The sequence below is a fragment of the Hypanus sabinus genome, chromosome 5, assembly GCF_030144855.1.
Source record: "Hypanus sabinus isolate sHypSab1 chromosome 5, sHypSab1.hap1, whole genome shotgun sequence".
Classification (NCBI taxonomy): domain Eukaryota; kingdom Metazoa; phylum Chordata; class Chondrichthyes; order Myliobatiformes; family Dasyatidae; genus Hypanus; species Hypanus sabinus.
In genome coordinates, this window is record NC_082710.1 from 159,669,301 (window position 1) to 159,813,479 (window position 144,179).

Consider the following 144,179-nt stretch of genomic DNA (forward strand, 5'->3'; position numbering starts at 1 on the left):
TTCAGGATTTATCAAATTCTTGAACCTGCCACGGCAATATATCACTAAAGAGCACCTGTTGCACTACCATGGAATTAGTCCATGGTTAAATCTTTGGGGTTTTTTTGCACTGTCTTTTTTCTCTCTCTCTTTACTCTCTTGTATAATTGATTTTCTGTGTGCCTCTATTACTTATTTTTTCTGGTTCATCACACCATCTACATTCACTGTCTTGTAGATGCTGCTCTTGAATTCCCTTCTAAACAATGGGACCTCACTCCTGTGCAACTGGTCTATCGCTGGTCATGAGGCATTGTGGGACCTGATGGGACCGTGCAAAACAGAGACTCTTTAAATACATGCTGGAATCTGAAGCAAAAAAAAAACACCCGATGGAGCGACTCAGCAGTTCCAGCAACATCTGAGGAGGGAAATAGTCAGTCAATGATTCAGGTTGAGACACAACATCTAAATTGTTGACCCAATTCCTCAGTTGTCTCCAGATTCGACCACTCTCCTAAAGAGTACTGGTAATATACAGTTGCTCCTTGACCAGTCAGCTTGCCTTTGCAGTGTGAGGGAAAACACATGGGAGCATGTGAAAACTCCATACACAGATAGTACAGATCAAGGATCAAGCTGAGGTCTCTGGACCCGTGAGGCATATCTCTACCCTCTGTGCAACTGTGCCAACTCAAATATCTCTCCATATGGTGGGTGGTGAATTCTGCTTGACGGCACCTTGGGATGATTTATTATGCTCTTCAGAATTAGGTTTAATATTTTTTGTTTTGCGGAAACAGTACATTGCAATAATTAGTCATAAAACTATGAATTAAATTAAGAAGAATATATAAAAATAAATAATATTAGTAATGCGAGCAGAGGGAAAAGTACTGAGGAAGTGTTCATGGGTTCATTGTGCATTCAGAAATCTAATACAAAGGTGAGGAAGATCATCCTGAATCATTGAATGTGTGACCTCAGGATCGTGTACCTCCTCCCGTGGGTGGAGGGAGTCCTTAATGATGGATTGTTCCTTGAAAATGTCCTTGCATGCTGGTGCCCATGATGGAGATGATTGAGTTTACAAATTTCTGCAGCTTTTTCCGATACTGTGCAGAGGCCTCTCCATACCAGACAATGATTCAACCCAGTTAGAATGCTCTCCACAGTTCAACTGTAGAAATATTCGAGTGCCTTTGGTGACATACCAATTCTCCTCAAACTCCTAATGATGTATAGCTACTGCCATGCCTTCTTTGTAAATGCATCAATATGTTGCATTCATGATAGATCGAAGAGATGTTGATACCCAGGAGCTTTAAACTGCTCACCCACTCCACAGCTGATCCTTTGATAAGGACTGGTGTGTGTTCCCTTGATTTCTCCTTCCTGAAGTTCACAATCAATTCCTTGTTCTGACTGCATGAGGGTATGGTTGTGTTAAACACTGCGTCAATAAAGAGCAGCCTGACATCAATATCATTATTGCCCTGGTGATCCAAGGCTGAATGGAGAACCAGTGAGATTGCATACCCTGGAATCTGTTGTGGTAATAGGCAAATTTAATTATATTATGAAGCGTGGAAACAGGCCTTTGGCTCACACTGTCCTGCTGACCCAAGTTTTCATGCAAACAGCCCATAGCATATTAAAGGGTAGTAATCAAGGCAACTGGACTTTCTGTGTTGTCTAGAAGACGCTTTGCCACTCATCCGAGAGGCTTCTTCAGTTCTGATCCATGGTGAGTAGTTTTCCAGCTTATAAACTTTGTGAGTTGTTGAAAGACATGGCAATCACACGAGGATCGTTAAGAGACATAGAGGTAATGAGAGGGTCATTTGTTTTATTCTTACATGAATGGAGGTGTGAACTATTGTGGAGACAATGAGGTAGAGATGTTGGGATTGCATTTTAAGTAGCTGATCGGTAGTGTCATAGCCCACCCCCTCTGTTTTCAGGGATGGGCTTTCCGGTTTGACAAAAGTGGCTTCCTTAACCCCTCTTTCAAACCACCTGTGCACATTGTCTTTTGTCCTTTAGGTGTAGATATACAGCTAAGTCTTGGCCTGAGGTGGACCCTCCTATGTTGAGCCATCTGTTTGTGAAGTGTTTATTTTGGCTCTCTGATATACAGATTTGTGTAGCTCTCATTCCATTGGACAGCATATACAATATTGCTCTGTATATGTTTGGCTGTAGGATCCTTGGGGTGGATGAGTTTCTGTCTGACTGTGCAGTAGGTTTAAAACCACAGGGATTAGATGTTTTTTTAAATCTTTCCGAGTTTCTCTGCAACTCCAGCTACATATGGGATGACTAAGTTTTTCCGTCTGCTTAGCTCTTTGCCTCTGTCTGTTGAGCTGATGTCCCTGCTGGTTTTTGCTGCTGTCTTGATGAAGGCCCAGTCAGGGTAACCACAGGCTTTCAACGCTTCACTCAAATACTTGCACTGCTTTTCTTTAGCTGTAATGTTGGTAGGCAGTCTTGGCGTGGTGATCTAGTGTTCTGATAACCCCCAACTTATATTCTAATGGGTGATAAGAGTCAAATCATAGGACCTGACCTGTGTGGGATGGTTTCCTGGAAACTTCAGTATCTAGATGTTAATTTTCTTTGATAAGTAGTGTACAGGCTAAGAAGGCCAGTCTATTGTTCTCAACATCTTCTCATGTAAATTTGATGTTATTAAAAACCGTGTTGATGAGAACATAAAATCCGGAACATAGAACGTTACAGCAAAGTAAGTACACTTTGGCCCATAATGTTGTGCTGATCTTTTAACCTACTCTGTTTAATCTAACCTGTGGATAGTTGTGGATAGTGTTGAGGATTGTCGAAGATTGCAGACAGACATTGTTAGGATGCAGAAGTGGGCAGATGGAGTTCAACCTGGAGAAGTGTGAGGTGGTACACTTTGGAAGGACAAACTCCAAGGCAGAGTACAAAGTAAATGGCAGGATACTTGGTAGTGTGGACGAGCAGAGGGATCCGGGGGTACATGTCCACAGGTCCCTGAAAGTTGCCTCACAGGTAGTTAGGGTAGTTAAGAATGCTTATGGGGTGTTAGCTTTCATAAGTCAAGGGATAGAGTTTAAGAGACGCGATGTAATGATGCAGCTCTATAAAACTCTGGTTAGGCCACTCTTGGAGTACTGTGTCCAGTTCTGGTCACCTCACTATAGGAAGGATGTGGAAGCATTGGAAAGTGTACAGAGGAGATTTACCAGGATGCTGCCTGGTTTAGAGAGTATGAATTATGATCAGAGATTAAGGGAGCTAGGGATTTACTCTTTGAAGAGAAGGAGGATGAGAAGAGACATGATAGATATGTACAAGATATTAAGAGGAATAGACAGAGTGGACAGCCAACACCTCTTCCTCAAGGCACCACTGCTCAGTACAAGAGGACATGACTTTAAGGTAAGGGGAAGGAAGTTCAAGGGGGATATTAGAGGAAGTTTTTCACTCGGAGAGTGGTTGGTGCATGGAATGCATTGCCTGAGTCAGTGGTGGAGGCAGATACACTAATGAAGTTTAAGAGACTGTTAGACAGGTATATGGAGGAATTTAAGGTGGGGGGTTATATGGGAGGCAGGGTTTGAGGGTCGGCACAACATTGTGGGCTGAAGGGCCTGTAATGTGCTGTACTATTCTATGTTCTATGTAACCTTTCCTTCCTACATAACTCCTCCATTTTTCTATCTTGAATTTGTCTGTCTAAGAAGTTTTTAAATGCCTCTAATGTATCTGCTTCTGGCAGGGCCTTCCCTGTACCTACCACACTCTCTGTAAAGAACTTACATCTGACCTTCGGCTCTCCTCTCCTCCAGTCAACTTAAAGTTATGCTCCTTTCTGTTATTCATTTACGCCCTGGGAAAAAAAATCTCCAGCTGTCCACTCTACATATGCCTGTCATCATCTGATACACCTTTGTCAAGTCACCTCTAACCCTTCCTCACTCCAATGAGAAACCAATGAGGACCCCATGCACCCCTCACACAATTTCTTCTCCCTCCAGCCGTCTGGGAAAAGGTTCCGAAGCATTTGGGTTCTCATGACCAAACTATATAACAGTTTCTTCCTCCAAGCTACCAGACTCCTCAATACCCGAAGCCTGGGCTGACACCTTGCCCTACTGTCCTGTTTATTATTCATTGTAATGCTGTTTTTGTGCACTTTATGCATTCCAGTGTAGGTCTGTAGTCTAGTATAGCTATCTCTGTGATTTTTTTTATTACGTAGTTCAATCTAGTTTTTTGTACTGTGTCATGTAAACCATGGTCCTGAAAACCATTGTCTCATTTTTACTATGCACTGTACCAGCAGTTATGGTCAAAATGACAGTAAAAGTTGACTTGACTTGAAAAGCCCTGGCTTGCTCAATTTATCTCCATAATACAGGCCTCCAGTACAGACAGCATCCTGGTGAGATTCATCTGCAAACCCCCTCCCCCCCAATGCTTCTGCATCCTCCCTATAATGACCAAAACTGAACCCAGTATTCCAAGTGTGGTCTAATCAAGTGTTTTATAGAGCTGCAACTCTACCTTGTGACTCTTCAGCTCATGTCTGTGCTGTTCAGTTCTATGACTCTATCATCCTTACAATAGTGGTGGGAACTCAACATGCATTTCCACACCATCTCTTCCTCTTAACGATGGTGTAATCCATGCACCATCTGATAAGTTGATTGGCTACTGTAAGTTAAGTGCATTACAGATGTGTGGTCAGTAACTCAGGGTAGAGATGACGGGCATGTGACGTAGAGCAGATTTGAGGGATATACTGAAAGATTGAATAGGACCAATTGATAACAACCACTTATTCAATCTCAGCAAGACCAAGGAGCTGATTATTGAATTCAGGAGGAGAAATCAGAGATCCATGAACCAGTCTTCAGTAGAAGATTAGCGGTTGAGAGGGTCAGCAACTATAAATTCCTCAGTATTATCAACTCTGAGGACCTGTACTGCACCCGTCACATCACTGCAATTATAAAGAAAGAATGACAGTGCCTCTCTTCCTCAGGAGTTTTTGAAGATTTGGCATGATATCTAAAACTTTGATAAACTTCTACAGATGTGTAGTGGAGAGCCATTTGACTTGCTGCATCACAGTCTGGTATGGAAATACCAATGCCCTTGAATGGAAATTCCAATAAAATGTTCTGGATATGGCCCAGTCTATCTCAGATAAAACCCTCCCCATCAATGAGCATATCTGCACAAAGACCTGTTGCAAGACAGCAGCATCCATCATCAGGGTCTCCCACCATCCAGGTCATGCTCAGTTCTCGCTGCTACCATCAGGAGCCTGAGGACTCACACCATCAGATTCAGTAACAGTTATTACCCCTCATCCAACAGGCTCTTGAACCAAAGGGGATAATTTCACTCGATTTTACCTGTCCCCATCACTAAAATGTTCCCACAATCAAGGAATTCACTTTCAACACCCTTCATCTCATGCTTCTGACATTTATTGCTTATTTATTTATCATTATTATTGATTTCTTTTTCTACCCACATAGTTTGTTCTCTTGTGCACACTGGTTGGTTGAGTGTCCAAGCTGCTGCAGTCTTTCATTGGTTCTATTATGGGTTTATTGAGAATGCCCACAAGAAAATTAATCTCAGGGCTCTGTTTGATAACATATATGTGCTTTTATAATAAAGTTACATTGAATTTTTAATTTTTGATTGACATGCCCTTTTAAGCTGATGTAGACTCTATGGGTAGAATGGCCGGTGTCTCTATTATACAAAATACAAGAAATAGAAACTCTGGTTTAAACTCAGGAAGTTCCTCTGCTATTGCTTGAATTTTCCACCACACAGACCTGCCTCATTTCTCTCAAACTTTAGATCAGTATCTTCCAAAAGTCAGTTTGACCAATGACACTATAAAGTAGGCTTTTTTACTGCAGGCACAATGCAGTTTGTAGAACATTACTGTGTGAACTAGTGTTTTTAGAACTATGATAGTGTGAACATGCAGAAAATTCCATTTTGCATGTGAAGCTCTTTGGAATGTTAGAAATCCTAATGGAGCTATAAATGTCTGAGTCCTTATCTTCTGTTTAGCATTTCTTTTTTCACATTCTGAATAATTGAAGTTATGCATAATTGAAATTTAAGCAGAATATTGTGCTTTAGTAGATGGAATTACAATATTAATCACTGGAAGTTAACAGGTAGGAGGCAAAAGGTATATTAACAATTATTGCTACAAGGTTTGAGTTTATGAATGGATATATATTATTACAATATTTTTTTCAGGTTTATTATACAGAGAGTGGTAGGTCCATGGAACATGCTTCCAAGTGTGGTGGTAGAGGTAGGTACATTAGGGACCTTTAAGAGAACCTTAGGCACATATATGAATGAAAACTGGAGGGGTATGTTGGAGGGAAGAGTTAGATTGATCTTGGAATAGATTAAAAGTTCGGCAAAACATAAACCCAAAGACCTGTAATGTTATGTGTCCTAATCATAATGGAGTAATTATCAGTCTTCTGGTGGGTATTGTTCTGTGGGTATCTAGGTTAGGATATAGGCTGAAAGTCAAGACCGATTGGTGATGTTGCTGGAAGATTTTCTGATAGGCATATTGTATAGGATGAGACAGAAGAGACTGCAGAAGCTGGAATCCAGAGCTGCACATAAAGCAGTAGAGGAACTCAATGATTTGAGACCTTTCAGCTGGATTGGAAGAAAGAAAGTTGAAATCACCCCTTTTTCGTTCAGTCCAAATGAAGGGTCTCAACCCAAAAGGTCAAATGTCCATTTCCTTCCATAGATGCTGTCTGGCCCTTTGAGTTCCTCCAGCATGTTGTGTGTTGAAGTGGAAAAAGTTTTCTGTTATATTCCCCATTAAGATATCATTAAGGCTAATGACTGCCAATGACAGTGTGGGATAGAAATTCTTGTATGTTGCTTGCCTCTAGTGATGTTCTGCTGGGAAGTGAGGTGACTTCTGTCAAGATTCGCACTTATCCACTTAAGATTCTGAAGTAGGTGAGAAAATCACCCATTGCCTTAGACTTGATAGCCAATTGCTCTAGGCCTGGGTTTTACAAAATGGTTCTGGATTCACCACATCTTGTCAGTCCAGCCTCACCAAATACAGTCAGTGGGCTGATCTCACAAACCCCTTCTCTGCTCTCCACTCTTGAGATCATTGGAACAGTGAAAAAACTGTTACTACAGTCATGGGACCTGAACACATTACACATTCATACTTGACTCAGATTCATTAGAACATTTGGATACATACATGAACTGGAAGGATATGGACCATATGCAGGCATATAGGACCTATTTAGATGTGAATTTTGGTTGGCATGGACTAGTTGGGCCTGCTTCCCTGCTATAGGGCAATGACGTTATAGTATAATGATTGGACAAATCTAGTGCCAGGAGTTACATAGTTGTCTCTGAGTGGCTCGGGTAGATGCATGACTATCTCCTGAAGGTGTCCCAGGTCTTGGGCTCTTGCTGGAACCCCTTATGAAGTGCCAGGAAAGAAACTGGCTATCATATGGAGGAGAAAATAGTTACTCATTTTGCTAAGTTTTGATGACATCTTTAAAAGGTTATGACACATCTTAAAAAAGCCTCATGCAAGAAAAATGAAAATGAAATACCACTTCTGAAACCAAAAGCATGCTCACCCTAAGTATCAATCACTGAAACTCACCAAGATACATAACAAGTGGGAGCCCCATGCCTTTCCCCACCATGATGATTGACTCCTTCCCAACACATCATTGGAGGTCCCAGCACAAACTAAGAGATGAGACAGTCTTGGGTGATGCTGGTGCCTCTCATATCCCTGTAAACCTTAATGCACCTGCCTCAGCTATTCCATTTACAGTCCAACGTCTGGGTAAAAATGTTCTCCCTCAAATGGCAATTAAATCTCTCCCCTCTCAGCTTAAACCTGTGCTGCCTAGTTCTTGATTCCCCAACTTTGGGAGAAAATCTGAGTGCATTCACTGTACCTGTGCTATATAAAATCATCTCTCAGTTTCCTCAACTCATGAATGAATGTCTTAGCCTGTCCAACTTTTTCCAATAAACCAGTCTGTCAAGTCCTGATAGCAATATCAAGTAGAAGAGTAATAAAGTCGTACAGCACAGAAACAGGCCCTTTCGTCTAACCAGCCCATAGAGACCAAGATAAACATTTGAACTAAATCTTTCTAATGCGGGTATAGGGAAGGAGGAATAAATGAGGTGCTTATGGAGTATAAGAAATGAAAGAGAAAGAAATTAGAAGGGTTAAAAGAAGGCAAGACATTGTCCTAGTAGACATGGTGAAGGAGAATCCTAAGCTTTCAAAAACTGACTGAAAGCAACAAAAAAATCCTTTAGGAGGGAAAAGATGAAATATAAAAGTAAGCCAGCAAGCAATATTAAAGTGGATAGTGAAAGATTTTTCAGCTATGTAAAAAATAAAAGTGAGATGAGAGTAAATATAGGACCGCTAGAAAATGAGGCCAGAGAAATAATAACAGGGGACAAGAAGATAGCATACGAACTAAATTAGAATTTTGCATCAGTCTTCACTGTGGAAAAGACTAGCAGTGTGCCTGATGTTGAAGGGTGTGAGGTAAGAGAAGTGAGTGCAGTTACTATACAAGGAAGAAGGTGATCCAAATGCTAGAAGACCAAAGGGTAAATAAGACCAAAAGATATAGGAGCAGAAGTAGGCCATTTGGCCCACCAAGTCTGCTCCGCCATTCAATCATGGGCTGATCCTGTTCTTCCAGTCAATCCCCTCTCCCCTGCTTTTACCTAGACCAGATGACCTGCACCCTAGACTTCTGAAGGAGGTATCAGTAGAGACCGTGGAAGCACTAGTAATGATCTTTCAAAAATCATTGGACTCTGGCATGTGATACAGTGGGATTAACCTGGGTCACTGGAGCTGTGAGGCAATGGCTTTACCTGCAGCACCACCATACTGCCCACCTGTCCTTACAATGAGGCACTTCCCTTGCAATAGTGAGAATTGGTGGGCGATGGCTTTAGCCTAAGTTTCCTTGGATGTGACTTACACCGTTCTGTATGTGGAGTGTAGTGCTGTATCCCAGTCAGGGCACTCACATGGTTCTTTCAGAACCACTTCTAGGTAGATTACTATAACTAGCCCAATTAGTGTCTTCAGCAAAAGTAACCAACAAAATATTAATCCCTCTGATCTGTAAATAGATGATGGTGGGTCCTGATATAGGTCTCAACCCAAAACATTGATTATTTAATCATTTCCACAGCTGCCGCCTGATCTGCTAAGTTCCTCCAACATTTTGTGTTCGTTGCTCTGGATTTCTAGCATCTTCAGAACCTCTTGTGTTTAATTGGATGATGTACGGTTAACTTAAACAGTGGTGGAACTGTGGTGAACTATGTGCCTGTCTGGACACGCCCCCTGCTGACTGCTCCTGTGGCTCCTCCCACAGGCCCCTGTATAAAGGCGATCTGAGGCCTGGCGCTCGGCCTCAGTCTCCAGGACATAGTATGATGGACACTCACTCCTGGTTCCTTCTTCCAGTCAATAAAAGCCGATATCTCGCCTTACGTCTCAGTGTGAGTTATTGATGGTGCATCAGGAACATTAAAGCAATATCTTTATCTGTGTGGGAAATCCCAACATGTCTCATAGTTAGCTGTACCTATAGCTGTTTCATAATACAGGAAACATGCAGTTTGTATAACATCCTCCCAAACATCAATCGGATGAATGACTAACTGAGCTACTTTGATGACATTACTGTGTGGGTGGGGAGAAAATGTTCTCTGGCTCCTTCTCCAGTCAATATCATAACACATTACCAACAGAGAGCACTGAAGGGAACTTGGACTCAGAGAAACCATTCCAAAACTAATGGTGTGATGATCGGGATAGGAAGGGCAGTGAGGTAAGTGGAGTTTTCTCCTGTTCAGCCAAGGCTGTACAAAGCCACAGCAGATAGGAAACTGCCCGTGGTTAGTGGCACAGCAGAAAGAGTGGCCTCAATAGAACTCTGAAGCATCGTGGTACTGCACAGTCACAGCATTTTGTTGAGCTATTCGAGTAACAGTGTGCTGTGCAGCAGCCGTTCTGTCACAGGGAGCTACCTGCGTCCTGCCAGTTGTGTTGGAGCATCTGTCTTCCCAGTCTGCATGTGGTTCAAAGGGAGCTGATACAGACCTATTCACGGACTGGCAAATGTCCTACTGGTAATGAGCACAGGAGATTCTGCTGGAAATGCAGATGACCACTAAATGCTGGAGGATCTCAGCAGGTCAGGCAGCATCTATGGAGAGGATTAAGTAGTCAATGTTTCAGGCTGGGACCCTAGACAGTAGTCTCTTCCATGCTGTCTGGGACAACAGATCTCCGGTATTTGATGTTGGTACTGTTAGTTTATTATTGTCATATGTCCCAAGATACAGTGTACAGCTTGCCTTAAGGGGCAGATCAAGATCATTACATGATGCATTGAGGTTGAAAAATGTAAAATAATAACAATGCAGAATAGATTATAGATGCTACAGAAACCATGCAGAGCCTGTAAACAATAAAGAGCAAGTTCTTAAGAAGGTAGAATGTGAGGTCAAGAGTCTTTGCTGACCACTCACTGGTAGCAATCCAAGGTCCACCAGAGTTTCTTGGTTCACATATTCTGCTCTTGACTATCCTTTGGGATAATTACTGGTGCTAACAATTACCAGTAGGACAGAGCAGACAAATCTCACAACAATGTGGACCACCTCTTGTTGGATCCCACAATCTTGCAGACCACTTCAGTCCAATCTGGGGTTTTGACCCAAAGCATGGGCAATTCATTTCTCTCCACAGATGGTGCTCAACTCCCTGAATACCTCCAGTATATTGCTTGATGATCCACATTCTAGCATCTGCAGACTTTTGTGTCTCTTCTAGTTGGGTCATTGCTTCAAAACTACTAAGATGAAAAAATACACTCACCTGTTTTTCCAAACCTCAGAAATTCTCAAATATGAATGATTGAGGATGACATTTAAAAAATAATAAAGTTGCAATTTAAAGATTCATGCAGCATGGAAATAGGCACCTCATTCCAAATGATCCATGCTGACTGGTTCATTCCATTTGTCTGCATTTGTCCCTTATCTCTTTAAACCCCTGCTATCCATATGTTCAGCCTGTTACCTCGTCCACCTATCACCTCCCAACTTCTCACTTCATCCCCCATCTCGTACCCACTGATGTGGTTACTCCTATCATATGCCAGTTTGTACTCCTTCCTATTCACCCACCTTCTTATTCTGGCTTCTTTCCTTCTTTTTCAGTTCTGATGAAGGAAGGGTCTTGACCTAAAATGTTGCTGTTTATTCCACTTGATAGATGCAGCTGTTCCCATTGAGTTCCTCCAGCAACTTGCATGTGTTGCTCATGCACGAGTCCTAGTGTCTTTTAAATGTAGATAATGTACCTGTTTGATACACTTCCTCTGACAGTTCATTCCATAAGCATGATGTTAAGAATAGAACCAAATGATGCAACACTGTTGATAGAAAGACCTCCACGGTTCAGATATGGCTCGAGAATGGTGCGTGACTATCGTGCCAACCAATGCCCATCTCCATCAAGAAGAGTTCAGACTGGTGGCCTTTGAGGATGTTACAATCACCAGATCCATCACCATCAATGTATTTGTGTCATCACTGACCAGAAACTTTAATGCACCAATCATATAAATCGTGGCTACAAGTTCAGGATGGAGTCAATGACTTGTTCCCTGAAAACCTAAGGACATTCCCCATCTAGAAGGCACAAGTCAGGAAAATGATAAAAATCATTCAGCATTTACCTGGATGGGTGCAGCTCCAGAAACTCTCAAGCAGTTTGGCACTATTCAAGACTACGGGTGCACGGTACTACCTAATGGCTGAAACCCAGCAAAGCTACAGATTTCCACATCCACATGAAAATTTCCCCCAGTCTGCTGTGTTACTGCCAGCACAGACAAATCAAAACCCAGTTTAACTGCCCAATTATTTTTACACTATCAGAATCAGAATCAGTTTAATATTAACGCAAAAATATGTCATTTTGAAACCTAGTGTGAAATACATCATTTATGCTAAAAAAACAACACACGCTAAGGGATGTGCTGAGGCGAGCTGCAATTGTCGCCATAAATGGGTCTTTACAGGATGCACATGGAGAGGGTGTTTCCTTCCATGACAGAATCAAGAAAATCAGGGTTGCTTTTGAAAAGCAGGGTTTCCCCTATGTCAGACTACAGAGGAAACATTTTTGTTTCTCTCAGATGGTGCTGAGTCTTTGAAACTCTTCTTCTTCATAGCTTAGATTTTGAATGTATTTAGGACAGAGATGGGTAGAGTTTTTCTTTGACAGAGAAGTGAAACGTCACTAGGGCAGGTGGGAATGTGGGGCCTGTGGGACCCCAGTGCAGAACATGACTACAGTCCGGACCAAGCTATCACCGGATATATTTGTCTGATTGACTCAATTAAATGCATTTACCCAATAGTTCACTTCCTAGGCAATGAGATTGTGAAATGTACAGGAAAGCAATAGAGTAGGAAGGCAAATATGAACTTATTTTATATCATTGTATTTATTACCAGGTGTTTACTCTTATCTTCATGGAAACAAGGAATTCCATTGCTGCCTGGTGTATATGACCATCAACTAAACTGAATTTGGCACATACCGAGTGAAGGGCGAGGAAAGAAAACTTTGCAGTTCTTAAATCTGAAGGAAATGGCCTTTGCAATTTCAGTTGCTCAATCCAAGACCATGAAGCTGATTTAAAATTATTTGCAATCAAATCAGAATCAGGTTTAATATCACCAGCATATGCCATGAAGTATGTTATTTTTGCAGCAGCAGTATATTACAATACATAGTAATAATAATTACAGTAAATATATAATCAATAAATCTGATGGTGGAGGGGAAGAAGAAGTACCTGAAACATTGAGTATGTGTCTTCAATCACCTACAGCCCTCCTTGATGGAAGCAATAAGTAGAAGGCATGTTCTGGGTGATGGGGATCCTTAGTGATTGATGCCAACTTTATGAGGCATTGCCATTTGATATCCCGGATGCTGGGGAGGCTAGTGGCCATGATGCTGCTGGATGAGTTTACAACATTCTGTGTCCTTTTCCAGTTCTATGCAGTAGCCCTTCCAAATCAGAGGGTAATGCAACCAGTCAGAATGCTCTCCAACGCTCACCTGTAGAAATCCGTGTGTGCCTTTGGTGAGATACTAATTTTCCCCAAACTGCTAATGTAATACAGTTGCTGTCATCTGTTCATTGTAATTGCATCAATATGTTAAGGCCAGGATAGATCCTTGCAGATGTTGACACTAGGAATGTGAAACTGCTCACCCATTCTACTTCTGATTTTTTGATGAGGACTGATGTATATTCCCTCGACTTACCCTTCCTGAAGTCCACAATCAATTCTTTAAAGAAAGAATGCAATTTATATACTACCTCAAACATAACAACATGTCCCGAGGTACTTCTACAGGAATGATGAAAAATTTACCAAGACACCATAAAATGTGTCAGCATGGATAACCACAGTTGTAGCTTTTTAAAGAAATATATTGCAGAAAGCGAAGGTGAAGAGATTAAAGCAGGAGGACCAGCATCTGCAGTGGGACCTTATTAGGGGAAGGGTGTGGGTGTGAAGTCACAGGCAGCGGCATGAACATAGAACATGAAGCTCTACAGCACAGTGCAGACCCTTTTGCCTACAATGTTATGTCAACATTTTAACCAACTCTAAGATCAATCCAACCACTCCCTCCTACAAAGCTATCCACTTTTCTATCATCTGTGTGCCTATCTGAGTTTTTTTTTAATTTCCCCCAATATATTTTCATCTACTACAGTCCCTGGCAGTCATTTCATACATCAAGCAAACTCTATGTGAATAAAACCCTTACTCTATATTTTCCTCCAAACACCTTATAATTATGCCTCTTAGTATTAACCATTTCCTTCCTGGAAAAAAAAGCCTCTATCGATCCATTCAAACTATGACTCTCGTCATGTTGTACTCCTCTATCAAATTGCTTCCCTTCCTCAGCTCCAACGAGAAAAGACATAAATCACTCAAACTGTCCCCATAAACATGTTCTTTATGCCAGGCAACATTCTAGTAAATCTCCTCTGCACCTTCTCTAAAACTTCTGCCATTCTCCTCTGACCTCTATCACTAATAAAGCATTTGCATCCACAGAACTGTCATGCATTGATTTTTTTTTTTGTTTTTCCCACTGTACTCTGTAAACTCTATAAACTATTGTGCATGAAAATCCCAGGAGATCAGCAGTTTCTGAGATCCTCAAGTCACCTGGCACCAACAATCATTCCACAGTCAAAGCCACAGAACACTTTTTTCCCCATTCTGGTGTTTGGTGTGAAGTGAACACATCTTGACCATGTCTACATGCTTTTATGTATTGAGCTGCTGCCATAAGATTGGCTGATTAGATATCTGCATTAACATGCAGACGTACGGGTGTTCTTAATAAAGTGGCCACTGAGTATATTTCCCTAAGATGGTGTGTGACTTGGAAAGGAAGCTGTAAATGATTGTAGATATCAAAGTTACTGATTCACAGTCAGGCAAAACCTGTCCATTCTATGTCACCCCCCCCCCTGCCATAAGACCATAAGATGTAGGAGCAGAATTAGGCCATTTGGCCCATCAAGTCAGCACTGCCATTCCGTCAGCCCCACCCCCCAAGCCTTTTCCCTGGAAAGCTTGATGCTGTGTGCAACCAAGAACCTATCAATCTCTGCCTTACATACACCCAAAGACCTGGCCTCCACAGCTGCCTGTGGTAATAAATTCCACAAACTCACCACCCTCTGGCTAAAGAAATTTCTCTGCATCTGTTTTAAATAGATGTTCCTCTATCCTGAGGCTGTGCCCTCTTTTCCTATTCTCTCCCACCATGGAAAACAACCTTTCCAGATCTAGTCTGTCTAGGCATTTCAACATTTGAAAGGTTTCAATGAGATCCCCCCTCATCCTTCTAAATTCTGAGTACAGACCCAAAGCTATCAAATATTCCTCATATGATAACCCTTTTATTCCCAGAATTATCCTTGCAAATCTCCTCTGAACCCTCTCCAAGGCCAGCATATCTTTTCTAGATGAGGGGCCCAAAACTGTTCACAATACTCAAGGTGAAGCCTCACCAGTGCCTTATAAAGCCTCAGCATCACATTCCTGATCTTGTATTCTAGACTGCTTGAAATGAATGCTAACATGACATTTTCCTTCCTCACCCCTGACTCCACTTGCAAATTTACCTTTAGGGTGTTCTGCACAAGGACTCCCAAGTCCCTTTGCACCTCAGATTTTCTTCCCATTTAGAAAATAGTCTGCGCATTTATTTCTTCTACCAAAGAGCATGACCATGCATTTTCCAATGTTTTGTGTGTTGCTTGGATTTCCAGCATCTGCAGATTTCTCTTGTTTGTATCTCATTTTCCACTTTGTTGCCCATTTCTATAATCTGTCTAAGTCGCTTTGCAGCCTACTAGTTTCCTCAGCACAACCTGCTCCTCAACCAATCTATCATCTGCGAACTTGGCAACAAATTATGCCAAAGGTAGAAAAGCTTAAGAATGTGTACCAGCAGATTCAGGAGCTGCTTCTGTCCCACTATTATACGTGTAAAGGGGGTGAGAGAGAGAGGACGCGATGCTAAAACAACTGGGCGAGGAACAGACCCCAAGTGGGGGTCTGAGGCCAGGAGGTACTCCGAGGAGAGGAGATGAAGCTAGATGTGCTTGGTTGACCACTTCAGATGGTTCTGAGCTGCGAGTCGAGGAGTTCGGAGGGGATTGAATGGTGGCCAGAAGACTTCAGTAATTGAGCTCCAATGGTTGTGCATGAAGTGATTTGGACTTTGATAAGTTTGGTGCCTTTTTTAATTTTTTTTCTTCATATATACTGTATCGTTATTAATCACTTAGTTATAGTAACCTTTATAAAGTGTCACTCATTTAATCACATATGGTGTGTACTGTCTGTTTTTGGGCGAGGCGGGGATATCACACAGCATCCACACCAGCTGATCACCCAGTTGGCGGGGCTGAAGGCTGCTCCAACTAGATGAGAATGAGCTGAGCGAGCCTGAGGCGACCTAGAGGTTACATACGATTCTTGCATGGACATTTTACGTGATAAAGTTGAATTCTTGATCTCCCAATTTACCTTGGTCCTTACACTTTATTTATGGACCTGCACTACACTTTATCTGTATTTGTAACACTATATTCTGCATTCAGTTTTGAATTTTTTGTACTATCCCATGTGTTTATACATGGAGTGATCTGTATAAAGGTTTTTTTCTACTCTATCTTAGTCTGTAAACTGAAGTGAATAAATGAACACGTTGAAGATAGATGATTAACCAGTGCACTTTGGTTGTGTGGAGAGGGATGGGACAATAATGGTTTCTGTTTCTGTCTCTGGTTACGGAGCTAGCTAGTGGATGAGTCCTTCATTTTCTCACTGTCCGCGGTGGTCTCTCCCTCAGTACTGAAAACAGGAACAGGAGAAGGCCATTCAGCCCCTCAAGATTGTTCCACTATTCAAGGTGAGCATGGCTGCTCATCTGTTCAAATTGTTACAATTACCACATACCCAAACAGCATTAAAAACTGGGTGAGGGACTCAGCAAGTAGGCAGCATCTGCGGAGCGAGATGGGTGGTCAATATTTCGGGGGGGGGGGGGCAGGCTTCATTCCAGTCCAGATTAAAGGTTTCCACCAAAAACATGGACTGTACATTTCCTTCCGCAGATGGTGCCTGACCGCTGAGTTCTTCAAGCAATTTGTTTTTGCTCCAGATTCCATCATTTACAGTCTCTTGTCGTAAAGCCGAGCTTTTTCGAAATACCATATGCACATGCAGGTTGGAACACGAGTACAATGAAAATCGTGCAGCAGCAGCAGCAGCACCGGCACGTAGACTCAAACCACAATACGCAGAACCCAAATATGTAAGAGAGTGGATGGAAATGACTGTACAAAAAGTGATCAGTGGGGAAAATCAGAGACAGATCCACAACATAGAACATAGTTGGGAGCGATTGAAATATCATCTCCCTTAGAGTCTCCTGTCTACACACTGAGCTCCTCTTTCTATCAGGCGGGTACCTGAGCTGCAAGTCTCCTCTGTCCTGCCGAAGAGCAACTCCGTTTACCGCGTCAAACTGTGAATTTCGTCCTTCAGTTGCTCCTAACCAGCCATCGCGGATTCAGCACGGAGGAAACGGTGTGTGGGTTTTCTCTGGGAAGGGATCGAATAGGTGGGGGTGGGGTGATGGTGAAGAGGTGGCGGACAGGGGTTCAGGAAGGGAGGCGAAACTGCGAAAAAGGAGAAGCAGCCTCCAACTGGCATTCTTTTTAGCGAGAAACGTCGCCTCCCCCTGCAGCCACAAAAATTCTGTTTCGTCTAGCGAGGAGATCGCACTTCTCTCTCTCTCTCTCTCTCTCTCTCTCTCTCTCTCTCTCTCTCTCGGAAGGACACAATTCGCCCTCCTCAGTCACTCTCTGAAAAGTTCCCCATGGCGATGTCCCGCGGTCGAATTCCACCTCGGGGTTGGCGCGGGGAACGTGGGTTGCACAGTATTATTGCCTTCCTCGCTTATTGCGCCTGTCTCTACGGTAAGTTGGTAAAGTCTTTTTCAGCTGTGTTTGCTGTTTTTTCTATGTTTCCCCCAGACTTTTAGAGTGATAGTGCCTATTTAACGTTGGGATCGCTCAACCAAGCCCCGAATTCTACCGATCTCCTTTAGGTGGATGACCAGGGCGCAGAGTAACCCGCCTTCCCGCTACCCCGGTCTCTGCGCTGCCTGGGAGTTCACTCGCACAGCTTCGGGTATCCGACCATCTCTGTGTATTGACCAACAGCCAGCAACTTTGGGAAGGCAGCGGTGGATTTTCAAACTCGAGTCAGGGATTGGTTCTACCGAAGGAGTGCCGCAATGCTTCTTCCTCTTCAGCTGGAGATAAAGGATAACCCAACATTCATGCCAGACAACCCTGATCCGTGCGAATCGGAAGCTGATGTCCTCATGTGTGCACAGGTCAATACAAGTGGCTGGGCGAGTTGAGAAGATAGTTAAGAAAGCACCCACAATTTTGGGGGTTTATTAATGGAAATGCAATATGAAGTTTAGAAGCAGGGGATTCGGAATATGTTGTAAAATATAGGCTCATGTGAGATTTCTTCAGACCTGGTGGCCCATGAGAGGACCCACTTGAAGGCTTTAGAAAGCACACAAAAGGATGGAAGATGGAAGATGAGATGACTGTTATAAATGTCGATTGGAGAGACTGTGGCTGCTTCTTTTGTACAAGAGAAGGTCGAGAGGAGATTTTATAAATTAACGAGGAGTGGGCATGTGGTAGTGAAGGCTTGGTTCTGCAGCGGAGGACGAGAATTAAGAGCAACACGAAGAAAAGCAATCCAGTCCTGGATCGCAAGAGGCTACAGGGGGTTCTGAACTCAGTTCGCTCCATCACAGGCACAAGTCTCCCCACCATCGACGGCAGTGCGTCATGGAGGCGGAATCCATCGTTAAAGTCCCTTACCATACGGGACATTTCGTTACTGCCTTCGAAGGAGGGGGTACACAATTCTGAAGACCCACACTCAAAGTTGTAAGAATAACCTCTACCCCTTGGGCATCAGAGACAAGGATGAATTTCTTTAGCCTGAGCTTGGTGAATCTGTGGAATTCATTGCCACAGGCGGCTGCGGGGGCCAAGTCATTGGGTATATTTAAAGCGAAGGTTGGTAGACCCTTGATTAATCAGGGAGACAAAAGTTACAGGGAGAAGATTGAGAGGGAAAATAAATCAACCATGATCGAAAGCGGAGGGGATTCGTTGGGCAGAATTGCCGAATTCTTACGTCTTATGGCCCATCAGCACTACCTCGTTACACACACAAGATGCTTGAGGAACGCAACAGGCTAGGCAGCAACTATGGAAAAGTGTACAGTCGACATTTCATGCCGAGACTCTTCAACAGGACTCAATGTGTGTTGCTTGTATTTCCAGCATTTACAGATTTTCTCTTGTTTGTGATTGAAACACTACATCCTTATTTCTTTCTGGTACTGTGTATTTATTTTGTAATTTGTAGCAATGTTATGTCTTTACGCGGTGCTGCTGCTGAAATACAGTAAATGCCACTTTACAGTTCGGTGACAGTAAACCTGATTCTGATTCTGAAGCAATATTTCCAAGACTGCGGAGAGGTGCGGGTGAACTACTGAGTTACTCCGGTAAAGGGATGGCAGAGAAACGATGTGCTGAATGTCTGTTAATGTTCTTTGACTCCCGTGTAATAAGAGAGTTAATCTTCAAAAAATACCGAACAACATCCTTTGAGGGAAAAGAACGGTCGAAGTTCCAGGTCGATACACTGCATGAGGACATTGCTCCGACTTCCAACATCTGTTGTGTCTTTAGTCTGAACCATGCTTCATAGCTCACTTTCAGGCTGTGAAATGCGCTCCGATTTTTCTTTGACTTACAATGAATTGGACGACTAATGTTACTTTTGACCTATGGTCACTTTAGGCGGTAAATATATCCGAGGACATGCAAGGAACTAAGATGACATTTTTCAGAAATCGTGTGAAATTAGTGCCAGGATTTAGGATGTGCAGGAAGGTGTATGAATGCAGGGTTTGTTCATTGTTTATGAAATACCCCGGCCTAGATGATGTGTGAAAGGCTTTGTTTTCCTGTATGCACATTAATAAGTTCCAGTATAAGCATAAGAAGGCGGTACAAAACTCGCATAAATATCCTTTTATCTCTTCCCGTGTGCAGCGTAAGGTGGTCCAATGGACACATTTATTGTCATTAGATGAGGTGGATGGACAGTAACAGTTTTTTTCTGGTGCAGGAATGAAACAGGACAGAGGACGTGAGTTCATGGTTGAAGCCGGGCTCTTTAAGGGTGAAAAACTGCTGGAGCGACTCAGTGGCCCGACCAGCGTCTGTAGAAGCGGAGAGATGGTCGACATTTCTTTGCCTCCACTGAGACTGCTCGGCCCGCTCTCCGGATTCCATATCTCCAGTTATAATCCAAAGCACTTTTTGCCACAAAGTCCTTGAAAATCTAGATTAATACCATTCTTCCACATTCCCGCCACCCCTCTGCCCTCACACTCGCCCGACCCCCGCACACAGCACATAGTTCACACGCGCACGCGCACCCATGCAGATGCACACACGAGCATACCCGTGCACACAGACCTTCCTTCTCTGTTAGCTGAACGTCCTAAGATTAACTTCTCTTCATAAATTAAGTATGAATCTCAAACAATCTGGAACGATGGCGGGTACAGAAAGAGAGCGGCACAGGAGACTGCAGATGCTGGGATCTGAAGCAGAAAACAAATCTACGGGAGGAATGCGGCGGTCCAGGTGGCATCTATGGAGGCAGAAGGATGGTTGACATTTCTCATCCCGTTTCTTCCGCAGATGCTGCCTGACTCATTGAGTTCCTACAGCAGTTAGAGAGGTTGAGGTAAACCAGTAATAGTCCAAATCAGATGAAGGGAAGATTAGAAGTACTTTTTGACAGAGATTTCTGTATTTCAACGATGTTTAACAAACCGCTGAACCCTTTAATTTGGTTCACTAACACATGATAAATGCACAGAAGCAAAACAATTCAGGGGTTTCAAGAGAGAGTTGAATCTGGAAGGGAACGAGCTTGAAAACTTTATGGGGCAAGAGCAACATGTGAGCAACTGGGTCCTCCGGGCGCTAGCACGATTATACCTTACACAGTCATTCGTCAGTTCTACCCTGTAACTGCCGTAGTAATGAATTTATAAACACAAAGGATTGAAGGGATTTTAGTGTGAGAGTCATGATCATTCTCTTTCTCCTTCTCCATAGCACAAATACAAGACCATAATATAACAACACACAAAATACTGGCAGAGCTCAGGAGGTCAGATTGCATCTACGGAGTGAAATAAACCGTTGACGTTTAAAAGCGTATCCACCTTCCCGAGATGCCGCCTAATTTGCTGAGTTCCTCAAACAAACTGTGCGTGTTCAGAATCAGGTCTATTATCAGTGACATATGTTGTGAAACTAGCTGTTTTGAGGTAGGATATATATATATATATATATATATATAAAATATATAAGTAGTGCAGAAAAGAGAGCAACATAGTTAGGGTTCATAGGCCATTCAAAAATCAGATAGTGGAGGGGAAGGAGCTGTTCCTAGCATGGTGATTGGGTATCTTCAGGTTCTTGTACCTTCTCTCTGATGGTTGTAATGAGCACATGGTGGTGGGGTCATTAATGATAGATGCCGCCTTTTTGAGACATTGCCTTATGAAGACGTCATTGATGGTGGAGCGGCTAGAGCCCATGATAGGGCTAGCTGAGTTTACAAGCCTCTGCAGTTTTTTCCCGATACTGTGTATTGATACCTCTGTACCACATGGTAATGCAAACAGTTAGAATGTTGTCCATGGCAGAATCCGTACAAATTTGCTTGAGCCTATAGTCTCTTCAAGCTCCTATTAAAATATAGCAATTGGCTTTCCTATTTAATAACAACTGCAATATGTTGAGCCCAGGAGAAATCTTCAGCATCTGCAAAATCTCTTCCTGTCTGAAGTTGATAATAACAATATTTTGAGGATTCATTGTAAATCTAGTAAACTAGGGCAGTAAACTAAATTTGGAGATTCGGGTAACGAAAAAGTATCAAAACACTGCAGCCAAACTCTGGGTGCATTTAGACAATGTTTGGAGAGACTCAGGGTCACTCCAATCCTATGGGCAGGGGGCAGATGGTAGTTGGTGATGTAGTGATGTATCATGATCATCCAGATTACAAGTCAAATTTCACCATGGTTATTGGAGAGATTGAAATGGAAATTAGAAATACTTCAGGAACAGTAATAACAAGGCTGTCAGATTGTCTTTAATAATCTGAATTTTAACTATGCAAAGATAGGTGGAGGGGTAGGTACTGCTGAAGAAGCAACACGATTGCAGCAGGACTCAGACAAACTTGAAGAATGTGCATAAAAGAGGCAGATAGAACATAGTGTTAGGAAATGCATGAGAATGCATTTTGGTAAGAAGAATAATATTACGGTCTTTTATGTAAATGGGGAGACGTTTCAAACATCAGAGGTGCAGAGGGACTTAGTAGTCCTCGTACAACACCTCAGACGGTTAATTTACAGTTTGAGTCTGTAGTAAAGAAGGCAAATGCAATGTTGGCAATCATTTCTAGGAAAACGCAATATAAAAGCAAGGAGATAATCCTGAGACTTTATAAGACACTAGTCACGCTACGCTTGGACTGTTGTCAATAGTTTTGGGCCCCATATTACAGAAAGGATGTGTTGTCATTGGACAGAGTCCACGAGGATGATTCTGGGAATGAAGAGGTTAACATATGAGGAGCATTCAGCAGATTTGGGCCTGTATTAACTGGAATTTAGAAGATTGTGGGAGGATCTCATTAGAACCTACTGAATGTTGAAAGACTAGACAGGGTGAGTGTGGAGAGAAAGTGTTCTATGCTGGAAGTACCCAAACCTGCAGGGTACAACCTCAACATTGAAGAGTGATTTTTTACAACAGAGGTAAGGAGGTTTCTTTTAATGGAATTTTCTGCCACAGAGTGTGATGGTGGCCAGGTCCATGTGTATATTTATGGTAGAAGTTGATAGTTTCCAGTTGAGTCAGAGCATCAAAGGATATGGCAAGAAGGCAAGTGTATGAGGTTGAGTGTAATCTGGGATCAGACACGATGGAATTGCAGAGCAGACTCAAAGGGCTGGATGGCCTAATTCTGCTCTTATGTCTTATGGTATTATGGTCTATCCCATCTGACCCATACAGTTTGCTAACACAGGCTGATCCTTAAACACTACCTGAATTATTCCCAGCTGTCCCAAAAAAAAGCTACTGATTGCGTCTGATCTCCAAATGCTGCAGTTTCATTCAGACAAATTAAGATTGCCAACTAACATCAGGAATGAGGAAATACCCTTCCTCAGAACCAACATAGATAAAGAACTATGTGTCTTTATCCAGAAATCAGATCCAGAAATGAGAGTGGTAAATAAGAAGTGGGAAAGTATATATGGAACTGGAGGAAATAACAAAAGTAATTAATGAATACTTCACTTCAGTATTCACTATGTAGTGATGATTTACAGCAGACTGAAAAGCTTGAGCATGTAGATATTAAGAAAGAGGATGTGCTGGAACTTTTGGAAAGCATCAAGTTGGATAAGTCACCGAGACTGGGTAAGATGTATCAAAGGCTACTGTGGGAGGTGAGAGAGGTGATTGCTGAGCCCCTGGCGATGATCCTTGAAACATCAACAGGGACGGGAGCGGTCCTGGAGGATTAGAAGGTTGCGGATATTGTTCCTTCATTCAAGAAAGGGAGTAGAGATAACCCAGGAAATTATAGTCTTACCTCAGTGGTTGGTAAGTTGATGGAGAAGATCCTGAGAGGCAGGATTTATGAACATTTGGAGAGGTATAATATGATTGTGAATAGTCAGCATGGCTTTGTCAAGGGCAGGTCATGCCTTACGAAGCTGATTGAATTTTTTTGAGAATGTGACTACACGCATTGATGAAGGAACAGCAGTAGATGTGGTATATATGGATTTCAGCAAGGAATTTGAGAAAGCAAAGAGGCATGGGATCCAAGGGGACATTACTTTGTGGATCGAGAACTGGCTTGCCCACAGAAGGCAAAGAGAGGTTGTAGAGGGGTCATATTCTGCATGGAGGTCGGGCACCAGTGGTGTGCCTCAGGGATCTGTTCTGGGACCCTTACTCTTCGTGCTTTTTATGAATGACCTGGATGAGGAAGTGGTGGGATGGGTTAGTAAGTTTGCACAAAGATCGGAGGTGTTGTGGATAGTGTAGAGGGCTGTCAGAGGTTACAATGGGACCGATAGGATGCAAAACTAGTCTGAGAAGTAGCAGATGGAGTTCAACCCAGATAAGTGTGATGTAAACATGAGGAAATCTGCAGATGCTGGAAATTCAAACAACACACACAAAATGCTGGTGGAACACAGCAGGCCAGACAGCATCTATAGGGAGAAGCACTGTCGATGTTTCGGGGCCGAGACCCTTCGTTAGGACTGGTCTCGGGTCGAAGGGTCTCGGCCCGAAACGTCGACTTGTGTGTGTAAGTGTGATGTAGTTCATTTTGGTAGCTCAAATATGTTGGCAGAGTATAATAAGACTCTTGAAAGTGTGGAGGATCTGTGGGATCATGGGGTCCAAGTCCATAGGATGCTGAAAGCTGCTGTACAGGTTGACTCTGTGGTTAAGAAGACGTACGGTGTACTGGGTTTCAGCAATTGTGGAATTTAATTTAGGAGCCCAGAGATAATGTTGCAGCAACATAGGACCCTGGTTAGACCCCACTTTGAGTAATGTGCTCAGATCTGGTTGACTGACTACAGGAAGGATATGGAAGCCATAGAAATGGTGCAGAGGAGACTTACAAGGATGTTGCCTGGATTGGGGAGCATGCCTTATTAGAATAGTTTGAGTGAACTCGGACTTTTCTCCTTGGAGCAACGGAGGATGAGAAGTGACATGATAGAGGTGCATAGAATGATGAGAGGCATTGAACATGTGGAGAGTCAGAGACTTTTACTTAGGGCTGAAATGGTTGCCACATGAGAACACATGTTTAAGGTGCTGGGGAGCAATTACAGAGGAGATGTCAGGGGTAAGGATTTTACTCAGAGAGTGGTGAGTGTGTGGAAAGAGCTGCCAGCAACAATGGTGGACGCGGATATGATAGGGTCTTTTAAGCGACTTTTCGATAGGTACATGGTGCTTAGAAAAATAGAGGGCTATAGGTAAGCCTAGTAATTTCTAAGGTAAGGACATGTTTGGCACAATATTGTGGGTCAAAGGGTCTGTATTATGCTGTAGGTTTTCTATGTTTCTAAAATGCCCAGTAGTGACTTACCCTGGGGTTAATAACAAAAGTTGGTGGGAATGGTCAGAAGGTCAGGTAATACATGTGGAGAGAAGAACTGTTATTTTTTCAGGTCAAGAATAAAATCATTCAGGAGTCAGATACAAAGACAGAAACAGAATTAATGCCTCAGGTCAAGAATGGATATATTAGGCAGGTCAGGCAGTATGTGTTGCAGGGAAACAGTCAATCTTTCAGATCGAGAATGAAAACATACAGGAGTCAAGTGAGCACAAAGAAACAGATAATGTCTCAGGTCAAACATTGAACATCTCAGCAGATCGGTCAGCATCTGTGGAAATAGAAACGGGTTTATGGTTTTATGGTTCAGGTTCGCGACGTTTTGTTTCTGGGACATCAGCAAAATGGTCAACCAGGTGAGGAGGAGAACGGATTTTTATGGAGGGTCGACTGATGTTGTAAGCCTGTACATTCGAGAAGCGCGACGCTGGGCTTCAGCCGTAAATGGTGAACTTCCAGCAGGAGGGGTGTCTGCCTTTGGCCACACTCGCTCCAAGTCGGGGCGCTAGTGGTGTGGGTATTCGGAGCCGGATGCGTCTGTGTAGAAAGGTTCTCTGAAGAAAGATTGTTGTGCAATGCCATGCTATCAAGCCTCCCCGGCATGGGAGGATAGAGCAAGTCTGCCGCTAACATAGATCAGTTCAGCACGGAAACAGCCCCATCGCCTCACAATGATTTCTCCAGAGATAAAAGAGACCAGTGCAGCGCACCAACTCGTTAACTGTGAATATGAAAAATATTGCCGGTATTTGAAATGTACAGCAGTTTTTATTCAATGTTTGTGGGATTTCCCTGCTAGTTGGCAATTGGTTCGTTATTATCACATGTAAAGATAAACAGTGAAAAGCCTTTGTTTCGCTTGCCATCGACGCAGACAGATCATTCCATAAACAAGTACTTCAAGGTAATACAAAAGGAAAATAACATACTGAAATATATAAAGTTACGGTTACAGAGAAAGTGTTGTGCTGATTGATTCATTAAGTTGGAAGCGCCATGAAGAGGTGGACTGAGAGACGTAGAGTTCATTTTTAGCCGGAAGATTTCCACTGAATAACGGCGGGGAAGAAGCTGTACTTGAGTTTGGTGGTTGGTACGTGTTCTCCGGCTTTTGTATGTTCTGAACAACGTAAGCGGAGAGAACTGAGAACGGCTAGGGTAGGAGGAGTCCTTTATTGTGTTGGCTGCTTTCTCGCGGCTGCAGAAAATATAAAGTCGATAGATGGGAAACTGGTTTTCGTATAGGCTAGAATTCAAAACAGGTGGAAATTTAAACCGGGCAAGTGTCTGCATTCTACAAAGCTGGGGTCTACTCCTATGTACCCGACAAGGCCAGAGTTTCCCAGTCACCATTCCCACCCCCCTTGGTTTATTGTATGGGAAGTGCTCTGTACGGGAATGTGACTTTGTGACCTCAGGAACATTTCACAGCCGAAGATGCACTGGAGTGACCAGGAAGGTCTTGGTTATGCAGAGTTACAAATTACTCACAGAGTAACTGAATGCACAGAATGTACCTGCCCAACCCTTCTTCCTACACAAACCTCCCCACTATCCTTTCCACGGGCTGTATTTATTATCTTATTGTTCGGGGGTCAAGATGAAGGCATTCTGCTCTTCATCTGTTTGGATGAAGTATCTCGGTTGGAAAAGTTGACTGTTTATTTCTCTCTATAAATGTTGCCTAACTTGTTGAATTTCTCAGTAAGCTTTGCGCGTTATGTGTTGATCACAGATGCTGTCTGTGATTACAATCAGACTTACCCCTTTGGGAAAGGTGGGTTCTGGAGCTGGGGTGGCCTCGTTTAGTGTGAGTGAGACTCATTTATGGGTTGTTATTCTGTTGCAGTCTATGGAAGCCTTGCCACCGTGAGCGTCCGCGGGCGAGAAGTGAACGGCATCGTTGGACAGTCTGCCCTTCTCCCCGGTTCCTGCTGCACACCCACCCTCTGCTCCTTGCAACAGGTGGAGTGGTATTTGTACCCCGGCCAAACCCCGCTTGTGCAACTGACCAGACAGTGCTCTCCACTTCCCGACGGACCCGGTTGTAATTGTTCAGATCCCCCCCCGTTTATCACTCCTTCCCACAAAGGACGAGTCCACCTCTACCCCGACAATGGATCCTTGTTGCTGTGGGATTTACGGTCCAATGACAGCGGAGTGTACGTGATCACCGTTTACTGCGGTGGGAACAACACCGTCAGAGACAATGTGTCGTTAACGGTCCACAACGGGACAGGTAAGAAACCACTGAGCAGGGTGAATGAAGTAACAATTCCAAATTGTAATCGGGCTAATAAAAAGAGATTATTAAATGGAGGGTAAAACAATCGGAATCCCCTTTGGTGTCGATTCTATCATAAGCCTGATGTCGGAATCGGGGCGCTGAATATCAAGAGGTAAAGGGGCGATGGATGAGAAAGCGCGAGTTTTACCCTATCCATTTTCACCCCTTCGAGGCTATTGACCGAATTAACCAGAATGTTCGGTAATTGATGGAGTTTATCTGGTAAATGTGTCCGCGAACCATTACGAAATTGGTTAATTTCCCGTTACTAATGCATTATCGTAGCGAAATCTAACATAAATAATTAAAGTAACTCCCCGTTAGTGGGCCTTTGGGTCGTGTTTATCAGGATAATTTTATTTTTAGAAAAGGAGAACTCTACTTCCCCAACTACACCATCACCACTGGGCGAGACGTCCTCCACACATCGGTGGCCCATTTGCCTCGGCGTGATCGTTGTCGTCGCCATCTGCTTGTCCCTGATGATGACCAGGATGCACAGGGGTAAGTGAAGGATGGTACGGTAGAGATGTCACAAAGTGGTGATGAAGTAGCGAACCGGACAGATGGTATTGGGTGATAAGCAGTTGTATAGAGGAAGATCAAAGACAGGCTTCCGGGATACAGAAAAATAAGCGGCAAATTGAGGATTTGAGGATTGTAGTAGTTGGTCGAGTCGTGGTGGAGGCAGCAGATCGGATTAACTGAAAAAAAAGGAAGGAGGAGTTTAATGTGTGGCCGAGTTTTTGAATATGGATCTGTTTCTGATAGCAATCCGATTAGATAAATTAATGTTTGGAAGGGGGCGTTAGGAGATACTGTGGGCGCAACACCTTTGAGAAATAGGACGGTCAGTGTTTTGTGAAGATCGGAAGCAACGTGAGAAAACATTAAAGTTAAAAACTATGAGAGGAAGGAAAATAACCCAATGAATTATTTGGAATGATAGTGATCTGAGGAGTTACAAACACGAGAAAATCTGCAGATGCTAGAAATCCAAAGCAACACACATACTGCACATGCTGGTCTCGGCTCGAAACGTCCACTATTTACTCTTTTCCATAGATGCTCCCTGAGCTGCTGAGTTACTCCAGCATTCTGTGTGTTTCTTTGGTTTGGGGAGTAATCTCTGGAGTGCCTCCAGATGTATCCATCGACCAAGTTAAAAATTACTTAGTCGGGGAGAAGTTGTAGACACTAAACGTTTAAAAGAGTTTCGTGGTGGAATAAGAACAGGCAGCTTATCAGTGTGGAATAAACTTGATGGGAAAAAAATTGCCAGCTATAATTAAATGTTGGTGCAGTCGCAAGTCATTGGTAAGGACAACGCGACATGGCTATTGTGTGAGTGGACCAGTATTAGACTAGAGAGACCTTGCTCATCAGGTTTAGAAGAGAACAGCCTTGGCGAGGTATGTATCTGGATTCTTTACCATCATTCTTCATAGTTGGAGCAGTGAGGATGACTCCAGAGGCTGTGTTGTGTTCTTTGTGTAAGATGTGGGAACTGCAAAAGACCTCCAGCCTCCCGGATAACAACATTGGTACTGAGCTGCAAGTCCTCACAAAGAGTTAAGGACTGAAACTGCTGGTAGATTACCTTCAGCTCATAAGGGAGACTGAGGAGATGATAGGAGGAAATCTGCAGATGCTGGAACTTCAAACAACACCACACACAAAATGCTGGTGGAACACAGCAGACCAGGCAGCATCTAAAGGGAGAAGACCATTCGTCAGGATGAAACATTGACAGCGCTTCTCCCTATAGATGCTGCCTGGCCTGCTGTGTTCCACCAGCATTTTGTGTGTGTTGCTGAGGAGATGATACATAGGTTGCTATAGGCAGGTACTCACCCATAAGTTGCAGGAGGCAGGTAAATGGATGACCATCATGCGAGGGAAGGGAAGAGTACCACTCTGGCCATTCCCCACAATAGTAAGTATTAGGTAATTCCCCCTCAATAATAAGTTGAGAGGGAATGACCTACCGGGAGTGGGGGGGGGGGGGGTTCCCAGGGCAACAGGGCTTCTGACACTGTATCACATAAGGGAAGGAGAACAGGACTGTACTAGTGGGATAATGGATTCCATAGTTAGAGGAGTAGACACAAGATTCTGTGGACACAATAGAGAAACTCGATTGGTATGATACAGTGCAGGTGCAAGGTCAGAACCATCTCAGATCAGGTCGATGGTATCCTAACGGGGAAGGGTGAGTAGCCAGAATCCTTGCAACATATTGGCATCAATGACGCAGGTAAGAAAATCACAGAGGATCTGAAGGGAGGTTTTAGTGCACTGGATAGACAGCTGAAAAGTAGGACCTTGTGTGGAAATCTCTGTGTTGCTGCCTGTGCCTCACATCAGTGAGATTAATAGACAATAGGCAGAAGTACACCATTCGGCCCTTCGAGCCTGCACCACCATTTTGAGATCATTGCTGATCAATTCCTATCAATACACGGTTCCTGCCTTGTCCCCATGTCCCTTGATTCCCCTATCCATAAGATACCTATCTAGCTCCTTCTTGAATGCATCCAGAGAATTGGCCTCCAATACTTTCTGAGGCAGTGCATTCCAGACCCCCACAACTCTCTGGGAGAAGAAGTTTTTCCTTAACTCTGTCCTAAATGACCTACCCCTTATTCTCAAACCATGCCCTCTGGTACTGGACTCTCCCAGCATCTGAAACATATTTCCTGCCTCTATCTTGTCCAATCTCTTAATAATCTTATATGTTTCAATCAGATCCCCTCTCAATCTCCTTAATTCCAGCATGTACCAAATAAGATGATTTGGTGGAGGAATGTGTGACTGAGAAACTGATACAGGGGGAAGGGTTTCAGATTTCTAGATCGTTGGAATCTCTTCCGGGGAAGGTACAACCTGTACAAAATGGACAGGTTACTGTTCAGCCTGAGGGGGACCAATATCCTTGCAAATCTACTGGTTTGCTAGAGCTGTTGGAAAGGATTTAAACTATTTTGGCAGCAGGGGGCTGGGAACTGGAGTGATAGGGCTGAGGACAGCATTGCTGGTTTGCAAGCAGAGGCAATGTGTAGTGAGACAGTCAGGAAGGGCAGGCATATGACTGGGCAAAATTACAGTCAGTGGGATGTATTGCAGTGTAGCGAGGGACAACATCAAAAGCAGTAATGCATATAAGACTGAAGGTGTTATATTTGAATGTACACTGTGTACAGAAGAGCTGGGGTCTTGATGCTTGGCTTGAGGCTGGGGTCTTGGAGTTCTAGGATGCTAGCCTTCTGGGCAGGCCACAGAACACCTGGGTAGGGCACAGAACACCCAAGCAGGACACAGTGGCCTGGGCAGATCGCAGGGATCCTGGGCAGGACACAGGGCACAATCTGACAGAGGCAAGGCAAGGGACCGAACCAGATAGAGGCTAGGTGCAAGGAGCTAGCCTCCTGGGCGGGCCACAGACCTCCTGGGCAGGGCACAGAACTCCCAGGCAGGACACAGTGGCCTGGGCAGGTCACAGGGATCCTGGGCAGGATGCAGGGCACAACCCAACAGAGGCAAGGCAAGGACAGAACCCACCACAGGGCAACAGCAATCTGGCCTGGCTTAGCCAACAGAGGCAAGGGATAGGAAGGCATCTTAGTCTGAGGTGGTTCCTAGACTCAAGGTGGCCAGAAGACTTGGGCAGGCTACAAAACTTCCAAATCCATGCCTCACTCAACAAACTCAACTTTCAACATCAGGCACTCCAAACAGAAACTGACAGAACAACCCCCCAACTATATTTAATCCCAGAGCCCCTTATATTCACAGCCAAATGATGAGCATCAAATGCAGATGCTTGAGTCCAAACGAACCAAGAAGAGCCTGAGTTGCAACTGCTTGAGACCAAGCCAAAGCGAGGGACAGTCAGAGGACCCGGATTCTGGAGTCCGCGAACTGGACCGTAAACCAGAATGCAGACTTCGGACAGGACCATGACAGAAACGTCTTCTCCATATCCACGCTATCAAGGCCTTTCTCCATTTGATAAGTTTCAATGAGGTCACCCCTCATTCTTCCGAATTCTAACCAATACAGGCCCAGAGCCATTAAATGTTCTTCATATGACAGGCTGTTCAATCCTGGAATTAGTTTCATGAATTTCCTTTGAACACTCTCCAGTTTCAGCACATTATTTCAAAGATAAGGGGTTCAAAACTGCTCACAATACTCTCCCAGTGTTTTATAAAATCTCATCGTTACATCCTTTATTTTATATTCCAGTCCTCTTGAAATGAATGCTAACATCATATTTGCCTCCCTCACCACAGACTCAACCTGCAAATTAACCTTTAGGAAATCCTGCACAAGGACTCACAAGTCCCTTTGTGCTTCGGTTATTTTGTATATTCTCTCCATTTGGAAAAAGGTGAATCCTTTCATTCTTCTACCAAACTGCATGACCTACTCTACCCAACACTGTATTCCATCTGCCACTTCTTTGTCCATTCTCCTAATATGTCTAAATCCTTCATTAGCCTCTCTACTTATTCGAAACAACCTGCCTCTACAAATAGAGGAGAGAGTAGATATTGGGCCACTGTAATATGATGTTGGAGTGGTAGTAATGGAAAATAAGGAAAGGGTGGTTTAGCAGAATCAGTATTTTGCATCAATCTTCATCATAGAAAACATTAGCATATACTAGAAACTCAAGAGTGTCAGGGACAGAAGTGGGCATAGTTCTTTTTACTACCGAGAAGGTACCTGGGGAACTGAAAAGTCTGAAGTTAAATAAGTCACCTGGACCAGATGGACTACACCCAAAGGTTCAGAAGGAGATAGCTGAAGACATTGTGGAGACATTAGTAATGATCTTCCAAGAATCACTATATTCTAGAATCATTCCAGAGGACTTCAAAATTACAAATGTCACTCACCCTTCAAGAAGGGAGGGAGGAAGAAGAAAAGAAATTATAGGGCAATTAGTCCACTGTAAGTGGTTGGGAAGATGCTGGAGTCGATTATTAATGTTGAGATTTCAGGCTACTGGAGGCACATGATAGAATAGGCAAAAAATAGCAGCATATACATGGGAGAATCAGTGTATGTTGTGAACTTGGATTTTCAGAAGGCCTTTGACAAGATGCCACACACGAGGCTGTGTAACAAGAGCTCATGTTATTACAGGAACAATAATGGCATGGATAAAGAATTAGCTGATTGGCAGGAGGTCAAGAGTGGGAATAAAGGAAGCCTTCTGTGATTGGCTGCCAGTAACCAGTGATGTTCCACAGGGGTAGTTGTTGGGACCACTTCTTTTTACATTATATATCAATGCTTTGGATAATGGAATTGATGGCTCTTTGGCCAGGTTTGTGGATAATACCAAAATAGTTGGAGTGGCAGGTAGTGTTGAGGAAGTATGAGGGCTATAAAAGAACTTGGACAGTAAGGAAAATAGGCAAAGAACTGGCAAATGGAATAGCATGTTGGGAGTTGCATGGTCATGCACTTTGGTAGAAGGAATAAAAGCTAAGGCTATTTTCTAAAAAGGGAGAAAATTCAAACGTACAAGGGACTTGGGGTCCTATTGCAAGATTCCCTAAAGGTTAACTTGCTGGTTGAATTGGTGGTGAGGAAGGCAAATGCAATGTTATCATTTATTTCAAGAGGACTAGAATATAAAAGCATGGATGAAATGCTGAGACTTTTTAAGTTAATGGTGAAGCCTCAATTGTAGTATTGTGAGCAGTTTTGAGCCCCTTATTTGAGAAAGGATCTGCTGATATTGGAAAGGGTTCATAGGATATTCACAAGAATGATTCCAGGAATGGAAGGGTTATTGTATGAGGTGTGATTGATCGCCCTGGGCTGGAATTTAGAAGGATGAGGGGTTATTTGATTGTTGAAAGGCCTAGTTAGAGTGGATTTGGAGAGGATGTTTCCGATGGCAGGGAAGTCTAGGACTAGAGAACACAGACTCAGAATTGAGGAACATCCATTATAATGGAGATGAGGAGAAATTTCTTTAGCAAGACGGTGGTGAATCAGTGGAATTAATTTCCACAGGTGGCTGTGGAGGCCAGGTCATTGGGTGTACTTAAGGCAGCAGTTGATAGGTTTCTGATTATTCAGCATGTGAAAGGTGACAGAGAGAAGGCAGGAGAATGGGGATGAGAAGGAAATGGATCAGCCATGATGAAATGGTGGAACAGACTGAATGGGCCGAATGGCATAAATCTGCTTCTATGTCTTCTGGTCTTATGGAGTCTATGTGCTCCCCCGCCCCCGTATTTCCTCTCCCCTTGTTTGTTTAGTGTTAGACATTTGTTCAGGTTGCAGCTGTGTGTAAGGCTGAAAATATGTAGTAGATATGGTGGAGTACATGATTATGGTAATTGTGGAGAAGGCATTTGGCAAAATGTAGCAAATGTAGAGGAAACATACCCTGCTTATGCAGGCTGACCTGTACATAAGAAAGCTGTGTAAGAATAGCGTGTTTGGGAGAAAAGGGCATATTATATACCGAGACTCTTCAGAAAGTGCACAAAACACTACCGATGGGACCTATTAATATCCAGAATATGGATAGATTTCTGCTGGTGTGTGAAGTGCATGACTTTAAAACAAAGGATTCATTGATTGTTGATAAACTAAAATTTGCTAATTTCATGGCAGATGTGGTAAATTGTACAGCACAAGCTAAAAGTAGAGCAGAAAAAAAATATTTTTAAAGCTGCAGAAATACATCCAGAGAAAAGGGACTTAACTCTAGAATCTATAAATGATGCTTTACAAGGAGGGTTAAATAACATTCAGACTTTAAATAACAGGTATTAATGTTTTTTTTTTCCTTTTATTTTTCTTTTTTTCTCTTTTTTATTACAGAGGAATGTTAGAAGTTTGTTAGCTAATGGACAAGAGTTTTAATGCTTATAGTACTCTGTGGGGTTGTAGTGACAAAAAATCTGAAAGAGATGGAGGAAAATTTCAAGCACAAGATCTGGTGAGCTTGAATGATGCTCAGTAGGTGGCAGTAATGCAGCGTACGTTGGTCTGCCAACCACCATTTAACATTATTATAAGAAGAAGAAGAGATCCAATTCATCCCCGAAAGGGAGGCAGTGGCAGTGGTGGAGTGGTGGGGTGGGGTGGAGGGGGGGTGATGGTGTTGGGGGAAGTGCGCAGATAAAATCTGCAAAGCTCTGCTGCCACCCTGTGGAAGAGTCCTGCATTTGCTATACCTTGTGAATTGATGCCAGCATTTTGTGTGTGTTTCTTATATGTCTGTTCATTGCAACATGACTTTCTGTAAACACAAAATGTAGGAGCAGCTCAGTGCGTCAGGCAGCATCCGTGGAGGATAATGCAGAAAATATTGACTGTGTATCTCCCCTCATAAATGTTGCCTAACTCGTTGTGATCCTCCAGCATTTTGTGTGTGTTGCTTCAGATTTCCAGTGTCTGCACTTGCACTGTATCGTCGGTTTCTGTAGGACTTGTTTATGATACACTTAGTTTTGAACTGAAATAATGTACAATGTCAGAAATTCCGCTGCTGACTAACTGTTTTACAACAGGTTGTGGTTGTAAGTCGGACACAACAGAAAAGATTGCCGAGTCTAATGCAGTTTCATGGGAGGAGCTGGATGAGGTAAGCAGGCAGTGAACTGAGGATGCTCAGATCACTGACAAAAAATGCCATCTGCTTTGTCAGTTGTATCCAATATCTTGGCCATAATTCAATGAATCAAGTCTTCATTCTTGGCCCCAGTTGCCCAAAGGGATTAATTCAATACCAGAATGTCCGAGGTTTTGAATGCGGTTCTGGTTTTACAACTTATCTTAATCTATTCTCCATTGAGGTCATGTTGCGATGGTGACGGTTACAGTAATTGTATGCTGCCTTGTCCCAGGGGATTCCCATCTTACATATCAAGTTAAAACCACTCCAGAGATGAACTAATTTGGAAATGCATGGTGTCATAAAATCTTAGTGGTACAGCATGAAAACAGGCCTTTAGGCCCACCTAATCTATGTTGACCATGTACGACCCATTTATGCTAATCCTATATTCATCCCAGTTTTTTTTTCTCTTCACAGTCTATTAACTTCCTACCCACAGTCACTCCTGTACTCATCAAAGGCCATTTAACAACCTACACATTTCCAGGATGTGGGAGGATTAAGGGAAACCAGGAGGTCTGGGGGAAACCTATGCAATCTTAAGAACATAAGAAATTGCTGATCTGACCACGGAATCAGCTTCACCTACCTGCCTGTACCCCATGACACATAATTAACAGCCATGCAGAAATCTAACTAATTGTGTCATAAATAGATTTAATCAATGATCAACATTGTCTATCATATGCATTTACATTTATTAGGAATTAGGTAGACTTTACTTGTTCCTCGAGTAGAGATTTCCACAGGTTCACTTGGAAAAGTAGTTGCTGCTCAAATCCATCCTAAGTCTATTTCCCTGTTATATCTGCTGGTAAACAACCAGTGGAAACAATCTTATTTATCCCTTTCATAGTTCTATATTTCTATTTTATCCTTTTTCATTCTTCTGAATTCCAGGCATATAGTCACAGATGACTCAATCTGTCCTCATAGGCTAACACCACTCCCACCCCCCATCTCCTGAATCAACCTCCTCTGCTCTGCCCCCAAAGCCAGTATGTCTTTCCTTAAGCAAGGAGACTAGAACTGCATGCAGTACTCTAGGTACCATCTTACTACCCTGTACAGTTGCAGCATAACCACCCCATTCTTAAATTCAATCCTTCTCACAATGAAGTCCAACATTCCATTTGTCTTCTGGATAACCTGTTGCATCTGCAAACCAACACTGGCATTTCAAGCACTCCCAAGTCCCTCTGCACAATAGGATGCTGCAGTCTTTCACCATTTACATAATAATACGATTTTTTATTTTTCCTTCCAAAGTGGATGTCCTCACCATTATCAATGTTATACTCCATCTGCTAATCCATTGCCCATTCATTTACTATCCATATCTTATTGCAGACTCTCCACATTCTTTGCTCAATGTAGTTTTCTACCTAATTTAGTGCCATCAGCAAACTTAAATATGCTGTACTTGTCTCCTCTTCCACATCATTAATGTATATTGTGATAGTTGCACCAATCCCTGTGGCATGCCTCTGGTTGCCAACCAGATAATCATCCATTTAACTAACAGACTTGAGGTTCTCAGTACTGCCCTGAATCTTCCTTCTCCATTTTGAGTGGCCAAGGGATCGTTGGTAGGTCAGGGAGTGGCACTGAGGAAGGGAACAATTTGGAAAATAACCCTAATTAGCTATTTTTAGAGTCAGCAACCAACTATTAAGAACTTTTGAAGAATCTTCTATATATTTCCCTCTATTGAATGCTACTTCTACCTCAGGATCATTTCCAAGGACCCCCCACCATCCAGGCCATACTGTCTTCTCAAGGCTGCTATCACAAAGGAGGTTCAAGAACCTAAGTTCCCACACCACACCCTTCAACCAACAGGCTCCTGAGCCCCTGTGGATAACTTCACTCTTCTCAGCATTAAACTGATGCCACAACCTATGGACTCTCTTTCAAGGATTCCAGAACTCATGTTCTCAATATAGTTTGTTTATGTATCTATGAGTCTGTCTACCTGTCACTCTATCTATCTATCTATCTATCTATTTATTTATTATTGTTTCTATTTTAATGTATTTTTATTGTTATTTGTATTTTTTGTATTTACTGTTTCTTTTTCTTTTCTACACTGTTTACTCCTTCTAAGTTTTAGATTTTCCTTGATTCTATTGTATTTCTTTGTTTCACCCAGAGTGTCCCAAGAAAATAAATCTCAGGGTTGTATATCGTGACTGACATAAATGTATTTTGTTCATAAAGTTACTTTGAACTTTGAAGTTCACGAGTGGGTTTACTCTGGGTGGTGCAATCCATTCTGAGTTTTGTAAAGTACTGTAGATGCATCGTTCACCACACAGATATCAAACACTCATGAAAACTGTTTGCCACTACTGGTTCGGGGCAAGTTGGGAATTTGTAATAAATTATACCTCTTTCATTGATGTTCACAATCTGTTCCTGATAGAAGGAAGAAATACACAGCTATGATACAGATTTAGCTGAGTAATGGAACAGGCTGAAAGACATTCTTCAGCTCCTGAGATGAATTCTCCCCTGCATATCAGACAACATTCTGGACTTCCCCTGAAATTTTTTCCTCCTCTTTTAAACACCAGTGAGTTGCTACATATTTTCTTCCCCCTTGCTACATATTTCTTCCATAAACTGTCTTCTCTCTCTTCTCCACAGAACCAGGATCAGAATTCACAAGTTGACATCACATACACCATTCTGCAGCTTCCTTTGCCTGACAGCCCAACAACAACACAGGGTTACGAGACAGGCGTCATTTACTCCGCTCCACGAAAGAGTTGGTGAGAGAGGAGTGCATGAATTAGCTGTGGTTAACAGAAGTATATCTGATCCCTGCACCTGCAGAAAAAAATAAATGATCAGGGAGAATTATTGGAAGGGGAGAAATGTGACAATCAGGCCTTCTCAAAGGAGGTGGTGAATAAAGCCAACACCCAGCTGGTCAGGCAGCGCCTGTGGAGGGAGAAATGGAAGTACCTGATCTTGAAAATGGTCACATATATGCAGCATTTTGGTTTTATAAGCCAAAACCTAAGGATCTTGTGAAATGGATCCAGTGACAGGGACACTGTCCTTTTTGGGGCATCATGTAGCACATGGAATGACTAGAATGGTCAGTGATTACTTTAAACCAGAACAACACAGAATACAACAGTCAGCAACCAGGAAAGCTGAGGTGGCCTCTTTGGTAAGCTTCAGGAAATGTAACTCTGGTGTAAGTAGGCTTTGCCCAATGTGAAAGTTGATAGGGAGAAAGTAAAGTCTGAGGTAGCAGTATTTCAGAGGGTTAAGGGAAATTATAGTGGAATGAGAGAGGAAGTGGCCAGAGTAAACTGGAAGGAGCTGCTAGCGGGGATGTTAGCAGGGCAGGAACGGTGTGCATTTCTGGGAAAAATTAGACAGATGCAGGAATAATGTATCCAAAATGAAGAAATGCTGAATGTTAAAATAGGACAACCGTGGCTGGCAAGGTAAGTCAAAGCTATTGTAAAAGCAAAAGAAAGGGCATACAACAAAGCAAAAATTAGTGGGAAGATTAGGATTGCGATGTTTTTAAAAACCTACAAAGCACAAGTAAAGAAATCATTGGGGGGGGGGGAAAGATGAAATATGAAAACAAGCCAGCAAATAATAGCAAAGTGGATAGTAAAAGTTTTTTCAAGTACATTAAAAATAAAAGAGAAATGAGAGTGGATATAGGACCACTAGAAAAGGAGGCAGGAGAAATAATAACGGGAGACAAGGAGATGGCTGATGAACTAAATGAGTATTTTGCATCAGTCTTCACTGTGGAAGACATGACTAGTATGCCTGATGTTGTAGTGTGTGAAGGAAGAGAAGTGAGTGCAGATTCTACTACAATAGCGAAGGTGCTCAAAAAGCTGAAAGATCTAATGGTACAAGTCACCCGGACCAGATGAATTGCACTCTAGGTTTCTGAAAGAGGATGCATTAGAGATTGTAGTGGCATTAGAAATGATCTTTCAAAAATCATTTGACTCTGGCATGGTACCAGAGGACTGGAAAATTACTGATGTCACTCTACTCTTTAAGAAAGGAGGAAGGCAGCAGAAAGGAAATTATAGACTAGTTAATCTGACCTCGGTGGTTAGGAAGATGTTAGAGTCACTTGTTAAGGATGAGGTTATGGAGTACTTGGTGAGACAGGACAAGGTCAGCATGGTTTCCTTCAGCAAAAATTCTGCCTGTTGAACCTGTTGCAATTCTTTGAGGAGATTACAAGTAGGATAGATGGGGAGTATGCAGTAGTTTTTGTATTTTGGACAGAAGGCCTTTGACAAGGTGCCACACATGAGGCTGCTGAGCAAGGTAGGAGCCCATGGTATTACAGGGAAGTTACTAACATGGTTAGAGCATTGGCTGATTGGTAGAAGGCAATGAGTCGGAATAAAAGGATCCTTTTCTGGGTGGCTGCCAGTAACTACTGGTTTTCTGGAATGGTCAGTGTTAGGACCAATTCTTTTTATGCTCTACGTAAAAGATTTGGATGATGGAATAGGTGGCTTTATTGCCACGTTTGTACATGATACGAAGATTGGTGGAGGGGCAAGTAGTGTTGAGAAAACAGGTAAGATGCAGCAACACAGATTAGGAGAATGGGCAAGAAAAGTGGCAAATGAAATATAAAGTTGAAAAATGCATGGCCGTGCACTTTGCTGGTAAAAATAAATGTGCGGACTATATTCTAAACGCAGAGAAAATCTGAAAATCTGAGACGCAAAGGGACAAAAGTTCTTGTGCAGAACACTCTAAAAGTTAACTTTCAGGTTGAGTCGGTGGTGAGGAAGGCAAATGCCATGTTAGCTTTCATTTCAAGAGTACAAGAGCAAGGATGTGATGCTGAGCCTTTACAAGGCACTGGTGAGGCCTCACTTTGAGTATTGTGAACAGTTTTGTGCCCCTCATCTTAGAAAAATGTGCTGGTATTTGCAAGTGTCCAGGGGAGGTTCACAAAGATAATTCCAGGAATGAAAGAGTTATCACATGTGTAATGCTTGATGGCTCTCGGTCTGTACTCACTGGAACTCAGAAGGATGAGGGGTGATCTCATTGAAACCTTTTGAATTTTGAAAGGCTTAGACAGAGTAAATGTGGAAAGGATGTTTCCCATCGTGGAAGAGTCTGGGAAAAAAGGCCACAGCCTCAGGATAGAGGGGCTAATTTCTTCAGCCAAAGGATGGTAAATTATGGAATTGTTGCCACATGCTGCTGTGGAGGCCAGGTCGTTGGGTATACTTAAGGCAGAGATTGATGAGTTCTTGATTGCACATTGCATCAAAGGTTACAGGGAGAAGAAACATGCTCAAAATGTTGGTGGAACACAGCAGGCCAGGCAGCATCTATAGGGAGAAGCACTGTCAATGTTTTGGGCCGATACCCTTCATCAGGACCCTTCGTCAGTGTTGAACATGTACTTACTTTAGAAATTATCTAGAGTTACCCATCACCCTGTTTTTCTAAGCTCCACGTACCTATCCAGGAGTCTCTTAAAAGACCCTATCATATCCACCTCCACAACCATCACTGGCAGCACTCACCACTCTCTGCATAAAAGACTTACCCCTGACAGGTCCTCTGTACCTACTTCCAAGCACTTTAAACCTGTGCCCTCTCGTGCTAGCCATTTCAGCCCTGGGAAAAGGCCTCTGACTATCCAATGATCAATACCTCTCATATACACCTCTATGAGGTCACCTCTCATCCTCTGTCACTCTAAGGGGAAAAGGCCAAGTTCACTCAAACTATTCTTATCAGGCATGCTCCCCAATCCAGGCAACATCCTTGTAAATCTAATCTGCACCCTTTCTATAGTTTCTATATCCTTCCTGTAGTGAGGTGACCAGAACTGAGCACAGTACTGCAAATAGAGTCTGACCAGAGACCTATATAGCTGTAATATTATCTCTCGGCTCTTAAATTTAATCCCAAGGTTGAGAAAGGCCAATACACCATATGCCTTCTTAAAAATCAGAGTCAACCTATGCAGCAGCTTTGAGTGTCCTATAGACTCGGAACCCAAGATCCCTCTGATCCACCACTTTGCCAAGTCTTACCATTAATACTATATTCTGCCATCATATTTGACCTACCAAAATGAACCACCTCACACTTATCTGAGTTGAACTCTATCTGCCAGTTCTCGGCACAGTTTTGCAACCTATTGATGTCCTGCTGTAACCTCTGACAGTCTTCTACACTATCAACCCCCAACTTTTGTGTCATCAACAGATTTACTAACCCATCCCTCCACTTCCTCATCCAGGTCATTAATAAAAATCATAAAAAGAAGGGGCCCCAGAACGGATCCCTGATGCACACCGCTGCTCACCAAACTCCATGCAGAATATGACCTGTCTAAAACCACTCTTTGTCTTCAAGCCAATTCCGGATCCACAAAGCAAGGTCGCATTGGATCCCATGCTTCCTTACTTTCTCAATAAGCATTGCATGGGGTGCCTTATCAAATGCCTTGCTGAAATCCATATACACGACACCTACTGCTCTACCTTCATCAACGTGTTTAGTCAGATCTTCAAAAGATTCAATCAGGCTTGTAAGGCATGGCCTGCCTTTGACAAAGCCATGATGACTATTCCTAATCATATTATGTCTCTCCAAATGTTCATACTGCCTCTCAGGATCTTTTCCATCAACTTACCAACCAATGAAGTAAGACTCACTTGTCTATAACTTCCTGGGCTATCTCTACTCACTTTCTTGAATAAAGGAACAACATCCACAACTCTCCAATCCTCCAGAACCTCTCCTGTCCCCAGTGATGATGCAAGGAACATTGCCAGAGGGTCAGCAATCTCCTGCCTCACCTCCCACATTAGACTAGGTATTGTGGACGCGATCAGAAACATCCTGGACCCTGGCAACTGGGAGGCAAACTACCATCTGTGTTTCTTTCCTGCATCCACAGAATCACCTAACCCCCTAATTATAGAGTCCCCATCACTGCTACCATCCTATTCCTTTCCCTGCCCATCTGAGCCAGGCTCTGTGCTAGAGGCAAGGTCACTGTTGCTTACTCCCCATAGGTTGCTCCCCCAGCAGTACTCAACAGGAGTACTTATTGTTATGGGAGACAGCCACAGTGGTACTTTCTGGTATCTGACTAATGCCTTTCCCTCTCCTGACTGTTGCCCATTTATCTCCCTGGCGAGACCACCTGCCTATAGCTCTTCTCTATCACCTCCTCACTCTCCCTGACCAGGCAAAGGTCATCAAGCTGTATCTCCAGTTTCCTATCCTGATCCCTAAGGAGCTGCAGCTCACACACCTGATGCAGATGTGGCTCTCCGGGAGGCTGGGAGGCTTCCAGATTCCCACATCTGTCACCCAGTACAGAACACCGGCCTCGCAGACATACTTCCTGTTTCTATTCCTCACTGGTAACTTCCCTTACCTCGACCCGATATCGCCGAAGCCCAAATGAGCCAAAGCGCCACCATTCTGCCTCAGATCTACGTCATATAGACCACAGATAATGTCTGGTTTGCTGAGTTTCTCCAGCATTTTGTGTGTGTTGCTTGGATGCCCAGCATCAGCAGATATTCTCTTATTTGTTCCCAGTTATATAAGACCTTGGTTAGACCACACTTGGAGTGCTGTGTTCAATTCTAGTCACCTTTCTACAGGAAGGATGTGGATACTGTAGAGAGAGTGCAGAGGAGATTTGCAAGGATGTTGCCTGGATTGGAGGGCGTACCTTATGAGAGTAGGTTGAGTGTACTTGGCCTTTTCTCCTTGAAGCGACGGAGGATGTGGGGTGACCTGATAGAGGTGGCACTGATCATGTGCGTAGCTAGGAGTTTGTACCCAGGGCTGAAATGGCTAACACAAGGGCGCATGGCTTTAAGGTCCTTGGACGTAAGTACAGCGGCGATGTCAGGGGTAGGTTTTTTACACAGCGTGTGGTCAGTGCGTGGAATGCACTACTGGCAATGGTGGTGGAAGCAGATTCAATAACACCTTTTAAGCAACTCCAATCTGGAAAAATATCGGGCTATGCAGTAGGGAAATTCTAGGTAATTTCTGGAGTAGGTCACATGGTCGGCACAACATTGTGGGCTGAAGAGCCTGTAATTTGCTGTAGATTTCTATGTTCTAATATAGAATCATCAGCAAACTTAGATATGCTGCAGCACTCAGTCCCCTCTTCAAAATCGTTAATTTATATTGTGAATTTTTGTGGGATTAGCACTGATCCCTGTGGCATGTTTCTTTCCACTGATTGTCAACCAGAGTAGGATGCATTTATCCCAACTCTCTACCTTGGTTAAACAGTCCATTATCCATGCTAATATATCAATCCCAACTCCATGCCATCTTCACTAATGGAGAAGTATTTTATGTGGCAGCTTACAGAATGCTGTCTGAAAATCCAAGTTTACAACATCCACCTATCCTCAAAAAAACTCCAGTAAGTTTGTCAAACAGGACCTTCCCTTCATGAAAAAATGCTGTGTCAACCTGCTGGAACCACTTCTATTGGCTTAACTCAATTTTTCTTCCCTAAAAATGGTTTCATGCGTTTTCATGATGACAGACATTAAGCTAAATGGCCTATAGTTACCTGCCTTTTGCCTTCGTCCATTTTTTTTTAAAAAACAGCTGCATGACATTCACTGTCTTCTAATCCTCCAGGACCTGCTCAGAGGCTAGAGAATTTTGGTAAATTATTCCAAGTGTCTGCTCTTCTGTCATTGCTTTCTGTAGTCTGGGATGCATCAGGACTTCTAAACCTTTTGGCCCACCAGTTTGCTCATCACTACCTTTTAGTGACAGTAATTGTACTGAGGTACTCACATCCGATCATATCCATAACATCTCTCTTTGGTAAGTTAGATACATACTTCACTGTGAAGATGAACACAAAGACAATCACAGATAGAGCATGCAAACTCCATAAAGACATAACAGAGTTGGGTGGGGACCAGGCGGATTGAACCTCTACGAGCTGCATCACTGTGCCATCATAAACCAAATCCCAAAGCCCTTCTTCCTATTAAGTGTTAACTCTGGAAAATTCAGTACTGGTGCACCAGAGTAGTTGGGATTGTTGTCCTTGGAGCAGGGGAGAGGAGATATGAATCAGAACACTGGTTAGGCTGCACTTGCAATTCTGGTCATCCCATTATAGGAAGGCTGTGGGGGCATTGGAGAGGGTTTACCAGGATGTTCCCTGAATTAGAAGGCATGTGCTATAAAGAGAGTTTGAACAGCTTGGGTTATTTACCCTGGAACATCCGAGGCTGATAGAAGCTTATAAAATTATGGGAGGCTTAGATCAGGTAGACAGTCAGAGTCCTTCTCTCAGATTGAGAATATCAAACATTAGACAGCATGCATTTAAAGTGAGTGGGAGAAAGTGTAACTTAGGCATTTGTGGCAGGCTTTTGTTGAATGCCTGGAACAGACCACCAGGTGTTATGCTGATAAAAGTTTTGTTAGGGGTGTATAAGAGGCTGGTAGATGGACTCATGAATATGGGGAGTTATTGAACATAAACAGGCAGAAGAGGATTAGTTAAATTTAGCATTGGTTCCTGTGCTGTATTATTCTATAAAGTCTTCGATGGAGCAACTATAAAAGGACTGTGGTCAGAGCGAGATAAAGCATAGACAAAAGGAGACCCAAAAACATGCAGGTTTTGGAAAATTTGGCTCCAAAAATTAAAAGAGCTGTAGAGAGGCAAAGTTTTTTTTCTAAAGTTATGTGTCATTAAGATCAAAAATGTACTACCTGCTCAAATAGTGGAACCAGATCGTAGATAGTGGAACCACAAAAAGGAATTTGATGCTTAGTTGAAAAGGAAAAGAAGAACTAGGCTGTAGGACCCAAGAGGAAGAAAAGGTTATATTTCAATAGTGCTTTGAAAGAGGCAGAGGCTTACAGTGAGCCAAGTAGAATTCCTGTATGAGGCATGACGGTATGAAATAAAGAGGAAGTTTGAGTCAAAATAAAAGCTCAGAGTTTGTGCCATTGTTGTTTTCACTTCCTGTAGCTTGGACAGAAAGTGGTCCAGCCCTGCTGAAGTTGCTGCTTTTTGTACACTCTGTCCACTGTGGTTCCTTGATTCCAAGGTAGCTCAAAAAGTCAATGTGGGGTCCATAGTGGGGTGAGAGGTGATTGACTGAATGGACACTGAGTACTCCATTCCCTGTTTGCTCTATGCACTGTGTTCTCCTAACTAAAGGACTTGAATTTCTCAATGTTGCTCTGAATGTTGCTTCTTCATTTTGAGTGGTCAAGGGTCTTTGATAGGTCAAGGAGTTGCACTGAGCAGGGGTAAAAAAGGATTAGCCATGATTGAATGGTGGAACAGACTCAGTGGGTTAAATGGCTTAATTCTGCTCCTATGTCTTATGCTTATGGTCTTATAATGAGGATGTGGGGAGAACACATCATAATAACAAATGATATTAAAGCAAAAGTCTATCCGCCCTTCAAGCCTGTTGCCCTATTCATCAGGAGCCTGGATGATCTACAGTCTCTTAGTGCCATTTCCTTTCATTCTCCACATATACTTTGAATTCCATAATCTATCAATCTTGATTTTTAATACACACAATAACTGAGTCTCCACACAGCACTCCAGCATAGAGAATTTCAAAGGCTCATTCCCCTCTGAGTGAAGAAATGTCTCCTCACATCAGTAACTCTGCTTCCACTGGTGGGAGAGTCATGGACAAGAAGTCCCACCTACAAAATAAAGAGCTGGTCATTTCAAATTTAGGTGGATGGAAATTTCTTCTCTCTGAGATTGATGAACCTGTGGAATTCTTCACTCCTGAAGTGGTGGAGGTCATATCATAAAATATATTTTGTGAAGATAAATAGATAGTGTAAACATTGAAGAACTGAGCGTCATGGGGAACTCACACAAGAGTTGAGGGCAGCAGTGATCAGCCACAATCATATTGAATGGTGGAGCAGGTTTGAGGGACCAAGTGACTTATTCCAACTGTTTTTGTCACGTTATTGTGTGGCGACCCATTTCCTGGCACATCTGAACCGGCTCACAATTAGATAGCCTACGGGGGTTTGCGAGCACAGAGCTTTGGAGCCTCTGCGCCACGGGGGGCAGGTCGAGAGAGGCTTAAAAGTGAGGCTGAGGATTTCGAATAAAGTTTTTCCTTCGACTGCAGTTACCGACTCCGTGTCGTAATTTTAGCGCTGCATGTAGCACACCGCTACAATTGTATGTTTATTTACTTGGGTGGATGCTTCTGCCAACTGCATTCAAGCCCCCATTCATCTTGTACTAAATAACCCTAATTCTCTATTTTGGAAGTCAGCAACCAACTATTAAGAACTTTTGAAGAATCTTCCAAAGGATTCACTCCAATAACCTTACTTCCAGCTCTAGTTCATTTTCAAGAACCCCCACCATCCAGGCCATACTGTCTTCTCAATGTTGCCATCAGAAAGGAAGTTCAGGAACAGTTATTACATTTCAACCAGCAGGCTTGTGAACCACTGTGGATAACTTCACTCACCTTAGCACTGAACTGATTCCATGACCATGGACTCTCTTTCAAGGCTTCCAGAACTCATGTTCTTGGTACTCTTTCTTTGTGTATCTATCTATCTGTCACTCTATCTTTCTGTCTATCTATGTATTTATGTGTCTATTTTATGTATTTTATTGTTATTTGCATATTTTGTATTTCCAGTGTTTTTTCTTTTGCACAGTGTTTTTTGTCCTTCTCTGCTTTAGAATTTTGTTGATTCTATTGTTCTGCTTTGAATGCCCAGAAGAAAATAAATCTCAGGGTTGTATATGGTGACATAAATGTATTTTGTTAATAAAGTTACTTTGAACTTTGAAGTTCACAAGAGGGTTTACTCTGGGTGGTGCAATCCATTCTGAGTTTTGTAAAGCACTGTAGATGCATCGTTCAGCACAGAGATATCAAACACTCATGAGGAAGGGTTGCCACTACTAGCTTGGGGGGAAGTTGGGAATTTGTAATAAATAATGGCTCTTCCACTGATGTCCACAGTCTGTTCCTGAATGAAGAAAGAAGTATACAGCTGTGATGCAGATTTAGCTGATTAATAAAACAGGCTAAAACATATTCTTCTGATCCTGAGATGAATTCTCCCCTTCATGTCAGATAATCTCCCCGACTTTCCCTGAAATCTTTTAACCACCACTGAATTACTACATATTTTGTTCCTCCTTTCTCACTCTTGAGTCTCATAAATTGTCTTCTCTCTTTTCTGCACAGAACAAAGATCAGAATTCACACGGTGACATCACATACTCCCTTCTGTGGCTTCCTTTGCCTGACAGCCCGAAAGCAACACAGGGACACGAGACACACATTATTTACTCTGCTCCACGCAAAGTACGGTGAGAGTGGAGTGCCTGATGTAGCTGTGGGTAACAGAACTATATCTGCTCACTGCACCTGCAGGAAAAGATGAATAGTCAGGGAGAAATATTGGAAGGGGATAAATGTGACAATGAGGCCTTCTCAAAGAATGGTGCTGAATAAAGACAACAGCCAGCTGGTCAGGCAGCACCACTGGAGGGAGAAGTGGAAGTACCTGATCTTGAGAATGGTCACATATTTGCAGCACTTTGGTTTTATAAGCTATGAAAACATGAGGATCTTGTGAAATGGATCCTGTGACAGGAACACTGTCCTTGTTGGGGCATCGTGTAGCATGTGGAATGACTAGAATGGTCAGTGATTACTTTAAACCGGAACAACCCACAATACAACAGTCAGCAACCAGGAAAGCTGAGGAGGCCTCTTTGGTAAGATTCCGGAAATGTAACTCTGGTGTAAGTCCATAGATGCTGCCTGGCCTGCTGAGTTCCTTCTGCATTTCCTGTGTGTTGCTGTGGTCTGCTGGTTCCTGATGCAACAGACAGATGAAAAGTGTAATATTTTCCTATTTGTTAGCTTATTTTGAAGTGTTTATCATGTACATTAGTTTTGCTGTCATTCTCATAATAATAGTGTTTTAAAAGTTGTTCATTTTTTATTGGAAACTGCTGCATGTGACTATAAACTAACCTGAATACTATGTGCATTAGCTCTGTATTATAAACACAAGAGATGCTGGAAATGCAATGTAACACATACAACATTCTGGAGGACCTCAGCAGGTCTAGTAGGATCCATGGAGAGGAGGAAATGTTTTGTCAGACCCCTCATTAGGTCCTCACAAAAGGCATCAGACTGAAAAATTTGACTGTTTACCGTACTTCTGTCCATTTGTGCTGCCTGGCCTGCTGAGTTGTTCCAGCACTTTGTCTGCATATAGCTCTATCAATATGCTGTCAGCTCAACTAAAAACATGCTGTGATGGTCAGTAAATGGAATGTTCACTGTCAGAACAAAATTATGCTTAAAATGTGAGGTCAAGTTCATGTTAATCATTAATGGGCATACTTGTGTATAACCGCCATGCTTTATGTAGCAGTATATTACAAACATGGCAGACATAGATTAAATAAACTTAAATGAACAAACTAAATGAATATACGTGGTGGTGTTGGATGGAGACACTCAGGCTGGAACAGACTGAACACTTACTATTCTGAGAACCTGCTGACAGAAGCATGGGAAAGGAAACAGTGTCAGATATGGCTCAACAGAGATAGGAACAGAAGGAGGAGCTGACACGTCCTCTGAAGCAAGTGTTGTCTGTGACTGAATTCTAGATAAATAGCTGAGGGTGCTACTTAAAAAGTAGCTCCGCCTTGCAAGAAAGTAAATGAGAGAAATAAGGAACTTCAGAAGAAGAAATGGACCTCATGATGACTCGGGCAGCAAATGTACTTCCAAAACAGCAGGGATAAAGCTATCAGTTAGACAGCAGGAGTGTAAACATAGTGAGGTCAAGATATGGGGTGAAAGAGAGAGGAGATAGAAAGAGATGGAGAGACAGAGAGACAGAAGAGAGATACAGAGAAGGAAGCAGTGTTTGAGAAAGAGAGGAAGAAATGAGAGGGGGTGAGAGAGAGAGAGAGAGAGAGAGAGAGAGAGAGAGAGAGGGGAGAGAGAGAGGGAGAGGGAGGGGGAGGGGGAGAGAGTGAGAGAGAGACAGAGAAAGAGAGAAACCAGAAAAAAAGGAATTCAATGTCAATGGGATATAACAGAATGAGGAGCCATAAAAAAAGCTCACCCAGCAGAAGGCAAAGGCAAACCACTGTTGTAAGTTGCCACATACATGATTTCCCAATATGTCAGATCAGCAAGGAGAGAAAGCGTTCACCAACTGGAAATTCCAGACGTGACTTACCGATGACAACAACACCAGACTCAGCCACTCGGGGACTCTAAGCCTTCACCAAGCCGTTGACCTTGACAAGGACTTTTTCTTTGTATAGGTTGTAACAATAAATACATCTGTTGTTTAAATATTGTCATTTGTCATTTAAAAAAATTGGATAGGTATATGGACAGGAAAGGAATGGAGGGTTATGGGCTGAGTGCAGGTCGGTGGGACTAAATGATAGTAAACGTTTTGGCACGGACTAGAAAGGCCAAGGTGGCCTGTTTCCGTGCTGTAATTGTTATATGTTATATATAATAATCAACATCCCAGGACTAACTGTGATTTGTTGAACAACTCTCAAGTTAGTCTAAGTTAAGTAGTAAAAGTAAAGCAATGGTAAACCCCATTGGTGAAGTCCTTCAAAATCCCATGGTCAGATCTCTGTTCTGAACAGTTGTTAAAGTCAAATGACAATGTAACAGCAGCGGGGGAAAATGCAGAATAATCAACTGGTTCGGTGCCACAAGTAAGTATAGAAAATGTTGGGAACACTCTGCAGGACAGACGGCCTCTCTGGGGAAAGAAACAGTGGGGAGGTACAGGAGGTGGTTAATGATCTGCCACTGAGAGTGTTTCTGTATTTTCATGGACTTCTGCTCCTGTAAGCCCATCCACTTTAAGGTTTGACATGTTGTGCATCAAGAGATGATCTTCTGCACACCACAATGGTAATGTGTGGGTATTTGAGTTACTGTTGCCTTTCTGTCATCTTGAACCAATGTGGCCATTCTTCTCAGACCGCTTCCATTAACAAGGCATTTTTGCCCACAGAATAGCTGCTCGCCAGATGCTTTTATTTTTGTGTCATTCTCTGTAAACCCCTAGAAACTGTAGTGTGTGAAAATCCCAGGAGATCAACAATTTCTAAGATAGTCAAAGCACCACATTTGCCACCAACAGTCATTCCATGGTCAAAGTCACTGAGGTGAAATCTCTTCCACATTCTAATGGTTGGTCTCAACAACAACTGAACCCTTTGACCATCTCTGTGGCATTATAGGCTGATTAATTATTTGCATTAACGAGCAGGTGTACAGGCGTACCTTGTAAAGTGTCCGCTGAATGGTATTTGTATATTATTGCTCTTTTATAAGATGATAAGACCATGAGGTATAGGAGGAAAATTAGACCATTTGGCCCATTGAGTCAGTTCTGCCATTTCATCATAGCTAATCCAATTTTTCTCTCAGCCCCAATATCCTGCCTCCTTCCCGTATCCCTTCATGACCTGACTATCAAGAACCTATCAATCTCTGCCTTGTATATACATAAAGACTTGGTCAACATAGCCGCTTGTGCTAAACAATTCAACAGGTTCACCACTCTTCAGCTAACAGATTTCCTCATCACCATTCTAAAGGACACCCCTCTATTCTGAGGCTGTGTCCTCTGGTCCAGAGGAAACCTCCTCGCCACTGTCAAGGCCTTTCACCATTCGATGAGTTTCAATGAGGTCACCCCTCATTCTTTTGAATTACAGTGACTACAGGCCCAGAACCAACAAATGCTCTTCATATGACAAGCCATTCAATCCTGGAATCATTTTCATGCATTTCCTTTGAACCCTCTCCAGTTTCAGCACATCCTTTGTAAGATAAGGTGCACAAACCTGCTCACAGTACTCCAAGTGAGGCCTCGCCAGTGCCTTATGAAGTTTCAGCATCACATCCTTGCTTTAATATTCTAGTCCTCTTGAAATGAATGCTAACATAGCATTTACCTTCCTCACCACTGACCCAACCTGCAAATTAATCTTTAGGGAATCCTGCAGAAGGACTCGCAAGTCCCTTTGCCCTTCAACGTTTTGTATTTTCTCTCCATTTAGAAATTTTAAAATATATTTTCTATTGGTACTTATGATCTGACATTGCTGATAAAAACAACATTTATTCCCCATTTCTAAATGCTCTTGAGAATGCATTATACCCTTGGCTTAATAACAGCAGCAATTAAGAGACCAGACTGCTAGTTGTTGCCTGTGATATGACAGTTATTTACACAGCTGCAGTCAATATGTTATCTGTTCTGTCAATAAAATGAATGAACAAACGGGTCATGTGGAATCGTTACAGGGTGCAAAGTGTTCAGTCAGGAGCTGTGCCGCTGGTGGGAGCCAGGCCACGTCTAGAGATGAGGTCACTATGAGGAAGGCAATTGACTTTAGGAAAAGTCATTGCCTAGGCTTGGAGGTGCTAGGTTATGGTGTGAAACTGTCATTTTTCTTAAAGTTTAACTTTATCTGTATTTTTGTACAATCACCTACATACAGTCCATGTAAGAGTTCACTGAGTTTTCTTGAGGTTACAGTTGCCTCTGAAAAGAAAGGAATTCAAAGTCAATGTGATATAACAGAATGAGGAGCCTTAAAAAACTCTCACCCAGCAGAAGGCAAAGGCAAACCACTGTTGTAAGTTGCCACATACATGATTTCCCAATATGTCAGATCAGCATGGAGAGAAAGCGTTCACCAACTGGAAAGTCCAGACGTGACCTACCGACGACGACGACACCAGACTCAGCCACTCAGGGACTCTGAGCCTTCACCAAGCGGTTGACCTTGTCAAGGACTTTTTCTTTGTATAGGTTGTAACAATAAATACATCTGTTGTTTAAATATTGTCATTTGTCATTTAAAAAAATTGGAAAGGTATATGGACAGGAAAGGAATGGAGGGTTATGGGCTGAGTGTAGGTCGGTGGGACTAGGTGAGAGTAAACGTTTTGGCATGGACTAGAAAGGCCAAGATGGCCTGTTTCCGTGCTGTAATTGTTATATGTTATATATAATAATCAACATCCCAGACCTAACTGTGATTTGTTGAATGACTCTCAAGTTAGTCTAAGTTAAGTAGTAAAAGTAAAGCAATGTACTGGTAAACCATATTGGTGAAGTCCTTCAAAATCCCATGGTCAGATCTCTGTTCTGAACAGTTGTTAAAGTCAAATGACAATGTGACAGCAGCGGGGGAAAATGCAGAATAATCACCCGGTTCGGTGCCACAAGTAAGTATAAAAAATGTTGGGAACACTCTGCAGGACAGACGGCATCTCTGGGGAAAGAAACAGCGGGGAGGTACAGGAGGTAGTTAATGACCTGCCACTGAGAGTGTTTCTGTATTTTCATGGACTTCTGCTCCTGTAAGCCCACCCACTTTAAGGTTTGACATGTTGTGCATCAAGAGATGATCTTCTGCACACCACAATGGTAATGTGTGGGTATTTGAGTTACTGTCGCCTTTCTGTCATCTTGAACCAATGTGGCCATTCTTCTCAGACTGCTTCCATTAACAAGGCATTTTTGCCCACAGAATAGCTGCTCGCCAGATGCTTTTATTTTTGTGTCATTCTCTGTAAACCCCTAGAAACTGTAGTGTGTGAAAATCCCAGGAGATCAACAATTTCTAAGATAGTCAAAGCACCACATTTGCCACCAACAGTCATTCCATGGTCAAAGTCACTGAGGTGAAATCTCTTCCACATTCTAATGGTTGGTCTCAACAACAACTGAACCCTTTGACCATCTCTGTGGCATTATAGGCTGATTAATTATTTGCATTAACGAGCAGGTGAACAGGCGTACCTTGTAAAGTGTCCGCTGAATGGTATTTGTATATTATTGCTCTTTTATAAGATAAGCCAGTGCTGCTCGGGGGGGGGGGGGGGTTTAAACTAGATGTGCAGGGGGCAGGGATCCAGATCCAGAGGGTTGGTCAGAAGGTGCATGGGGTTAAATGTGTACAAGGTTTGGGTGATCTTGAGGAGGTCATCAAAATTCAGGGTGCAATTTGCCCGATGGAAGTTCAAGGAGCTGGGTTAGGTACAGTAGACAGTGTTTTAAGCAAAGAGAGGAGGAATGGGCTAAGAATTCTATACTTGAATGCGCGTAGTGTCAGAAATAAGACAGATGAGCTTGAAGCTCAGATGAAACTATGATATTGTTGGGATAACGGAGACATGGCTGCAAGGGGATCAGGCCTGGGAATTGAGTGTACCAGGGTATACGTGCTATCGTAGAGACAGAAATATGGGAAGAGGGGGTGGGGTGGCCCTGTTGGTGAGGAATGAGATTCAGTCCTTAGCAAGAGGTGACTTGGGAACAGGGGAAGTAGAGTCTGTGTGGATTGAGCTGAGGAACAGTAAGGGTAAAAAGACCCTAATGGGTGTTGTGTACAGGCCCCCAAACAGTAGCGTGGATATTGGGTACAAGTTGATTAGGGAGTTAACATTGGCATGTGCTAAAGGTAACGCAGTCATTATGGGAGATTTCAACATGCAGGTGGACTGCGAGAATCAGGTAGGTGCTGGACCCCAGGATAGGGAGTTTGTGGAGTGTCTAAGGCGGGGGTCGGCAACCCGCGGCTCCGGAGCCACATGTGGCTCTTTTACCTCTGTGCTGCGGCTCCCTGTTGCTTTGGGAAATAATTGGTCTTTTGCAGCATCCGCGCCCATGGGGGCCAGGTTGAGGGAGGCTTAAAAGCAAGGCTGTTTAGTTTGAATAAAGTTATTCGACTGCAGTTTACTGACTGCGTGAGCACACCGCTACAACGTGTTTTTATCGCTATTAATATACGTCACCACTGCCAATACCTGACACCCGTCAGTGCGCGATTTCTTTAATTTTTCGATCCAAGGTAGGCCAACTATGGAGAATTCTAAAAAAAGAAAAGTGACTGAAGAAAACAGAATGTTTAATGATACGTGGACAGATTCATTTGCTTTCACTGCTGACGAGACTGGTTTACCGGTATGCTTAATGTGCAATGAGAAACTACCAAACAACAAATAGTCAAAAATCGCAAGACTTTTCCAGAATAAGCACGCAGCCTTTGCTCAAAAATATCCGGATGGAGATGAGAGAAAAAAAAGCCATTTCGGAACTGATGCAGAAGGTTGATCTGAGCAAAAATCATTTCAAGCAGTGGATGAAGTCCGGAAAACCAACGACATACGCTAGTTATATTGCCGCTCAGGAAATAGTCAGGCACGGGAAGCAGTTTACAGATGGTGAATATATAAAAGAATCTTTCATTGAGATTTCAGAACATCTATTCACGGACTTTAAAAACAAGAGTGAAATTGTGCAGAAAATCAGGGATATGCCCCTCTCTGCAAAGACTGTCAAAGACAGAACCATAAAAACGGCAGAAGACATCACAAGACAGCAAATTAAAGACATCAATTCAGCTGTGGCCTACTCGATTGCCTGTGACGAGTCTCAAGACAAAGGTGATATTGAACAAATAGCGCTGTTCTGCCAGTATGTAAACTCTGCCGGGCCACAGGAAGAACTGATTGAGTTGATACCTCTAAAAGACCAAACACGGGGGGAGGACATCTGTGAGGCTGTCTTGAATTGTTTAAGAGCCAAAGGAATAAAGACTACCCACCTGGTGTCAGTAGCTACTGATGGGGCACCAAATATGACGGGAACGCACAAGGGAATTGTGGCTTTACTGCAGAAGTCGCTGGACAGAAAGCTGCTGATTTTTCACTGCATCTTGCACCAAGAGGCACTGTGCGCTCAATCATTTCCTCCGGAATGCACAGAAGTAATGGATGTTGTCATTCAGATTGTCAATAAAATAATGGCAAATCACCGTCAATTCCGTTTGTTACTGGACGAGCTGGAAAGCGCATATTCCGATCTCCTGCTGCACAACAAAGTCCGGTGGCTGTCCAGAGGGGAGGTGCTGAAACGCTTTGTCGCGTGTCTGGAAGAAGTGAAAACTTTCCTGGGCAGCAAAGGGCTGGAAAAGCTACACTTCATGGTAGACATGACAGCGCACCTGAACACGCTGAACACAGCTCTTCAGGGGAAAGGACGTACAGCCCTACAAATGTTGGAGGAGTTTTGGCATTCGAGCGCAAGTTGACAGTGCTTGCCAGAGATTGACAGAAAGGCACTTTGTCTCACTTCCCCAATTTGAGAGAGTTCAAACAAGGTCACGACATGATAAGTTCGGAGTATTTACATTCTGCAATCATCGCAATGCAAACATCGTTTGGGAAACGCTTCTGTGAGTTCAGAGAGGAAAAAAACACATTATCCTTCCCGGTCACTCCCCCAAGCATCGATTCATCTCTACTGAATACGACTGCATTGGCAGGTGTGAGTAAACCTGATCTTGAGATGGAACTGGCCGAAATAGCCGACAAAGACATATAGGTGTCCAAGTTTAGACGCTTGACAGCAGACCTTGAAGATGTTGCCCGTCAGAAGGCCGTTCTTGCTCAGAATCACAAATGGAGTGATATTGAAAACCTCCCTAAACCGGACAAACTTGTGTTCGAAACATGGAATGCTATCCCTGACATTTATGTAAACATTAAAAAGTATGCGCTTGGAGTCCTGTCGATCTTTGGATCCACATATGTATGTGAGCAGGTGTTCTCCAACATGAACTTTATTAAAAACAAACATCGTGCACGCCTCACAGATGACAGCTTGCGATCCTGTGCAAAGATGAAGGTGACGTCATACAGCCCTGATGTGCAGATGCTGTGCGCTGAGGTCCAGGAGCAGAAATCCCATTAACCAAGTATGATACATATTTTAATTGCCTATTATTTTAGGATTATTCATATTTTTTCATTGTTCAGTGAAATAGTCCTTTTATTTTTCAGGTTGACAGCTGGCTGACGTTATTTTTGGTTTGCTGCTGGCGGAAAATTTAAGTTCAGCGTTTTTCATAAATACAAGAAGAACTCAAATAGACATTGAGTATTTTACTTAAAAGTAACCTTCAACCCAACGTCTTTTTTTCGGAGTTCAAAATGTTTTTGTTGCATGCAGAAATATAATTTCGGTTTCTCTGCAGGGGTTCATCAATTTCATAAATGCAACACATTATAGTTTGTTTATGCATAGCATAAAGGCAAAAAAAAACATTGTATGCAGTGTTATTTCATTTTAAATGTCAAACGGGTTTTGCGGCTCCCAGTGTTTTCTTTTCTGTGGGAAACGGGTCCAAGTGGCTCTTTCAGTGGTAAAGGTTGCTGACCCCTGGTCTAAGGGATGTATTTTTGGAACAGCTTGTGCTTGAGCCAACCAGGAACGAGGCTATTTTGGACTTGGTGATGTGTAATGAACAGGAATTGATAAGTGATCTTGAAGTAAAGGAGCCATTAGGAAGTAGTGATCATAACATGATAAGTTTTTATCTACAATTTGAGAGGGATAGGGGCAGATCAGAGGTGTCAGTGTTGCAATTAAATAAAGGAGATTACGGAGCCAAGAGGGATGAGCTGGCCAAAGTTAAATGGGTGGATGCCCTGGCAGGAAAGACAGTGGATCAGCAGCGGCAGATATTCTTGGGCATAATACAAAAGATGCAAAAGCAGTTCATTCCAATGAGAAGGAAGGATTCAAAGAGGGGGAAGGGGCCACAGTGGTTGACAAAGGAAATCAGAGATTATATAGCATTAAAGAAAAAGAAGTATGACAGGGCTAAGATGAGTGGAAATACAGATGATTGGGAAAGTTTTTAAGGAACAGCAGATCTTAACTAAAAAAGCAATACGGAGAGAAAAAAATCAGGTATGAGCTCAGTCTAGCCAGGAATATAAAAGGGGATAGCAAAAGCTTTTTTAGCTATGTGAAGAGAAAGAAGATAGTTAAGAACAATGTTGGCCCCGTGAAGAATGAATTGGGAGAAATTGTTATGGGAAACAGGGAAATGGCAACAGAATTTAATGCGTACTTTAGATCTGTCTTCACCAGGGAGGACACAAGCAATCTCCCAGATGTATGGATGGGCCAGGGTCATAAGATATCAGAGGAATTGAGACAGATTGACATTAGGAAAGAAACTGTGATGAGTAGACTGGTAGGACTGAAGGCTAATAAATTCCCGGGTCCAGATGGTCTGCATCCGAGGGTTCTAAAAGAGGTGGCTTGGGAAATTGCGGATGCATTGGTAATCATTTTCCAATGTTCCTTAGATTCAGGATCAGTTCCTGAAGATTGGAGAGTGGCTAATGTTGTCCCACTTTTCAAGAAGGGAGGGAAGGAGAAAATGGAGAACTATCGCCCTGTTAGCCTAACGTCAGTCGTGGGGAAGATGCTTGAGTCCATTATTAAGGACGAAATAGTGGCACATCTTGATGGCAGAAATAGGATTAGGCCGAGCCAGCATGGATTTACCAAGGGCAAATCATGCTTGACTAATCTGTTGGAGTTTTTTGAGAGTGTAGCAAGGATGTTAGATGAGGGTAAGCCAGTAGATGTTGTGTACCTAGATTTTCAGAAGGCATTCGATAATGTGCCACATAGGAGATTGGTGAGTAAAATCAGAGCTCATGGCATTGGGGGCAGGGTTTCAACATGGATAGAAAACTGGTTGGCAGATAGAAAGCAAAGGGTAGCAGTGAATGGGTGTTTCTCAGACTGGCTGGAGGTGACTAGTGGGGTACCACAGGGCTCTGTATTGGGACCACAGCTCTTTACGATTTATGTCAATGATTTAGATGAGGGCATTGAAAACTATATCAGCAAGTTTGCTGACGATGACATGCGAAAAGGACGTTAGGAGAATACAGGGAGACTTGGATAGGCTGAGTGAGTGGGCAGATACTTGGCAGATGTCATTCAATGTGAATAAATGTGAAGGTATCCACTTTGGAAGCTGGAACAAGAGGGCAGAGTATTGTCTGAACGGTGTCGAGTTAGGTAAGGGAGAAATGCAAAGAGACCTAGGAGTCCTAGTTCACCAGTCAATGAAGGTGAATGAGCAAGTGCAACAGGCAGTGAAGAGAGCAAATGGAATGTTGGCCTTTGTTACAAGGGGAATTGAATACAAGAGCAAGGATGTTCTTTTGCATTTGTACAGGGCCCTGGTGAGACCACACCTGGAATATTGTGTACAGTTTTGGTCTCCAGGTTTAAGGAAGGACATTCTGGCAATTGAGGAAGTGCAGCGTAGATTCACTAGGTTGATTCCTGGGATGGCAGGGCTGTCTTACGCAGAGAGATTGGAGAGATTGGGCTTATACATGCTGGAATTGAGAGGGGATCTGATTGAAACGTTTAAGATAATTAAAGGATTTGATAGGACTGAGGCAGGAAATATGTTCCAGAAGTTGGGAGAGTCCAGTACCAGAGGGGATGGATTGAGAATAAGAGGTCAGTTATTTAAAACAGAGTTGAGGAAGAGTTTCTTCTCCCAGAGAGTTGTGGAGGTGTGGAATGCACTGCCTCGGAAGATGGTGGAGGCCAATTCTCTGGATGCTTTCAAGATGGAGCTGGATAGATATCTGATGGATAGGGGAATCAAGGGATATGGGAACAAGGCAGGGACTGGGTATTGATAGTGAATGATCAGCCATGATCTCAGAATGGCGGTGCAGACTCGAGGGGCCGAATGGTCTACTTCTGCACCTATTGTCTATTGTCTAAAAAAAATGAGAAATGAGTTGGAAGGAGGTTTTTACAAGTACCCATTCACACAAACAAACTCACACCTACATCCAAGTGCACACACACACACACACACACACTGAATTCCGTTGGTCTTCTCTCAGCTTCCTCTTATTCTGGAGTATGTCATAACTTTAGAAACTGTTAAGATTTATGCTTGTGGCTTCCGCTTCAAACAGCAGTTTAACGATTTCATTGGAATTGAAGGGGAAGGAAATGAGACTTCTGTTTTTGTTCTCTTTTGGGATTAACTGTAAAACTGCTGAGTTTTTGCTTGTCCAATCACTGAACTAATAATCCTGCTGTCCCCAGGTACAAACAAAAGAGGGGCTACTCATCCCCTTGAGACTGTTTTGTTAACATCAGAGGCCCATTTCCATCAGTCCTGCATCATCCCATTTTATTGTCCCCTGAGTTTCAGTACTCACATAAATAATGTGGGCAAATTGAGTGGCTACTTATCCTAGCAATCTGAACGACTGGCATCCTGTTGCACTCACCTCAATAGTAAGTAAATATTTTGAGAGGCTGGTCAAGGACTACATCTGCAGCATGCTGCCACCCACACTGGACCCCTACAATTCACCTAATGACATAGCTGATCAACAGATGAGGCAATAGCCAAAGCTCTACACACCATCCTTACTCACTGGGGAAGAAAGATGCTTATGGGAGAATGCTTTTCTTGCTCTATAGTTCAGCATTCAACATCATAATTCCTCCAGTTTCAAGAAGAAGCTCAGAGACCTCGGCCTTCACCCTGCTATGTACAGCTAGATCCTGGACTTCCTGTCAAGATTGTCGGCAGATGGTAAGAGTGGGCTCCCTCACCTCTGCCCCTCTGACCCTCAACACAGGTGCCCCTCAAGGCTATGTCCTAAGCCCCCTTCTTTACTGTCTGTGTACCCTTGACAATGTTGCCACCCACAGTTCCAATCTGCTAATTAAATTTGCTGATGATACTACATTGATTGTCCTAATCTCAAGGAATAACAAGGCAGCCAACAGAGAAGTAGTCAACACATACAAACAAGCTGGAGGAACTCAGCAGTTTGGGTAGAATCTATGGAAACGAGCAGTCAATGTTTCGGGCCGAGACCCTTCATCAGGACTGAAGAAGAGGGCAGGAAGGTGGGGGGAGGGTGGGAAGGAGAAGGCTGGTGGGTGCCAGGTGAAAAATGAATCAGAGGAAAGATGAAGGGGTGGGGGAAGGGAAGCAGGGAGGGGATAGGCAGGAAAGGTGGAGAAGGAATGTAAGGGGAAAGTTCTATGGGTAGTAGAAGAAGACAGAATCATGAGAGAGGTGATAGGCAGCTGGAAGAGGAGGCAGCATGAAAGTGGGATGGGGGAAGGGAGAAGGAGGGAGTTACCAGAAGTTGGAAAATTCAATGTTCATACCAAGGGGCTGGAGACTACCCAGACAGTATATGAGGTGTTGCTCCTCCAACCTGAGTTTAGCCTCATCATGGCAGTAGAGGAGGCCATGTATGGACATATCCAAATGGGAATGTGAAGCAGAGTTGAAGTGGGTGGCAAGCGGGAGATCCTGTCTGTTATGGCAGATTGAGTGGAGGTGATCGACAAAGCGGACCCCCAATCTGCTTCGGGTCTCGCCGATGTAGAGGAGGCCACACCAGGAGCACCGGATGTGATAGATGGCCTCAACAGACTCACAAGTGAAGTGTTGCCTCACCTGGAAGGACTGTTTGGGGCCCTGAATGGTGGTAAAAGAGGAGCTGTAGGGACAGGTGTAGCACTTACGCTTGCAGGGATAAGTGCCAGGTGGGAGATCTGTGGGGAGGGACATGTGGACCAGGCAGTCGTGGAGGGAATGATCCCTGTGAAAAGCAGAGAGGGAAAGATGTCCTTAGTGGTGGGGTCCTGTTGAAGATGGCGGAAGTTGAGGAAGATAATATGCTGGATCCGGAGGCTGGTGGGGTGATAGGTGAGGACAAGGGGGACACGGTCCCTGTTGTGATGATGGGAGGATGGGGTGAGGGCTAAAGTGTTGGAAATGGAGGAGATGTGGGTGAGGGCATCATTGATGACGGCAGGAGGGAAACCACGATTCTTAAAGAAAGAGGACATTTGGGATGTCCTGGAATGGAAAGCCTCATCCTTGGAGCAGATGCGGAGGAGACGGAGGACCTGGGAATAGGGAATAGAATTTTTGCATTTGGCAGGGTGGGAAGAAGTATAATCAAGGTAATTATGGGAGTCAGTGGGTTTATAGAAGATGTCAGTGGACAGTCTATCTCCAGAGATAGAGACCGAGAGATTGAGAAAGGGGAGAGAAGTGTCCGATATGGACCAAGTGAATTGAGGGCTGGGTGAAAGTTAGAGGCAAAGTCAATGAAATTGACGAGCTCAGCATGGGAGCAGGAAGCAGCACCACTGTAGTCATCAATGTAGCGAAGGAAAAGTTGGGAAGCAGTACCAGTATAGATTTGGAGCATAGACTGTTCCACATAACCCACGAAGAGGCAGGCATAGCTAGGCCCCATGCCAGTGCCCGTAGCTACACTCTTGATCTGGAGAAAGTGGGAAGAGCCAAAAGAGAAGTTATTAAATGTGAGTACCAGTTCTGCCAACCGGAGGAGTGTAGTGGTGTTGGGGAACTGGTGAGGTCTATTGTCAAGAAAGTAGCAGAGGGCTTTGAGGCCTTCTGGATGGGGAATTGAAATGTATAAGGATTGGACATCCATTGTGAAAATGAAGCAGTCGGGACCGGGGAACTGGAAGTTATTGAAGAGGTGGAGGGCGTGGGATGTATCCCAGATGTAGGTAGGGAGGGACTGAACTATGGGTGACAAAATGGAGTCGAGGTAGGCAGATACAAGTTCAGTGGGGCAGGAGCAGGCCAAAACTATAGGCCTACGAGGACAGTCAGGCTTACGGATCTTGGGGAGGAGGTAAATGCGAGCAGTGCGGGATGTGGGAATTATGAGTTTTTTTTGGCTGAGGATGGAAGGTCTCCGGAGTTGATAAGGGCATTGATGCACTGATGGTACGGGAGACAATGGTTTGATGTTTTTTGGTTGGGTCCTGTTCCAGGGGTAAGTAAGAGGAGGCATCAGAGAGCTGCTGTTTGGCCTCAGTGAGGTAGAGGTCTGTCCACCAGACTACTACGGTACCACCTTTGTCTGCGGGTGTGATGGTGAGGTTAGGATTAGTGCAGAAAGAGTGGAGGACAGTGCGTTCAGAGGGACTGTGGTTGGAACAGGAGAGAGGAGTGGTGAAGTTGAGATGGTTGATGTCTCGGCGACAGTTGGAGATGAAAAGATCGAGTGCAGGTAGAAGGCCCAGTGGGGGTGTCCAGGAGGAAGAGGAGGGTTGAAGACAGCAGAAGGGGGTCATCAATAGGGGGAGGGGAATCCTTGTTAAAGTAGTAGGCTCGGAGACGTAAGCGACGGAAGAAGAGTTCAACATCATGCCGGGCACGGAACTCACTGAGGTGTGGACGGAGGGGGACAAAAGTGAGGCCCTTTCTGAGCACAGAACGCTCTGCCTCAGAGAGGAGATGGTGAAGACATGGCAAGGGTTGGGGCTAGGGTCAGAGGAGGGTAAAGAGTGGGAGGTTTCAGGAGGGAGAGGGGGGTTGGGATGTTCAGGGGGAGTGGGCTGAGGATCATAGGAATGGAGGGGACATGAGGTGTGGAAGGAGGGTTGGGAGTCGCGGGGAGGATAGGGGGTAGTAGAGACTAGCAAGCTGGATGTTGGGTGCTGGGGGGTGGGTGAGTGGGAAGTGTACTGGCCAATGCTGGACTTTGAGTTTAATACTATTCTGGTGTCCACCTTACACTTAATCTTCCACAGTTCCTATTTCTATTAATTACCGTCTTTATTGAGCTCCTGTGAAAAGTCATCTCTCTGCCAAAAGATTTTTTTCTGTGGAAAGTTACCTGATCATGGTCTGCTTCGCTTAGTTAACTGTAAATGCATTGCTCAGTGTGTATATATAAATATGATGTGTATATATAAACATGAGTGAACTATTTTTGCATCATTAGTATAATGATAATATAATATACTCATTAGTATAATTAGTATAATGTTTTGAAATGATATACGTGGACGGCATTGAGTCCTTTTCTGTATCTCTACATATGACAAGAAACAACTAATTAACAAATACTTGAAGGCCAAGAAATGATTTGGGACATTCCACCAGTTACGTCTTCCAGCCTGAAGAATCCAGTTTATTCCAATTTTCTCCTTTGTCTTCAGCTCTTGCTCGCTCTCTTCCCTGATGTGCACCATAAATCTTGCACATTACCATGTGCCTTCCAATTCAGTCCATCTTGTCCTGGGATCCTTTGTTTAAAGTGGGATAAATTTCTGCTGAGTGCAATGAAATTGCTGTTTAAATTCCTTTCATGTCTTGGAGATGCTGCAGCTCCCAGGGAGAAGTGCTTTGCACAGTGTAAGCTTGATGGGGAACTCCTGGACCTTGTCACCAGTGCAGAAGGAATGGCACCAACCAGGATAACGTGAACTGGAGTGGAATTGGGAGGTGGTTGTCTTCCAGTGGACCTGCTGCCATTGTCCTAGTGAGTGGGGGCGGGGTCTTCAACCTGTGGGCATGAGAATGCCAACATGAACAAGCACACATATTAAAACATGAGACCCTCCTAGCAGGGAGGCAATGTTATCTGCGCTGGTCACCTGTACTCGTATATTGAACAAGGTGTCATAAGAAGTGGAGAGGAACAAACTGGAGGGAGACAGACATCAGAGAATTGGCAGTAAATCTCTCTGACCTGATGAATGAGCCATCAGGGCAAGGCCCATCACCTGCCCCACTAAGTGGCGTTAAAGATACCATTGGGCAGGAGAACAATATAGAAACACAGAAAACCTACAGCACAATACAGGCCATTCAGTCCAAAAAGCTCTGCTGAACATGCCCCTACCTTAGAACTACCTAGACTTTACCCATAGCCCTCTATTTTCTAAGCTCTATTTAGCCATCCAGGAGTCCCTTAAAAGACCCCATCGTTTCCGCCTCCACCGCCACCACAGGCAGCCCAATCCACACACTCACCACACTCTGCGTAAAGAACTTAACCCTGACATCTCCTCTGCACCTACTTCCAAGCACCTTAAAACTATGCCCTCTCGTGTTAGCTATTTCAGCCCTGGGGAAAAGCCTCTGACTATCCACATGACCAATGCCTCTCTTGTACATCTCTATCAGGTCACCTGTCATCCTCCGTCACTCCAAGGAAAAAAGGCCAAATTCACTCAACCTATTCTCATAAGGCATGCTCCCCAATAAAGGCAAAATCCTTGTAAATTCCCTCTGCACCCTTTCTATGGTTTCCACATTCTTCCTGTAGTGAGGCAACCAGAAACGAGCACAGTACTCCAAGTGGGGTCTGAGCAGGGTCCTATATAGCTGCAACATTACCTCTCAGCTTTGAAACTCAATCCCACAATTGATAAAGTCCATAGTCAACCTGTGTTACAGCTTTGAGTGTCCTATGGACTCGGTCTCCAAGATCCCTCTGATCCTCCACTCTGTCAAGAGTCTTGCCATTAATACTATATTCTGCCATCATATTTGACCTACCAAAATGAACCACTTCACACTAATCTGGGTTGAACTCCATCTGCCACTTCTCAGCTCAGTTTTGCAACCTATCAATGTCCCGTTGTAACTATTGACAGCCCTCCATACTATCCACAACTCCCCCAACCTTTGTGTCATCAGCACATTTACTAACCCAGCCCTCCGCTTACTCATCCAGGTCATTTATAAAAATCAGAAAGAGTAGGGGTCCCAGAACAGATCCCTGAGGCACACCACTGGTCACCGAACTCCATGCAGGATATGACCCGTCTACAACCACTCTTCGCCTTCTGTGGGCAAGCTAGTTCTGAATCCACAAAGCAATGTCCCCTTGGATCCCATGCCTCCTTACTTTCTCAATAAGTCTTGCATGGGGTACCTTATCCTTGCTAAAATCCATATACACTACATCTACAGCTCTACCCTCATCAATGTGTTTAGTCACATCCTCAAAAATCAGGCTCATAAGGGATCACTTGCCTTTGACAAAGCCATGCTGACTGTTCCTAATCATATTATACTTCTCCAAATATTCACAGATCCTGCCTCCCAGGATCTTTTCTATCAAATTACCAACCACTGAAATAAGACTCATTGGCCTATAATTTCTGGGCTAACCCTACTCCCTTTCTTGAATAAGAGAACAACATCTGCAACACTGCAATTTTGTGGAACCTCTTCTGTCCTCATTGATGATGCAAAGATCATTGCCTGAGGCTCAGCAATCTCCTCCCTCGCTTCCCAAAATAGCCTGGAGTACATCATGTCTGATTCCAGTGACTTATCCAACTTGATGCTTTCCAAAACTCCAGCACATCCTAAATATCTACATTCTCAAGCTTTTCAGTCCACTGCTAGTCATCCCTACAATTGCCAAGATCCTTTTCTGTAGGGAATAATGAAGCAAAGTATTCATTAAGTACCTCTGCTATCTCCTCCGGTTCCATACACACTTTTCCACTGTCGCACTTGATTGGTCCTATTCTCTCACATCTTATCCTCTTGTTCTTCACATACTCGTAGAATGCATTGTGGTTTTCCTTAATCATGCCTGCCAAGGCCTTCAGATGGCCCCTGTTGGCTCTCCTAATTTCATTCTTATGCTCCTTCCTGCTAGCCTTATAATCTTCTAGATTCCTATCATTACCTAGTTTTTTGAGCCTTTCATAATTTTTTCTTTCCTTCTTGACTAGATTTTCAACAGCCTTTGTACACCATGGTTCCTGTACCCTATCATCCTTTCCCTGTCTCATAGGAACCTATCTATAAAAAATGCCACACAAATATCCCCTGAGCATTTGCCACATTTCTGCTTTGCATTTCCCTGAGAACAGCTGCTCCCAATATTTACTTCCAAGTTCCTGCCTAATTGCTTCATATTTCCCCTTACTCCACTTAAGCATTTTCCTAACTCATCTGCTCCTAACCCTCTCCAAAGCTATGGTTAAAGAGATAGAACTGTAATCACATTCTACAAAATTGCTCTCTGACTGAGACCTGACATCTGACCAGGTTCATTTCCCAATATCAGATCAAGTCCAGCCTCTCCTCTTGGAGACTTATCTACACACTGTGACAAAAAACCTTCCTGAACACACCTAACAAACTCCACCCCATCTAAACCTCTCATCTAGGGAAGTACTCACTCAACGCTCCCTGACCTGATGAATGAGCCATTTGGGCAAGGCCCATCACCTGCCCACTAAGTGGTGTTAAAGATACCATTGGGCAGGAGAACAACACGGAAGGTCTTCTTGTCTAATATTTATCTGCTACTAATGTCCAAACCGGATTGTCCAAATGCCAACTTGGAGATCGCACTGTGCATAAATTAACCATATATCTCACACTCACGTTGGATAAGGATGGAGGTTTACCAGAACACAAATACTCACCATACACTAATCGCACATTGAACACAAGCACCGATGTACAGACCAGGAGAACAGCTGGAAACAACCCATATCGAGCTCTGTAGTGGGCTTCACGATCTACAACAGAAGATTTGGTCTTCAATTAGCTTCCGTAAATTTTATTTTACTTAATTATGCTTTCAACAGTAGACAATCTGAGTGATCAGAAGCCTGAGAAGACATAATTCACTCAGGCTTGCTGATCGAGTGCAAAAGGATGTAACTCACAGCAGTTTTGGAGCTTTGAGCCGTAGCCAATCAGCATTCTGGACCGATTAGCAACAAGTTAAAATAATGCAGTCATCATTGGAGTTGACAGAGTTAAGAGTGGAGATTATGAGGCTTTATCTTTTTGAGGCTTCAGTGAGGAGAGGCTTCAGTCAGAGAAGGTTTAAAAAGCTGTAGGGAGAGTTATTTTATTACCGCTTCTTTCAATGTAACAGTAGAAATGTCAGCCAAGATATTTGAATGCACCTTTTGTGGGATGAGGAGGCAGGGGGACCTGTATCCCTGACAACTATACCTGCGAGAAGTGCACCCAGTGGCAGCTTCTAACAATCCGCATTAAGGAGTTGGAGCTGGAACTGGATGAACTCTGGATCATTCAGGAGGCTGAGAAGCTGACAGATAGGACAAATAGAGAGGTAGTTACACCCAAGATGCAGGCACTGGAAACAGGGTGACAGTCAGGAAGGGGAAAGGGGTTAAACAGCCAGTGTGGAGTACCCCTGTGGTCGTATCACTTTGGAAACAAGAGAGAAAATCTGCAGCTGTTGGAAATCAAAGCAGTACACACAAAATGCTGGAGTAAACAATCGACGTTTTGGGCATCACTTTACATTGTTTGGAGGGAGGAAGTATGATGTAGCCACAAAACATCACAAAAGTCAGGAGTCCGGCACCGAGTTTTACTCTGTGACTCAGAAAGGAAGGGGGGAAAGAAGCAAGCTGTGGTGACAGTGGATTTGTTAGTTAGGGGAACAAAAAGGAGGTTTTGTGGACGAACCAGATTCCTGGTTGGTATGTTGCCTCCTGGGAGCCAGGATCCCGGAATGATTGGATTGAGTCCTCTATAGGATGGTAAGCAGCCAGAGGTTATGGCCCTTGTCGGTACTAATGACTGAGGTAGAAAGAGTGACAAGATTCTGCAAAGGGCATTCATGGAATTACATGCTAAACGTCCAAGGCTGAGATCTCAGGATTGCTACCTAGGCAAGCAGGAACAAGTGAGGTGCCTATTGAGTATAAAAACCCTAGAGGGCTAAAAGAAGACATTAAGTTGCCCTAGGAAACAAGGTGAAGGGATTCTACCGATACGTTAAGAATGAAATGATTGCAAGAGACAAAATTGATCCTCTGGAAAATCAGAATAGTGATCCAAAAGAGATGGGGAAGATCTTCAGAGAATTCTGTGCATCTGTAGACTGACACAGTGTATAAAAGTGAAGCAAAGTGTCATCAACTTCATGGACCCTATACAGATTAGGGAGGAGGAGGTGTTTGCAGTCCTGAGGCAAATCAGTGTAGATAAATCCCCTTGCTCTGACAATGTGGTCCCTGGGACCCTATGGGAGGCAAGTGCAGAAACTGCCATGGACCCTAGCAGAGATATTGAAAGCATCTTCAGCCACAGGTAAGGTGTTGGAGGATTGGAAGATAGCTAATTTTGTTCCAATGTTTAAGACCAGTTCTAATGATAAATTATAGGCTAGTGATCCTGATATTGGGGAAAGTTATTGGAAGGTATTCTACGGGACTGGATTTATAAGTATTGGATAGACATGGACAGATTAAGGATAGTCAGCATGGCTTTGTGCGTAGTAGGTCATGTATAACCAATATTATAGAGTTTTTCAAGGAAGTTACCAGGAAAGTGGATGAAGGCAAGGCAGTAGATATTGTCTACATGGACTTTAGTGAGACATTTGACAAGTTCCCGCATAGGAGATTGATCAAGAAGGTTCAGTTGCTTGTCATTCAAATGAGGTAGTAAATTGGATTGGACGTTGGCTTTGTGGAAGAAGACACAGAGTGGTAGTAGATGGAGAATTGTGATTAGTGGTGTGCCACAGTGATCGCCGCTGGATCCAGTGTTGTCTATCATCTATATCAGGGGTCGGCAACCCGCGGTTCTTTCAACTCTGTGCTGTGGCTCCCTGTGGCTTTGGAAAATAAATGAGTATTTAATTAAAATGTATTTTATGTTAGTTTGTTAGTTTTTGAAATGTAATTCTAAATTTGAAGATTATGGTGATCTTTTACAATCTAAATAAAACGTTGTGGCGACCCATTTCCTGGCACATCCGAACCGGCTCACAATTTGCCAGCGTTCCGGCTAAGGGTGATAGCCTACGGGGGTTTGTGAGTACGTGTCTTTTGGAGCATCCGCGCCCACGGGGGGCAGGTTGAGAGAGGCTTAAAAGCAAGGCTGTGTAGTTCGAATAGTTATCTTTGACTGCAGTTTAACCACTCCATGTCGTTATTTTAGCGCTGTGTGTAGCATACCGCTACAGTGTTTTTATCGCTATTAATATACGTCACCACTGCCAATGCCTGACACCCGCCAGTGCGCGATTTCTTTTAATTTTTCGATCCAAGGTAGGCTAACGATGTAGTAACCTTCAACCCAACGTCTTTTTTTTTCGGAGTTCAAAATGTTTTTGTTGCATGCAGAAATGTAATTTCGTTTGCTCTGCAGGAGTTCATCGATTTCATGAATGCAACACATTATAGATTGTTTATACATAGCATAAAGGCAAAAAAAATGTTGTATGCAGTGTTATTTCATTTTAAATGTCAAACGGGTTTTGTGGCTCCCAGTGTTTTCTTTTCTGTTGGAAACGGGTCCATATGGCTCTTTCAGTGGTAAGGGTTGCCGAACCCTGATCTATATCAATGATCTGGACGATAATGTGATGAATTGGATCAGTAAATTTGTGGATGAAACCATGCTTGGGAGTGTGGTGGACAGCACAGAGGGCAACCTTGGTTTAGGAGGGATCTGGATCAGCTGAAAAAATATGCTGAAAAATGGTAGATTCAATGGCTGACAAGGATAAGGTGCTGCAATTCAGTGGGACCAACTAGGGAAGGTCTTACACAGTGAACGGTCGGGCACTGAGTAGAACAAAGGGATCTGGGAATACAGGTTCATAATTCATTGAAAGTGGTGACACAGGTAGTTCAGGTTGTTAAAATGTTTTGGCACATGGCCTTCATATATCAAAGTATTGAGTACAGGAGTTGGAATGTTAGGTTGAAGTTTTATAAGACTTTGGTGAGGCCTAATTTGGAGTATTGTGCGCAGTTTTGGTCACCTACCTACAGGAAAGATATAACTAAGGTTGAAAGAGTACAGAGAAAATTTATAAGTATGTTCCCGGGTTTGGAGGGATTGTGTTAGAAGGAAAGATTGAATAGCTTAGAACGTACTCATTAGAACTTGGAAGACTGAACGCAGATTTGATAGAGGTATACAAAATTATGAGGTGTATAGAAAGGGTAAATGCAAATAAGCTTTTTCATCTACAGCTGTGTGGGACTACACATGGGTCATGGGTCAGGAGCAAAAAGGTGAAAAGTTTCACGAGAACATGAGGGGAAACTTCTTCACGCAGAGGGTCATGAGAATGTGAATGAGCTGCCAACACAAGTGGTGCATGCGAGCTCAATTTCAACATACATGGAGGGTTATGGTCCCAGATCAGGTCGATGGGAGTTTTAGTATGGAATAGATGGGCTGAAGGGCCTGTTTCTGTGCTGTACTTTTCCATGACTCCGTGACTCTTATTATAGTGCTGAGAAGACTTCTGTTGCACCACGTTGAAAGAGAGCAGGACATCCTCCTGTTTTCCATCACAGGAGCTCCTACTGCATGGAAGGACATACAGCCTATGTATCTTCACTTCAGAAAGGTAGAAAAAGACACACTCCCTAATCGCTGACTTTCAACTGCCAGTGCTTCAGGCTGCAGCACACATGGCTGCTTCAGAAATAGTGTACACCTGACTGCTGTAAGTTGAGATGTCGAGGATACCTGAAGTAATGAGAAGCACAGAATTGTGAAGTTGGACAAACTTGAGTCTGAGGGGAGACTTGTTAGATGTTTATAAAATATTGAGAGGCACTGTAATGGTAGGTGGTCGAGTCAATTTCATAGGGTGGAGGTGCGTCAAAGTCTGGAGGATATAGCTTTAAGGTGAGGGGGGGAATGGATCCCCAGCAGGGTACCTTGTTTACGCAGAGCATGTTGCCTGTGATGGTGTTGGAAGTAGACATCATAATGATGCGAAAGAGACATTTAGACAAGCACATAAACATGTGGAGAATGGAGAGATATCAACCATAAACAGCCAGACAGGCTCAGGTTAATTTGACATTGTGGTCGGCATAGTCACAAGCAGGCCAGAATTCTAGTGTATGTTCTCTGTCTTTGAGTTGAGCAGATTCCACCCCTCTGGTCTATGGCTACCCAGGACAGAGGGGTGTGACTCATTCAGGGGGTTGCTTGGCAGACTTGATCCGGGACCTGGTCAAGATGGCCATTCCTGGGTCCACATGGTGGGCAGTCAAGGGCTCTGCCCTCATCCAGAGTTTTGTCCATGCCCAGGTGTCCTTGGAGCAGGAGCATGCAGTGATTATGTGGGATTTCTGGGAACAGTGGCCTTTTGTAAATAATACCAATCATATTATAATTTCAAATCATGTTTAGTTTTGTAAATTCCTGATCATTTTGTGAGAGTGGTATGGCATATTGTGGAATTAGGTTTACTAATTCCTACACTAACCAATCTTCAGATTTGAATGTGGATTGCAGATTTATTTTAAAACACAGTTCAGAACAATGGTTTTCCTGGAGCTCCAGCTGGGGCCAATTACAAATAAAGAGACACTCCATTTTACCTCAGATGCTTGCATATAATACCATATGACTATAAGATATAGGAGTAGAATTATGCCATTTCACCCATTGAGTTATTGCTGATCCAATTTTCCTCTCTGCCTCAATCTCTTGACTTCTCCCCATATCCCTCAGTAATCAAGAATCTGTCAACCTCTGCGTTAAATATATACACAGACTTGGCCTCCACCAGCTTCTTGCAGCAACGAATACCACAGATTCACCACTCTCTGGCTAAAGAAATTACTAATCTCCATTCGAAAGGACGCCCCTGAATTCTGAGGCTGTGTCCTTGGTCTTAGACTCTTCCAACATCGGAAACATCCCTTCTGCATCCACTCCATCAAGACATTCACCGTCCAATAGGCTTCAATGAGATCACCCCTCATTCTTCTGAATTCTAGTGATGGCTGGAGCCATCAAACGCTCTTCATATGACAAGCCATTCAGTCCTGGATCATTTTCCAGAAACTCCTTTTAAACCTCTCTGGTTTCAGCATATCCCTTTTAAGGGGCCCAGAGCTGCTCCCAATACTCCAACTGAGTCCTCACCAGCGCTTTATACATTCTCAACATTACACCTTGCTTTTAACATTCCAGTCCTCCAGAAATGAATGCTAACATCTCATTTGCCTTCCTCACAACAGACTCAACCTGCAAGTTCATCTATAGGATGCTGCACAACAGCTCCCAAGTCATTTCTGCTTCAGTGCTTTGTGTTTTCTTTCCATTTAGAAAACAGTCAATACTTCCATTGCTGCTACCACTGTGTTCCATCTGCCATTCCTTTGCCCGTTCTCCTAATCCGTCTGTCCTTCTGCAGCCTCTCTACTTCCTCTACTTCTTATGTTCCCCTGAACCTATCTTCATATTCTCTGCAACCTTTGACATAAAGCCATCAATTAGATCATCTAAATTATTAACATATAACCTGAATAGAATTGGTTCCAACACAGCCCCCTGTGGAACACCACTATTCACTGGCAGCCATCAGAAAATGCCCCTTAGGGAGTCACATGATGCAAGGACAGATATGGCTGCTTAGAACAGTGCTCCAATTATCCCTTAAAAATTCACTTTCACAGACTATTTTATCACTGTTGCAGCTCTAAAGTGTTACTGTCTGTGTAAGATGTCAAAACAACGTAAAACAAAGGCTTCCGGAGATATTAAGAGGCATTTGAGGTCGCAGTGCTCCAACCAGACGGCCTCTGATCAAAATGGCAGAGGACCATTGTCTGAGGGAGACCAACAAGAGGCGAGTCATGACTTGGCTGACATATATGCGGCTTTGAAAAAAATCTCGGTTGACTTGGTACACCTTGAAGACATACGGCAATCTATATCGTTAGTGGAGTCAAGCCGTCATCGCTGATAACCAGGCTTGCAGATGTCAAAAAGTGGGAATGAGAAGCCAACCCATTGGCTACCAAAGCTAACAGATAAACTGGAGGACATGGAGAACCGTAACTAGCGCAACAATCTCCGATTCATTGATATTCCAGAGGGAAAAGAGGGACAGGATGTCATCGCATTTATGGATAAACTAGTCTCGTAGATTGTTGGCGATCGGGAGGAAAAGCTTGAAATAGAACACGCACACAGAGCGCTGGGCCCTAGACCCAGTAACAGAGATAGGCCTCTACCTATCCTTGCAAGTTTCCTCAGGTCAAAGGATCAAGATTTTGTGCTGCGAGCAGCGAGAGTCAAGGGCAAATTTTCCTGGGACAACAATCATGTTATGATCTTCCCGGACTTCTCCAGACCCACATAAGTAAAATGAGGAAAGTTTAGATAATGTAAGAAGATGCTTTGGGGGCAGACTGTGAGCTTTGCACTGCTTTACCCAGCCAAGATAAGAATAGAAACTAAGGACAGTTTCAAGTTTTTTGAGTGCCCACGTAAAGCAAGAAAATTTATTGAGGAGATGGGAGAGTTTAACTACGCTAGTTAAATTGAGTAAGATGTGAGTTGAGTTGTGTTTGTTTTTTTTAAATCTTGCCAGATTGTATTGTGCTGAAGCTACCTTAATCTCACTAGGGCTGACATACTGTTAAGTGTGCTATGTTGACTGTAAAATCGCACCGGCGTTGTTTCTGAACAGTTAAAACTGGTCTGGGCATTTCATGGACCAGAATCCTTTGTGGAAGGGACGTTTGGCCGTGTTCTTTGGCCACTGTTGCACGCGGGACAGTTTTAAGCACCATTTTGTTACTTTTCAGTTTAAACGGAGGTTTATGAGTCAGTGTCCAAATATTGTAGTGTATTTATTTGATTGTCCTAACTATATCTTCTCTTAATTCAGATAAAATATGTTTCACCACGTGGAATGTTAACGGACCAAGAATCCTATAAAAAGGAGAAAAATAATGAATAAGCTTAGGAAACAAAAATGGGACGTGGTATTTCTACAGGAAACACATTTATCAACAAAGGAATCAGTAATGCTATGGGGGGGGCATTAGAGATCATGTTTTTTACAGTGCAGGGTCAACTAAGAGCTGGGCGTTATAACACTTATCAATAGGCAGTTGCGGTTTAGATGCGAGAAACAGATCAAAGATAAAGTTGGGAGAATCCTTATTATTTTGGCAGAAGTACAGAAGCAACATATTATTTTAGCAAACATATATGCACCTAATACAGAAGATGAAGGATTTTTGTTGATCATGAAGTAAAGTTACATTCTATTGGAGCTTATGATATCATACTTTGTGGAGATTTGTGATATATATGATTATATCATATATATGTACAATGTCTGAAATACATCATATGGAAATGTTTGTTTGATGATGAACTTTAATAAAAAATTAATTACAAAAAAAAATCAGAAAACAGCAATCAAAATTCTTTGGACACATCATGTGTAGATTTTTAGTTACAACTGGAAAGCTGGATAGAAAACGAAGCAGAGGCAGACAGAGAATGAGAATGAGAGATGGATTAACATCACGGTTAGAAACGGGGAGGCAACAACTACAATTCGGAGGGTCAGGGACCGTGATGGATAGAGAGACATGGTCGCCCACGCCAAACAGCAAGGCACCTGAATGAATGAATAGATTCCAATAATCGACTCTAGTAAGATGTTGTCATATAGAACCTCAAAACTCACTGTGATGGTGCAAAAAATGTGTAATGCCCTCGTCTTGTGGATGCTTGGCGCCTTATGAATCCCAGTGGGAGGGATTACACATTTTTTTCTGCAGTTCATAAAACATACACAAGGATTGATTTCTTCCTTATATCCAAGTCACTTATTCAGTCTGTGTCTCAATGTGCAATTGGTAAAATAATATCAGATCATGGTTGGGTTTGACTAGAGACAATACCTCAGTATAAGAGAATGCAGTCACATAGATGGAGATTTAACTCATCCTTGTTACAAGATTCAATAGTTAGGCAAGCTATGAGACAAGTCAAGGAATATTTAGAGATAAGTACACCTACGGCACCTCAGCAGGGACTAACTGGGAAGCCCTGAAGGCAGTTTTGAGGGGATATACTATTCAACATACTCCTTATATAAAAAAGCAGAATAATCAAAAAATCACAAAGTTAGAGAATAAAATCAAAGAGATTGAGACAAAATTGAAGCAATGGATGTCATGCAAAGATTTGAGAGAACTAACATGGCTGAAATATCATTACAATTTAATATTATCCCAGAAAGTAGAATTCTGGCTTTTCTGGGCAAGACAAAGGCAATTTGAATTAGGGAGGAAGCTGGCAAGGTGTATAAAGCAGAGACAATCAATAACTATCATCCCAGCTATTAGGTCAGCAACAGGGGATACTTTGACGACAGTTAAGATATTAATGACACATTCCAAGAGTTTTATAAGGACCTATGTACATCAACCTCCAACTCTAGTGAGGAAGAAATTGATAACTTTCTGAAGCCATTAGGGTTACCTAAGTTGACAAAACAACAACAATACCTTGATTCCACAATAACATTGGAAAAAACTATATCAGTGATGACCTTACCTACGGTGAAAGCTCCTGGCCCAGATGGATTTACGGTGGAATTTTTAAAATGCTATCTAGAACAGCTAGCTCCACTACTGTTCTGTCTGGCTTTGGAGAATGAGAACTTTATAGGGATATCTGTGGGAGGACAGGTTCATAAACTGATGCTTTATGCGGATGATATTTATTATTTGTGTCGGACCCTAGTCAGTCGGTGCCATGACTTTTTAACATTATCAAGTCTTACTCTAGGTTCTCAGGTTATAAGGTTAATTGGACAAAATCGGAAGCACTACCGTGGACTGCATATTACCCTGCATCTGCTTTTTACCCTGGCCAAAGAAGGGTATACGATATTTAGGTATTAACTTTCGGCCTCAACTGAAGGATTTAGTAAAGGTAAATTTTGATCCATTATTACAGAAAATTTCATGTGATTTAGACAGAGAGTCATCATTGCATTTGTCAATGTCGGGAAAAGTAAATGCCTTGAAGATGAATAGCATTCCAAAGGTTAATAATCTGTTCCAATCATTACCAGTTCAAATCCCATTAACATATTTAAGCAATTTGATAAAATAATTAAGGCTTTTATTTGGAATGGTAAACACCCATGTTTATACTTTAACAAATTACAATTGCCAGTTGAAAGGGGGGAGTTTAGGTTTGCCAAAGTTAATATACTATTACTGCGCCTTTACTCTTAAGCATTTATTACATTGGTCTCTCCCTCCGGAGAGAGCGCCTCCTTGGTATCATATTGAGTATTCTGCTCTTCCTCCCATTCCTCCACTACAATGTTTGTCTAAAAAACAAAAAACCTCCTGAGGCAAGGTCTTATCTAATTATATCGCATATACATTTGTTCTAGAATAAGATAGCCAGATGATTTAAATTTAATCCATATTTGAATGAAGCCTTGAGTATCTGGATGAATCCAAATTTGTGTATTGATAAGTCCCATTTTTTTCTGGAGGGATTGGCAAGGGAAAGGTATAATTACAAACCCCATTTCCAGAAAAGTTGGGATATTTTCCAAAATGCAATAAAAACAAAAATCTGTGATATGTTGATTCACATGAACCTTTATTTAACTGACAAAAGTACAAAGAAAAGATTTTCAATAGTTTTACTGACCAACGTAATCGTATTTTGTAAACATACACAAATTTAGAATTTGATGGCTGCCACACACTCAACAAAAGTTGGGACAGAGGCATGTTTACCATTGTGTTACATCACCTTTCCTTTTAATAACACTTTTTAATCATTTTAGAACTGAGGATACCAATTGTAGTAGATTTGCAAATGGAAATTTTGTCCATTCTTGCTTGTTATAAGACTTCAGCTGCTCAACAGTCCGTGGTCTCCGTTGTCTGATTCTCCTCTTCATGATGCACCATACATTTTCAATAGGAGATAGATCTGGACTGGCAGCAGGCCAGTCAAGCACACGCACTCTGTGTCTACAAAGCCACGCTGTTGTAGCCCGTGCAGAATGTAGTCTGACATTGTCCTGCTGAAATAAGCATGGACGTCCCAGGAAGAGACGTCGCATTGATGGCAACATATGTCTCTCTAAAATCCTAATATACGCCTCAGAGCCAATGGTACCTTCACATACATGCAACTCACCCATGCCGTGGGCATTGATGCAGCCCCATACAATCGCAGATGCTGGCTTTTGCACTTTTTGCTGATAACAATCAGGATGGTCGTTTTGGCTCGGAGAACTCGACGCCCATTTTTTCTGAAAACTAGCTAAAATGTGGTTTCATCTGACCACAGCACATGGTTCCAGAGTTTTTCGGTCCATCTGAGATGAGCTCGGACCTAGAGAACTCACCGGTGTTTCTGCATAGAGTTGATGTATGGCTTCCTCCTTGCATAATACAGTTTCAAGTTGCATTTCTGGATGCAGCGACGGACTGTGTTAAGTGACAATGGTTTTCCGAAGTACTCCCGAGCCCAGGCGGCTATAATTGTCACAGTAGCATGACGGTTTCTTAGGCAGTGCCGCCTGAGGGCTTGAAGATCACGCGCATTCAACAGCGGTTTCCGACCTTGCCCTTTACGCACTGAGATGTCTCTGAATTCTCTGAATCTTTTCACAATATTATGTACTGTAGATGTTGAAAGACTTAAATTCACTGCAATCTTGCGTTGGGAAATGTTCCTTTTGAACTGACTAACAATTTTCTCATTAATTTTGGCACAAAGGGTTGAGCCACAGCCCATCATTGCTTGCAAAGTCCGAGCCTTTGATGGATGCTACTTTTATACCCAGTCATGATACCTCACCTGCTACCAATTAGCCTGCTTAATGTGGAGTCTTCCAATGCGGTGTTACTTGAATATTCTGTGCATTTTTCAATCTTATTTTAACTCTCCCAACTTTTGTTGAGTGTATTGCAGCCATCAAATTCTAAATTTGTGTTTATTTACAAAATACAATTCAGTTGGTCAGTAAAACTATTGAAAATCTTTTCTTCCTACTTTTGTCAGTTAAATAAAGGTTCACGTGAATTAACATATCACAGATTTTTGTTTTTATTGCATTTTGGAAAATTTTCCAACTTTTCTGGAAATGGGGTTTGTAAATTGGGAGAACTTTATAATGGTGATAGTTTAAAATCTTTTAATTAATTAAGCCAACAGTACGATATCTCTAGGTCACAGTTTTGGACATATCATCAACTGTGTCAATTGCTACATACAGCTTTTGGTTCTACACAACAACCCCCACAAGTTACTACGATATACTGTCTTTTGTACCGTCTGCGTATGGTAAAGGTCACAAAGCCTCAACTTATCATTCAGTGTTAATACAAATCTCTGGGGACAAATTTCAGTTGGTCTTAAAAGAGCATGGGAAAAAGACAGTGTGACTTTTGAGACGAGCGAGTGGGACAAAATTTGTAAAAATGTCAAAACAACGACAAGAGAACTGATTCAGCTTAAGATTCTACACCATTTTTATTGGAGTCCAGCAAGGTTACATAGATTAGGGTTGAAAAATACCCCTGAATGCTGGTGCTGTGAGGTGAATAAAGGGGACTTAGTACATGCGCTCTGGTCCTGTCCCAGAATTCAAGAATTTTGGATTATGATACATAAGTATATTGGTGATGTTTTGGGTATTCGACTCCCTTTCTGCCCCAGACTTTTTGTCTTAGGAGATACACTTGGGTTAATTGGGGATAAACACTCTCAAAATTGGAGCCAGACAAGTATAATGGTAGGAAGAAAAATTATACTTAGAGGTTGGAGGAACTTGGGGACACCTTCATTTCAGGAGTGGGTCACAGAAATAGCTAAGGTGGCAGTTTTTGAACGCATGTCTTCCAAACAGTTTGATAGATTGGACATCCATACACAAAAATGGGGCAAATATTTATGCTTCCTGGAGGGGAAATAGTGGTGAAGCATATTGCTGAATGGCACTTTTATGTTATTAGAGGTCTAAATAGACACACGTGTATTATATTGATATTTGTTTCTGCCATGTTTGCTTTTTATTTTATGGATAATGTTATGTTTTGTAAGCTTTGATTTACATAATTTCAAACACTCAAGGGTTTGGGGAAAAATTAGTGAAAGAATTTAATAAAAAGTTTAAATCATTATAAAGAAAAGGCCCCTTATATTCCCACTTGCTACATGTCTGTCAGCCATTCCTTTATCCATGCCAGAATCTTTTCTGTAACACCATGGGATATTATCTTGTTAAGCAACCTCATTTTTTTAAGCACCTTAACAAATGCCTTCTGAAAATCCTAGTAAATGACATCCACTGTGTCGATTTGTCCAGCCAACTTGTCACTTTCCTTCACAGAAACCACACTGACTTTGAATATGTTATCATTAGTCTCCAAGTGCCTCAAAACATCATCCTTAATAATAGACTCCGACACTTTACCAACCACTTAGCTTAGGATAACTGGCCTATAATTAATCTTCCAGTCCTCCAGGCCCATGCCAGAATCAACTGATCCTTGAAAGATTGTGACGAATGCGTCCGTTATCTCTTCAGTGACTTCTCTCAGAAGTCTCGGATGTAGTCCACCTAGTCCAGGTGACTTATCTACCTTGAGACCTTTGAGTTTGCCTTGCACTTTTTCCTTAGTAATAGCAATGGCACTCACTCCTGCTCCCTGACATTCACGGACATCTGGCACACTGCTAGTGCCTTCCACATTGAAAACTGATGCAAAGTACCCATTAACTTCACCTGCCATTTCTTTGCCCCCATTACTACCTCACCAGCACCATTTTCCAGTGGCCCAATATCAACTCTCACCCCCCCTTTTACTTTTTATGTAACTGAAAAAAACTTTATAGTATCTGCTTTATGTTATTGGCTAGTTTGCCTTCATATTTCATCCTTTCCTTTCTTACAGCTTTTTTTTTTAGTTACGTTTTGTTGGTTTTTTAAAGCTTTCCAATCATCCAACTTCCCACTCACTTTTGCTACCTTATATGCCCCTTGGCTTTCCTGCAGTCCTTATTTCCGCTTGTTGCCTACTCCTGCCAATTGAGAATTTCTTCTTCTGTGGGACATATCAATCTTGTGCCTTGTAAACTATTCCCAGAAATTTCAGCCATCTCTGCTCTGCCATCATCCTCGCCAGTATCCTCCTCCAATCCACCTGGGCAAGCTCCTCTCTCAGGACTCTCTAATTCCCTTTATTCGATTGCATTCTGATAGATGTGACTCATGCTTCTCCCTATCAAATTGCAGTATGAATTCAATCATATTATGATCACTGCCTGCTCAGTGTTCCTTTACATTAAGCTCCCTATTAAGATCTGAGTTGTTACACAACACCCAATCAACAATTGCCTTTCTCTGAGTAGGCTCAAGCACAAACTGCTCTAAAAATTCACAAGCCACATTCTTGACTTCAGAATACTTCTTCCTCTTATATATCCTGTGTCTCCCAAATTTCTTCCAGAAATTCCAGCCATTGAAGCTCTGCCGTCAGCCCTGCCAGTGTTCTTTTCCAATCAATTCTGGCCAACTCCTCTCTCGTTGCTCTGTAATTCCCTTTACTCTACTGTAACACTGATATATATGACTTCAGCTTCTCCTTCTCAAAATTCAGGGTGAATTCGATCATATAATGATTCTTTTATCTTAAGGCTCTCTAATCAATTCTGGTTCATTGTACAACACCCAAACCCAAACACACCCGAGGAATCGAGAAGCAGCTCAGAAACTCAAGATTTCCTGGTGTGGGAAGGAGCTCGAACACCATCTGACTTCAAATTACCTGGACGTGGCACTGGATAGGACGCTCTCATTTGCCATACACGTCCAAAACCTCCGAGGGAAATTTGGCTCTCGCAATTCTCTCTTGAAAGTTTAGCAGGCACGAAATGGGGAGCTAATGGTCACACACTTAAATCAACTGCCCTAGCACTCTACTATGCACCTGCAGAGTACTGTGCACCTGTGTGGGGCAGATCAGCCCACGCGAAGAAAATAGACCCGTTACTAAATGAAGCCTGCTGAATAATCGCAGGCACGCTGCGCCCCACACCCACTAACATCATTTACAGACTTGATCCCGCAGAGATCCGAAGACACACTACAACAAAAATTGAAAAAGGTAAACAGAACTCGGATCCATGGCACCCACTACATCATCATGTGCCAGTTTCCAACCACCTGAAATCGAGGAAAAGCTTTGCTACAGTGGAGGAACTACCGCACAGAATATCCCCCCAAACATGCAGGATTGGCCTTTGGCAACAAACAGAAGCCAAAACCCCACCAAACAGTACAGTGCAAGACCCTGTACAGTGAAATGTTGCCAGATGGGGGATTGCTTGATAGACGGAAGTGGTTCACTCTTAATAGAATGAGAGCAGGAGTTTGTAGGATGGGAGACAATATGGTGAAGTGGAGTTTAAAGACCAGTGAATCCTGTGAGAGTGGCAAAAGTGTGCAAAACACCAAACACTTTCTGCGCAACTGCCCACTCTCACCTGATTTAGCCGACACTGACCTGTTCAGCATCAACCAAACAACACTAGAGTGGCTGGCTGTCTGATGTGACAAGCTATGCTGATGATGATCCAAAAGTCGGCTCAATGAGCTGTTATAAAGAGCCGTCTCATTGGCATTCTGGAAAATCCCCCTCTTGGAAACCAGCACCAACATGATCTTTCTCAATCTACCTGCATATTACCCTTTTGCCATGCATTTTGTATCTTTTGTTGTAATTTGTAGACCACATCCCTGCTACTGTTTGTGTGTGTGTGTGGGGGGGGGTCTGTATATAACTTGCAACAAGGTTCTTTTACCCTTGCAGTTCCTTAGCTCTTTCCAAAATGATTCAACCTCTTCCAGCCCTTTGTCTCCTCTTGCTAAAGATTTAATTTCATTTTTTACCAACAGAGCAATGCCACCTGCACTGGCTCCCTGCCAGGACGTGTGAGACAAAGTGTACGCTTAGACACATTCTTCTTTCAGCGACAATTCAGTGAAGCCTACATCATCATATCTGTGCTACAAGTTCATCTACCTTGTTCCATATACCGCGCACGTTCAAATGTAACACCTCAGTCCTGGATTAACCCGTCTCAATTTTGTCCTCGTTTTATGTTGCAACTCATCCTGTTGACTGCATCTTTGCCCTATCAGCAGCATCTCCCTGCTAGGAGTCTCACTGCACATTGCCTCTATTTGTAAACCAACTACCTCATCTTCAGCACTATCACCTAGTTCCCATTCCTCTGCCCAATTGGTTTAAACCCACCCAAACAACTCTGGTCAACCCACCCGCAAGTATATTGGACTCCTCTTGTTCGGTTATAACCAGTCCCTTTTGCACAGGTCATCACTTCCCCAGAAGAGATCCCAAATATGCATACATGTGAACTCCTTAACCAGTTCTTCAGCCACACATTCACCTGGCAAATCATTCTATTCTTACTGCCACTGGCACGTGGCACAGGCAGCAACCCAGAGATTATCAGGCTGGAGGTCCTGCTTCTCCGCTCTCTCCCTAGATTCCTAAAATTTCTCTTCAGGACATCATCATCTTTTCTTCCCGTGTCATTGGTGCCAATATGTATCAAGACTTCTGGTGAATACACACAAAATGCTAGGGGAACTCAGCAGGGCACGCAGCATCTATGGAAAAAAGCACTGTCGACGTTTCAGGCCAAAACCCTTCAGCAGGACGGAAGAAGCTGAGGAGTAGATTAGAAAGGTGGGGGGGAAGGGAGAGAGAAACACCAGGTGACAGGTGAAGAGGGGAAGAGATAAAGCAATGAGCTAGGAGTTTATTGGTGAAAGAGGCAGAAGGACAGGGAAGACGGAAAAGGGTGGGGGGAAGGAGGAACACCAGTGGGAGGCGATGAGCAGGCAAGGAGATAACATAAGAGGGAAAAGGGAATGGGAAATGGTGAAGGGAGTGGGGTGGCATTAATGGAAGTTTGAGAAATTAATGTTCACGCCACCAGGTTGGATGCTACCCAAGGAGAATGTAAGGTGTTGTTCCTCCAACCTGAGTGTGGCCTTATCATGATGGTGGAGGGGGCCATGGATGGAAATTGCAGAATGGGAAGTGGAATTATAATGAGAGGCCACAGGGAGATCCCACTGGTTCTGATGGACGGAGTATAGATGCTTGGTAAAGCGGCCTCCCAACCTATGTCGGGTCTCACTGATAAACAGGAGGCCACATCGGGAGCACCGAACACAGTATATAATCCCAACAGACTCACAGGTGAACTGTCTCCTCACCTGGAAAGACTGTTTGGGGCCCTGAATGGTACTGAGGGAGGAGGTGTAGGGGCAAATGTAGCACATGTTCCACTTGCAAGGACTAGTGCCAGGAGGGAAATCAATGGGGAAGGACTAATGGACAAGGGAGTCGCACAGGGAGCAATCCCTGGGGAAAGCAGAAAGTGGGGGAATGGAAAGATGTGTTTGGTGGGGGTGGTATCCAGTTGGAAGTGGCAGAAGTTTCGGAGAATTATGTGTTGGTAGGGTGGTAGGTGAGGACAAGAGGAACCCTGTCTCTGGTGGAATGACAGGAGGATGGGGTAACAGCAGACATGTGCAAAATGGAAGAGATGTGCTGGAGGGCAGCATTGAGGGTGGAGAAAGAGAAGCCCCTATCTTTGAAAAAGGAGGACTTCTGATTCATTCTGGAATGAAAAGCCTCATCCTGAGAGCAGATGTGGTGGAGATGGAGGAACTGAGAGAATGGAATGGCACTTTTACAAGTAGCAGGATGGGATGAGATATAGTCCAGGTAGCCATGAGCGTCCATTGGCTTATAATAGACACTGGTAGATAAGGTTTCTCCACAGATGGAGACAGTGAGATCGAGAAGGGGAAGCGAAGTGTCAGAAATGGACCAGGTGAATTTGAGGGCCGGGTGGAAATTGGAGGAAAAGTGGATGAAATCGACAAGTTCAGCACGGGTGCAGGAGGCAGCACCAATGCAGTCGTTGATGTAGTGTAGGAAAAGTGCAGGGCGGTCACCAGTGTAGGCTTCACTGTTCCACATAGCCAACAAACAAGTAGACATAGCCGGGCCCTTGGCTACCCCCTTTGTTTAAAGGAAGTGGGAGGAGCCAAAGGAGAAATTATTTAGAGTGAGGACAAGTTCCACTAGGCAGAGGAAAGGAATTGGCTGGGTCTGGTGTCCAGAAAGAAACTGAGAGCTTGAGGCCATCCTGGTTCAGGATGGAGGTGTATAGGGACTGGGCATCCATAGTGAAAATCAGATGGTAGAGGCCAGGGAACCTGAAATCCTTGAAAAGTTCAACAGTGTGTAAGGTGTCATGGATTTAGGTGGGAAGGGACTGAACCGGGGGGATAAAACGGATCCGAGGTATGCTGATATGAGTTCAGTGGGGCAGGAACAAGCTGAAATAATGGGTCTACCTGGATGAGCAGGTTTGTGGATTTTGGGCAGGAGGTAGAAATGGGAGGTGTGGGGTGCAGCAACTATGAGGGTGGTTGCAGTGGATGGGACATTTCCAGAGTAAATAAGGTTGGTGAAGGTGTGGGAGACAATGGCCTGGTGTTCCTTAGTTGGGTCCTGTTTGAGGGGTAAATAAGAGGATGTGTATGACTGTTGTTGCCGGGCCTCAGCCAGGTAGAGGTCAGTCTGCCAGACAACCAAGCACCTCCCTTATCTGCAGGTTTGATGGTGAGGTTAGGATTAGTTCGGAGGGAGTGGAGAGCCGAGCGTTCAGGACTGAGGTTGGAATAGGAGAGAGGAGTGTTAAAGTCGGGACGGTTGGCAGTTGGTAATGAAAATGTCCAGAGCAAGCAAAAAACCAGGGTGGGGTGTCCAGGAAGAGGTTAAAGACAGGAGAAGGGGTCATCAATGATGGGTGGGGAGTTCTTGCCAAAGAAATAGGCTTAGAGATGGTGATGGCAGAAGAAGAGATCAGTGTTGTGGCAGGCGTGGAACTCACTGAGGTGTGGGCACAGGGGGACAAAGGTGAAGCTCTTACTGAGGATAAAACGTTCTCTTTCAGAGAGGGGAAGGTCAAAGGTAATGGTGAAAACCCGGCATGGATGAGAGCTGGGATCAGAGGGAGGAAGTGGACTGGTAGTGTCTGAGGAGAAGGGAGGCTTGGAGGCTTGGGAGGCAGGGTGAGAGGAAGATGGAGTCTCCGAAGGCCCAAGAGCTGGCGATGAGACCTAAGAGTCTTACTGAGGATAAAATGTTCTGTTTCAGAGAGGGGAAGACTTCTGGATGCTCACTACTGACGAATGAATCTCTTATCAACACTACAGTCACCTTCACCTCCCTGCTGTGCTGAGCCAGGACACCAGACTCAGTGCCAGAGACCCGGTCACTGTGGTTCCACCTTGGTAGGTTGTTCCCCCCTCAGTCTCTAAAGGGACATACTTATTATTGAGAGGAGCATCCACAGCTGTACTCTGAACTGGCTGTGCACAGTCGACCCTCCTTAATCGCGGGTTCCGCATGCGCGGATTCAACCAACCGCAGATCGGGAAAACCCAGAGGCTCGCCTCGCATCTCGCGCATTCGCTACTTGTCTTGTCTACAGGGATGGCAGGCTGGCTATGTAAAGCGCTACAACCTCAAAAAACTTAAAGATCACGGGAGAATCGGGATCAGCTGAGGCGGCATCAGCATTCCCAGAAGAGCTACGATGGTTGCGTCTGTACTGAACAGGTACAGACTTTTTTTCTTGTCATTATTCCCTAAACAATACAGTATAACAACTATTTACATAGCATTTCCATTGTATCAGGTAGTATAAGTAATCTAGAGATGACTTAAAGTATACAGGAAGATGTGCATAGGTTATATGCAAATACTACACTATTTTATATAAGGGACTTGAGCATCTGCGTTTTTTGGTATCCCGGAACCGATCCCCCATGGATAACGAGGGCCGACTGTATTTCCCTTCCTTCTTCTGACAGTCACCCAGTTACCCGTCTCCTGGTACCGACGGTAATTACCATCCTGTAGCTCCTGTCTGTCACCCCTCCCCCATTGCCTCATCTGAGTCGATTGTGATCTGACTGCTGCTCCAGTTCCTTAATATTTTCCCTCAGGAGCTGCGACTCGGTGCAACTGGTGCAGATGCGTTTATCTGGGAGACTGGAGATCTCTCTACCAGTCTTCCCAAGTCCCACACTCAGTAGAAAACATTGCCCCCGAGCCATTCTCACTACACTTGTCTGCCCTAACAGATGAGGAATGAACAAACAAGGACAGGGAGAGAGAGGGAGAGGGTGGAGGGGAAGGGGTAGGGAGAGAGGGAGAGGAGAGAGGGAGGGGAGAAAGAATGGGGGACAGAGTCGGGGGAGAGAGAGTGGGGGCAGAGAACAGGGGGAGAGACGGGGAGGGAGAGAAAGCGGGATAGGGAGAGAGAGAGAAAGGGGTCAGGGAGAGAGAAGAGGGTTAGGGAGAGAGAAGGGAGTTAGGGAGAGAGAGGAGGGAGAGGGGAGGGGAGGGGAGGGAGAGTGAGAGAGGGGGAGAGAGAGAAAGGGGGAGGGGGAGGGAGAGTGAGAGGGGAAGGGGATGATGAGAGAGAGAGAGGGGGAGGGGAGGTGGAGAGAAACTTCCAAGACAACTTCCCACACCCAAACCTGATCAGCTAAAACCACTCCAAACACTGGCACGCTCAAAAAGAATCGCTACTCCGATTGCATTTGAATTAATTTTATTGGCCATCTCTAATGTATCCCTCTTGCTGATTCCTCAGGTCAGAAAGACTGCCATGAAACTCTGCCTTTGGAATCCCAGTCACCCTCCTGATTAAATGGTAGCTCTTTCTACGCAGCCCTAGTGTGGACTGTCCAGTTTATGCATGAACGCGGCCTAGAGTCAGTGTGGATTAGCACTCGCTTTGGGTGTCAGCATTAAGATGGAGGTGTCGGAAAATTATACGTAATTCACAGAAAGCATTGAGGATACATTGTAAGTATAGAATTGTCCTGCAATCTTCAGCATATAAAAATATCGTATTATATTGCATCAGGCAAGACTCTTCTTTCAAGAGTGTGTTGAGTGTGATGCCTGCTTGTTTTGCTTAAGAAAGACTTGTATACCCACCAGCTTCAGTGTCTCCCGGTGATTTTATTCACAGCCACAATAATATTTGCGGGCTTATCCAGGGTACATTTGTATCCCATCATGTGGCCAACAATCCGAACAGCTTACGTATTTCTTTAAGATTAGGACTCACACTTAGATCTGTTCAGGTCAGTGAGCATGGGGTCATGAAACTTCACGAACACAGCAGAGAGCTGAACTCGTACATTTGAAGGTAGTGTGGTGTGTGTCTGCTATGTAGAAGACAAGTATTTTTGGGTAATTTGGTGAGACAGGAACACCAGTTGACGAAGGGAGGACACTGAGCAGTCGGGACACCAGTGGGGTGCACATATACTCACTATATGGTAGCAGACTCATTTGCAAGTGTGTTTGTGGTTTTATAAATAAGTCTTGGTGCAACCGTTTTAAATTCAGTGGAATACAACAAACGTTATGAGTTCAGACACACAGAGTGGCAGGCTGCAGAGTACATTCTCTGGCTTTAAGTGTTTAATTTTTTTATCCATCAGTTACGTTTTGTGAAGTGTGGGAATTAGTGTGGAGGTACTGGAGGGATTCATTATACCCAGATATACCCATCATTTCAGCACCTGTTTAGGTCAGGCAACATCAGTCACAATGTCACCACAGGGAACATGATGTTAGATCTGGCCATTGGAGGACAAATGTTGCCTCAGTCAGAGGAGACACAGTAATGAAGGAGAGCTTCAAGATCCAATACACCGATACGAATCAATATGTGTAGAAGTTGCCACCAATTCTTCACTTGACTGCATATTGGACATGTGTTGTGAAGGAGACAAAGCAGATAATTCATCAATGGACTAAACACACTAAAGTAATTAAAGCACATGCCGGTAAGACAAATGAAACATTGAGTAACCCAGGCTTTGGAATTGGAGAACAAATGATTTTTACGTATTTTGGGTACATAATTATCAACTTAGAAGATGGAAGGCTAAAATAATGTAGAAATTTGGGATGTTTTATAAAACAGCAGATGATTGTTGATCTAAAGTGTTATAAATTCAGTAAGTATTAGCAGTATTTATAAACAAGTGTCCCCCGTTTTTCGAATGTTCACTTTACGACACCTCACTGTTACAAAAGATCTATATTAGTTACCTGTTTTCGCTAACAGAAGATGTTTTCACTGTTACAAAAAAAGGCAGTGTACCCCGAGCAGCCAAGCTCCTCCCCCGGAATTCCATTATAGCCGGCATTGCTTAAACATGTACCTGTGAGCATCTGTGCTTTATGTCCATTTATTTTGTGCATTCATTAGCAAGATGAGTTCTAAGGTATCGGAAAAGCTTAAAAGAGCTCGTAATTGTGTTACACTTAGCATAAAACTAGACGTAATTAAGTGATTCGATCGTGGTGAACAAAGTAAGGATATAGTGAGTTTGGCTAAAGGTTTGTGGAAATTGACAAAGATGATGTTGAAGAGGTTTCGGCATCCTGTGACCAAGAACTGAGAGATGAAGAGCTGATGAAGAGAGAGGAAAGGATAACAATTGAAGCCGAATGCAGTAGTGAAGTCATCCAAGAACTGAATGTGAAGCAATTGCATGAGATTTTCTCTGGGATTGACAACGCTGCAATGATTACAGAAAAGTATGACTTTAATTTTGAAAGGGTACGTAGGTTCAGGGCTTATTTGCAGGATGGTTTGAGTACTTACAAAGAACTTTATGATTGGAAAATGCACGAGGCTAAGCAGTCAATCCTACTGTCGTTTTTCAAGCCTTCCACGTCAGCCACAGCAGACGACAAAACTCAACCTTCAACATCGAGGCAGGCAGGCAGACATAAAGAAGGTGACCTGCCTGCCCTGATGGATACAGAAGACGATGAGATGACTCCCCAGTCTCCCAAAACCTCAACCTCCAATGACTCAGTCTAACGCACCATCCTCAGCGTCCTCACTGTCTTCCCGATTGCAATAAGTGAAACTACACTGTACATACATCATTTCTACTTTATATAGGCTGCAACAATTGCAGAAAAGTATTCCTACATTATATAGGCTGTGTATTTATCAGATCATTCCTGCTTTTACTATACGTTACTGTTATTTTAGGTTTTATGTGTTATTTGGCATGATTTGGTAGGTTATTTTTTTGGGTCTGCGAATGCTCACAAATTTATCCCATATACTTAATTCTTCACTTTCCGACATTGCAGCTTTTCATAGGAATGCTCCACCTGCGAATAGTGGGGGAAACCTGTAATTTAAGTTCTGCACACCTACTGGTGTTCCATGGCAGTCAACAGAAGGAGAAGAGGATAATGATCTTAAGATAAATATTTTTGGATCAAGGAGGGAGATATTGGCCAGATAGAACCAAAGATTACAAATCACTGAATTCAGAAAAATCAGGAACAGTGGAAGTAGACAAAAAATTGTCTTTGTTCTTGCTATGCGCTTGAAGGAGATGGAGGTAGCTGTTTTGTGGGATTGTCCTTGCAGCCCTCCCCCCCCCCCTTGTGAACTCTGAACTGATTCCTGCTCTGGGATAATCTGCTCTGGGATAATTGAATGTAGACACAAGGAATTTCAGCTAATGACCTGCTAAAACTGAGACCATTCTCAGATGAATGGCTATTTATTACATAAAAGTAGCAGGCTTGCCAGTGAAGCAATTTGATTTCTCATTACACTCAGTGCGGGTCACTTGGTTTGACTAGTATTGATCCAGCCAGAGTTGAAAAAAACAAAGGCCCAAGGCTGCAGGCAAAAACAAAAGAACAATACTGGTTTTAGCCCTGGACGGAAGCCAATAAGAAGGTGACCTTGAGCCAACAGAATGGCGATGCATCATTTGAATTGATGAAGAACACTGTAAGTATCAGGAGCTTCAAATACGAGGGAGCAATAAATCTCCAGCCTGCAGAGACCAACCATTGCAATGAGGACCCCACGGGCATGTGGAGATTCAGACCATGAGGAATGCTTAGGCATCATAGACTCCTTTCCCGGTAATACCTTTACTCTTCATTGATTGTTCATGAAGGGTCAGTGAATCCTCGTGGGTGTGCATACAGGTAGTTAGTTTGCAAAGCCACATGCATTTTAGTTCTGACAAAAAAGGTTACTTGTTGGTAAACATAAATTTTCTCTGTGCCTCTCAGATTATTATTACTAAGGAGTCGAACTTTGTAACAATGTTCAATGTTCAAAATAAGCTTATCTTTATTTTTATCATTGTGCCTTTAATCAACCAGGCCCTAATGAAGGATTAATGCCAATGCAGACGCCAAGATCTGTGCAATGGATGCTATGCAACTTCATGCATCCTTGACATACTTACCCTTGATGATCAGCTGGTAGGTACTATTAGTGCAACTGACTTGATTTTCCATAGTGCAGGTGTAATATCCGGAGTCCGATTCCTGAGTTTTCCAAATGGTGAGTGTTACATTCTCATCAGACAGGGACTGCCGTTGGTCTACCGGGAGTACAACACCACCTCTGGTCCATCGAATGGAAGTGGCCACCCCTCTCTGCACTGTGCAGCTCAGCACAGCTGTGCCATTCTCAGAGAAGTTGCTGGAGATGGATGGTGTGGAGAGAGGATCTGAAGAAAGACAGAGCAATTTTCAGGTAATGAATCAATAAATCAGGATTTATTGCAACAACCCAGGAGCAAATGGAAACTTGGTTCAACATTCAGAGTAAATAAGTTAAAACATAGAACAGTATAGGCCCGACAGGCCACAAAGCAGTGCCAACTTTTTAACCCACTCTAAGATCAATCTAACCTTTCCCTGATCCATAGCCCTCCATTTCTCTATCATCCATGTGCCTATCTAAGAGTTTCTTGAATGCCCCTAATGTATCTGACTTCTACCACCACCCCTCATTAAAAAAAAAGTACTCCTGACAACCTCCCTATATTTTCCTTCAATCATCTCAGAATGATGCCCCTGGATATCACCATCTGTTCCCTAGGAAAAAGTATGCCAACACTTGCGGCTGCCCGCACACATCCTCAGACCTTATTGGTCGTCGATGCAGCCCATACACTTCACTCTATGTTTCAATGTTTCTATGTACATTTAACAAATAAAGCTTATCTTTTTAGTCATGTGCTCTTTGTATTTAACAGCTTGTACTAACTCATCACACTTCTCCAAGTCAGTGCTAATTTTGCAGCTGCTTATTTTTTATCCAGACCTTTCCAACAATTGAGGTACACTGACAGGTCACTGGTACTTTATAGTGTTATGGTCATCTCTATACTACCATGCCACCCTTGAAAAAGTAACTGAGAGACTTATTATTTGTTAAGCTATTCATCCCATCAAACCCCTGCTGGCTCCCAGCGCAACAATCCTTCCTTTCCCACTCCTTCCTCATTTCCCAGGATTCTATTGATTCAAAGCAAATTTATTATCAAAGTATGCACCGTATATGTCACCATACATCACCTTGAGATTCATTTTCTTGCAGGCATTCACAGTAGATCAAAAGTGCAATAGAATCAGCGACAAACTGCACACAAACACAGTCTGACAATCAAAGTGCAAATGAAAGATGTGCAAATACAAAAAAAACCCAATAAATTATAAATAAGTAAATAAATAATCGTGAGAACATGAATTGTCGAGTCCTTGAAAGTAAGTCCATGTGTTATATTCAATGATCAGTTCAGTGTTGTGGAGAGTGAAAATGTCAATGCTGGTTCAATAGCCTGATGTATAACTGTTCCTGAGCCGGGTGGTCTGGCACCCATGGCTCTTGCTGTCTTCTCACTTCTCACTGTCTTCAGCAGCAAGAAGGTGCATGTACATTAACTCCATTCCTGTCTTCCTCTTTTTTTACCAGCGCAGGAGGTAATTTGCTACAGCCGATTAAATGAGCTGCATCCCTTGGGGATATGACGGGAAGCCAGACTACCCAGGGAAAAGCGTGGAGCTGAGAGGCTTCAGTATTACAAACAAGAAAAAAAATCAACAGAAGCTGGAAATTCAAAGCAACACACTCAAAATACTGGGGGAACTCAGCAGGCCAGGCAGCATCCATGGAAAACAGTAAACAGTTGAGGTTTGGGGCCAAGATCCTTCATCAGGGAAATAATAACAGGGTTGTGGTGCAATCAAAAGAGGATGGTCATCATGGGAGATTTTAATTAGATTGGCATCTCCCAAGAGCAAGGTGTTTAGAAGGGGTTGGGGGAGTTTGTTAGGTGTGTTCAGTAAGGTTTCCTGACACAATATGTAGATAAAGCTAAAAGAGGAGAGGTTGCACTTGATCTGGTATTGGGAAATGAACCTGGTCAGGTGTCAGGTCTCTCAGTGGGAGAGCATTTTGGAGATAATGTTTAATTGGAGTAAGGGGAAATATGAAGCTATTAAGCAGGAACTTGGAAGTATAAATTGGGAGCAGATGTTCTCAGGGAAATGAAAAGCAGAAATGTGGCAAATGTTCAGGCGATATTTGTGTGGCATTTTGCATAGGTAGGTTCCTATGAGAAAGGGAAAGGATGGTAGGGTACAGGAAACGTGATGTACAAAGGTTGTTGAAAATTGAACCAAAAAGGAAAGAAAAGATTATAAAAGGTTCCAAATATTAGGTAATGATAGAGATCTAGAAGATTATAAGGCTAGCAGGAAGGTGCTTAAGAATGAAATTAGGAGAGCCAGAAGGAGGCAGGAGAAGGCCTTGGTGGGCAGGATTAAGGAATTCTACAAGTATGTGAAGAGCAAGAGGATAAGACATGAGTGAATAAGACCAATCAAGTGTGACAGTGGAAAATGGTACTTAATGAATACTTTGCTTCAGTGTTCACTACAGAAAAGGATCTTGGCGACTGTAGGGATGACTTACAGTGGACTGAAAAGCTTGAGCATATAGACATTAAGAAAGAGGATGTGCTGGAGCTTTTGGAAAGAAGCAAGTTGGATAAGTCACAGGGACCAGACAAGATGCACCACAGGCTACTGTGGGAGGAAGAGATTGCTGAGCCTCAGGCTATGATCTTTGCATCATCAATGGTGATGGGAGAGGCTCCAGAAGATTGGAGGGTTGTGGATGTTGTTTCCTTACTCAAGAAAGGGAGTAGAGATAGCTCAGGAAATTATGGCAGAATTTATGAATATTTGGAGAGGCTTAATATGATCAGGAATAGTCAGCATGGCTTTGTCAAAGGTAGGCCATGCCTTACGAGCCTGACTGAATTTTTTAGGATGTGACTGAACACCTTGATGAAGGTAGAGCAGCAGATGTAGTGCATATGGATTTCAGCAAGGTATTTGATAAGCTACCCCATGCAAGGCTTATTGAGAAAGCATGGAGGCATGGTATCCAAGGGGGCATTGCTTGGCAATAAACTGGACTGGTCAAAGAACACTGAGGCTGTCTACAAGAAGGGTCAGCGCCATCTCTATTTCCTGAGAAGACTGAGGTCCTTTAACATCTGCTGGATGATGCTGAGGATGTTCTACAAGTCTGTGGTGGCTAGTGCTATCATGTTTGCTGTTGTGTGCTGGGGCAGCAGGCTGAGGTTAGCAGACACCAACAGAATCAACAAACTCATTCATAAGGTCAGTGATGTTGTGGGTGTGGAACTGGACTCTCTGACGATGGTGTCTGAAAAGAGGATGCTGTCCAAGTTGCATGTCATCTTGGACAATGTCTCCCATCCACTCCATAATGTGCTGGTTAGGCACAGGATTACATTCAGCCAGAGACTCATTCCACCGAGATGTAACACTGAGCGTCATAGGAAGTCATTCCTGCCTGTGGCCATCAAACTCTACAACTCCTCCCTCAGAGTCTCAGAAACCCTGAACCAATAGGCTGGTCGTGGACTTATTTCCACTTGGCATAATTAACTTGTTATTATTAAATTATTTATGGTTTTATATTGATATATTTCTACACTAGTCTTGGTTTGTGCGACTGTAACAAAACTCAATTTTCCTCGGGATCAATAAAGTATGTCTGTCTGTCTGTCTGTAGATCCAGAATTGGCTTGTCCACATATGGCAAAGAGTAGTTGTAGACAGGTCATATTCTGCCTGGAGATTGGTCACCAGTGTTGTGCCTGAGGGTTCTGTTCTAGGACCCCTTCTCTTCGTGATTTTTATAACTGACCTGGATGAGGAAGTGGAGGGATAGGTTTGTAAATTTGCTGATGACACAAAGGCTGGGGGTGTTGTGGATAGCGTGGAGGGTTGTGAGAAGTTACAGTGAGATATCGATACAATGAAAAACTGGGCTGAGAAGTGGCAGATGGAGTTCAACCCAGATAATTGTGAGGTGCTTCATTTTGGTAGGTCAAATATGATAGCAGAATGTAGTATTAATGGTAAGACTCTTGGCGTGTGGAGAATCCGAAGTATCTTGGGGTCCGAGTCCATAGGACACTCAAAGCTGCTGTGCAGTTTGACTCTCTGGTTAAGGCGGCATATGGTGCATTGGCCTTCATCAATTGTGGGATTGAGTTTCAGAGCTGAGAGGTAATGTTGCAGCTACATAGGACACTGGTCAGACTGGTTCTCACCTCACAACAGGAAATATAGAAACTATAGAAAGGGCTTAGAGGAGATTTACAAGGATGTTGCCTGGATTGGGGAGCATGCCTTATGAGACTAGGTTGAGTGAGCACGGCCTTTTCTCCTTAGAGCGACGGAGGATGAGAGGTGACCTGATAGAGGTGTATAAGATGATGAGAGGCATTCATAGTGTGGATAGTCAGAAGCTTTTTCCCAGGGCTGAAATGGCTAACATGAGAGGACACAGTTTTGTGGTGCTTGGAAGTAGGTACAAAGGAGATGTCTAGGGTAATTTATTTTAAAACGTGGTGATTGCGTGGAATGGGCTGCCGGCGACAGTGGTGGAGGCGGATACAATACAGTCTTTTAAGAGTCTCTCAGATAGGTACATGGATCTTAGGTAATTTTTAAGGTAAGGGCATGTTCGGCACAGCTTTGTTCTATGTTCTATTTCCCTTGTCTATGTTCTATTTCCATCAGGACTGGAGTACTTGTTGCTGCACCACTGTTCTACTCTAAAAGGTGATGATGGTAAGGTAGTTGAGGTTTAAATGGATTTTTAAATAGAAATGTGCCACATAATACACCTGCAAACAATGCACACAGAACGAAATGAAACATAGAAACACAAGAGCAATGTCAGCAGAAGAATAAATCTGAATGATTAACACAAGCAGAGAAATAAGGAAGATTGATCACTGAACACAAGAGAAGTGCATGGTGATGGATCCAAGTCGGCACTAAGATCAAACATTTCCTTAAAAAGTTTCAATGATTGGGACAATTTAATTCCCAATTATGCCAATAACCAATCTTAGAGGCATAGTGACCTGTGAACAAGGTAATAATACTCATAGACATTTCTCCCCCACACACCCATTCCTGGGATAAATCATGTGATGTGGAAGAAAACCTTTGTGATCTGCCTGATAAAAACAATGATATAATGCTGTGGCTTTACTGGGCATTGTTCAGACAACATTTGGAGAATTGTGAACAGTTCTGAGCCCGATATCTAGATTCTTCTTTTTGATGGCAGCAGTGAGAAGAGAGCATGTTGTGGGTGGTGGGAGTTGCTGATGAGGAATGCTGCTTTCCTGCAATAACATTTCATGCAGATGTACTCAATGATTGGGAGGGCTTTACCTGTGATGGACTGGGCCGAATCCACGACTTTTGTAGGATTTTCTGTTCAAGGGTATTGTTGTTTCCACACCAAACTGTGCTGCAGCCAGTCAATATACACTCCGGTACACATCTATAGAGGTTTGTCAAAGTTAAAAGTTTTCAGTCAGAATCAGATTTATTAGATCCCATGCCAAATCTCCACAAAATCCTGAGGAAATAGGTGTGCTGTCATGCTTTTGTCATAAATGCACTTGTTCTGGGTCCAGCTTGGGTCCTCCAAAATAATAACACTGAGGAATTCAAAGTTGGTAACCTTCTCCACATCTTATCCTCCGACATGTTCCTTTGGTTTCCTTCTCCTGAAGACAATAATCAGCTCCCTGGCTTTGCTGACATTAAGTAAGAGGTTGTTGTTATGACACCACTCAGCCAGGTTTTCAATCTTCCTCCTATATTTTGATTCATCACCACCTTTGATTTGGCCTATGACAATGGTGTATTCAGCAAACTTGAATATGGCATTGGAGCTGTGCTTAGCAGCACGGTCATCGGTGTAAAGTGAGTAGAGCCATGGGCTGTGCTCACAGCCTTGTGATGCACCTGTGCTGATGAGAATCATGGAGGAAATGCTGTTGCCAACACGAACTGACTGGGGTCTGATCTAGGACCCAATAGCACAAGGAGCTATTAAGGCCAAGGTCTTGGAGTTTATTGATTAGTTTTGAGGGATGGTGGTACTGAATGCTGAGCAGTAGTTGATAAAGACAATCCTGATCTATCCATTGTTGCTGTCCAGGGTTGAGTGAAGAGCCAATGAGATGGCATTTGCTGAGAACCTGTTGCTCCTGTAGGCAAATTGGAGCAGATCCAAGTCACATTTCAGGCAGGAATTGATTATGTTCCATCACCAACCTCTCCAAAACTTCCATCACTATAGATGTAAGTGGTACTGGGTGATAGTCATAGAGGTAGGTCACCACCGTCACCATTGTAATTGAAGCCTGTTTGAAGCAGGTGGGTACCACACACTGCCAATGCAAGACATTGAAAATCTCAGTGAACGCTCCAGCCAGTTGATTACGACCATGTCTTCACAGTTTTAAACACTGAAACAGTGCCACAAGATCAGCTGATTAGATAGTTACATTAACAAGCAGATGTACGGTGTAGCTGACAAAGAGGCCACTGCTTGTAGGTTTTTCCACAAAGCTTGGGAACCTCAGATTTTCAGACAGCTTTACAACGAAGTGACTGTGATTTGACTGCTTGGAGTCTGCTAGTCTGGACATGTTTTTTGTTCCACTGGAGATACAACAATGAGGGTAAATGCAGGCAGGCTTTTTCACTAAGGTTGAGTGAGACCAGAAATATTAGTCACAGGTTAATGGTGAAAGGTGAAATATTTAGGGGTAAGCAGAGGGGATCTTCTTCACTCAGAGGGTGGTGCAAGTGTGGAATGAGCTGTCCGTGGAAGTAGCGGCTATGCACTCGACTGCATTCTTTAAGAGAAGCTTGGATCGGTACTTGGACAGGGAGGGTAGGAGGTATTATACTCCAAGTGAGGTCAATGGTATTAGGTAAAATGACGTTTGACATGGACTGGATGGGCTGAAGGACCTGTTTCTGTGCTGTAGCGCTTTGTGATTCTGTTCACATCTGAGGTATGAAATAGCAAAGTCATTTGAATTTGTTATTGGCCTAATGAAGTCCATGAAACAGTGACCATGGAGACAACATTGTATGATAAGATCCCGAGACAAGAGCGATGCAGTGTTTGCTCAAAACAAACACTTGCTGTCATTACCTATAAAGAAGCAGAGCAGGAAAAACAATTCAAACAGTCTGGTGCCAGATGTCCTGATCAAATAGAGGCAAATGGTGGGGAGAGAGCAAGGCTTACGCACACAGACACAAGGAAATCTGCAGACGCTGGAAATTCAAACAACACACACAAAATGCTGGTGGAACGCAGCAGGCCAGGCAGCATCTATAAGAAGAAGCACTGTCGACATTTTGGGCCGAGGTCTCAGACCGAAACATCGACAGTGCTTCTCCTTATAGATGCTGCCTGGCCTGCTGCGTTCCACCAGCATTTTGTGTGTGTTGTTTACACACACACAGGTGTGATTTTCCCATCATTTGCAATACAGTGTCATTGGTGCATCTTTAGGGACTTTCAGCATTCGGGCCACACCCTCTTTCAATTCTCCCATCAGGCAGAGGTACAGGAGCCCAGTTCTATAACAGCTTCTTCCCACTGTCACCAGATTCTTGAACACCTCTGAGAAACAGAAATTCGGGCTACACTTCCTTTATTCTCTGGACATGACAAAAATAAAGAAACCATAATGACGTGTAAATTACATATAATTTATGTTCTTCTTGTTTCTGCTGCTGCTGCACGATGCTGATTTTCATGGCGTTTATACTCTGGGCATATATGGCCATGACAATAAACTTGACCCTGAACTTGAATCACTTGCACTTGCAAAACAACAGATACAGAACAAAATGTTGCCTCAGCATCCTGTCACCATGAAATTGTTTTACTTCAGTGATTACAGATCGTCTGGAGACTTACCGAAGACTTGAAGAGTTAGAATCCTGGTCCTCTTGGGGTCTAAATCCACTGTCATTTTGTATTGGCCACTGTCTGCTTTCTTTACAATGTACAACACAAGGGATCCATCCGAAGTGTTAACTTTAATTCGATTCTTGTACTTCTCAAATATGATAGGGGGCCCTCTACGAACTTCTATGATGGGAAGTGCTATGGTAGGATTTGAAAACGCCCAGTTCAAGATCTCGAATTCCTTGTCGGTTCCAGGGAATTGAACTGAAGAACCTGTAGCAGCCACCATGCTGTGACTCACTGCCTGAGCTAAAAAGCAAGACACTCAGAGTCACGGCTCAGATACACTCACTGACAAACACAAGCAGATGTACAGTGTCTACCCTTCAGATTGGCGACAAAAAAAATGCTCAAAGGGTTCATTTATTATCAAAGAATGAATCCAAATATGACTGAGATTTGTCTTCTCCATATAGCCTCGGAACCAAGAAAGAATATGAAAGTCGTTCTGAGAAAAAAAACAACAAACACCCCCCACCCAACACAAAACGAATGGCATCCTGATCATCAGCCCCCAAAACCCCTCTCCCTACACAAAGTAGGAAATGTACATCAAACCCCAATCCCCCCTCTCCCTACACAAAGTAGGAAATGTACATCAATCCCCAATCCCCCCTCTCCCTACACAAAGCAAAAAATGTACATCAAACCCCAATCCCCCCTCTCCCTACACAAAGCAAAAAATGTACATCAAACCCCAATCCCCCCTCTCCCCCCTCTCCCTACACAAAGTAGGAAATGTACATCAATCCCCAATCCCCCCTCTCCCTACACAAAGTAGGAAATGTACATCAATCCCCAATCCCCCCTCTCCCTACACAAAGCAAAAAATGTACATCAAACCCCAATCCCCCCTCTCCCTACACAAAGCAAAAAATGTACATCAAACCCCAATCCCCCCTCTCCCTACACAAAGCAAAAAATGTACATCAAACCCCAATCCCCACTCTCCCTACAAAAAGTAGGAAATGTACATCAAACAGACAAACAGACATACTTTATTGATCCCGAGGGAAATTGGATAAACCCCAATCCCCCCTCTCCCTACACAAAAAAATAACAGAACACAACTGGCTTGTCATTCCCCACCCCCCAAACCCGTTTCCTCGTACGGACAGCAATGGATGTGAAGCACAAAAAAAATAAAGCAAGCCTGAAAAAGTCCACAGTCCTTGGAGACAATAGTCCAGTTTATAACACAGAACCATGGTAACATCTTCTGTCGTCAACAAAAGAGAGAGACACCACATAAGTGGAGAGCTTCACTTCCATCTGGTTGAGTGTCTTCAAATGAACCTTCTCTTTTACCGGTCAATATGGACTCAGATTAATTAACATTACCTCTGAAAAACATCAGGCACTACCAGAAAATGCAAAATTGATTTGTTGTTAGATATTCAACAGGAATCCACCATTAAACAGATGAGGGAGGCAAGGTAAAGAGTGTGTGAAATAAATGGATAAATGGAGTAACTGAGTTCCTCCAACTCAGCTGCTCTGTCAATATCTGTGGGAGGGAGCTGGGCACGCAACAAAGAGAGCCCGTAAGAAGAGGTGGAGGGAAGGGGCAGATGAAGAACTGGCAAGTGATCGGTAGATCCAGGGGTGGAGGCAAGAGTGTAACAGAGGCTGGGAGCTGATTGTTGGACACTGTAGATGATGAGATCTGACTGAAGCATGGGACAACTAAGGGAGGGGCTGGTGGGCAGATAGGAACAGTGGGGTGAGGAGTGTGCAGGTAAAGGGCAGATAGAATGGTGGAGGAGGGGAAAGAGAGAGGGACATGGGGGCTGTTGTAGAGAAAATTGGTAGACAAGGAGGAGAGAAATGGACAGATGAGGAATTTACCTGAAATTGGAGAATTCAGTGGTCATGCCATGGGGTTCCAGACTACCCAGGCAGAGGGTGAGGTGCTGGACATCTAAGTTGTGTTTGCCCTCACCTGGCTGTGCAGGTGGCCAAACAGAGATTGGTCAGTCTTGGAATGGGGAGGGAAGTTAAAATGGCTGCCAACTGGGAGCTCATGTTGGACACAGGGCAGATACTCGTCAAACTGGTCACCTGGACGGTGCTTGGTCTCACTGATGTAGAGGAGGCCTCATCCAGGGCTATGGATGAAATAACAAGGTTGAATGCCATGCACATGCATCTCTGTCTCATTCACAGTGGCTGCTTAGGGCCCTGACGTTGTAAGTGTGTAGACCTGCTCCCGATGGTGAAGGTGGAACTGACAGACCGTCTGAACTGAGAGTTCAGAAAGTTTGCTAGAGACATGCAAAAATTGCTGTTTGACCCATTGTGCCTGTGCTCCCTCCCACACACCTGCCTCATGGCCCTCCATGTTATTAATTTTCAAACTTACACAAGTTGTCATACTTTCAACAGATAACTACATTTCAAACAACGTACTTTCACTTTTCTTCTCACCGAACCAGCTCTTGGGCCAGATTGCAGTTACCGTCCGCCTGCAGAGACTGGAGAATAGATTTACCTGCAGACCACTGGCTGAGAAGCTGCCAGAGGCAGAACAAAGAGCAGCTCAATGTCTTCATCTGTGCAGAGGAGCCGGCACTGGAAACTCATTCAGTAACGGACAGGGGGGCAGGGGTAGCGGTAGGCAGCGAGATTCCACGCCAGAGAGATGTTCATCATGTAGAGAGAGCAGAAGAAATTGAAAGGGCAAAAATATATAATAATAAGCTAGCGGTCACAATTCCAAAACTGGTCTGGGAGTATACTGTACATGCAAGTTGCAAATGGAAGGGCAGGCAGAGGAAATAGTTAAAAAAGCATCATTGCTTCCTAAACAGAGAAGAGGTTACAAGCGCAAACACGAGGAAATCTGCAGATGCTGGAAATACCAGCAACACACACAAAATGCTAGTCCAACCTCATCTCCTTCCAAACGCTCCGTTCTCCACTCCCTCCGCACCAATCCCGACCTCACTATAAAACCCGCTGATAAGGGGGTCGCTGTTGTAGTCTGGCGTACTGACCTCTACCTGGCCGAGGCACAGTGACAACTCGCCGATACCTCCTCTTATTTACCCCTCAATCATGACCCTACCAAGGAGCTCCAGGCTATTGTCTCCCACACCATCACCAACCTTATCAGCTCTGGGGATCTCCCATCCACTGCCACCAACCTCATAGTTCCCACACCCCGCACTTCCCGTTTCTGCCTCCTACCCAAGATCCACAAACCTGCCTGTCCAGGTGGATCCATTGTCTCAGCTTACTCCTGCCCCACTGAACTCTTTTCTGAATACCTCGACACTGTTTCATCCCCCCTCGTTTAATCCCTTCCCACCTTTGTTAGTGACACTTCTGATGCTTTGAATTTTTAAAATCATTTTAAGTTCCCTGCACCCACCGCCTTATTTTCACCGTGGATGTCCAGTCCCTAAATACCTCCATCCCCCACCAGGAAGGTCTCAAAGCTCTCCGCTTCTTTTTGGATTCCAGATCTAACCAGTTCCCCACTACCACCACTCTCATTCGTCTAGCAGAATTAGTCCTTACTCTTAATAATTTCTCCTTTGGCTCCTCCCACTTCCTCCAAACCAAAGGTGTAGCCATGGGCATCCGCATGGGTCCCAGCTATGCCTGTCCTTTTGTTGGCTTTGTGGAACAGTCCGTGTTCCAAGCCTATACGGGTATCCATCCCCCACTTTTCCTTCGCTACACCAACGAACTGCATTGGTGCTGCTTCCTGCAAGCATGCAGAGCTCATTGACTTCATTAATTTTGTCTCCAACTTTCACCCTGCCCTCAAATTTACCAGGTCCATTTCCAACACCTCCCTCTCATTTCTTGATCTTTCTGTCTCTGCCTCTGGAGATGGCTTATCTACTGATATCTACTATAAGCCTACAGACTCTCACAGCTACCTGGACTATTCCTCTTCCCACCGTCTCTTGCAAAGATGCCATCCTCTTCTCGCAATTCCTCTGTCTCCACCGCATCTGCTCGCAGGATGAGGCTTTTCATTCCAGGACAACGGAGATGTCTTCCTTTTTTAAAGAAAGGGGCTTCCCTTCCTCCACCATCAACTATGCTCTCAAAAGCATCTCTCCCATTTCACGCACATCTGCTCTCACCCCATCCTCCCGCCACCCCACTTCGGATAGTGTTCCCCTTGTCCTCACCTACCACTCCACCAGCCACTGGGTCCAACATATAATTCTCTGTATCTTCCCCACATCCAACAGGATCCCAGCACCAAGCACATTGTTCCTACCCCCACTTTCTGCTTTCCACAGGGATCGCTCCCTAAGTGACTCCCTTGTCCATTCGTAGCCCCCCCCCCCCCATCTCTTCCCACCGATCTCCCTCCTGGCATGTATCCTTGCAAGCAGAACAAGTGCTACACCTGCCCTTACATTTCCTCCCTTACCACCATTCAGGGCCCCAGACAGTTCTTCCAGGTGAGGCAGTACTTCACCTGTGAGTCAGCTGGTATGTTATACTGCATTGGGTGCTCCCAGTGCAGCCTTTAATACATTGGTGAGACCCAACGCAGACTGGGAGACCATTTTGCTGAACACCTACGCTCTGTCCGTCAGAGAAAGCAGGATCTCCCAGTGGCCACACATTTCAATTTCACATCCCATTTCCATTCTGGTATGTCAGTCCATGGCCTCCTCTACTGTCCTCAACTCAGGTTGGAGTAACAACACCTTATATACCGTCTGGGTAGCCTCCAACCTGATGGCATGAACATTGATTTATCTAACTTCCGTTAATGCCCTCCTCCCCTACTTACCCCATCCCTCAATTATTTATGTATTTCCCCCTTTTTTTTCTCTTTTCTCTCTCTGTCCCTCTCACAATCACTCCTTGCTTGCTCTCCATCTTCCTCTGGGGCTCCCCTCCCCCTTTCTTTCTCCATAGGCCTCCCATCCCATGATCCTCTCCATTCTCCAGCTGTGTATCCCTTTTGCCATTCACCTTTCCAGCTCTTACCTTCATCCATCCCCCTCCTGTCTTCTCCTATCATATCAGATCAACCCCACCCCTCCCCCTCCCACTTTCAAATCTCTTACTATCTCTTCTTTCAGTTAGTCCTGATGAAGGGTCTCAGCCAGAAACGTTGACTGTACTTCTCCCTATAGATGCTGCCTGACCTGCTGCGTTCCACCAGCATTTTGCGCGTGTTACAAGAGATTACAGGCACATGGTATTGTTGATAAACTTATAGAGAGCTCGCCAATAAAATACTATTTGTACTTTGGGATTCAATAGGAGAGTGTGACAATTCAGGCAACCACAGGAATCCAAGAGAAGGTATTTAGCAAACATATATTGACAGTGCTTCTCCTTATAGATGCTGCCTGGCCTGCTGCGATCCACCAGCATTTTGTGTGTGTAGCTAACAGGTTAACTAGTATTGTACTCACTGAAATTTAGAAGAAGCTTGCAAATTTCTTTCTAGATTGGACAAAAAAAGTTATGAAATACATAAAACACAGAACATTAGAGAATAGTACAGGGCACATGGGCCACAATATTCTTCCAACCTCTTAACTTTCTCTAAGATCAATCTGAACCTCCATTTTTTATCATCCATGTGTGAATCTAAGATCATTAAATGCCCATAATCTATCTCGATCTACCACCACGCGTGCCAGGGCATTCCAATCACCCACCACTCTCTAACTTACACCTCATTTTTGACATGACTCTGACATCCCCCTATACCTTTCTCCAATCAACTAAAAATTATGCCCCCCATATCAATTCTATCTGTATCTCTTATACATCTCTACTAAGCCATCTCTCATCCTCCTTTGTTCCAAAGAGAAAAGACCTATCTTGCGCAACACACCCTCGTAAGACATGCATGGAAACATCCTGGTAAATCCCCTCTGCACCCTGTCTAAAGCTTTCACATCTTTCCTGTAATGAAGTGACAGAATTAAACACAACATTCCAACTGTGGTATATCCAGGGTTTTACTGAGCTGTAACATTACCGAATGGCTCTTGACACAATCCCCCAATTAATGAAGGCCAACACACCATTCAATCTCTGGACAATCATATCAACTATCAGGGAATCCCTGGGACAACTTTTTCAAACATTATCAGGCCAATTTTAGGATATTGTGTGCAGTTCTGGCATCACACTGTAGGAAGAATACAATTCCACTGGAGAAGGTCCCAAAGACAATCACCAGGATGGTGTTCAGGAAGATCCAGGATGGACCATTTCAGTTAAGAAGGGAGCGGGATAGATTGAACTGCTTTCTTTGGAGTAGATAAGACTGAGAGGGGCCTGAGCATTTTGCAAGGTTGTTTCCTCGGCAACAATCCTGAGTGTTCCCTCCTATGTACCCGACCTATGGCGAGCCATAGGTAGGGAACACAGTAGGAAGCTTTTCTCCAGAGGAGTTGACTGAGACCAGAGATCATAGATTTTTGGTGAGAACCAAGTGGTTTTGAGGAAATCTGAAGATTTTGTTTTCACTGAGAAGATGGCTGCAATCTGGAATGCCCTGCCTGAGAAAGTGCGGGATACAAGTACCCTTACAACCTTGACAAGCAATGGAGTCACCAAAACACAAATGGCCACAGGCCAAATGCTGATAAATGGGATCAGTGTAGGCCAGCAAGGACACAGTGAGCTGAGGGATCTGCTTCTATGCTGCATCACTGTATAACAAGGAACAGGGGCTTCAGACATGAAAGATCATTACCAGAAGGTTGCCCTCCAAGTCAACACCATTGGGTCTTAGAAGTATAGTTGTTGGTCCTTCATCATTTCTGGAGATAGAACTTAATATTCGTTCAGTAACAGCTCTGTGGGAGTTCACCAGAAAGACTGCAGTGGTTCAGGAGAGCAGCTCAGATCCATCTTCTGCATTCTGAAAAAGAAATGTGGAAATAAGCTGCTGTACTCAGTGAATAACATCTTGATTTTTCTCCGGTTGCAAGTTCAAGTCCCACTCACTCACCATAACCTCCCTAGGTCTGAGCTGGTCACAGCAGAGTTACAATACCCTGGTTAGCATTTTAATTGGGTGCACACCATCTGGTGTGAAGGGGCCACTTCGGAGGATTGTAAAATCTCAGCCAGCTCCATCATGGGCTTTAGCCTCCCCAGCATTGAAAACATCTACAAAAGGCATATACAAACAAGTTGGATGAACTCAGAAGGTTAGGCAGCATCCCTTGAAAGGAGCAGTCAACGTTTTGGGCTGAGACCCTTCGTCAGGACACAGTGCTGATTTAGTTTGTACGTGTTGATTTGTAACAGCATCTGCAGCGTTTTCTATCTACAGAAGGCATTGTCTCAAAAAGGGTGCATCATTCATTAAAGACCCTCCTTCACCAGTGACATACCCTCTTCACCAGTGACATACCCTCTTCTCATTGCTACCATCAGGGAGGAAGTACAGGTGCCTGTAGACCCACACTCAACATTTTAAAAACAGTTTCATCCTCTGTCATCAGATTTCCAGACAATGAACCAACTTGTCACCAAATGTGTTGAAAGCTCAGTTTAAAATTGTCACTGTTATACAGATATTGATCCAATGGAAACCTTGAGCACTTTCGAATGCCGTTATTTGCAAATCTTGTTATCAATCACAATGTATTTTTTCAAGTGCCTATCTTCTATCCTGTAAATACCCGCAAGAAAATGAATCACAGGGGAGGAAAATGGGCAGTTGGCATTTTGGTTCCAGATTTAATCTGAACTGAAACTAATGCAAAGTGGACGCGAAACAGGCTGCAAATCTTGGGAATAGTCTGCTGCACGTTAGCTCGAGATCTGTTCCAAAACAATGAGAGTGGAAACACGGGGAATACACACTATCGGTTAGAGAATCTCAGCACGCCTGGAGTACCAATTGAAAAGAGTGCAGCCGACATTATGGGCCGAGACCCTTCGGCAAAAGGTCTGTATTTTTTGTGTGTTGCTTGGATTTCCAGCATCTACAGATTTTCTCTCGTTTGTCACATAAACACAAGGAGCTGGTCAAATTTGGCCGACAACAGAATCTGTGAAGCAGCTGAGTTAAATTTGTTTATGTATTAATTAAGCGCTAAAACACAGAACAGGCCCATCCGACGCAAAAGGCCGCGCCAGGCAGGAACCCACCCCGTTCAATGCCACGACAATTTAAAATTACCAATTAGCCTACTAACCGACCACAATGCAGGGCCGACAAGTACCCTATACCTTCTTTTCCAAAGATTCTGCCTGGTCTGCTGAATTCCTCGGAATTTTCTGTGTACTGCTTTTCAGCATCTGCAAAGTTACAAAGATCTTTGACGAGAGGAGGAATGTACTAATCCCAGGAGTTTCCAACATTTTTACATTTTCCAACATTCCAACATGAACCACTATCATTAGCCCAGGAGTCCGTCGTAGGTTGGGAACCCGGACGAGACGGGGCTGGAATTGAACACCGATCTATCTACCACACCCCGAGCTCTGACAGTGGCACTCTAACCGCTAGGTTACCGTGGCGCAATGTATAGGTTTACGAACGCCTTTGTTAAAACTGCGTAAACGAAGAATTATGTTTCCAAAAGTAAGTTTGGGCTTAAACCTCCCAAACATCTCTCTCCTCTTCAACGTCGATCTATTATCAAATTGAATGATCTTATATCATTAACGTACACCGGCTGCTTTCACCAGGGAAAACGCAGACAGACGGTAAAACCCTGAGGGTGTCGGGTTTGGACAGGCAGAGCAACGCCCGGGTTAACTGTCCAGCAGGGCGGCAGGAAATAAGCCCCTCGTCTGCGACGGCCATCAGGAGGAAGAAAGGAGCGGCCAGCCGCTAATCATTCAGTTCGAAAACAAGTTAACAATTCAAACTAAATTAAACTTCAATTCCATCACGTATAAGCTCCAGTACAAGTTTTTCTCTGAAAGATCCAAGATAAATTTCATCTACAATGGAGTTGTGCCCTGGGCGATGTAAATCGATCCCCGCTATGAAGAAAGACTGCTTCAATTCACCAACGACTTCGAGTGTTTTACACTGTCACTTATTTCCGGGTTAAACAGCTCACGGACCCAGGATAATGCTAGTATAAGTGGAAAGGAATTAATAGAATCAATTTTAACCTGAAATCGTATCGACGAAGCAGCAGAAAGAAGATTACGAAGATCATCACCGAAGGGAAAATGCGAAAGCCAACCCAGGAATAGGGAAGTACAGTGTTATCATCCCGTGTCCTCTGATTAACCCTTTACTGTAGAACATTGTGGGCTTGCTGGGATAGAGCTACTCAGTTGTTTCAAACATTACATTAAAAAGAGGAAGAAAGATTCTAAAGGGAGTAGGGAGCGACCGTGTCTGACAAGGGAAGTCAAGGACAGTATAAAAATAAAAGAGAAGTATAACATTGCAAAGATAAGCGGAAAGCCAGAGGATTGGGAAACTTTTAAAGAGCAACAGAAGATTACTAAAAAGGCAATACGGGGAGAAAAGATGAGGTACGAACGTAAGCTAGCCAAGAATGTAAAGGAAGATAGTAAAAGCTTCTTTCGGTATGTGAAGAGGAAAAAATTAGTTAAGATCAAAGTTGGACCCTTGAAGGCAGAAACTGTTGAATTTATTATGGGGAACAATGAAATGGCAGACGAATTGAGCAGGTACATAGGATCTGTCTTCACTAGGGAAGACAAAGACAATCTCCCAGGTGTAATAGTGGCCAGAGGACCTCGGGTAACGGAGGAACTGAAGGAAATTCACATTAGGCAGAAAATGGTGTTGGGTGGAATAGACTGATGGGACTGAAGGCTGATAAATCCCCAGGGCCTGATGGTCTGCATCCCAGGGTACTTAAGGAAGTGGCTCCAAAAATTGTGGATGCATTGGTAATCGTTTTCCGATGTTCTATAGATTCAGGATCAGTTCCTGAGGATTGGAGGATAGCTAATGTTATCCCACTTGTTAAGAAAGGAGGGAGAGAGAAAACAGGGAATTATGGAGCAGTTTTCTTGACATCAGTGGTGGGGAAGATGCTGGAGTCAATTATAAAAGATGAAATAGCAGCACATCTGGATAGCAGTAACAGGATCAGTCTGAGACAGCATGGATTTACGAAGGGGAAATCATGCTTGACTAATCTTCCGGAAATTTTTGAGGATGTAACTATGAAAATGGACAAGGGTGAGCCAGTGGAGGTAGTGTACCTGAACTTACAGAAAGTCTGTGATAAATTCCCACATCAGAGATTAGTGGGCAAAATTAGAGCACATGGGATTGGGTAGGGTACTAACATGGATAGAAAATTGGTTGGCAGACAGGAAACAAAGAGTAGGGATTAACGGGTCCTTTTCAGAATGGCAGGCAGTGACTAGTGGGGTACCACAAGGCTCGGTGCTGGGACCGCTGCTATTTGCAATTTACATTAATGATTTAGATGAAGGGATTCAAAGTAACATTAGCAGATTTGCAGATGACACAAAGCTGGGTGGCAATGTGAAATATGAGCAGGGTGTTAGGAGAATGCAGGGTGACTTGGACATATTGGGTGAGTGGAGAGATGCATGGCAGATGCAGTTTAATGTGGATAAATGTGAGGTTATCCACTTTGGTGGCAAGAACAAGAAGGCAGATTACTATCTGAATGGTGTCATGTTTGGAAATGGGAAGTACAACGAGATCTAGGTGTCCTTGTTCATCGGTCATTGAAAGTAAGCATGCAGGTATAGCAGGCAGTGAAGAAAGCTAATGGCATGTTGACTTCATAACAAGGGGAGTTGAGTATAGGAACAAAGAGGTCCTTCTGCAGTTGTACAAGGCCCTGGTGAGACCACACCTGGAGTATTGTGTTCAGTTTTGGTCTCCAAATTTGAAGAAGGACATTCTTGCTATTGAGGGAGTGCAGCGTAGGTTCACGAGGTTAATTCCCGGGATGGTGGGACTGTCATATGTTGACAGACCGGAACAACTGGGCTTGTATACACTGGAATTTAGAAGGATGAGAGGGGATCTGATTGAAACATATAAGATTATTAAGGGATTGGACATGCTAGAGGCAGGAAAAGTATTCCCGATGTAGGGGGAGTCCAGAACCAGAGGACACAGTTTAAGAGTAAGGAATAGACCATTTAGAACAGCGTTGAGGAAAATCTTTTTCACCCAGAGAGTTGTGGATCTATGGAACGCTCTGCCTCAGAAGGCAGTGGAGGCCAATTCTCTGGATGCTGTCAAGAAAGAGTTAGATAGAGCTCTTAAAGATAGCAGACTCAAGGGATATGGGGAGAAGGCAGAAATGGGTTACTGATTGTGTATGATCAGCCATGATCACATTGAATGGCGGTGCTGGCTCGAAAGGCCAAATGGCCTACTCCTGCACCTATTGTCTATTGTCTTTTACATTCAACGCATTATTTTGAGGTGTTACAAACTCTGCCAATGTCAACGTAAACCCGAGAAAATTTGCCAATGCTGGAAATCCAAAGCTGGAGGAACTCAGCGGGCCTGGCAGCATCTATGGAAAAGTGTAAACACCCTGGAAAGTAAGGGTGAATGAGTCACATATGAAGGAGGGGGTCAGGAAAAAGTACAAAGTGACAGGTGATAGGTAAGACTGAGAAGGGGTAAAGTAAAGAGCCCAGAAATTGATTGGTGAAAGAGATAAAGTGCAGGAGAAGGGGGAGTCTGACGGGAGTTCTCAGAAGATCATTGAAGAAAGGGAAGGGGGAGAAGCACCAGAGATTTGATGGGCAGGTAAGGAGAAAATGTGAGTGAAAGGGGAGATGGAGAGAGAAGATGAGGGGAAACACGATTACCAGAATTTCCAGATGATTTCATGCCATCAGGTTGGAGGCTAACAAAGTGGAATATAAGCTGTTGTTCTTACAACCTGAGTGTGGCCTCATCGTGCCAGTGGAGGAGGCCGTGGTCTTACAAGTCAGAATGGGAATAGGAAGTAGATTTGAAATGGCCACCAGGAAATCTCGCTTTTTGTGGTGGATGGAGTGAAGATGCTCGTCACAGCGATCTCCCAGACTACAGCGAGGCCACACTGGGAGCACAAAATACAGTAGATGACCCCAGCAGTCACACAGGTGAAGTGTCTCCTCAACTCTGGCTTGTTCGCTCACCTCAACAATAATTGCTGAGAGTGCCAGGGGTAATCAGCATGTTAGCGATGAAATCTTTTTTTTAACATAGTTGCTGGAAATCTGTCTTTTTTAGAAGTGAACATACAGAAACCATCACTCAGGCATCATATGTGGAAAAGGATCATTGTAGGAAAGAGAGAAACACAAAGTTAGTTTTCCATAGTAAAAAGATGTGGTGTCAAGGAGAAAATGGGGAAAATCTCTTATGGCGTGAGACCAAATGAATTAATAGGGATAACTACAAAAACATTAGCAAAACATAGAGCAGGAAGAATAATGGTAAGGCTGTGGGGCTGGCCAGCTGATCCAGCTGTAAAGATAGAATTAAAAATAAACAGCCAAAATGATGGCAGATGGAAACAGCCAAATGTGCTACAGACAGAAAAAGCAAGTGCCTAAAATGAAATAATTCATAACACTGCATCTTGCGCGGATGCTAGATGAGGTTGCTTAAGGCTCATTGTACATTGTAATATCAGTAGTCCTGATCCAGACTAAGATTCCTACTTGAATAAAGAAGTTCACCCACAAAATGCTGGAGGACCTCAGCAGACTAAGTGGCATCTATGGAAAAGGGTACTGTCACCATTTCGGGCCAAAACCCTTCGGCAGGACTGGAGAAAAAAAGCTTGAGGTTTAGATTTAAAAGGTGGGGGGAGGAGAGAGAGAAATATTAGGTGAAACTGGGAGTGGGGAAGCAAGTAAAGAGCTGGGAATTTAATTGGTGAAAGACACAGAAGGCCATGGAAGACAGGGGGAGTGGTGTGCACCAGAGGAAGGCGACGGGCAGGTAAGGAGATGAGGTGAGAGAGGGAAAAGGGAATGGGAAATGGGGGTGGGTGGGGGGCATTACTGGAAGTTTGAGAGGTCAATGTTCATGCCATCAGGTTGGAGGCTACCCAAATGGAACTTATGGTGTTGTTCCTCCAACCTAAGGTGGTCTCATCTCAACAATAGAGGAAGGCACGGATGGTCACATTGGAATGAGAACTGGAATTAAAATGGGGGTGGCCGCTAGGAAATCCTGCTCTTCCTGGTGAGTGGAGCGTAGGCGCTTCGTCCAGAAACATCAACCGTACTCTTTTCCATAAATGCTACTGGACTGCTGAGAAAAGCATTGTGTATGTGTTGCTCAATTTTCCAGCATCTGCAGATTTTCTCTTGTTTGTGCACAAAGAACCTATCCCTTTTATACCGTTCACAAATACTGCACGAGGTGTGTCGAGCTGCAGATCCTAAAGGACCAGGTTAGGGAACAGGAGATGCAGCTCGTTGACATTTGCCTGGTCAGAGAGAGCCAGGAGGTGATAGAGAGGCGCTATAAGCAGGTGCTCACACCAAGGCCATGGGAGACAGACAAGTGGGTCACAGACAGGAGGGGAAAGGGGAAGAGTCAGGTACTAGAGAGTACCCCTGTGGCTGTACCCCTTGACAATAAGTACTGTATGAGTGCTGTTGGTGGGGGGGAGGGGGCGCAGACAACCAACCTGGGGGAAGTGGCAATGGCAAAGCCTCTGACACAGAGTCTGGGACTGTGGCTCTGAAGGATAGGGAAAGGAAGAGGAAGGCAGTAGTGATGGGGGACCGTATACTTAGGGGGATCAGACAGATGATTCCGTGGATGCAGGAAAGAAACTTGGATGGTAGTTTGCCTCCAGGGTGCCAGTGTCTGGGATGTTTCTGATCGCGTCCAAGACATCCTGCGGTGGGAGGGAGAACAGCCAGAGGTCATGGTACATATTGGTACCAATGACATAGGTAGGAAAAGAGAAGACATCCTGAAAAAAGACTATAGTTAGTTGGGAAGGAAGTTGAGAAGCAGGACAGCAAAGGTAGTAATCTCAGGATTACTGCCTGTACCATGTGACAGTGAGAATAGGAATAGAATGAGGTGGAGGATAAATGTGTTGCTGAGGGATTGGAGCAGGGAGCAGGGTTTCAGTTTTCTGGATAATTGGGCCCTCTTTTGGGGTAGATGTGACATGTACGAAAAGGACAGTTCGTACTTGAGTCCCGGGGGGCCAATATCCTGGCGGGGAGGTATGCTAAGCCTACTGGGGAGAGTTTAAACGAGAATTGTAGGGGGGTGGGAACCGAACTGAAAAGTCCAGGGAAGAGGAGGTTAGAGAAAGCCAGGAGACAGTGCGAGAGGGAGGATAGGCAGGTAATAGAGGAGGGACGCGCTCAGACTGCCTATTTTAATGCAAGGAGTGTTGTGAACAAAGTGGATGAGCTTAGAGTGTGAGCTTGGATAGGTATCATATGATTAGGAGTTGTCAGCATGGCTTTGTCAAGGGCAGGTCGTGCCTTATGAGCCTGATTGAATGCTTTGAGGATGTGGCTAAGCACAGTGATGCCAGAAGAGCAGTAGATGTAGTATATATGGACTTCAGCATTTGATAAGGTACCCCATGCAATGCTTATTGAGAAAGTAAAGAGGCATGGGATCCAAGGAGACATTGCTTTGTGGATCCCGAACTGGCTTGGCCACAGAAGGCAAAGAGTGGTTGTAGACAGGTCATATTCTGCATGGATGTCGGTCACCAGTGGTGTGCCTCAGGGATCTGTTCTGGCACACCTACTCTTCGTGATTTTTATACATGACCTGGATGAGGAAGTGGAGGGATGAGTTAGTAAATTTGCTAATGACACAAAGGTTGGAGGTGTTGTGGATAGTGTGGAACCATAGAACCATAGAACATTACAGCACAGTACAGGCCCTTCATATTGTTCCGACCCATATAATCCTTAAAAAAAAGTACTAAACACACACTACCCCATAACCCTCTATTTTTCTTTCATCCATGTGCCGGTCCAAGAGTCTCTTAAATACCCCTAATGTTTTAGCCTCCACTACCATCCCTGGCAAGTCATTCCAGGCACTCAAAACCCTCTGTGTAAAAAGCTTACCCCTGATGTCTCCCCTAAACTCCCCTCCCCTAATTTTGTACATATGCCCTCTGGTGTTTGCAATTGGTGCCCTGGGAAAGAGGTGGCAGAATATGATGGCAGAACATAGTATTAATGGTGAAACTCTTGGAAGTGTGGAGGATCAGAGGGATCCTGGGGTTCGAGTCCATAGAACGCTCAAAGCAGCTGTGCAAGTTGACTCTGTGGTTAAGAAGGCATATGGTGTATTGGCCTTCATCAATCGTGGAATTGAATTTAGTAGCTGACAGGTAATGTTGCAGCTACATAGGACCCTGGTCAGACCCCACTAGGAGTACTTTGCTAAGTTCTGGTCGCTTCACTACAGGAAGGATGTTGAAACCATAGAAAAGGAACAGAGATTTACACGGATGTTGCCTGGATTGGGGAGCATGCCTTACGAGAATAGTTTGAGTGAACTTGGCCTTTTCTCCTTGGAGCAATGGAGGATCAGAGGTGACCTGACAGAGGTGTAGAGATGATGAGAAGCATTGATCCTGTGGATAGTCAGCGGCTTTTTCCCAGGGCTGAAATGGTTGCCACAAGAGGACATAGGTTTAAGGTGCTAGGGAGAAGGTATGGAGGAGATGTTAGGGGTTAAGTTTTTTTACTCAGAGAGTGGTGAGTGTGTAGAATGGGCTGCTGGCGACGGTGGTGGAGGCGGATATGATATAGACTTTTAAGAGACTTTTAGATAGGTACATGGAGCTTAGTAAAATAGAGGGCTAGAGGTAAGCCTAGTAATTTCTAAGGAGGGACATGTTCGACACAACTTTGTGGGCCGAAAGGCCTACATTGTGCTGTAGGGTTTCTAAGTTTCTATGCCACTTTTGGATGGTAAAGCACCAGCTGGCAGCTGCACCTCATCTTATCTCTCCATATGTTGCTCATTGTGATTACTCTGAATGCTGTGAACTGCTGATCCTTCACTGTCTCTAAACATTCACTGTGGACCGGTCTCCTTTTGCTTTCTCAAACCATTCCCACATTCAGGTCTAACACCATTTTGTTTTGCATTCTATATTTTGTGTTATAATTAACGCACTTACCAGGGAGGAATCAATAGACAATAGATGCAGAAGTAGACCATTCGGCCCTTCGAGCCTGCACTGCCATTTTGAGATCTACTATCAATACCCTTGTATTTCTGCCTTATCTCCATATCCCTTGATTCCCCTATCCATAAGATACCTATCTAGCTCCTTCCTGAAAGCATCCAGAAAATTGGCCTCCACTGCCTTCCGAGGCAGTGCATTCCAGACCCCCACAACTCTCTGGGAGAAGTTTTTCCTTAACTCTGTCCTAAATGGCCTACCCCTTATTCTTAAACCATGCCCTCTGGTACTGGACTCTCCCAGCATCTGGAACATATTTCCTGCCTCTATCTTGTCCAATCCCTTAATAATCTTATATGTTGCAATCAGATCCCCTCTCAATCTCCTTAATTCCAGCATGTACAAGCCCAGTCTCTCTAACCTCTCTACGTAAGACAGTCCGGACATCCCAGGAATTAACCTTGTGAATCTACACTGCACTTCCTCTACAGCCAGGATGTCCTTCCTTAACCCTGGAGACCAAAACTGTACACAATACTCCAGGTGTGGTCTCACCAGGGCCCTGTACAAATGCAAAAGGATTTCCTTGCTCTTGTACTCAATTCCCTTTGTAATAAAGGCCAACATTCCATTAGCCTTCTTCACTGCCTGCTGCACTTGCTGATTCACCTTCAGTGACTGATGAACAAGGACTCCTAGATCTCTTTGTATTTCTCCCTTACCTAACTCTACACCATTCAGATAATAATCTGCCTTCCTGTTCTTACTCCCAAAGTGGATAACCTCACACTTATTCACATTAAACACCATCTGCCAAGTATCTGCCCACTCACCCAGCCTATCCAAGTCACCCTGAATTCTCCTAACATCCTCATCACATGTCACACTGCCACCCAGCTTAGTATCATCAGCAAACTTGCTGATATTATTCTCAATGCCTTCATCTAAATCGTTGATGTAAATCGTAAACAGCTGTGGTCCCAATACCGAGCCCTGTGGCACCCCACTAGTCACCACCTGCCATTCCGAGAAACACCCATTCACCGTTACCCTTTGCTTTCTATCTGACAACCAGTTTTCTTTTCTTTCTTTTTAAATCTTTTTATTAATTTTTAAACAAACATAAATGAACCATGAATACAAAGTGTTTGAGAGTACATAATTGAGAGTTTAAGTAAACATTCAAATATATAATAATAAATATATATAGCCTCCCAAACTCATAGTATTTATGAACAAAAGAAACAAAAAAAAAACAAACCCTAAAAAAAGAGAAGAGAAAAAACACTAACCAACATGGGCCGTTGCATAATGGTAAATACATATACAGTAGCGCCAATAACTCCGAACCTCCATCCAAATAATTAAGGATAATAAAAGTAAAGTTTAGGAAAAGACAATTTAACTCATATGAAAATGTTGAATAAATGGTCTCCAAGATTCTTCAAATTTAACTGAAGGATCAAAAACAACGCTTCTAATTTTTTCTAAGCTCAAACAAGAGATAGTTTGAGAAAACCACTGAAATATAGTTGGAGGATTAATTTCTTTCCAATTCAATAAAATAGATCTTCTAGCCATTAATGTAACAAATGCAATCATTCGTCGAGATGAAGAAGATAAATGACTATTATCCACCATTGGTAAACCAAAAATTGCAGTAAAAGGATGCGGTTGGAAATTGATATTCAGAACTCTTGAAACCCAGTTTTCTATCCATGTCAATATCCCCCCAATGCCAAGAGCTCTGATTTTACCCACCAATCTCCTATGTGGAACCTTATCAAATGCCTTCTGAAAATCGAGGTACACTACATCCACTGGATCTCCTGTGAAATCAAATATGACTTCTGGCTAATTTAGCTCTTTCCTTACACTCTCCCTGCCCCATTCCTCAAAAGGACGTAATACAAAAACAATTCATAACACTGAATGCAAATTGGCTATAGTAGCTATAATATAATTATTAAACAGTGGGATTATCATGATGTACGTTCAGGGGCTATTTTATTAGGCACACCTGTAGACCTGCTCATTAATGCAAATATCTATTCAGTCAATTATGTACAGCAACTCACTGTATGAAAGCGTACAGAAATATTCTGGAGGTTCAGACTAAACATCAGTGTGGGGAAGAAATGTTATCTAAGTTTCTTTGAATATGGAATGATTATTGCTACCAGACAGGGTGGTTTGAGTATCTCAGAAACCGTTGATATCCTGGGACTTCTATGCAAAACATTCTACAGACATTACAGATAATTCTGTGAACAACAAAAATCATCCAGTGAGCAGCAGTCCTGTGGGTGAAGCTTCCTTGTTAATGAGAGAGGTCAGAGGAGAATGGCCAGACTGGTTCAAGTTAATAGGAAGGTGACAGTAATTCAAAAAGCCATGCGTTATAACAGTGGCATGCAGAAGAGCATCCCTGAATGATCAACACGTCGAACCTGGGTTTCAGCTGCAGAAGGGCATGAAGACACGGCATGTACCTAATAAAGTGGCCACTGAGTGTAGATTACACATAAGTAAGAAAGCTGATGACGCAGGAGACAAAAGCAAAAAGATAAAATAAATTGCATTGCAAAAGCAACTCATATAATAATTCTATCAATATATGAAAGGATCTTAAGTCAGGGAAAGTTCCTTCTGGAATCCCATGCTTTATTCTGAATAATGCAAAGAGAATTTGTTAATAATAAGGAGGTGCATAGCAGGTATAAGCAAATAGGAACGAATGGGGTGCTTATGGAATATAAAAGAAATGTAAGAAAACACAAACAAAAGAAATCAGGAGGGCTAACAGAAAGCAAGAGGTTGCTCTGGCAGACAAGGTGAAGGAGAGTCCGAAGGGATTCAGCGGATTAGCTAAGAGTGATAGGATTGCAAGAGAAAAAATTGGTCCTCTGGAAGGTCAGAGTGGTAATTGATGTTTGGAGCCAAAAGAGATGCGGGCGATCTTAAATATTTTTTTTCGTTCTGTATTTATGCAGGGCACAACACTTTACAATACAGGTGGCTTGGATTTAATTCTAGTCGTTGGCTGTAAGGAGTTTGTACGTGACCTCATGCATTTCCTCCGAATTCTCCGGTTTCCTCCCACACTCAAAGACATACCATTTAGTAGGTGATTGGTCACTGTAAATTATCTTGTCATTAGGTTAGCATTAAAAGATAGCAGATAGCTGTAAGGGCTGAAATCGTCTACTCCATACTGTATATCAATAAGTTACCACAGATTCCACAACTCGCTGGAGGTTGTTGCGTTGGAACTTGTCTCTCTTTTTCATAGTCATTATGTCATGCCTGCGTGTCCAGGCAGCACTCTCTGTCTGAATAGAGGCCGATCTTGTTGATAAGATTCATTTCAACGCCTTCAGCCAACCTGAAACAAAGCAAATTATCTGCTCTCCAAAAAACAACCATTAATATTATTCTCATTTGTCAGTGTCTCCCTTTTTAAAATGGTTTTCCCCAGTGTGTGTTGCCATCTCTGTTTGCCACTATCGCCGCTGCTACACCGGGGAAGTTTCTTTCTGGCAACCGTACTTTTCCTCCCTCTCTGGGAGCCCCTTCCACAGTGCTTGATTTTTCCTCCGGTTTCAAAGTAGATTTGATCTTTCTGATGAAAGGATCTGCTATTCAGTGGCTCATAGCTTGGGATAGTATAGCCTTTCAGGTGTGGGTTTGTGTCAGAAATCTATTCATCCTCTAATTTAGCCCTGATGCCTGGGGTAAGAGTTTGTGTGATACACCCAGCAAATACCTTTGCTGGCAGCCTGGATTTTCCTGGGAGGTTTTTATTGCTTGCATTGATATTGGCTTGTTTTTATCGTTACTGCTCCGGTGTTGTGCTGAACTTTGTGGGATGCTATGTTGGTGCTGCGATGTGTGGCAATACTTGCTGACTGCCCCCAACACACCCTTGGGGTGTCAACACAAATGATGCATTTCAATGTATTTTTGGATGTACATGTAATAAGTAAATGAACTTTAAATCTGAAATGCTGCTTGATAAGCTGTGATCTTCGATCAGTAAAAAAAAAACTGTTTTGGATTCAACATCTCTTTTGATTTTCACTGCCCAGTACTGAATTCTGCTACTTTAGATATTTTGCCTTTTTTGTCAGGATCAGAACTGGTCATGTATACTTGCCATTATTTTGTTTCAAAGCAAAAAAAAAATAAGCTGCTCGAGGAACTCAGCAGAACAGGCAGCTCTGTGGAGGGAAAGGGACTACACACACAGAATGCAGGAGGAACTCAGCAGGACAGGCAGTATCTATGGAGAGAAGAACAGGTGACATTTCGGGCCGAAACCCTTCTGGAGGAGAAAGGCTGAGGAGTAGATTTAAAAGGTTGGGGCGGGATGGGGAGAGAAACAAAAGGTGATAAGGGAGAGAAACACAAGGTGATAGGGGAAACATGGAGGGGGAGTAATGAAGTAAAAAGCTGGTAAGTTGATTGGTGAAAGCAACAGAAAGCCATGGCAGAAAGAAAAAAGAGGGGAGGACCACCAGAGGGAGGCAATGGGTAGGCAAGGAGATAAGGTGAGGGAGGGAAAAGGTGATAGGAAATAGTGCAGGTGGGGTGTCATGACATAAACGCGGGACAGTTTATGATCGAGACCCTTCAGCTGAACTGAAGAAGGGGAGGTAGCCATTATAAAGAGTGCAGGGAAGTGGTGGAGCAAAAGCAGTAAGTGATAGGTGGATCTAGGTGAGGAGGGCTGAATAGAGGCAGGTTTAGGTGTGCTACAATCATGCAGGAGGTACGGGAGGCTGAAGCTACACACTCAATGTTTTAAACACAGCTTCTTCCCTTCCATCATCAAATTTCTGAATGGACAATGAACCAACGAGTGAACTCTACCTCACTTTTCTTTACATATTGCACAGTATTCCTGCTCAATTACAAAGTTCAAAGATTCAAAGCACATTTATTATCAAAAAATGTATAAATTATGCACCTTGAAATTAGTCTGCTTACAGACAGCCACAATGCAAGAAACCCAAATAACCAAATTTTATAAAAATACAAAACTCCATGGCAAAGAGAAAGTGACAGAGAAAAAAACACAAATCAAGCAGACAATAGAGGGAAGCTGACAGCATTCTGAACCAGACTGCGTCTACAGATTCACTCTCAGAGCAGCTGGAGTAGGTCCAAGCCTTGTTCGCAATTCATCACCCCAGCGGGGCAAAAACAAAACACATGGAAGGAAAGGGGGGGGCGGTAAGATGAGCAGATGAGATCAGCAGGGAAGTGATAAGAACCTGGTTGATAGGGGGCTGAGGGTGGGGTTAGAAACAAAAAAAGACGTTTCTCATTTGAGAAATCTTGTAGCAACTACAGAAAGAGTGTCTGGGTGCACCTTTATCAGAGGCTAGACAGCTGTGCAAGGGACTGTGCAATGAGAGCATCCCTGAAGCAGCAGCTTTCCATCCTGCTTAAAGAGAACTAAACTCTAGAGGGTTCTGAATGCAGACTGTCAACTATGAGGAACAGAAGAAATATGTGGCAGCAAGGAATTAGCAAGTCTTGGCAATGTGACTTTGACATGTAATGTTAAAATAATTACAGAGGAATTTAGAAGTATTCACCTCAAGGTGCTGTTGGATTGCTCTTTACATTGGTTTGGCATTCTTACAAAGAAAAAAGCAGAGGATGAGAAATTCAAAACAGTTTCTTCCCTCACTTAAAATGAGTTTTCACATTCATTATTGAATATTCATCCCTCCCAATTGATATTCCTGGTACTTATCCTGGCAAGTTGAACAAGTTCCATACCTGCCCCTACACCTCCTCTCTCATTGCCATCCAGGGCCTCAAGCAGTCCTTGCAGTTGAGGTGACACTCCAACTCGGAGTCTGCTGGGGTCAGGTAATGTATTCATTCTCCTGGTGTGGCCTCCTGTATATTGGTAAGGCCCGACGCAGATTGGGAGACTGCTTCACCGAGCACCTACGCTCTGTCAGAGAAAGCGAGATCTCCCAGTGGCCACCCGTTTCGATTCTATTTCCCATGTCCATTGCAACATGTTAGTCTGTGGCCTCCTCTACTGCCACGATAAGGCCACACTCATGTCGGAGAAGTAACACCTTATATTCTGACTGGTAGCCTCCAACCTGATGGCATGAACATAGATTTCTCGAACGTCCGTTAATTGCCCACACCCCTTTACCATTCCTATTCCCATTTCCCTCTCTCCTTATCTCCTTACCTGTGCACCACCTCCCTCTGATGCTCATCCCTCTCCCTTTCTTCCATGGTACTCTACCCTCTCCTCTCAGATTCCCCTTCTCCTTTCTTGTTCCCCTGTCTGCTTCCCTGCTCTTTACTTCACCTGGCCCCCTCTCCTCGCTTCACCTATCACCAACCACCTTGTACTTATTCCTCCTTCTTGGACTAACTTCTCATCTTTGCTTCCAGTCTTGATGAAGGGTTTCAGCCAGAAATATCAACTGCTTACTCTTTTCCGTAGATGTTGCCTGACCTGCTGATATCCTCCAGCATTTTGCATTTGTTGTCTTAACTATTGAATATTCTGGTGACAGTTTCCTTATATGAAAGAGGAAGGACTACAGATTTGCTTGCTCATGCCAGAAGTGCAATCTGGCTTAGACAATAGGAAATTAACAGGAAGACTGCAGAAGGAGATTAGGAGAATGAGCAAGAAAGTGGCAAATGAAATGCAATGTTGGAAAATAAACGGTCATGCACTTTGGTAGCAAAACTAAATGTGCAGGCTGCTGCATTTGCTCTAATGATTAGACTTTCCTTAACAGATGCCTCTGAAATTTATCCCTTCTTCCTAGAATGTAGCTGACCCTTTAATTTTGTGAACAAAGGCCCTGCTGACATCTCATCCATTTATGATGCCTCTTCTGTCATCCCCTCTCCTCCTTCAGGACAGAACAAGTTTGGAACATCTCCAAGGGCTTGAGAAGAAGGAATCTGATAGGAAAGGACAGGAGACCATGGAAAAAAGGAAAGGGGAAGAGCACCAGAAGGAGGCAAGAAGACAAGGTGTGAGAGTAATCAATGATGAGATTGGGATTAGTCAAGAAAGAATTGAAAATTCAGAGGGAGTGAGGTTAGAATTGGAGAGAGGATTGTTAAAGTCAAGACTGTTGGCGTCTTGTCAGCAGTTAACTATAAAAAGATCCAGAGCAGACAGAAGACCAGAGCCGGATGTCCAAGAAGAAAAGGGACAATGACAGGAGAAGGGGTCACAGGAGTCCTTGTCAAAGAAGAGGGCTTGGAGAAGGAAGTGACAGAAGAAGTGCCCGGCATCCTGGCCGGCATGGAACTCACTGATGTGCAGACATAGTGGTACAAAGGTGAGCCCCTAATTAAGAACTAACATTCTTCCATGGAGAAGGAAAGGTCCGATGGAATTGAGAAGACCTGTCATTGATGAGAGCAGGGATCGGAGGAGGGAAGAGGTTTGATAGAGTCTGAGGAGAGAGGAGGGGAGGTGTGATCATGTAAGGTTGGGAGGGAGGAAGGGGTAGGCTCCAAGGATCAAGCGCTGACTGGGGAGCCTGAGAGACACAGGATTAGAGAGAGATGGCGTGGGGGATGGAGAGACTAGGGTTTCAGCAGCAGGGCATAAAGTCTCAGCTTGGAGGTGGCCACATATTTCAATTTACCATCAATGATTCCTCCTTCAGCACCTGTCACTTCCTTCAAATCCAAGCTGTAGCCATGGGCACGCACATGGGTTCCAGTGATGCCAGCTTTTCATTGGCTACATTGAACAGTCCATGTTCCAGGCCTACAGTAACATTGCTCCCCAACTCTTCCTCTGATACATTGATGCCTGCATTGGTGCTGCTTCCTGCAGCCTTGAGCGTTTTACCAATTTCATCAACTTTGCCTCGAACTCCCACCCCGCCCAAGGATAAGGGTTCCTCTTGTCCTCACCTAACATTCCACTAGGCTCCATATCTAGCACATAATTTTCTGTAACCTCTGCATCACCAATGGGATCCCACCACCAAGCACATCTTTCCTTAACCTCCACTTTCCTTGTGTACTATTTGTGACTTCCTTGTCCACTTATCCCTCCTCACTGATTGCCCTCCTTGCAAGTGAAACAATTGCCACACTTGCTGCCACACCCCCTCCCTCACTACCATTCGGAGCCTCAAACAGTGCTTACAGCTGAGGCGACACTTCACCCGTGAGTCTGTTGGGATCATCTACTGTATCAGGTGCTCCCGGTGTGACCTCCTGTATATCGGTGACACCTGATGTATATTGGGAGACCACTTCATTGAGCACCTTCAATCTGTCTGCCAAAAAAAGCCAGATTTACTGGTGACTACCCATTTCAATTCTACTTCCCATTTCCCATTCTGATGTGTCAGTCCATGGCCTCCTCTGTTGTCGGGAAAAGACCAGACTCAGGTTTGAGGAGCAACAAGTTATATTCTGCTTGGGCAGCCACCAAGCTGATGGCATGAGCATTGATTTCTTGAAGTTGCAGTAATCCCCTCCCCTCTCCTTTACCATTCCCCATTCTTGTTTCTGCCTCAAGCCTTCTCTTCTAATCTGCCCATCATTTCCCTCTGGTGCCCCTCCCCCTTCCCTTTCTTCCATGGTCTTCTGTCCTCAGCTATTGAATTCCTCCCCTCCAGCCCTTTCTCCCTGTCACAAATCAACTACCCAGCTCTTTACTTCACCTGTTCCCCTCTCCCTGTTTCACTCTGTACTGCTTCCTGCTCTTCTTCCACCTTCTTATCTGACTTTTCCCCTTCCTTTCCAATCCTGACGAAGGGTCTCAGCCTGAATAATTGACTGTTTACGCTTTTTCATAGAGGCTGCCTGGCCTGCTGAGCTCCTCCAGCATTTTGTGGCTTTAGATTTTGTCTGGATTTTCACAGAATTTCTGCAGTCTTGTCTCAGGATACAAGCAACACCCAGTCAAACTTCCTAGTCTATTGTTTAAAGTGAAAATGTGAGTCTTGGATTGTAAGAGAAGGGTTTGATATGATTGTGAAGCAATTGTAGAGAATGGTAAATACCAAACACATTTACTGTATGTGATGAATACTGTATATTTTTGGGAAATGTAGTGCTGACAATACAGGGAACACACAGAGGACAGTAACAATGGAGTATAGGCAGGGACTGAAGTTTGTTTAGCAGATTGGTGATCTGTGACCGGTGGTACATCACTGGGATTGGTCTCAGGTCCGGCATTCTTTGTGATCTGTATTAACAACAATTGTTATTGTGATTAATGTTACAGATTAGTCCAGTGTATTTATGTTCCTACTTTCAAGTTCCTGAATCTTAAAGTCTCAGAGGTTCTAGCCTGTGACTAACATATTGATGCAATCACAAAGAACACATGACAGTGTCTATAGGTCGTTATTAGATATTATCATAGATTAATAAAATTTTGTGGATCGCTGCCTTGAATTTAAACAAGAACCACTCTTCAAAAAATTTTTCTACATCTATTTAACTTTCACTGACATATTAATCCATGGAAAACAATCACTGGATATGGCACATTCTGATTCTATCCCACAGTAATCAAATAGATGAAGAAAGTAGGTGATTGCTCATGTTAATTGGCTCTGATTGAAACTTTCAAGAAAAGGTCAAGAAGTGCATTATGCCTATTTCCTGCCACTTCATACAGAGTTCAGGATATGTCAGGGTTGGTACACAATTTTCTGGATGTTTGTATATTCACTGAGCTGTAACATTTGACGTATATTTAGGTTATCTGATGTATCTTGCCCAGAACCAGTTGATGCGCCCATTGGAGTTTGAATATTCAAAGCAGTGCTTCTAGCAGTTCGGATATGATCAATATGCAAAGTTTTCGGCATTTCCTTTACACGTTGAAGATAAATGGGTAATTATAGCAATTAAACCTGTAAATAAACTTTTATTGTTCTACTTCTGTTTAAACTTATACAAAGTTGTTGTACTGTTGAGCAGAATGAGAGGGGAAATATATTCTCCAGAAGACATCCTAATACATAGAACAAAGAACAGAGAACAGTACAGCACAGGAACAGGCCCTTCAACTCACAATGTCATGCCGAACCAAATTAATCAGTAATTAAATGGCCAACTAAACTGATCCCTTGTGCCTACACAATGTACATATTTTCCTCACAGACATGTGCCTATCAAAATGTTTCTTGAAAGTCCCTAATGTATCCATCTCTACCACCAACCAAGGCAGCACATTCCAGGTACCAACCATTCTCTGCGTGAAGCAAACTTGTCTCTCAAATTTCCTTTAAAATTACTCTTTTAAAATTAGATGGTAACTGTGTGACCGTCAGGACGGGGAATAGAGCTGGGCAGAGTACCCCTGTGGCCTTCTTCCTCAACAACACATATACTGCTTGGGATACTGATGGATAGGAATGTCACAGCAGTTGCATCTCTGGCTCTGTGGCTCAAAACAGAATGGGGGAGGAGAGACGAGCTGTGGTGGAAGGGGATTCGCTGGATCGCAGTCTAAGGCAGAGCTTGATAGGATCTTGATTGGACATGCCACCAAAGGTTATGGGAGAAGACCAGGGAGTTAGGCTGAGAAAGAAAGAAAGGATCAGCCATGACTGAATGCCGGAGCCAAATGCTCTAAATCTGCTCCTATGTATTATGGTCTTATTAACATAAGTAGTTAACATAATAGTAGTTGACTTTAACTTTCCACATATTCACTGGCAATCCCATGCTGTAAATGGGCTGGATAGAAGAGTTTGCTAAATGTGTTCAGAAAAGTTTCCTCAGTCAGTACATTGAATTCCCAACAAGGGTGATGCTAGATCTCCTATTAGGGACTGGGCAAGTAATGCACCTCTGTGCACTAACACACCAGACCAGCACTAGCCCAGTCCCTGGCATCCTGTTTAAGTCCGTGGCACACAAACTTTTCTGTCACCAGCTTTTGCAATGCCCTCTGGCCTGGGTGAGAAAGCCAGTCAAGAATGCACTGCTGCCAGCTCAGTGGTACAGCCGGCCTGGGTTGACACATCACACAATAGTGAATTGTCACTGTCATCAAAAGCAACATCCACCAATTTCAACCCTGTGTCTGCTGAATGCAGCACCTGCATTCTTGGATCTAAAACTGGTCTGCAGGCAAGGAGATAAGGTGAGGAAGGGAAAAGCAGATGGGAAACAGTGAAGGAGAGGGACACCTCCCTCCCCTTTCTTGATCTCACTGTCTCCATCTCTGGAGACAACTTATCCACTGATATCTATTATAAACCCACTGATCCTCACAGCTACCTGGACTCTACTCCTTCCCACCCTGTTACTTGTAAAAATGCCACCCCTTCTCTCAATTCCTCAGTCTCTGCCGCATCGACTCTCAGGAGGAGGCTTTTCATTCTAGAACGAAGGAGATGTCTCCTTTTTCAAAGAAAGGGACTTCCCCTCCTCCACCATGAACTGTCCTCAACTGTATCTCTCCCATTTCACACATGTCAGCTCTTACTCCATTCTCCTACCACCCAACCAGGGATAGGGTTTTTCTTGTCCTCACCTATCACCCCACCAGCCTCTGCATCCAGCACATAATTCTCCACAACTTCCTCCATCTCCAAAGGGATCGCACCTCCAAGCAAATCTTTCCCTCCTTGCAGGGATTGCTCCCTCTGCAACTTCCCTGTCCATTCATCCCTCCCCATTGATTTCCCTCCAGGCACTTACCCTTGTAAGTGAAACAAATGCTATGACTACCCCTACATATCCTCCCTCACTACCTTTCAGAGCCCCAAACAGTCTTGCAACTTGAGGCAACATTTCACCTGTGAGTCTGTTAGGGTCATACACTGTGTCCGGTTCCAGGTGTAGCCTCCTGTATATCAAGGAGACCCGAAGTAGATTGGGAGACCACTTTGCTGAGCATCTACGTTCCATCAGCGAGAAAAAGTGGCCTCTCCCAGTGGCAACCATTTTAATTCCACTTCCCATTCTGATAAGTCTATCATGGCCTCCTCCACTTCCGTGAAGAGTCCATACTTAAGCCGGAAGAACAACACTTTATATTCTGTCTGGGAAGCCCCCTACCTAATGGCGTGAACACCAATTTCTCAAACTTCCTGTAATGCCCCCCTGCCCCCCTCTCCTTCACCATTTCCCATCCCCTTTTCTCTCTCCCATTTTATCTCCTTGCCTGCCCATTGCCTCTCTCTGTTGACCCTCCCATCTTTTCTTACTTCCTTGGCCTTTTAGCACTTTCATCAATCAACTTTCCAGCTCTTTACTTCATCCCCCCTCCAGGTTTCACCTATCAACCCGTGTTTCACCCACACCCCACCTTTTAAATCTACTCCTCAGCTTTTTCTCTCCAGTCCCACCAAAGGGTTTCGGCCTGAACTTTGACTGTACTATTTTTCACAGATGCTGTCTCTCCTGCTGAGTTTCTCCAGCATTTTGTATGTGTTACTTGGATTTCCAGCTTCTGCTGATTTTCTCTTGTTTGTGATTGGAGTATTGTGAGCAGTTTTGGTCACCTAGCAACTGAAAGAGTACAGAGAAAATTCACAAGGATGTTGCTAGGTCTGGAGGACCTGACATAAGGAAAGATTGAATAGGTTAGGATTGTATTCCTAGAAGACTGAGAGGGGAATTGATAGAGGTTTATACATTATGAGGGGTATAGATAAATCCTATCAGGCTTGTTCCACAAATGGTGTCTTTGAGCTTGATTCCAATGTTTAAGAGAAGTTTGGATTAGTACATGGCTAATAGGGATATGGAGGGCAATGGTCCCTCTGTATGTGGATGGGTGTAGGCAGCTTAAATGTTTTTGGCATGGACTAGATGGGCTGCACTTCTCCATGACTCTGAGACTCTAGCTTCTCCTTTATCTCAAAATGCCTTCACATATCAATATGCTTGACACTGATCTCCCTATCCTCCATGTCCTTCTCCTTGATAAATATTGATGCAAAGCTCTCATTATAGACTTCACCCCCATCATTTACCATTTATCATGGATATAATATTATCTCCTATGTAAGTACAAACTTGCCAACAGCCATATATATGGAAAGCCGCTTCAAGTTACCAATTTGCCAATGACCCAGGAAGCACATCTGTGAAATATGGAGTGAAAATGTACACAGTCGCAAGGAAAATCTCTTTAATCTTCGACCATTAGGGATTAAAGTTCAAAGTTTATTTCCATATAACCATATAACAATTACAGCACGGAAACAGGCCATATCGGCCCTCCTAGTCCGTGCTGAATGCTTACTCTCACCTAGTCCCACTGGCCTGCACTCAGTCCATAACCCTCCATTCCTTTCCTCCCCGTATACCTATCCAATTTTACTTTAAATGACACTACCGAACCTGCCTCTACCACTTCTACTGGAAGCACATTCCACACAGCCACCACTCTCTGAGTAAAGAAATTCCCTCTCGTATTACCCTTAAACTTTTGCCCCCTAACTCTCAAATTGTGTCCTCTTGTATGTATCTCCCCTACTCTCAATGGAAAAAGCCGATCCACGTCATCTCAATCTATACCCCTCATAATTTTATATACCTCTATCAAGTCCCCCCTCAACCTTCTACACTCCAAAGAATAAAGACCTAACTTGTTCAACCTTTCCCTGTAACTTAGGTGCTGAAACCCAGGTAACATTCTAGTAAATCTTCTTTGTACTCTCTGTACCTTGTTGACATTTTTCCTGTAATTCAGTGACCAGAACTGTACACAATACTCCAAATTCAGCTTTACCAATGCCTTGTACAATTTTAACATTACTTCCCAACTCCTATACTCAATGCTCTGATTTATAAAGGCCAGCATACCAAAAGCTTTCTTCACCACCCTATCCACATGAGATTCCACCTTCAGGGAACTATGCACCATTATTCCTAGATCACTCTGTTCTACTGCATTCTTCAATGCCCTATCATTTACCATACATGTCCTATTTGGATGATTTCAACCAAAATGTAGCACCTCACACTTATCAGCATTAAACTCCATCTGCCATCTTTCAGCCCAATCTTCTAACTGGCCTAAATCTCTCTGCAAGCTTTGAAAACCTACTTCATTATCCACAATGCCACCTGCTTTAGTATCATCTGCATACTTACTAATCCTATGTATTTCAAATTACTTTTACGATATAAGTCCATAAACCATATACAACCTTGAGATTTGTTTGACCATTCACACTTGTGGGGGGGGGGGAGGGTGCATGTAAAGAGCTACTTTTTAATCAGGCTGGTGATTGAGGTTTTGAAAGCAGAATTTTGTGGCCGTTTTTCTGATTTGAGGAGTGACCGATCAGTAAGAGGGATTCAAGGCGTCCATAAATCAAGACAAAAATGGGAAAGTGACTTGAATATTAAAATTGAAGAAAAAAATTGGTCAAGACTATGTCTTGAGAGTATGACAAATACAATAAATGTCCGGTTAAGATTAGTGCAATATAACTTTTTACATCAATTAGATATTACACCACAAAAAATAAATAAATTAAATCCAAATCTATCTGATCAATGTTTCCGATGTAACCAAGAAATTGGTACTTTTTTACATTCTACTTGGTCTTGTTCTAAAATTCAACCTTTTTTGACAAATTTAAGAGTTTTATTGGAACAAATTATTGGAATACAACTTCCACATAATCCAATATTATTTTTATTAGGTGATATTGAAGGGATAAAACCGATACCCAAATTGAATAAATATCAGAAAGAATTTATAAAAATTGTATTGGCAGTAGCCAAAAAGGCTATTGCAGTACTTGGAAATCGGATACAGATTTAAGTATAGATCATTGGAAGAAAGAAATTTATAGTTGTTTTCCACTTGAAAAAATTACTTATAATTTAAGAGATAAATATGAAACATTTTTGAAAATTTGGCGCCCTTATTTACAAAAGACAGGATTAAATATATAGATGCTCTGAAGATGAAATAATTGGTTATTTGGGGAAAGAAATAAATATATATATTAAAGTTATTACGAACTCCATGGAGAATGTGGGGATCTTCCAATATCCAGGCACTCCTCTCTTTTTTTCCTTTCTTTCTTTTTTTTCTATAGGGATGCTAGGGGGGAGGGATTAAGGGGACGGGGATGGGTAATATACATTTTTTTCTCTACTTTTATTTTGTAACTACTTGAAATACAATAAAAAAAGTTTAACAAAAAAAAAGTAAGAGGGATTCATTAGACAGGGACAAAAAGTGCAAGCAAAGCGGGAATTCTATGAGCCTCTGTTCTTGTGAGTATCCCAGTCTTTAGAGTGCCTTAGGCATAATCGGGCTTTGGTGAGGTACTTGGTCTTGTAAATTGATCTCTCTTTGTTGTATTTGTTCAATCCTCATCTATTAGTGCATAGTATAGTGAGAATGGCTCCGGGGCAGTGTTTTGTACTCTGTGTGGGATGTAATAACAATAGAAAGTGAGCAAATAACATTCAGAATTAAAGTTCCCGAAAGTGAGTCCACAGCCATGAAGCCAGTCACAGCCAATCCAGGAGCCCATTAGGAGCTGGCCACATCCTCGGTTCAGAGCAAGATGAGTAAACCTCGCTGAAAACCCAGCTACGAGAAGATACCCCAATATAAGAACAAGGACTGTCAGAGTGGGTAAGTTTCTTGCCCCAAGCTGTGAGATTTCTGAACACCCTGTTACCTCCCAGTACATGTTATTTGTGACAGCAGCAGTGGCATTATGCAGTTATATATTTAACCATATGCCGTATGTGCACTCTATGCCCACGTGCACATCTACAAAATATTTTATTATCTGTTAATATAGTATCAATATTATTTTTTTGGGCTGCACGTGATATACGTACTGTGATTTGCACCTTGGTCCCAGAGGAACGTTGTTTCATCTACCTGTATATGTGTGTACCATTGAATGAAATAAACTTGAACTTCTACTTGAACTTGAAAAATGTGGTCTTCGCAGTGGGTACTGGAGACCAGAATCAAGTTTGCTGGAACGGTGTGACGGCTGCATTATATACAGTGCTCCTCTGCTGTCTTGACCATTCCTCCACAGACCTACAGAGAAATTGACATTCCATGTCAATCGTATCGGATCGATTCCAAGAAGCTGGCAAGCGTGCATGCCGGCCAACTGATCACACATTAATCAATTGGGCCTCCAATTGGCAGAGGGCACTTTCATGCGGGCTCTGACTGCACACGCTTTTCGTTTCGGCAGGCCCAGTTTGTAGCTCCTGCACTGTAAATTGCTCAACGTGTGCAGTGGCTAACTCAGTAAAAACATTAAATCCTACTGTTTCCGAAAACGCAAACAGGAGAAAATCTGCAACTGTGCGAAATTCAAGCAACACACACAAAATACTGGTGGAACGCAGCAGGCCAGGCAGCATCTATAGGAAGAAGTACAGTTGATGTTTTGCGTCGAGACCCTTTGTCAGGACTAACGGAAAAAAGAGATAGTAAGAGATTTGAAAGTGGGAGATCTAAAATGATAGGAGAAGACAGGAGGGGAAGAGATATAGCTAAGAGCTGGAAAGTTGATTGGCAAAAGGGACACACAGCTGGAGAAGGGAGATGATCATGTGACGGGAGGCCTAGGGAGAAGGAAAGGGGGAGGAGAGCACCAGAGGGAGAAGGAGAGCAGGCAAGGATTGATTGTCAGTGGGACAGAAAGAGAAGGAAAAAAGGGGGGGGGGAAATAGATAAATAAATAAATAAATAAGGGATGGGGTAAGAAGGGGAGAGGGGCATTAACGGAAGTCAAAGAAATCAATGTTCATGCCATCAGGTTGGAGGCAACCCAGACAGAATATAAGGTGTTGTTCCTCCAACCTGAATGTGGCTTCACCTTGAATCCTACTGTTTCATTGTTCTTCTTTCTCCCTGTGTATGAATGTTAGACAAGACAACAGCTTCCCTTTTACTTACCGAAATCTGATGCCACAAAAGCCCATTGTCGACGTCAGGGGTCAGTGTTATATGTTTGCTCAGTTTTCCCGAAGTAAGCTGCTGAGTGGGGCTTTCCGCTGGATCTGTCACAGCATGTTTACTGTCTGATTTAAGTATTCAGCTGGGAAAGTCAGGCAGTTAAAAATCTTCATTCTCTAAAAATGAATTACTAAGGTGAAGATAAACTTTAGAAACAAAAACTTGTTTATGATTTGACTTGGTATGATATTATATCAAATGCTCAGTTCCACCTTATTTATTAGGGATCTATTTTTATTAGTTTTTAAACAAAGAAACTAGCACACGAGAGGTTACTACAAGATCAGTTTTGATCGCTGCTGTAATGGCAGTGATAGCACGCCCTCTGCAGGCATCAGAAACAGAACTAGGTTTATTCTCACTGATATAAATCGCAGCATTTGTTTTCGACAGCAGAGTGCAAACAAATTCCTTTACGTTACGATGACAATAATAAGTAATGCAAAAGAGAAATAGCGGAGAGCTCAATTCCCATTAAGAAATCTGATGGCAAAGAGGCAGAAACTTTTAAAAATATTGTTCAATGTAAGTTTATTACCGGTCTCCATCTCTGCAGCATATGGTCGCGTTTCTATCCCACTAACAGATCCCTTTTAGTTCTGATGACTTACTACTTCTACTGAAGGATTTCACGACTTAATTAGAATGGCCGAAAAAAAAGTCGTTCTGGTATTGAATTAAGAAGCGGCAAGACGTTTCGTGAAATAGAACAAACGGAACAAACCAAGAAAACGGAGGAATCTGTACACTAGCGGGAATATTTCCTTCAATACAAGACATGAAGTCGGAATTCGGATCACTTAATATTAAAATTGAAAAACTGACCGGTTCAAATGGGAATCTCGAAAAAGTTATTTCTACGATTCAAGCAAGACTCGCTGAAAAACTTGGATTCTCAACTTGAAACACTTCAGCAGACTACAAGCCGAATCGAGAGTGAGCATGATTTATTCAAGCAAACTATTAAAGATCAAGGAATGAAGATATCTTCGATGGAAAAGAAAATCAATGAAATTACCTCGGAACTATCTAAAAAGAAAGAAAAGAATGGTTGATTTAGATAGTAGAGGGCGTCGGAGGAATCTGCCTATTCTGCGACTGCCTGAAAATACTGAAGCTGGCGATCTGTAAAAATTCTTTTCAGATATGCTGTATTCACTTTTCAATGACACCCTCGAAACTAGACCCTTAATCGACAGAGCTCACAGAATTCCATTCTCTCGCCGTTCTGCCGAATTACGTCCTCGAGCAGTTGTACTTTCTTTGCATTATTACACGACTAAAGAAGCTATTCTTCGAGAAGCCAGAATGAAACGGAAATTACTCTTTAATTCAACACAGATTCGTATAGTTCAAGACTATCCTCCCGAAATCTTTGCCGAAAAAAAGAAATATCGAGAAGTTATGAGTGAAATGTATAAATTAGATTTAAACCCCTCCCTTCGCTTTCCAGCAAAGCTGATAACTTTTACCGAAAACTCTCAACCATTGAGAATCTCTTCTCCTCAGGAGGGATGGGAGTATATTAAAAACCTTAAAGTTAAGCCTCCGGAATAAAATATTAAAGTTACACCGATTATTCAATAGGCAATTTTAAAGTATCTGCTGTATGAGTTGTTTATGGAGCTCTTGAGTTAAGTACATGTTATACCTTTTCAATCTCTGGTATGGGACGTGGTCGACTTAATTTTTTTTACCTTATTAATAATTAATACATATATATCTGTTTTGTAGGAACATTTATAGTATTGTACTTTAACGGTCCGTGTAGGACCTGTTGTGTACTAATCTTTTTATTTCTTTTATTTGTTCCAATACTTATAGTTTTAGTTCTGTTATATATATATAAATTCATTTATTTTTCTTTCTCGAGAGAAAGAATATTCTTTGTAACATTATTTGCTCGGATTTATTCCTTTTTTGAATATGTGTTTAAGCTACTTTAGCTGATTCTAAGATGGCCGTTGTTGATTATGTTTTTATTAATGTTAGACACATTATAGTAATTGAGTTCTGTTTATGCCTTTTATTATAGCTATTTTCCGTGGGATTTTTGTTTTTTTTATATATGGAGGGGCAAGATGAGAACAGGGTTAAAGGTTATTAGCTAGCATGGGACCAGCCTATCGGTTCCTTTCTTTCATTCTATTGGGTGGCGGGAGGGGGTGGGTCCATTAGAGTAGTTTTTTTCTTGATTGGACAGTTCTTTTGATGGATTTTTGTTTCGTAAATGCGTCGGTCCTTCTGGTTGTACCCGCGCCTTTTCGTTTAATCTGTACTTGCGTAACATTTCTTTTATATAATATTAAACATGGATGTTAATAAAATTAATATCTTGGAATTGGAACGGTGTCAATCATCCCATTAAGCGTAAAAAGATTTTAAAGAAATTAAAAACACTTAATGCTGATATTTTTGCGCAAGAAAATCATATACGAAAACAGGATGGGGGTAGATTTTTTCGCGTTTGGAAAGGTCCTCTTTTTCACTCACTGTCGCATAGTAAAGCAAGAGGCGTTTATGTATTTATTAGTCCCAAAATCCCTTCTGTACACCTTAGTACTACTACTGATTTGATTGGAAGATATTTACTTGTTACCGGCTTATTATGCGAGCAAAATGTAGCTCTGGTGTGTGTATACGCAGCTAATGTAGATAATTCTATTTTTTTAAGAAACTTTTTTCATTGTTACCGAAGCTCAATGAATATAAACTGATCATGGGTAGTGACTTTAATTGTTGCTTAAATCCGGCGATCAACCAATCCGTCGCTTCCTATCAAAGCGGCAGCTTGTATTAACTCTTTTTTATTAGAATATGGCCTTGTTGATATTTGGAGATATAAACTCCCTAATGATAAAGATTTTTCCTTTTTTTCACACGTCCATTACAAATATTCTCGAATTGATTACTTTTTTACACGTCTGTTAAACTCCGTTCTTGAATGTGCGTATGACATCATTGCGATTTCAGATCACGCGCCTTTAACGTTAACCCTTAAGCTCCCGGATAGATATTTGAAAATCTCTCAGTGGAGATTGAACCCCGTTTTGTTACAGGATCCAGCTTTTGTTAATTTTATAAAGGAGCAAATTTCTATATTTTTTGAATTTAATACAACTGAAGGAATGTCAAATCTGGTTATATGGGACACCTTGAAATCTTTTCTTAGGGGACAGCTAATCTCATATTCAGCAGCCTTGAGAAAGAAAACTAAAGCTGAATTGTCAGTGTTTATCAATAAAGTTAAACAGATAGATAAAGCGTATTCAGTTAGACCTACAGATGACCTACATAAAGAAAGGGTCGAACTTCAATCACAGTATGATTTACTTCTGACCTTTCCCATTGAACAGCAAATTTTTAAATCTAAAAGTTTATTTTATATACATGGGGAAAAATCTGCTAAACTTCTAGCGGGTCAGTTAAAGGCTGGGATGGTCGCAAGACAGATTTTAAAAATTCACCAAACAGATAGAACAGAAACTTTAGATCCTCATGAAATTAATAAGATATTTATGGACTTTTATTCTAAACTTTATAAATCTGAATTCTCTGATAGTAATATTACCATGAATAGATTTTTGCAAAGGTTAAACATACCTCAAATCTCGATTCAAGATGCTGATATGTTAGATGCACCTATTAAACAAGAGGAGATAGCCAAGGCTATATCCTCTATGCAATTAGGTAAAGCTCTGGGACCTGATGGATATACGTAGAATTTTATAAGACCTTTCATGAAATGCTTTTACCACATCTTCATTAAACGTTCACCGATTCTACATCTTCTGGGAACCTTCCTAAAACTTTTTATGAAGCATTAATTTCATTGATTCCAATAAAAGGGAAGGACCCACTGGAATGTGTATCCTATAGGCCTATTTCTTTACTGAATGTAGATTTTAAAATCCTCTCTAAGATTCTAGCAAATAGGCTTGAGAGTATGTTGCCTAATGTTATCTCAAACAATCAAGCAGGAGTTATTAAAATAGGTACTCACATTTTAATATTTGAAGATTATTAAATATCATTTATTCCCCCTCAGCCAAATAATCTGAATGTATTGTATCTCTGGATGCAGAGAAAACCTTTGATAGGGTGGAGTGGCCTTATTTATTTCAGGTTTTAAAGAGGTTCAATTTTGATCCAGGATTTATCTCCTGGATTAAATTGATTTATCATGCCCCAGTAGCTGCGGTTCTAACTAATATCAAATGTCTCCTTACTTTAGATTATATAGAGGTACCTGTCAGGGTTGTTCCCTTAGCCCTTTATTATTTAATTTGGCTTTAGAACCACTTGCTATTGCTCTTAGGGGTTCCAATTCTGTGCAGGGTATTAGGAGAGGGGATAAATTACATAAAGTTTCGTTATACGCGGATGATTTATAAGTTTACATTTCAAATCCTAAGAAATCTATTCTTTCTATGTTATCTGTATTTATGGAATTTGATACTTTTTCTGGATATTAACTTAATTTACATAAATGTGAATTATTTCCTATTAATAATTGTTTTGATTATTATGATCAAATACCTTTTAATATTGCCAAAAACTATTTTACATACCTAGGTATCAAAATTACAAATATTTTAAAGACCTATATAGGTATAATTTCCTTCCTTTAACTGAATATATTCAACAGGTGTTTTCCAAATGGTCACCTATGTCGATGTCATTGATAGGTCGAATAAATGCTATAAAAATGGTTATTTTACCAAAATTTTTATATATATTTCAAGAAGTTCCCTATTTTCTCCCAAAAACATGTTTTGATTAAATAGACTCTCTAATTCTGTCTTATGTTTGGAATAATAGAAGCTCTAGAGTGCATAAACGTTTATTGCAAAAATCAAAAAAGATGGAGGACTTGCTTTATCAAACTTTAGATTTTATTATTGGGCAATTAATATTTGCTATATTACTTTTTGGATTTATGGTATAGACGATCAAGTTTGCCCTTCATGGTTACAGCTGGAGGAAAATTCAGTAGTGGGGTTTTCGTGAGCTTCTTTATTAGGAGCTCCCCTTCCGTTTTCGCTCTCCAGAATAGGTAGTCAAGCTCTTAACCCTATTGTTAAACAAACCTTAAAAATGTGGTTTCAATTTTGTAGAGTTTTTGAATTAAATGATTTTTTACTTTCTGGTAATAGTTATTCTAATTTTTTTTAAACCGTCAACTTTGGATAAGGCTTTACTTACATGGAAAATTAAGGGAATAACAACTTTTCTTAGACTTGTTTTTACAAGACTGTTTAATGTCTTCTTCACAGTTAATGGATAAATATGATATCTCTAATACACATTTTTTCAGGTATTTACAGGTTAGGTATTTCTTATATGATTTTTTACCAAATTACCCCTTGGCCTGCTCTTTAAATCTGGCTTATGTTATTTTTCAGTTTAAACCTTTTCAAAAACAATTAATAACTATCATTTATAAACAGTTAACGAATGCTCGCACATCGCCAAATGATAGGGTTCAACGCTCCTGGGAAGTAGAACGTCAACATTCACTCTCAGATGACCAATGGAGTAAAATTTATTATGTAGTTAATAATTCATCTATCTGTGCACGCCGTATTTTAATTCACTTTAAGATAGGACATAGGGCCCATATGTCCAAAGATGAATTGGTGCATATATTTTCCTAATATAAGCCCTATTTGTGACAGTTGTAACACAGAAGTGGCTACTCTAACCCAAATGTTTTGGTCATTTGTAAGTTTAAATAATTTTTGGAGGGATGTGTTTGGAATATTATCTAAAGTTATAGATATGGATGTTCATCCTAATCCACTTACAGCAAGTTTTGGGATATTTCCAGAAGAAGCAAGCAGAGTGTCTGCTTCCACCCAACATGTGATCGCTTTTTCAACTTTACTGGCTAAGAGAGCTATTTTGCTAATATGCCCACTGTTTTCTATTGGCTCTCCTCCATTATGTCATGTTTAAGTTTGGAGAAAATTAGAAGCCGGACATTTCATACATCCTTTGATTTTGAAAAAGTCTGGAGACCCTTTATTCAATATTTTCACATGATTTAATTTGTCTTTATTTATTTATTTTTCTTTATTCTCTTTGGAGAATATCATTATCCATGAAGGTTCAGAAATGACTGGAAGGATGTTTTTTTCTCTCTCTCTTTTTTTTTGCTTCAGTTTAGTTAGTGGTTTTTTTTCTTTCTCTATCAATAAAATCTCCAATCTTTTTTTTTACTATTCCTATGAGGAGTTGTAATTTCTCTCTGACCATTGTACATATAACAGCATAATGTATTACCTATTTGATTTTGATATTATATGCTTTTTGTTTTTACTATTGCTGTTTATGTGTCTTTTATGTTATCTACTTGTTAAACTCCTCTTTCAATTTGTATATACTTTATCTGAAAATCAATAAAAAAGATTGAAAAAAAATTATTACCAAAGTACATACAACTCTTATTGAATTCTTATTCTTATTGAATTTTTTGAAGAAGTTACGAGGAATGTTGACGAGGGTAATTCAGTGGATGTAGTCTATATGGACTTCAGCAAGGCCTTTGACAAAGATCCTATAACATGGAAGGTTAGTTAAGAAGGTTCAGTCATTAGGTATTAATGCTGAAGTAATAAAATGGATTCAACAGTGGCTAGATGGGAGATGCCAGAGAGTAGTGGTGGATAATTGTTTATCGGGATGGAGGCCAGTGACTAGCGGGGTGCCTCAGAGATCTGTTTTGGGCCCAATGTTGTTTGTAATATACATAAATGATCTGGATGACGGGGTGGTAAATTGGATAAATAGGTATGCCGATGATACTAAGGTAGGAGGTGTTGTGGATAATGAGGTGGGTTTTCAGAGCTTGCAGGGAGATTTATGCCGGTTAGAAGAATGGGCTGAACTTTGGCAGATGGAGTTTAATGCTGAGAAGTGTGAGGTTCTACATTTTGGCAGGAATAATCCAAATAGAACATACAGGGTAAATGGTAGGGCATTGAGGAATGCAGTGGAACAGAGAGATCTAGGAATAACAGTGCATAGTTCCCTGAAGGTGGAGTCTCATGTAGATAGGGTGGTGAAGAAGGCTTTTGGAATGCTGGCCTTTATAAATCAAAGCATTGAGTACAGAAGTTGGGATGTAATGTTAAAATTGTACAAGGCATTGGTAAGGCCAAATTTGGAATATTGTGTACAGTTCTGGTCATCGAATTATAGGAAAGATATCAATAAATTAGAGAGAGTGCAGAGACGATTTACTAAGATGTTACGTGGGTTTCAGCACTTAAGTTACAGAGAAAGGTTGAACAAGTTAGGTCTCTATTCATTGGAGCGTAGAAGGTTGAGGTATTTGATCGAGGTATTTAAGATTTTGAGAGGGATAGATAGAGTTGACGTGAATAGGCTGTTTCCATTGAGAGTAGGAGAGATTCAAATGAGAGGACATGATTTGAGAGTTAGGGGCAGAAGTTTAAGGGAAACACGAGGGGGTATTTCTTTACTCAGAGAGTGATAGCTGCCAGAGTATTAGATGTCACGCTGAACCTTTGCAAACCTCTGGGGAAGTGGAGGTACTGTCATGCTTTCTTCATAATTTCACTTGTGTTGGGCTCTGAAATGATAACACTAAAAAAATTAAATTTGAATTAAATTTATTTTCAAAGTACATATATGAAAAATCATCTACTGCCTTCCCACTGTATATAAACTCTTCTCGGGCTTCTAGCAAGGTACAGGAATCAAGTTTAAATGCCATTTTTAGGACAAGTTCTGCCATCTTCATCAGGAATGATGTCACCATTTAATACCTTGAGATTCATTTTCTTGTAGGCATTCACAGAAGAACAAATAAATATGATTGAATCAAAGAAAGTCTGCATACACAAAAAAAGACTGACAGAAAAAGCAATATGCAAATGAAGGAAAATATATGAATTCAGTACCTCCTACCTGATGGCATTACTGTGAAGAGGACTTAAGTCATAGAGGCAGAATTGGGCCATTTGGCCCATCAAGTCTGCTCTGCCATTCAACCATTTTCCCCTCCTCAGCCCCACTCCCCAGCCTTCTCCCTGTAATTTTTGATGCTGTGTCCAGTCAAGAACCGATCAAGATCTGCCTTAAATACCCCCAATGACGAAGCCTCCAAAGCTGCATGTGGTAATAAATTCCACAAATTCATCACCCTCTCAATTAAGAAGTTTCTCCACACCTCTGTTTTAAACAGACTCTCCTCTATCCTGACGCTTTGCCCTCTTGTCCTTGACTCCTCCACCATGGAAACATCTATTTCTCGACTTTTCAACATTTAAAATATTTCACTGAAGTCCCCACTCATCTCTCTAAATTCCAGAGAGTACAGACCCGGAGCTATCATGTGTTCCTCATAAGATAAGCCTTTCATTCCCAGAATCATCCTTGTCAACCTCCTCTGACCCCTCTCCAATGCCAGCACATCTTTTCTTAGATAAGGAGCCCAACACTGTTCACAATACACAAGATGATCCTCACCAGTGCTTTATGAAGCCTCAGCATCACGTCCCTGCTCTTGTACTCTAGACCTGTTGAAATGAATACTAACATTGCATTTGCCTTCATCACCACTGACTCAGCCTGCAAGTTAACCTTTAGGGTGTTCTGCACAAAGACTCCCATGCCCCTTTGCATCTCTGATTTCTAAATTTTCTTCCCATTTAGAAAATAGTCTGCACATTTATTTCTACTACCAACGTGGATGACCATGCATTTTCCAACGTTTGATTTCATTTGCCACACTCTTGACCATTCTCCTGATCTGTCCAATTCCTTCTGCAGCCTATCTATTTCCTCAATCCTACCTGCCGCTCCACTACTCTTCATATTATCTGCAAATTTGTCAGCAATAACATCTATTCCATCATCTAAATCATTGATATACAGCATAAAAAGAAGCTGACCCAACACCGACCCCCGCAGAACACCACAAGACACTGGCAGCCAACAACGAAAGGACCCTTTTATTCCCACTCACTGCCTCCTACCAATCAGCCAATGCTGTAAACATATCAGTAACTTTCCTGTAGTACCATGGGCTCTTAAATAAGTAAGTAGCTTCTTGTGTGACACCTGGTCAAAGGTCTTCTGAAAGTCCAAATATACAGCATCCACTGTATCCCCTTTATCTATCCTACTTGTAATCTCCTCAAAGAATTCCCACAGGTTTGTCAGGAAAGATTTTCCCTCATGGAAACCATGCTGGCATTGTCCTAACCTGTCCTGTGTCACCAAGTACTCCATAACCTGATCCTTAACAATTGACTCTAACATCTTCCCAACCACTGAGTTCAGGCTAACTGGTCTGTAGTTTCCTTTCTGCTGCCTTCTTCCTTTTCCAAAGAGATGAGTGACATTTGCAATGTTCCAGTCTTCTGGCACCATGTCAGAGTCCAATAATTTTTTGAAAGATCATTACTAATACCTCTACAACCTTGAAAACTACAACTTTCAGAATTCTACAATGCAGTTCGTCTGGTTTGGGTGACTTATGTACTCTTACAACATTCTTTTTGAGCACCTTCTCTCTTATAATAGTTCTGCACTCACTCCTCTTCCCTCACAACCTTCAACATGTGGCACATTGTTAATGTCTTTAACAGTGAAGGTTGATGCAAGATACTCATTTAGTTCATCTGTCATCTCCTTGTCCCCCGTTATTATTTCTCTGGCCTCATTTTCTAGCGGTCCCATATTCACTCTCATTTCTCTGTTATTTTTTTACTATCTTTTCACTATCCATGTGGTGTTCTCGCACAGGTGTAAAAGAACTCTGAACTAAACACCAAGCATAAACCAGTCAATGAGGCGGTCCCAGTAAGATTAACCGTTTACTGTTCACTTCCTAATTAACATATGGTGAAAACTGTTGATAAAACAATACAAAATATATACAGTACTTGTTTCCTTCTTGACATCACATTTACATCATAAGTACTTGCAAAAGTAAAACTACAACAACTATATTACATTAAAGTGCAACATACAGTCAGAATCTACCCACGCCATCGACTGGCTTTAAATACATCAACACAAACTATCCGCAACTCTTTAATAACAAAAAACATAAACTTTATCAACCGTCATTACTTTTAACAGAATCAGCATTAACATTTTTAATTCAACATATCGATTATCTATGAACTTACGGTGTTGCTTCTCTGATGTTTCTAGTGCATAGAAAGAAAATTTTTCTCGCACTGATCCTGCACACACAACCCCTCCTTCCCGTTTCTCCAAACCGGTATTTTCCCACAAGACACGGCAAAACGGGGCGTGACACCATCACATGCCGCGATGTATCACAGACAACGAAATTACTTTAAACAACCTTAACTTTAACTAGAAAAAGATTACAAACAAATTACTAAAGCGAAAATATAATAAACTAAACAAATGCCTTCAAGGCAACACACTCCGCGCCTGACCTTCGTAAGGTCACTATGAACATAATACAAAACTTCAGTCTCTAAATCAGTCCTTAGGTAGAAGTAGAATGACTTCTGCAACTGGCCTTTGGGAAGTTTTCACATCATCTTGGTCAGAAGTTTTCAACTCAACCTTCCTGACATGTCCATCCCTACTAGGGAACGTGGCAGTGATCTGGCCATGTGAATGAGGAACGCAAGTCCTCTCACTAAAGATTTCAAAGTAGAGAACCGCTGAAAGCGTTCGTCAGTACGCATTGATTCTTCGAGGTCGGTGACTCCTATTTGTATTTGCGGCCGAATTTCCGAGTCTCTTTCGGGTTCGATCAGCTCAAATGTCTTGCTTGTTTGAGTTTTTTCTGTTGGTGGCTGATACAGAAAGGAGGGTCCGGTGAACCAGGATGTCTGCGCCAGACGGGATGCAGGTAAAGATCTCGATGCATGGTCTGCAGGGTTATCCTCGGTACATACATAATGCCATTGTTCAGGCTTTGATGACAGGCGGATACGTTCAACTCTATTATGAACGTACACATAGAAACGTTTTGATTCGTTATAAATATAACCAAGCACTACTTTGCTATCTGTGTAGAACTTGATATCGTCCAGCTCTACGTCTAGTTCATCCTGGATAAGATCCGTCATTTCCACAGCCAGGACAGCTGCGCACAGTTCAAGCCTTGGAATTGTCGGCTCGGACTGAGCAGTGAGCTTCGCCTTACCAGTTACAAATCCTACTTCAACATGACCATCCTTCCCGACCACTTTCAAGTAAGCCACAGCACCGATGGCCTTGGTAGACGCATCCGAAAAAACACACAATTCTGTGTGCGCTGCCTCAGTGAGTGACGTCGCAGTGTACCTACGTCAGAAATGAAGCTGTTTTAGATCTTGAAGTGAATCTCTCCAAGCCTCCCACTTGCTTAGCTTTTCTTCTGGCAGGGGAGTATCCCAGTCGGAGAGCTCAGAGGTAAGTTCTCTGAGAAGGACTCTTCCCTGGATCGTAACTGGTGCCAGTAGACCCAAGGGATCGAAAACACTGTTGACAGTGGAGAGAACTCCACGGCGGGTAAATGGCTTGATCACAGTCGGCACAGAGAACGTGAATGTGTCAGTTGTAATCTCCCAAAGGAGACCCAAACTCCTTTGTGCGGGTTTGGTTTCTCCATCTAAATCTAGGTCTTTGATTGCCGGAGCAGAGTCATCGTGTAGAAAGGCCTCCATTACTGCCTGACAGTTTGATGCGAACTTGTGCAAGCGGAGGTTTGACTCAGCGAGTGAGGCTTGTGTAGGTCGGCGCAGATCAATTGCTTTGTCTTCTTTCTGTTGTGATATCAAGCCATCATCGACATAGAAGTGCCTTTCAACAAACTTAACGGTGTCATCGCCGTGCTCCTGTGTGCCCTCTCTGATGGCTCTTCGCAGCCCATAGATGGCCACGGCAGGTGATGGACTATTGCTGAAAACGTGGACTTTCATCCGGTACTCAATGGCTTCCTTGTTAATGTCATTGTCCTTGTGCCATAAGAAACAGAGGAAATTGCGATGGTCCTCCTGTACTAAGAAGCAATGGAACATCTGCTGGATGTCCCTTAAGATTACGACCTTCTCCTTCCGGAAGCGCATCAGGACCCCGAGAAGGGTATTGTTAAGGTTGGGGCCTGTAAGGGGCACATCATTAAGGGAGATACCAGCGCACTGAGCACTGGAGTCAAAGACCACCCTGATCTGGTTGGGCTTTTGTGGGTGGTAAACCCCAAACGTTGGGAGGTACCAGCACTCCTCTCCTTCTCTCAGTGGCGGTGCTACTTCGGCATGTCCATTAGCAAAGATCTTCTCCATAAATGCTACGTATTGTAGATGTGGCTGGTGTAGCACTGCACTTGGCGTCGGGATCTCAGTGCGGTTATTCAAAATTTCATTGCACTCGAAGAGTGGAGGAAGACAGATGACAACTTTGCCATCCAGGAGCTCAAGCTGGAAGCCTTCTGCCTTCCTTCCATAAGTTTCCATGCTGCCTGAGCAAGTTCTAAGGTAGAATGGGAATCCTGAACGAATCTTCAAGTCCATTTGAGATCGGACATAATCGCTTGTGCGTTCCAATCTGGTCCTTCCTGAAGTAGATTTTACGTCATCCAGAACATGCATTTCTTCAGCACTTTCTAATATCTCTGCTTCCACCCTGGCAGCTTCGGCTTCTTGGTGTAGCGTTAGCACTTCTAACTCTGACTCTATCCTTACCTTTTCCAACTGGTTTTCGGCTTCTCGGGTAGCCGCTTCCTTTTCTCTGGCAGCCTTTTCCACTTTCAATTTTGTTTCCTGTTCGGCGTACAACGCTCGCAGCTTGGCGGCTTCTGCTTTAGCTCTTACATGGGCAGCCTTACACATTGATGCCCTACTGCTCCTGGCGCTGGATGGCAACGACTTGATGCTGGATCGTGATGCCATCGTAGCACTTGAAACACCGAGTAATGCTGCCTTTTCACTGTACTGTTCTCCCACAGGGTTAAAAACTCTGAACTAAACACCAAGCATAAACCAGTCAATGAGGCAGTCCCAGTAAGATTAACTGTTTACTGTTCACTCTTTCACATTAACACATGGTGAAAACTGTTGATAAAACAATACAAAATATATACAGTATTTGTTTCCTTCTTGACATCACATTTACATCATAAATACTTGCAAAAACTACAACAACTATATTGCATTAAAGTGCAACATACAGTCAGAATCTACCTA

The 144,179-nt window shown here is 42.9% G+C and overlaps 2 protein-coding genes across 9 annotated transcripts; one reads left to right on the forward strand and one right to left on the reverse strand.

Annotated features, from left to right (window-relative positions):
- The first annotated feature begins 17,522 nt into the window (after nt 1–17,522).
- Nucleotides 17,523–50,641, forward strand: LOC132394500 (uncharacterized). Of its 2 annotated transcripts, XM_059970739.1 has the most exons (6): nt 17,523–17,690; nt 26,924–27,313; nt 27,728–27,865; nt 34,909–34,982; nt 37,665–37,789; nt 47,273–47,400. In XM_059970739.1, coding segments are annotated over exons 1-6 (828 nt in total). In that variant the 5' UTR covers nt 17,523–17,590; the 3' UTR covers nt 47,274–47,400. The 2 variants fall into 2 exon arrangements, with proteins under 2 accessions (XP_059826722.1, XP_059826721.1); XM_059970738.1 differs by lacking the exon at nt 37,665–37,789 and having other exon boundaries at nt 47,273–50,641.
- Nucleotides 50,642–54,336: 3,695 nt separating this feature from the next.
- Nucleotides 54,337–107,138, reverse strand: LOC132394501 (CD48 antigen-like). Of its 7 annotated transcripts, none has more exons than XM_059970744.1 (8): nt 107,032–107,050; nt 106,135–106,203; nt 104,645–104,812; nt 100,439–103,377; nt 97,897–98,196; nt 89,999–90,265; nt 66,219–66,314; nt 54,337–63,325 (listed from the first exon to the last, which is right to left on the reverse strand). In XM_059970744.1, exons 4-8 carry the CDS (start codon nt 100,497–100,499, stop codon nt 63,321–63,323), a joined length of 729 nt encoding a protein of 242 aa, XP_059826727.1. In that variant the 5' UTR covers nt 100,500–103,377; nt 104,645–104,812; nt 106,135–106,203; nt 107,032–107,050; the 3' UTR covers nt 54,337–63,320. The 7 variants fall into 7 exon arrangements, with proteins under 7 accessions (XP_059826727.1, XP_059826730.1, XP_059826728.1 ...); XM_059970747.1 differs by lacking the exon at nt 107,032–107,050 and having other exon boundaries at nt 100,439–100,525; nt 103,347–103,377; nt 106,135–106,384; XM_059970745.1 differs by lacking the exon at nt 107,032–107,050 and having other exon boundaries at nt 100,439–100,580; nt 103,346–103,377; nt 106,135–106,384.
- Nucleotides 107,139–144,179: the final 37,041 nt, after the last annotated feature.

Excerpts from the sequence above, each read along its gene's own strand:
- LOC132394500 (XM_059970738.1), top strand. The coding sequence starts at position 17,591 with ATGGCGATGTCCCGCGGTCGAATTCCACCTCGGGGTTGGCGCGGGGAA. Across the intron at positions 27,314-27,727 it reads AACGGTCCACAACGGGACAG|AAAAGGAGAACTCTACTTCC; the intron begins GTAAGAAACCAC and ends TTTTATTTTTAG. Across the intron at positions 34,983-47,272 it reads CATGGGAGGAGCTGGATGAG|AACAAAGATCAGAATTCACA; the intron begins GTAAGCAGGCAG and ends TTTTCTGCACAG.
- LOC132394501 (XM_059970741.1), bottom strand. The coding sequence starts at position 100,499 with ATGAAGACATTGAGCTGCTCTTTGTTCTGCCTCTGGCAGCTTCTCAGC. Across the intron at positions 98,197-100,438 it reads TCTCAGCCAGTGGTCTGCAG|CTCAGGCAGTGAGTCACAGC; the intron begins GTAAATCTATTC and ends CTTGCTTTTTAG. Across the intron at positions 90,266-97,896 it reads TCTAACTCTTCAAGTCTTCG|ATCCTCTCTCCACACCATCC; the intron begins GTAAGTCTCCAG and ends GTCTTTCTTCAG.